This window comes from Molossus molossus, unplaced genomic scaffold, assembly GCF_014108415.1.
Source record: "Molossus molossus isolate mMolMol1 unplaced genomic scaffold, mMolMol1.p scaffold_m16_p_5, whole genome shotgun sequence".
Taxonomy (NCBI): Eukaryota; Metazoa; Chordata; class Mammalia; order Chiroptera; family Molossidae; genus Molossus; species Molossus molossus.
In genome coordinates, this window is record NW_023425388.1 from 73,456,648 (window position 1) to 73,600,826 (window position 144,179).

At 38.5% G+C, this 144,179-nt stretch overlaps 3 protein-coding genes and 1 pseudogene across 3 annotated transcripts in view; 2 read left to right on the forward strand and 2 right to left on the reverse strand.

Annotated features, from left to right (window-relative positions):
• Nucleotides 1-20,401: 20,401 nt before the first annotated feature.
• SLC9C1 (solute carrier family 9 member C1) lies at nucleotides 20,402-117,442 on the forward strand (the record flags this gene model as incomplete). The annotated part of the gene is made up of 28 exons (XM_036242512.1): nucleotides 20,402-20,552; nucleotides 21,480-21,580; nucleotides 24,332-24,460; nucleotides 27,264-27,429; nucleotides 30,147-30,272; nucleotides 34,083-34,244; nucleotides 50,841-50,940; nucleotides 52,895-53,038; nucleotides 55,075-55,249; nucleotides 66,873-66,954; nucleotides 69,098-69,264; nucleotides 70,168-70,293; nucleotides 79,678-79,772; nucleotides 83,211-83,330; nucleotides 88,873-89,068; nucleotides 92,118-92,303; nucleotides 93,944-94,093; nucleotides 95,671-95,722; nucleotides 96,939-97,087; nucleotides 98,868-98,993; nucleotides 100,109-100,207; nucleotides 100,738-100,911; nucleotides 104,761-104,892; nucleotides 105,022-105,207; nucleotides 107,581-107,707; nucleotides 110,096-110,145; nucleotides 116,708-116,728; nucleotides 117,431-117,442. Coding segments are annotated over exons 1-28 (3,504 nt in total), but the record flags the coding sequence as incomplete, so codon positions are not given.
• LOC118617568 lies at nucleotides 22,577-23,799 on the reverse strand (annotated as a pseudogene).
• Nucleotides 117,443-125,954: 8,512 nt separating the features above from the next.
• Nucleotides 125,955-135,623, forward strand: GCSAM (germinal center associated signaling and motility). Its single transcript, XM_036243434.1, has 5 exons — nucleotides 125,955-126,053; nucleotides 131,542-131,586; nucleotides 132,575-132,621; nucleotides 134,038-134,066; nucleotides 134,957-135,623. Exons 1-5 carry the CDS (start codon nucleotides 126,025-126,027, stop codon nucleotides 135,269-135,271), a joined length of 465 nt encoding a protein of 154 aa, XP_036099327.1. The 5' UTR covers nucleotides 125,955-126,024; the 3' UTR covers nucleotides 135,272-135,623.
• A 5,564-nt stretch (nucleotides 135,624-141,187) lies between these two features.
• Nucleotides 141,188-144,179, reverse strand: part of CUNH3orf52 (chromosome unknown C3orf52 homolog) — a 30,457-nt gene continuing 27,465 nt past the window's right edge. Inside the window, exon 6 of the mRNA XM_036243448.1 lies at nucleotides 141,188-141,827. Coding sequence (XP_036099341.1) covers nucleotides 141,823-141,827 — 5 coding nt within the window. The 3' untranslated portion in view covers nucleotides 141,188-141,822. The remainder of the gene's footprint in view (nucleotides 141,828-144,179) is intronic.

A 144,179-nucleotide genomic window follows, 5' to 3' on the forward strand; every position in this document is an offset into this window, starting at 1 on the left:
TCACACTCCACTTCTCCTGACCAGCTCCTACGAACTCACCTTCTCTTTTGCCACGTCCCCTGAGCAGTCAGCAAAGGACTTCAATAGCAGGGAGATAGCTTGCTTGATTGCCAAATGACTTCATAGGTGACATAATCCACAGCAAAAATATAAACACAGGCAAGAAAAAAGACCAATTAAGAGAAGAAGATCCAAACATTAGTAATACATACATATACATATATATATATATATATATATTTTTTTACCATGTCCTCAGAGACCCAAACCAGTAGTCACCTTGGCTTGGGGTTGGGTCACTTAATGCATTTATTTGTGTTTTCATGTGTTAACAAAGAAGAGATATGAGTAGATCCATCTGGTATAAAAACAATATCTAGTTTGGATGATGTCTCCCTTGTGAGGCTGTGATGATATCTAAGGCCATCCTATTTTGTAGGACAGCTTTTCTCATTATGGATACTTCAGTGTTTAACCAGGACAAGGGCTTCTATGTGTACAATTACATCTTACAAGAATGAGCCCATTGCAAGAAGATGTTTCCATCCTATTCCCTGTCTGCAGTTAAATGCCACAGAAGCAGCAGTCTGAGCTTGGGAAAACAAGTATTTAGTAGGGACTTGAATGGGGGGGATTTTTATCCTTCTGTGAGAATTACACTTGTAGCCTGGTCTTTAGATGTCAGTGGGGCCACAGATTTAGGAACCTGGCCAGGCTGTGTAAACCATACTACATTGGTGAGGGGAGGTGCAAATTGAGCATAAGGAGGTGAATAGACAGGGAATATGCTAGACTAGGACCTCTGCCCTCTTTCTGTGATACACATCTAAGTCTACGTATCTTGTGTTTCCACAGGTCCTGATTGCATGAGAATGACAGGATCCCACCCTAAACTGAGCATTTCCTCCACATCCATGGGCGTAAAGTAACTGACTCATCCTGTCAGGATGTCCCATTGTAGATTCCAGTAAGCAGTTCCCATTTCAGAGACAGTAGGGCTTGGTGCCCTCAGCAGCATAGATCATTCATCCAATGCAAGTGTCGGGACTCTTGCTGTGTCCATTGTTTTCCACGCCTTTAGGGTATTGAGTATCTCAGCCTGAGCTCCTACTCTGGCATCTGGGGCAATAGGCACCATGGGATGGTTATTTAAATGTGCACATGCCTGGGAAAGCACCTTTGTCCACCTGGCCAAAGCAGGGTTTTCAGTTAGTAATTCTGTCTGTTGTTAGGGATGCCGTCTTTCTGTTCCACCAACTCAGCTACCTGTGAGTTATGTGAGAGGTAGAATCTCCAATTAATAGCATATTCTTTCACCCATTCCTGTGCATAATGCCCTTTGAAGTGTGACCCTCAGGGGTACCCATACATAGTACTTACCTTTTCTAGTCCCTCTGATCAGCTGGCCTAGGTGGAAAGGTTTGAGTTAAACCAGAGGCAGTGTCACACACATGAGAGCACATTTGGAGCCTTTAACTCAAGGGAAGAGGGCTTATGTCAATTTGCCAGTCCCTTACAAGTTGGGGGCCTCAGAAGATGGTGGATGGCCCCAGATTCCCATGGCAGTTGTCTAGGGCATTGTTTGGAACAGAGAGGACAGGATGCAACTGCATTAACCAGATCACGGAATTTTAAAGGCAGCCCTGCCTCTTTAGATATGCACCATCCACTTACACACTGGTGCCCACTCTTCCCAATCGGTCATGTCAACTGCCGGGTCACTTGCTAAAACACATATTTTTGCAAAGCATGTACTTTCTGGTTACCCTCGGGGTGTAGATGTCCTCTCAGTAAGGTCACGGAAAACAATGAGATCTGCCTCCCTCGGGCTCTTGTAGTCAGCCTAAATATTTTCCCACATCTCTTGTCCCCATAAAGGTTTATTCATAATCATCCACTCCTCTGTCCCCATCGCCCAAGCCACAGGGTCACTCCCTTTAACACATCCCAATGGTCAGTGTACAAAACCAACAACCAGTGTTCATGTGTAAGGACTAATCAGACAGTTCTTAATACAGCCCACTGGCTACAGTGCTGTATCCCCATTTCCATCCAGAGAGCATTAGTAAACGATTAGATGGCAGTTGGCATCCAGGTAGACAGAGCCATCAATGTACCAGGACCCAGCAGAATTCACCCTGTTCCTTCCTTACAGGTTGAAGGGGCGGAAACAGGGATGGGAGCAGTAGCATTTGGAGGATCTACATATTCAACAGGACCTAGCAGTTGCTGCATCTGTAAAGATAAAGGCATGACATTTAGTCTGTGTAGGAGTCTAAGCCATGGCAGAGGCAGGTTGGTGGGACTTGTCCATCCAGCCCTTGATGCAAAGGCAACTTCTTACTGTGACTGGTTCTCTCTAGGAATTGGCTCCATCTGCAGGAGTGCTGTATAAACTGCCACGAGTTGCTATTCTATCGGGATATATCTGTTCTCTTCCCCGTTCCATAGCTGGGACAGGAAACCAAGGGAAACTACTTTCTTTGGCTGCGTTTGCCATAATGTGTCCTTCTGGAGTAACAATGGTAACCCATGTGTGAGATTCCAAGGGCTTTGATTTGCTTGGCCAGTTTTTTTATTTTCTTGGAGGTGGCATGGTGTTCTGTTCCTCAGTCCTATACGTGTCTCTTTCTTCTACTGAAGTGTATAAGGGGTGAAGGCATTGTGATAAATTAGGTATAAATGTTCATGAGTATTCCCAAATCCCACAGAAGCCTGCACCTTTTTCACATTTTTTTGGTATGGGGTAGGCTCAAATTTATCTATGACAGCCTCAGAAGCATCACGGATCTTACCCAACCGTACCCCCAAGAACTTTACTGCAGGGCCTGAACCTTGGATTTTTTTTAGGATTCACTGCCCATTCCTTCTCTTGCAGGTGGTCCAATAAGGCCTGCAGAGTTTTCTGCAAACAAGGTAGATTTGCACAGGTTAGCATTAAGGCAAATTGATCTTGAGGCTCAACAGCTGGGGGTATGTTAAAATAAATAAATAAATAAATAAATAAATAAATAAATAAATAAGCCAAAGCACAGTGTGATATGTTCGTAGGACAATAGCTAAATTATCTAATATAGTTGCAGTATTAGGCACAGACACATGGAAAAGGATCACTACCTTATTGAGCTCTTTATAGTTTATTGTTATTCTTCAAAAAACCTCTGGCTTCTCTTACTGGCCACACTGGGCTGTTAAAGGCACTGTGTGCAGGGTGCATAGTGCTCCCACTTGGGAGAGTACGTGGATAGTTTTCCCATTTTCTTCTGTGCTCCAGGTCACTGATCATGTTTAACTGTCACCACTTTGCCTGGTGGTGGCAAACAGCTAGATCCCAATTAGCATTGCCTCTTTGATTTGGTTACTTGTAGTCATAGGCAGAATTCCCAACAGAGCTTTATCAAGTCTGGCCTTGCAAGATATCGATGCCCAGTATGCTTTCCAGGATCGAGGAGATAAGACCTCATACTCCCAAAGGGAGAGCGTGCCCAATTTGCAGAACCAGGAAAATTTCCTGACCATTTCACACTGGCTTTCATAGTTGTCTATGGCACTGATGGAGTCAGAGAATGCCCAAGGATTTCCACACACGTTGAGCACCAGTGTAAACCACAGAGTTACCCTGTGTTTGTTTCAGGGGGACCAGTGGACGGTGAGATCCACATGAGGCCTCTGATTGCCCACTGTGGTCCTCACTTGAGGGGAGAACGAGGCACCCAACCAAAGTAAAATCTCAGAGGGCTTCCCTAAATTTGTTAGGATGTCTGCAGGGGGAGCCAAGGGTATCAGGCAGAACTGTTGTTCTGGTTTGAAGCTTTCCCTAATCCCACCAACACTGCATTAGGCTGGCAATCAATCTTTTCTTTCAGGGTGCCCATAGCAACCAGATCATGCCACATTTGCTTTCAAGTTCTTCTCACAGGCCCTTTCTTCCTTGCTGTCTCATTCCCCCGTTTTCTTTCACTCTGTCTGCGTGCCAAGTCCTTCCCATGGCTCAGATGTGCTCTGGAGACTGGTGTGTTTCTCCTAGATCTGCCTCCATTTTTCTAACCCTGGCTCTGCCTCTAGCTGGGTGTGGGTAGCCAGTCAAACCGCCCATAACAGGGGCTGACCCACAGCTGTGACCATGTGCTTTCCCTTCGTGCTGCAGTGTGCAATGTGCAGTTCTTCAGACAAATACAGGAGGCTAGCTGGTGCTCTGGGAGTGTTCGTGTACTCTCACTGTGGTCCACACACATCTAACATATGGGCCTCCCCACATAGAAGTAGATGGCCAACCCAGGATCGCCCCCCCCCACCCCGATACCTCTTTCCCAAAACCCATTTCTTCAGTCATCTTACTGCTTAGTAGACACAAATCCAGGCAAAGGTCCCTGAACCGAAAATCTACCTCATAAACTGGGGGAAGGGAAAGGCCGAACAAAGAGGCTGGCCACTCCAGTCTGGTAATTAATAGAGGGGAAACTTACTTATGAGGCACATCTTGGGTGGCTCCAAGATGAAACGGATCCTCAAGATGCTATGAAACAGCAGGGAATTATATGGGAGGAGGAGAGAGAAGAGTAAGCAACTGCTACCAGGTACGGAAAATTGTTTTACATGCGTGACCAGGTCAGCACAACCGGATTGTTTTCTGGATCCAGCCTGTACCAGCAGGTCATAGAGAGGTGCTGGTTTGTGTCAGAACACAAGTGATTAATGTAACAACAGTTTTCAAAGGAGTTCCTTCTAACCTGGGTTCAGCTTGTGAGTCAGACCGCCATGGAGCAGTCTCTCCTCCACACACCAAACACTGAAAGCAACCAAGATGCTGTCAGTAGGTGAATGAGTAAACAAACTGTACGTCTGTACAACAGAATATTATTTAGCCATAAAAAGAAATGAGCTACGAAACCACACACACACACACACACACACACACACACACAACCATGGATAAACCTTAAATGCATATTGTTAAGTTAAAGCAGTCCATTTAAAAAGTCTACATACTGTCTGATTTCAATTATATGCCATTCTGGAAAAGGTAAAAATATCGAGACAGTAAAAATATCAGTAGTAGCCAGGGATTCAGGGGTAAGGGGTAGGGTTGAGAAGGTAAACCACAGGGAATTTTTAGAAAAATGAAACAATTTTGTATGATACTGTAATGGTCAATAAGTGACATTATGCATTTGTCAAAATGTATACAGTTTTACAACACATAAAGTGAACTTTAATTATACAAAAAAAAAAAAACCCAAAAAATAAATAAAACACCTTATTTATGAGACTGGGGATCCCAAGGAATGAAGATTGCAACTTGAAAATCTAAGCATATTACAAATGTATCCTATGGAAACATAAAAGTCGACATTTATAGGATGCAATTAAAATGGCATCTTACCCCTATGGTCTTCCTCACCCAAATCCATAACCCTAGTCTAATCATGAAACAAACAAATAAACATCAAATTTTGATAGAGTTGACCAGTGCTTCTTAAAATAGTCACAGTCACCCAGCTGGTGTGGCTCAGTGGTTGAACGTCGACCCATGCACCAAGAAGTAACCAGTTCGATTCCCGGTCAGGGCACATGCCCAGGTTGTGGGCCAAATCTCCAGTGAGGGACATGTAAGAGGCGATCAATCGATGTTCTCTCTCATCTATGTTTCTATCTCTCTCTCCCTCTCTATTCCTCTATCTCTAAAAAATCTATAAAGAAAAAAAAAATAGTTATAGTCATCAATAACAGGAAAATTCTGAGACACTGTAACAGTCAAGAAGAACTTAAGGAGACATGTCAAATAAATGTACTGTGGGACCCTGGAGGGGATCCTTAAACAGAAAAAAATAATAGGCAAAAACTCAGAAAATCTCAATAAACTGTGGGTTTCAGTTATGAATGATAAATTTGATTTATTAATTATAACAAATGTACTATCCTAATGTAAGATGTTGATAATAGGAAAAACTGGGTAAGGGGGTATATAAGAACTCCGTATTATTTTCTCAATTTTTCTGTAAATTTTTTAAAAATTAAGATTTTTTTTAAAAAAATATTTCTTTATGTTTCAATAAACAAATAGAAAATAAAAATTTTGAAATTCCATTTGCTATATCCTTCCCAAATGAAAAGAAAGAAATACATAAAAATAAATCTATTTAAAGATAGGTAAGACCTCACCACCAAGATCTACAAAATACATCTGAAAAAACATTTTTAAGGTTTAAATAAGTGGCAAGCTATATTGTATGTAAATGGGGGGAAAAAATTAAAATGTCAGTTCTTTCTAAACTCATTTTTAGTTAATAAAAATTGAATAAAACTTTAAGCAGCTTTTAAAAAAGAATTCTCAAATTAACAAGCTAAATCTTAAAAAACCAAGGTAATAAACTGAATATTTACTCTCTAGACAAATGTGACATTGATGCAAGGATAAGAAAAATAGATTAACTCAATGAAATAACAAGTCAGAAACAGACCTGCATAGATGTGGTTATCTGACATATATGACAAATGAAAGACAGAACATAGGATTGGGAAGAAGGTGCTCTTTCCAATAAATGACAATGTATAAACTGGATACCTAGGTGGAAAATTACATATTGACCCCTATGTAAGACCAGAGACAAAAATCTATTTCAAATACATGAAAGACCTAAATGTGAAAGACAAAATACAGCTTTCAAAATAATGTTTTGTAGAACACATGTTTTGCTGGAGTAGCCCATGGTTACATAAATAGGACACATTCCAAAAGTTATTTGGTGCCTTGTTCCTTTCTCAGGAATATGAACTGATAATCAGAAGTAAAAAATTGGCCTATTTTAAGATTTAATAACTTTAGTCCTTCTAAAGCTACATCTTCAGAAGTAAAAAAGCAACCCACAGAATGAGAGAAAAATATTCACTATGCAAATATATGATTAAAGACTTGCAGTCTAATATAAATATTTCCACAAATCAAAAGACAGGGAACTCAATAGAAAACTAAGCATAATATATAAATATGCATATTCCAAAAGAGAATATTTGGGTGGTCAATAAAGAAATTTAAGATGCTCAACTTCTGCAGTCATTAAGGAAATGCAAACTAAAACCTGAACTGCACATGCGCCAGAATGTCTAACATAAAAGACAATACCAAGTTTGTGAGGTTGTGTAGAAAACACAATTCACATATACTCTGATGGGAGTGTTAATTGGGAAACACTTTAACTGTATAATAAAGCTGAACTTAGTCAAAACCAAGAAATCACCCAAATGCAAATCAGCCGTAGAAATGATAAATAAATTATGGTATTCACACAATGGAATACTATACAGCAGAGAGTTCCAACCCTTTTCACCTCATGGCACACAAAAACTTATTACTAAAACTCTATGGCACACCAAAAATATGCTTTTTGCCAATCTGCCAAATAAAATGAAATAGGTATAATTTTTATTCATTCACACTGGACAGTTATTGCTGTATTGGCTCTTGATATATTTTTTATTTGACAATCTAAGGGAAAAAAGGTCAGTGACCCTGACTAAATAGTCAGGTATGGCAAGTTTTAAAAAAGCCCTGGCCAATTTGGCAGAGTGGTTAAAGCGTCAGCCTGCGGTCCAGAGAGACCCAGGTTCGGTTCCCGCTAAGGGCACGTGCCTCGGTTGCAGTTTGTTCCCAGCCCTGGTTGGTCGTGCGGGTGGCAGCCACTTGATATGTCCCTTTCACGTCAATGTTTCTCTCTCTCTCTATCTTCCTCTCTCTCCCTCCCACTCTATCTGAACAAAAAATGGAAAAATGTCCTCGGGTGAGGATAAAAAAAAAAATCTTGCTGCATCACCAGTTGAAAATTGCTGTTATACAGCAATAACATTTAATTAACTACATCTACCCTCCACAATATGGATAAAGTTCATCAGTATATTATTGAGCCAAAGAAACCAGACACAATTTCTATAATTGTGCTTATCATAGCCCTTCATCATTATCTGTTCACTTGCTTGCCCTCCACTCCCTACTAGAGGCTGTTACTATATACCAGAACCAGTCTTCTCCTTTTTGCATTTGATATGCTGAAGTAAATTAGGGGAAGTAACATGAACACACTGGTTTCCTCTACCTGGCAGCTACACTTCTTTTGTCCTCAGCATATGTCACTCCTCATTTAACTTTTGATGAAACCATCTGATTGAATTAAAATGATACTTCCCCCAGGAAAAACTCCTTAACTAAAAGTCATCATGATTTTTCTCTCTGCTGAATTCCTATACAACATTTGTTATTGCCTTTACCATAGACCAAATTACTTTTATTTTATTTTATTTTTATCCTCACCCAAGGACATTTTTGCATTTATCTTCAGATAGAGCGGGAGAGAGAGAGGGAGGAGCAGAGAGAGAGGAACATCCATGTGAGAGATACACATCGACTGGTCGCCACCCACACGACCCCAACCGGGAACGGGGAAAACTGCAACCGAGGTATGTGCCCTTAGTAGGAACCGAACCCCGGTCTCTCTGGTCTGCGGGACGATGCTTTAACCTCTGAGCCCAACCGGCCAGGGCCCGAACTGCTTTTAGATGATGTTGTGTTAAACATCTTTAATCAAATAATTTTAAATGACTAGAAAAATCACAGGACTTGAATATTTGTTAAATCCTTTATGTGTCTCAAGAGTACCTCACTTTGCAATGATAAGCAAACCCACGAAGGAAATAACTAATTTGACAACATCAAAATTATAAAACAACAAAAAAACTTCTTAATGACCACAAATAGCCTCAAAACAAGTCAGATTCAAACTTAAAAGACAAACGGGCTGCAAGAAATAGTGCAAAACTAAGTAACTTACCTGCAAAGAGCTCATTTGCTTTCAGCAGGTTTGTGGTCTGCTCTCCAGTTTGAGCTGTTTGGGTGCACTTCAAAAGCAGACTTATTTCCTTTCTTTCATCCTCTGTGTACGAAGTCACTGTTGCAGTTATGTTTAACTTAAGCTGTTTTCTAGTTGCCAACAATTTGGATAGCTACATCATGGACACACAGAGCCAAACATACTGTTCTGGTCACCCAATTGTATAAAAGTCAAAAAGACTCTGTAGCTTGTTCACCATTGTATTTATTCACCATTGATTCCCAAATGAATGCATTTGACAGAAAAAAATGAAGAGTTACCTGATCCTTGTACCAAGATGGGAAGCATGAGGAGCTGGAGAATGAGATAAAGTGGAGAGCCCATGAAATTTGATAATAAAACCTTCATTAAAACTTGGAATATTTTCTTTTCTAACTGAACTCCAGCACTAAAATGGAATTTTCAGGTCTTGTGGTAATTTCCTAAAATGGTATTCATTCAGCTGCTCTGAAAGTTGTAAGAACTAGGTGGAACGAGGCAGTGCAGGGTCTCCAGAAGTGCAGATTTATTGGGAATCAGCCTGCCTGACTACCTCTAAGGAGAGAGTAGCAACCGGTTTGTACAGACTAAGGATTTTTAAACTCAGGGCTGGGGGGGTGGTCATTCAGCCAGGAGATGTGGTCGTCTTTGATTGGTCGGGCCTGGGGTCTCCTGAGTTCTTGATTGGTCAGGGGCTGGGGTCTCCTGAAACTTGTTTTTCTTGTGGAGCAACTTTTTGCAGTTTTGGGTGGATTACGGTGGTTCCATCATTCCATTCTGCCTGACTGGATTGATGGGTTTTGGTTTCTTGGAATGAGAGGTTTAGGGCAGTAACATGGAAGTTAAAAGCTAACAAAAGAAACTTCTTTAAAAGTTTCTTCCCCCTTAATTTGAACTTCCTTCTTTACCTAACCTACAATGCTACTCAAAAGCTTAGGTCTTTGCATAAAATTTTCTTAAACATATCTGCTTGCTATTTTGTAGTTGTCACATCACTCATACTCAGACCCTGACACCTTACCTGCTGACCTGAAAGAAAATTTAATTAGCTTTTTGGGGGGGAGTGTCACTAACCATTCCCAGTCTTTTATGTCCTGTTATTTATGTACATAATAGATATGAAACGAGTGTATCCACAGTGAGTAAGATTGAGTGATAAGACTGTTCTACACATAGGTATGCTAAGTTTCTAAAAATCATTTCTCATGGCATCTCAATTCCTACAGTCTACCTCCTAAACATCTGAAGTAAAATATTAAAAAATAATTTTCCTGTAAAACAAAAAATAATAAAACAGGGATTACTTGCATTGTATAAACGCCTCTCTCTACATAGTACTTTAAACAGAGAGAAAGCCCTCCTTGCCTGGTGCTTTTGATTTCTGTTTTTCTCATTTAAATTCCAACCCAGCCATGTGCCTAATGGCCTTTCATGCACGGGAATTCCTATTAGCCTCCCCAGAACGTCTACCTTCTGCTGAGATCCTGAAAAAGCCGTGTTTGTTCACTGCTAGTTCACGGTGTACTTGAACATGAACAATCCGTTTGAAAGTGAAGGCGTTTTTCCTCTTGCACTTCAGTTAGTGCTGATTTAATGATTACTGTCTTCTGGACTGTATGTTCTGTCTTGCAAGTTAGGATATGATCTTTATCCAGAATCTCTTAGAATTACACTTAATTAGTCAAACAGATCAGGGGTGGGGATGAAGCCTGGGCTAGGACTTGGAACAAATACTGTCCTCAGCAAAGCTCACTTGGGCTTGTCTTCTCTGGAGTAAGATCGTTAACCAGCTTTTATTTCACAGTCACATACCCATAATACTCCCCACCCCTTGACACAAACACACACAAAATAATGTGTGCACACACAGGACACATTTTGGATAATAGCCTTCTCTTTTCCCTTTTGTCACTCATAAATCACTATAAAAAATTACCTTTCCCTCTTACAACTTTTCCCTCTGCCTCAGAAGACACAAAGTTCTCCATTGGCATGGATGGTTGCAGACCAATCCCCCATCCCACATCAGTATCCCTATGGCTCTAGGTGTTGAAGGTGTTTCTTCCCTGTCTTTCCTTAAAACAAACCTTCCCTCTTATCTAAATGTCAGCCTCTAAGCCCACACTCTAAGCTCACTACCCATGTGAGAGGAGAGATGTTGTCTTGGTTAATCAGGCAGAGAAAACTCAGTTCCCAAAGGGAAAGTAAACTGCTTCTATGAATCTATTACCTCTGGTATGGGGAGCCATTCCTGAGACAGAGGAAGGTATATTGTGAATAAAGAGGTATTAGGATTAGGTGCCTGGCCTCTGAGTCTGTGAGTAGTACTGCTGCTATGTAGGGAAACAGAAAATTCTACTGAGGTCAACACCCAGTTTCTGATTCTTTTCTTTCAAGTAATAGAGATGTAAACACAGCATCACAACTTTAAAGAATGACTGGGATTTCAGCACAGTATTCTAAAGGAAATTATGTCTGAAGAATTAAAGGAAAGTATGAGAATAATGTCTCACCAAATATAAACTATCAATAATGATATAGAAATCATAAGAAAGGAATAAAAATTGTAAACTAGAAAGAAAAGAAATATGCACTAGAGGGGCTCAACAACAATTTGAGAGGGAGGAAATAGAATCAGTAAAATTGAAAATAGATCGATTCAGATTATCCAGTCTGAGGAAAAACAACAAAAAAGATGAAGAAGAATGAATAGAACCTGACACCTGTGGGACACCATCAGTGTCCCATCATACTCATAATGAGAGTCCCAGAAGGAGAGGGGAGACAGACAGAAGAGTAGAAAGAATATTTGAAGACATAGTGGCTGAAATCACCCCATATTTGATGAGAAACATTAGCCTATGTATCCAAGAAGATCATCAAACCACGTAGAATAAACACAAAAAGATCCACATATAGACACATCATAATTCAACTCTAAAAGACAAAGAAAGAATATTGAAAGCAGCAAGAGAAAGCGGTTCATATGCACAAAAGATTTTCAATAACATTAACTGCTGGTTTTTCACCAGAAACCACAGAGATGAAAAGACATATTAAAAGAGCTAAAAGAAAACAAATCGACAAAGAATTCCATATTTGGTAAAAACTATTGACCAAAAATGAAGAAAAATTAAACATCCCCAGATTTAAAAAAAAACAACAATGAAAAACTGAGACAATTTAATAGCAGATCTGCCTATAAAAATACCAAAGGGATACATGAAATGATACATGTTATGGACTATAATTTTGTTCATGTTCCTCCAAAATTCATAGGTTGAAATCAAATTCCCAATGTGATGATATTTGGAAATAGGAAACTTTGGGAGATAATGAGCTATGAGGGTGAGGCCCTCATAAATCGAATTAGTGCCCTTATAAGAAGAAACCACAGAAACCTAGGTCACTCTCTGCTTTCAGGATGTGAGGACACAATGAGAACATAGCTGTCTGCAAACTAGAAAGGGGGTATTCACCCGAACTTGGACATACTGGCACCCTGATCTCAGATTTCCAGCCTCTGGAACTGTGAGAAATAAATTTTCTATTGTTTATAAGTTACCCTGTCTGTGGTAATTAGTAATAGCAGCCCGAACTAAAACACTATGAGACAGTAACTGAAATCCACATGAAGAAGTAAAGAACATGAAAAAGGAAACTATAAATGACAGTATACTATCAAGACCGTATAAATGGGGTATCCTGGCCGGCTGGTGTGGCTCAATGGTTGAGCGTAGACCCATGCACCAAGAGGTCACCAGTTCAATTCCCAGTCAGAGCACATGCCCAGGTTGTGGACCCAATACCAGTGGGGGGGGGGGTGCAAGAGGCAGGCAATGGATGTTCCCTCTCCCTTCTTCTCTCTCTAAAATCAATAAAGAATAAATAAATAAATAAATAAATAAATAAATAAATAAATAAATAAATAAAGTGTCCTTCTTACTGTTCTTGAATGGTCTCCACTGATACCATGAGAAGCAGTCTGTTTAATGGCTGAATGGTGGTGAATGTCCTGACTTTCATGTGTCCTCCTTTAGTACCATCCCAGTGAGGAGGGTGAGGGGTACATTGTTTGATTAGTGGGAGTGGAATTCTCAGCTCCCAGGTGATCTCCCCTGAATCACAGAGTCATGAGGTGCCTCTTTACTGCCTGGTGGGTATAAAAGTCCCAGCTTCCACTAGGCCTTCTGTGATACCATCATGGTTGGTAAGGGCAGGGGTGGGATAGGATTCAGGCACCTTGTGAAGTCTAGGCCTCCCACTCAGTTTTTGCTGATATATATATATATATATATATATATATATATATATATATATATATATATATAGTTTGTGTGAAAGAAGAGGAGATAAAAGTTTTCCTGTGGTATTTGGCTGAAGTAAAGCATGTATTGGTAGATGTTTTCTGTCTTTCTAGGCTGCCCCTTTCCTGGTACTTTGAGAGAACAGGTTTTTACTGTATTCATTGGTATTTCCAGGTTATCAGCTTTTACTGTGTGCAGTCTGAGATGTATGAGGCAAAAAGAAAACTCAGGGAACTCATCACTACATAGTTACTCAGGTCTCAAAGTCCTTATCTGGTCTCCCTTCCCCTCTTCTTTCAGAGTCTTTTTAGGTTTGTTTTATACATAATATCCAGGACTTTGGCTCTATGTACTGGGAGAGATGGGGGAAAGAATATATAGACTCCATCTTTCCAGTAATGGAAATCCCATATAATTCCATTTTTAACAATGAGCAATAGATTTAAACAGGTACTTCACAAACAAGAATGGTCAATATGCACATGAAAAGATAATTGCTCAACATTATCATTCATCAGTTAAATGAAAATTAAATCTACCAATAAAATACCACCAAACATCCAACAGAATCACTAAAATTTTAAAAAATATTGTCAATACCAAGTACTGGCAAGATTGGCGAGAGTTTAAAATCGGTGCAATCATTTTGGCAGTACCTACTACAGTTGTATTTTGCATGTACTTTGAACCACTAATTAACACCTAGATATATACCTAAGAGAAATGAATGACTATGTCCATCAGAAGACATACACAAAAATGTTACAGAAGCCTTATTTGTGGTAGCCAAAACTAAAAGCAACTTTCATGTTCATTAACCCTAGAATAGATAAATAAATTATAGTAATAATTATAAAATTACCTACTACACAGACATAAAAAAGAAAGAAAAAAAACTATGTTGTGAATTAATCTCACAAAATAAGAAGTGAAAGCAGTCAGTCACAAAAAAGTACATACTGCTTAGTCCTATTTATATGAAATACAAGAATAGGCAAAACATTCAAAAGTAATGGAAATCCAAATAATGTTAATTCTGGGGAAAGGTATTAACTGGAAAGATATATAGGAGATATTCTGGGTTGATTAAAATACCCTGTATCTTTGTATTGGTTTTAGTTTAATGGGTTGATATGTAGGTGAAAATTGAGATGAAAACTTAATTTTGTAAGAAATATATCCTATGAATTCTGAAACACCAATCAGAAAGAATATATGCACCCCTAGGTTCATAGCAGCACTATTTACAATCACTAAGATCTGGAAACAGCCCAAGTGCCCATCAGCAGATGAGTGAATAAAAAAGCTGTGGTACATTTACACAAGGGAATAATGTGCCACTGTACAAAAGAAGGATCTCTTACCCTCTGAGACAGCATGGAGGGACCTGGAGTGTATTATGCTGAGCAAAATAAGCCAGTCAGAGAAAGACAGGTATCACGTGATCTAATTTATTTGTAGAATCTAATGAACAAAATAGATCCAGAGACATAGAAGTAGGGAACAGACTGATGAACCTCAGCAGGAAAGGAGTAGGAAAATATAAACCAAAGAACTTATATGCATATATGCATAACCAATGGAACAGACAATAGTGTGTTGAAGATAAGGGGCAGGGGGCAGTGGGTGGGGGCGGGAGAGGGAAGGAGGTGGTCAACAGGGAAATAAAAGTAGGGACATCTGTAATACTTATAGAATAAAAAGCCTTTATTACAAAAAACAACAACAACAAACAAACCAAAAACCATATATGAAGGCTGTGAATGCTTCCATGTGAACCAGGAAGATAATCTAATAAAAGATTCTTTAGTCTTGACTTCTGTCTTTGGAGGGTTTGCCTTTCACTTTCCCATTCTTTGACCTCTCTGCACATTTTTTTCCCTTAGGGATTGAAATAGATTTACAAAGGCTTTGTGTGAGTAAAATTATAAAATGGCATCACACAAGCCAAAGAAGTATCTAGATTTCAAAATCATTGTAAAATTTCTCCCAAAATATTTCATGATGAGAGTGGGAATATGAAAACTGGCTCTACGATAATATCAGTAAGCAATTGCAATTAAAATATTCTTTACATGTTAAAAAGAAATGACTACATCGTTATTCCTAAACAATTCCCCAATAAATGACCCAGACAACTTCCCTGTCTGTCTTGATACCATTCTCCTACATGCCCAGAATAGCCTCGTTATCCCCCTAACCCAGGAACCTGCGTTTCCACATTTCAAAGTCTCTACCATCTTCTCTTCTTAGTATTCAGGAAACTCACTGCTTGCTATATTCTTGGAAACCAGTGTCCATGGGCTCTTTGTCAGAAAGTCACTGTACCACAGCTTTAAGTTAACATAGAATTATAATTTCTGGAGGTTCCTTTCACCGTTGTTTATTTGAGAGATATGTAAACACGCCTTAAGTCTTCAAAGGTTGCTTTAGGTGTGCCAGGGGAACGGTGCTGGGCAGCACCTCCGAGAACTGGATTTCATCAGCCAATCAAGTCAGGGGTTATGAACTCAAAGCCAATGAGTGTGGACCAGGGGGCGGGGCTGGCAGCAAAGCCCTGCCCGCGAGGTTGTGCAGTTGGTGGTGACTGTTTGGAGGGAACAGCTAACCTCAGCTTCTCACTCACACACCTCCTGAGGCTTTGGATGGTGAGCCCTTCCTTCCCCTGGGGTACTTGCTTCTTCAGCCTCCCTTACGAGAGGAACAAATGTATTCCCACTCCAGATTCAGCCAGCCACTACCTCTTGCAGTTTGCACCTTTCTTTTGGCAGAGAATCAGGGACTTACTCAAAGATCAGCAGGCCTCTCAGTTGGACTGTGTCCCTTCCCCCCTGCCCCTCCTCCAGTAACTTCACCTGGCGCGCCTTGTTCCCTTGCCTTAACGAGGTACCGAGAGGAGAGCACACTGACGCTGTGGTGAACGTCCCCAGGTGCCTGGAGCTGAGCAGGAGCAGAGAGGTAGCGAGGCCGCGTTGGAGGGCAGCAGACCACCACACTCAGAGTCTGTGAGTAAGACGCTGCCCCGCTGTGTGGCAGGAGAGCTGACTGAGGACATCTGCCAATCCCAGTTAAGTTATCTGCCACAAACCATTCAGCAGGAGCTCGGCAGTTTGTGAAGGTGACTGGGACCCCACCGCGTTCTCTTTAGGATGCTTGTGTCGCCTGAATCACGCAAAACGTACTGATGAAGAGGAAGAAAGACTTCCCATTTTGAGGGACTGGGTGAATTAGTATGACTTCCACTCCACGAGAAAGAGAATTCCACATGCCATTTCTGAGAGGGCAGTCATTCATTAACTCTACACACAAAGGGAATTTAGCCGTTATCTAATTTATCGATAAATTAATGTAGAAAACCTATGTGGTAATTTCTAGACAAATCAGTTTGTTTTTGTTTTTTAATGAGACAGACTCCTAAACGTATCCAAAGTTGTCAGAAGTCAGTTTAAGCTGAAGAAGAGTTTTAATTACATGGAAAATCTGTTTATTCTCACTGCTGGTTCTTCACCCATATCTTTTAAATTATTAACCGAGAGTAATAGTAGCATTTACCTGGTAACTTATTAAATTTCAAGGGAAAGAGTTCAGTAATTTTATTCTTTTCTGAAAGTGATTTATTAGGACTGACTGTATAAAGTCATATTAAAGTTTTCAAATAAACAAGTTTAGAAACTAGAAAGGTGCTTATGGGGATATGAACCCCCACTTTCAGTTTGGAAAACAATAAACTACTTAGTTGTATTAAATTCTGGAAACATATAGGAATGTATAATTATGATGCAGAAAATAGCTTTTTTTTTTTGGTCAAGCCCAGGATGTTTAGTCCTGGAGTAATAAATGTCCTGTTTGTTTTTAGCTAAACAAACAGAAGCAAATATCACCACTCTATCCTCATGTGCTTCTCCTAGAGCAGTGCTTCTAAATAATGGCTGCTCCTTCGAATCACTGGGAAGCTTTTAAAATTTCCAATGCTCAGCTCCAGCCAGGGGTGACACCAGGCAACTGGATAGATAGATAGATAGATGGATAGATAGATAGATAGATAGATTTTTAGAGAGAGGGAAACATCTACCAGCTGCCTCCTGCACACCCTCTACTGGGGATTGAGCCCACAACCCTGGCATGTGCCCTGACCAGGTATGGAACCAGCAACCTTTCTGTGTACAGGAAAGTAACCAACTAACTGAGCCACACTGGCCAGTGCAAACTCTCTTAAGTAATTCTAATGTGTAGCTAAGATTAAGAGTCTCTCTTAGAGAGATAGCTGAGCTTGTTCTGCTCTGTTACTTATATTATTATCAGGATCTCCTGGTCTAGCACCAGCTCTTGACATGCTACAGTGAGGTTAAGAAACTTAGAATTCCTGCCCTGGCAGGTTTGGATTAGCAGTTGGAGCATCAGCCTGTGGTCCAGAGAGACCCAGGTTCGGTTCCCGGTAAGGGTGCGTACCTCTGTTGCAGTTTGTCCCCGGTCCTGATTGGGTTGTGCGGGTGGCAACCACTCGATGTGTCCCTTTCATGTCAATGTTTTTCTCTCTCTCTCTCTCCCTCCCACTCTATCCGAACAAAAAATGGAAAGATGTCCTCAGGTGAGGATAAAAAAAAAAGAAACTTAGAATTCTTTTGAGGTAAAACACAAATCAAACAAAACACAAAAGCAGCCCCTGACATCAGGGAACCAGTAAGTGTAACACTCAGAGCTAGGTCTCATAGTTACTACAAGTCAGTCTAACACTTACAGCTAGTCTGTTACCCTCCTATTGGATATAAACAATCTCACAGAGTATCAACATCCAATGAAGTCATTCTGAGATCATAACAAAGTGAGACAAAAGGACATCACTTTGCAACCCATACAATATCAAACATCCCTTCTATCTGCTAAAATGAGTGACTGCTGCATCACAACTCGTTCTAGTCAGCCCTCTCTATAGATACGATTTATTGAGATACCCAGTCACATAACTGTCCTTATGTTCTGACAGAACCCAATCTATAGTAACCCCCCACTTCCTTAGACCCTCTTCAAAATTACTCAGCCACAGCCCATACCCAAGTAAGTTCTTTTCAACATCCTTTTACTGAAACCCACCTACAGTTCCCCAGGATGAATGTTCTCCCTCACAGAGACAAAAAAAAAAAATGAGCCAAACTTGTCAACTACAGATGTGTTTCCAGTCTTCTTTGACTAAAAGGCATGATACCTTTTCTCATGAAAACTGACTTGAGAATATTGAAAAAATGCTGGCATTGAGACTAAAGAGTGAGTGGTGTTGCCTTTGTATTGGGTGAGTCACAGTCCTTCCTAACCTTGGCTATCCATTAAAGCCCAGGTTGCAATTCAGACTGACTTCAATAGGAATCCCTGGAGATAAGACCCAGGCACCACTGTGATTATAGCTCCCCAGGCAATTCCAGATAAAAATAATAACACAGGGAGAGAGATTACACAGACTAAAAACTATACAAGTTGGAAAACTTAGGCCAACAGCGTTGAAGTAAGTTGCTTAGTCTTTCACCCTGCAAGCAGCAAGCAGCCCATCAGGTGTTTGCATGCAGGCAGTCTGACCACAGTTGGCAATTTTATATTGGTGCTAATATGCTCCAACCTTTGTTAATGGTGTTTACAAGCCTCTTTGATGCTGCTGATAAAATACCAAATACAAAAGAGCATAAAGTATAATTACATAAAGATGAACCCAACTATGTAGATAAAACATGTAAGAGTCACCAGACGACATAACTGTGGATGATTTCCTGTTTTTTGAGATGTTTCTTTACATATTTATGTCAAAAGTGTTCACAATAAGCACATAGTCATTTAATTTTGTCTTTCAAAATACTGTTTTTGTAATCAGAAAAGAGCGTATAAGAAAACATATTTATGAGAAGTTTAGTAAACCTAATTGATTACTTAGCAAGGCAGCCATATCAGATGCTAATAGCAAATACTAGAAAATGTTAAGCCACTCTTGTGAGAGATAGAATCGGAAGAATTTAATTCAGGAAGTTTGAGATCCCCGCCCCCGCCCCCGCCCCCCGCCCCATGCAAAACTTTCCTTACCATGGAAGCAAGTGGAAAGGGCAGAGTGCTGCTGCTATCTAGTCCTTCAATCCAAGACATATCATGGCCCTTGCTGTTCCTCTTCCAAGAAGTAACAATGAGATGAATATGTAACAATTCATATTTTAAATCCTTTTAAATTCCTGTTTTAAATCCTTTTTGTTTCAATATTTTTCTTATGTTTTTGCTTGCTATATGAATAAATAAAAGTCCATTAGTTTTCCAAAAGGGGGAAAAAAAAGAGAAGGGTATGATTGAAGATCATCATAATCTATTAATTTCTGTCTGACTAGAACAACAAAAGAGACCAGAAATTCTTCCCCAGTCCTGTTACCCACTTTGGCATAGCTGCCATGCTGAGGACAAACCCCTCAGTTTTTTATCCCCAGAGCTGTGACCTGCACCTGACTGTGATTCCAGGTACAAGTGTTGTAATGTGTCAGCGAGATAACCAGAGACGCACAGCCGAATTGTAAAGGACCACTTTATTCGCCGGTGGTCTGGAGGGGGGTTTTCCCAAACCCCAGCCCTGAGCCTTCTTTGTTCCTTGTTTATATAAACACAAACTACAGAGGAAAAAAAAAAACTACATTCTTGGTGCCACCGTTATGGAGGGGATCTGATAGAAGGGGGATGAGTGGAGCTGTTAGAGGTCAGGGAAACCATTAATCTCTTTCTCTCCATGGTTCCTCTAAGTTTCCCAAGGCCATCCTTAACCCCCTTATCTTTATAGTTTTCTCTGGGTTTTTCAAGCCCCTCATGTTTAAAAAAACCACCAGGGTGTGTACGTGCAGTAACTGAAGGTCAGAATAGAGTTACTTCACAAGTTAGGTGAAAAATCTTTTCAGACAGTTGGATAGACGCTGGATGAGTAATGCTGAGTGAACACAGGGTGACACTGGCTAGTCTCTATCACTTGGGGTTGTGCCTTTTTTGTCTCATTTAAACTGAAAACATTACAGGAAGGGGAGGCATTCCTCATTTTGGCAGACTGTAAGATATCACTAGAAATAATTAAGGAGAAATAAGGGCACTTTTTTCTTTTTCTTTTTTTAAAGGAACGCATTAGAAGGCTACCAAGAAGGTAAATCTTACTTTCCGTTGATCCTACGTGAGTTTTGCAGAGTATTGTTAAGAGTCGGACTCAGATGGTCTGTGAGAAACAACAGGATGGAGCTGCATTCCAGTATTTATAATTACACATTTCTTAGCAAAGGATTTACTGACACTTGGGTGGACTTTATGAGGAATAAGTTCAGTAATAATCCTGAGGAACTCCCTGAAATCATTCTAACAGTGTCCTTGATCTGCGCAGTTGGAGGTACGTATAACTCTTTATTTTAGTTTATTTTGTGGATATATCATATAAATGCCACTATACAGAATTTTTTAAAGTAGCAGTAATAGGAACTTAGAATTTTGCTCCTAGATTCATACCTTTGTTCCAGTATTTTCAATTAAATGAATCCAACAATAACCTGCCCCTGAGAAGAAACATGTAAGATCTAATTCATGTTCTTTGCCTCTGTTGGGTTCAAAATATTCACACTTTCTTACTTGTTAGGTTCAGAATAGATTTAAGTGATGGGGAAGAATTGAAACAGATAAGCAGAAAATCAAGGGTTAGAAGACTTTTTAAACCTGTTATTATAAACTATAGTTTCATTCATATTTTAAGGTTAGCTGTTCCACCGATTTCATTACTTAGATAAAGAGTTTTCAAAGTGATAGGTCTTCTGAACGGTTCGGTTACTTTTTAACCACTTGGTATGTTGTCCCGTTGTTTTTGTCCAAATGATAAATTGTTCTTAGCTCTTATGAAAAGAAAAGAATACTGTAAAAAACAAAAGAATGCACTTATTTTTTTCATTCTTTGACCTAAGAATTGTATTAAAAACAAAGAGGTTAATAAAGAACTTATTACAGGATTGCTAAAGAAACTACCTGACTTATAACATGTGCAAAAACTGCTATAAATATTTCAGTAGTAATCCAATTATATCTAGCAATTTTTACTAATGATTCTAAAGAAATGAGATACTTCATAGAACAGGTCAAGCAGAAATCTAGTAGATTAATAATTACACTGATTCTGTGTGCTTAAGTGTGAAGGAGGGTTTCAAATATAGGAATATAGAAAGTAAGTAGTGGAAAAGTATTTGATTATCCTCAGTATTAAGAAATCATATGAAATTAAAGTTCTTAAACTGTAATATTTTATTGCTTTTAAATAAAGACTTTTTTGCAGCATTTTTGAACCTACACTTGAAAGACTTTCCAATTCCTCTCCCTGTGATATTATTTATAATTGGATGCAGTTTAGAAATATTAAGTTTTACATCTGACCAGGTGTGTATAGTAAATATGAGTACTTTGTACTATAGCTAAGATTCATATAAATACAAAGATGGCTTAAGAGAATTTGTAAAAATACTTGTCTCTTCACTATTCTACCATTTGATAGATACTTAGGATGTGGATAACATCATATGTATAGAAAAAGGAACCAGGTGTGCAAGAGCAAAGCTGGAAGCTGAGAGAGACTTAGAGTGCTGGTACAGGACTCCAGTAGTAAGAGAATTCTAACATTAAACCGATCTATTGCCTCAGTTAGGAATGTTTCATAGGATTTCCATTAGAATAGAGGCTAGTCTCTAGGTGTGCCTGGCTTAAAATATATCAAGAAATAGCCCAGCTGGAGTGGCTCAGTGGCCGAGCATCAACCCATGCACCAAGAGGTCGCTGGTTCAATTCCCGGTCAGGGCACATGTCCAGGTTGTGGGCCCAATCCCCAGTGGGAGGGGTGTAGGAAGAGGCCCAGTTGATGTCCTTTCTCATCCATGTCTCTGTCTATCTCCCTCTCCCTTCCTCTCTCTCTAAAGTCAATACAGAAAAATTATTAAAATTCATCTTTGTTGAAAGTATTACAGATGTCACCCCTTTCCCCCATTGACCTGCTCCCCCGCCACTCTACACATCCCTGCTCCTCGATTTTCACAACCCTATTGTTTGGGTCCATGGGTTATGCATATATGTATATAAGTTCTTTGAATGATCTCTTCCCACTCCCCTCTTCCCTCTGAGATTCCTCAGTCTGTTCCATGCTTCCATGTCTCTGGATCTATTTTGTTCATTAGATTCCACATATAAGTGAGATCATGTGATACTTGTCATTCTCTGACTGGTTTATTTCACTTAGCATAATACTCTCTAGGTCCCTCCATTCTATCTCAAAGGGTAAGAGATCCTTTTTTATAGCTGCATACTATTCTATTGTGTAAATGTATCAGCGCTTTTTAATCCATTCATCTACTGTTGGGTACTTGGGCTGTTTCTAGATTTTAGTTATTCCTTGCCTTCTTCACCTTCATTGCCATCTTCTCTAGGCTATCTTTAGCAAGGAGGGCCTTTGCAAAATCATGGTCTATAGCCCTAGTACATTTTATGCCTCACTGGTCTACCTCGTCTCCTGCATCCTGGTCGTCAGCACCCTCCATCACTTCTCCTTGCACAGGAGGGTTGGAATACTGTGTTCAAAGCCCACAGGGTCTCTGCATGTAGTAAGGTGGGAACTGTCACTTGCAATAGGGCTGGCCCTGTTGAGCCTGGCCTTCAGGAGCACTCTCCAATTCTTCCTTCTTTCCCCCACTCTCACTATTCTGGTAGTTCTGCTGGTAATTATGTGGAGGAGCCCTGTGATGTGGATAACATCTATAATGGTTATGGTCTGCTGCATATTTACTGCCTTGCACTGAAACCTCACCAGGGCCTGTAACATTTGCTGCTGCTGCACGGTTTTCCCCTTCAACAACATCAAACTCCACAGTCTCTCCATTTCCCATACTGTGAAGGTACCTCCTGGGGTTATTCTTCTTTATGGCAGTCTGGTGTACAAATACATCTTCCTTGGTGTCACTCCTATTGATGAAATCATATCTGGTTTTTACACTGAACCATTTCACTGTTCCCAAACCATCCTTGCAATGACCTTCTTGTCCCTGCCCACAGGTACCACCAATGTGAGGCTGCCCAGGCCGGGATCCCTGCCCCACTGCCCTGTGGTGCCAGGCTTGATGTCAGCAGTGCTAGGGGCGGGGCAATGAGTTGCTGCTGAGTCTTGGTCCCTCTTGGTTTTGGTGATGATGACTTGGCTCCTCTTGGGGTGTGATGGTAACTAGGCCAGTGGGGTTGCTCTGGGCTCTCTCTGCTCCTGCTACTGATCTAACAGGAAAAGAAACCTGAGTTTAGAGAACTTGGAATATTTTATGATGTGCAGTTAACTCATGTGCCCTCTTGCCCACAGGGAGATATTATCTTTACTACATTGGACAATATAGTAAATCTGCCCCTTGCTCTCTAAAGAAACACTTGTTCTATCTTCCAAACTTGTTAGTCATTCAAATATTCTTGAAAAGATAGTCTGGGAGAAAAGCAATCAGTGCCTCCACTCATAAGACATGGAGAAACACAAGAGATCATGGAGAAGCAACTCCCAAATGCATAGATCTCACCTAACTCAGTAGATACTTAGTATTTCCTTACTTGATAGATGTTGAATAGATGCCCATAAGAAAATGTATAAATATCAACTCAATAGTTTGTGGTAAACACCGTTATTTAGTTATTTTATGAAATGCATTAACTTCCCACGCACCGCTATTCTCCCACACACCCCTTCTATTTAAGCCATGGCTAATTATGTGTAGTTTCTAGAATTTGATATGATTTACTCTTTTGTAGATTGTGTGTGTGTGTGTGTGTGTGTGTGTGTGTGTGATAATCCATCCATCTGAAATATCTTTCTTCCTCTTAAATGCCTGAAAATCTCCTAGGTATTCTCTAGTGCCCATGTAAATGTACATCCTATTTATAATATACTTTCTTTAAAAAATAAAGTGGACATATATACGTGCATTAATTTTCCACTGTAGTTGGTAATAATCTGATGGAAGATTATAAAGATCTGAGAGAGTTAAGACTTTAGCACTTATTGCATGATGATGTATGTTTTCCTCTTTTGCTAGAGATAGGAGTATCTGGCATGTATTCTATGTTAATAGAATAGATAAATGAGAAAATAACATATTTTTATATTATTAGGTCCTAAAATATGCAGACTCCATACAATGGATGAGTCCACATTTTTTTTTTGATTTGTTTACACCAGTAATTATCTTTAATGTTGCGTTTGACATGGATGTTTACATGCTCCACAAGTTATTTTGGCAGGTAAAAAGTATTCTTTTTCAGTAATATCATTCGTTCGCAAGCTACTACGTTTTATCTATGTTCAGGTTTCTAAAAAAATTTTGCTCCAAATTAGAAAACAAAGAAGACAGGGGAAAAGTATAAGGTGTGGGAGAAGTAATTTCAACTTTATATTTGAGTGACTATACCATATCTTGACAAATATTTAGTATACCGAAGACTCAGAAAAAAAATTATAAACGTTTGTCCTGAATGTGGTCACTTGTAACAGAAACATGTCCTTTGTGGCTATTGCTGTGAGAACATGTGCAAGGAGACTGCAGAAATCAAAAGACAGGGAAACAAGAAGGGACCCTTTTAAGGCTCCTATTGTAGAGCCCATGGTGCTGTATATGGGAGAGACACCTCCTGAACAAGGTCAGGGCAAGAGACTCATGGAATAGAGATACATTATAAAAGTAGTTTGGGCTGGTTCTGGTGATCTCAGCCGATCTGTCTCCTGAGTCTGTTCAACTGTGGAGATCAATCAAGGCAGCAGGGTGAGCTAGATGGCTGGAGGGCCCCATTCATGTGTGTGTTGGTTGGTACTGTTAATGTTGGCTGTAGACAATAGATGTCACTGCAACAGATATATCTCATCAGATAGGAGGTTATTTCAGGCTTCCTCACATGGCAGGTGCAGAGTCTCAAACATCAGCAGGAGAGGGAAAGCTGGAATTTGCCAATGCTTTTCAAGTTTCTCCCTGAATTGTTTGCTCTTATTCCTTTTAGCCAAAATGAGTCGCATGACTCACCCAAACTCAGAGTGGGAGATAACTATCCAATGGTGTGGCTTCAGGAAGCAGAATTACTGCAACCACTTTTGAAACAATATGTGCTATGTATCAACAGCTATGTGGTGGAAAAACAAGGATTTGGGCTTTCTGACCTGAAATCCTCTCATCTCAGAGCCTTATTTTAATTTGTTCCTTCAAATAGGAGTCAGTAAAACAATAATCTTGACCACTAAAATCTTAAAAAATTGGGAATTTTCCCACCTTGGAAGGCACTGATCTACAGAACCTTGATTTCCTTTCACCATCCTGATGCTATCATCAAGCGCTATTGATGGAAGACCCTTTTCGGTGGTGTCCCATAAACACTCTATCGTGGTTCTGCCTTTTCTAAGATTGGGTTGGAGATAGAAGTATGATCAAGTGACTCAACCCAAATCACTCAGCACTAGCACCTGTACCAGAGCCTCCTGAATTAGAGTCCAGTGTTCATTTCCCAATTCATTCTGTATGAGTGTCTCTGTACAACTGAAAGAGCTACATAATCAGAAAGCAGTAAGAGCATTTTACAACATTATTATAAAATCATTACAACTACTCTTTTCTTATTATTTTTCATTGAGATCATTGATATGTAACATTATATTCGTTTCAGGTATACAACATGATGATTTGATATTTGTATATATTTCAAAATGACCATCAAAATAAATATAATTAACATTCAAATATGCAATATGGCAGTATTAATTAAAGCCACCATGCTGTGCATCATATCCTCATGATTCCTTTATTTTATAACTAGGAGTTTGTACCTTTTCACTCCTTCATCTACTTCACCCACCCCACACCCTCAGCCTCTGACAACCATCAATATGTTCTCTGTAGCTGTGAGTTCAGTTTTTTTTTTTTTTTTTCATTTAGATTCCACATGTAAGTGAGTTTATATGGTATTTGTCTTTCTTTGTCTGACATATTTTACTTAGCATAATGCTCTAAAGGTCTATCCATATTGTTACAAATGGCAAGATCTCCTTTTTTTTTTTAAGGCAGAATAATATTTTATATTTTATATATATGTTTATATATATACACACACACATATATATGTATATATGTATATCACATTTTCTTTTTTTTACGAGAGAGAGGAAGGAAGAGGGAGAGAGAAATAGAAACATCGATGAGAGAGAACATCAATTGACAAACCTCCAGCATTCTCCCCACTGGAGATTTGGCCCACAACCTGGGCATGTGCCCTGACCAGGAATCGAACCAGCGACCTCTTGGTGCATGGGTCAATGATCAACCACTGAGTCACGTGGTCCAGGCTATCTCACATTTTCTTCATCCATTTACCCACTGATGGACATTTAAGGTTGCTTTCATGTCTTGGGTATTATAAATAATACTTCAGTGAACATAGGGGAGCAGTTTTGAATTCTTAGATGTAACTTCAAACACAATCACTTGAGATTTTCCCAAGTCCATTTGGGAATAAAATTGCTAAGTAGCTATGAAGATAGAATAAGAGAAAGCAAAAGGCATGGTGGGAAGGCAGAAGATAGGTAGGTTTTCAGTCCTAAATAACACATTGTTTTCTTTTATCTCTTCTATAGTCATCTGCCATTTCCCTACGTTCTTTCTGTTATCACGTTTACTCTCTTTTTTTCTTGTGCTCTTTTTTCCATGTTATAGACTATGTCTCAGTTTTCATGCATAGTAAAATGTGTATGTATATACGTGTATATATGTATATATGGTCTGTATGTATATACCTCACACATACATATCTATATTTAATAGCCTTATCAAGACAATTGAAAGTTTCTTTTTTAATTATAATATGGTATTTCTTAGGTCCTAAGAATCTCATTGCAATACATGTCCTTTATTTCCTGAGTTGCAAGCATAGTTCTTAAATAAGGTAACTTACATTTTCTCATGATGGGTTGAGCGTGATGGTACATCTCCATTAATCCTGATTGTCTGCTTTTTAAAATGAAATACAAAATCAATCTAATTTTTCTATCTATAAAATTTCTTTACAGATAACTTTGATTACAGTTCCTGGATTTTTAATCAATTATACATTAATTCTTTGGTATCTGACATCTGTGAATAAATTACATTTGAAAACCACCCCAAGGTGGTTATTCTCAGCTATTCTTCTGAGTTCAGATCCCATGCTGACTTCAGCTGCTATAAGAGATCTTGGTAGGTATATATTTTTTCCTTTTCTATATTTAAAATATAATAGTATATATTTAACTTGTCTATTTTTAACATCTTTTGTTTACTGTAGCTTTTCACAATTTTCCCAACACATCTTTTCCTTTGAAAAACACTATATTCAGCTAATGCCCCTCCCCCAGCCCCCCAAAATTGCCTTTGGAGTCAGTGTCATTATTTGGACCAAAAGCCTGAAAAGTACAAAATAATAAAATCACTAGTCATACAATATTTCAGTGTGCACTATTTTAGGAGAAAAAAATATATATATTATAGGGTGTCCCCAAAAATATATACACACTTTGAATAATTATAAAGGAAGAGTTTGTTAAAATACATTTTATTTTCAAAATGTAATAGAATCTATAATTTTGTGTGTATACATTTTGGGGGGACACCCTGTATATATTTCAAAGTAAAATACCAAATCAACGTAACCTGTTGAAAATCTGAGCGCCTCATTAAAAGAAAAGAAAAAATCAATAACCTAATTTGTTTTCTACCAGTCACTTTTTAATAATGAGAACCAGAGTATTTGTTTTAAGAAATAATTTTTATGTGGCACACACATGCATGTGTGCATGCAGACACACACACATATAAACACACACTTTTTATTTTATGGCCAGTTAAAGGGGAAAGGACTGTCTGAGGCAGGTAGCAATGGAATAAGGGAGACACACCAAGTGCATTTATATGAGTAAAGGAAAGCCAAGTCTTCAAAATGCATTAAGATTATGAGACTTTAGAAAAAGGAAGCACCAGCATCTATCACCTAAGTCCGTCTCTATGGGATTCTGTCAGTGCCAACCACTTTTCTATTCAAAAGATTTGGGGGAGTTCTGTGCTACCTGAGAGCATTCCATACTTCTCTTAACTTTATAATTTGATCCTCTAGTTAGTGTTCCACTGGTTTCCTGGCCTGCCATTGTTGAATTTAAATAATTTCTTTGGGTTAATTTGCAAGGTGATTCCTATAAATTTTGTCCCTCTTACCATTACTTTTGGAACTTTGTTTTTCTCCTCACTTTGTATCTTTCTAAAAATAAAGTATTTTTCTCTTAGAAATGTGTTTGCCTGTTTTCAAAGCAAGATTTTTACATTTTTAAATTTTATTCTCAAAAAAAAGGAAAGAAAGAAAGAAGAAAATCTGCCTAGATCTATGAGTAGAGTACATGAGTACATTCACATTGTCTTGAACTTTTTCTGGTCTGTAATTTATTTCCAAATATTCACATTTGGTTATAGTTATATTTTCTAAAATAAAATAATTGTAAAACAGTATCATTTCTTTTTTCTGAGTAACAAACAACTCCAAAACCTAGTGGCTTAAAGCAACAATTATATATTTTTTCTCATGAATCTGGCAGTTCCGATTGTATAGGCTGGGCTCTGCTGATTTTGGCTAGGCTCACTATTAACTCTACAGTCAGCTGGAGGATCATCTGGACATTAAGTGATCTAGGGTGTCTTCAACTAGGAGGATCCATGGTTCTTCCAAGTATTTTTCACATTGCTCCAGAAGAGTAGGCAGGAAATGCTGCTGTGATGTTGACAGGAGTCCAAGAGAGAGGAAGCAGAAATCTTTATCAAGCCTCTGCTTATATCACATTTCATGACAAAACATACTGAATCTCTGTGGTGAGAGAAATTGTAAAGTCTGACAGCAAAGGGAATAGATGCAGGGATAGGTGAAGAAGTGAACCATCAAGGCAACTGAGCTTCCCAAGAACGGTCTGCCTTTCTTTTCTTCTCTTCCAACAGCACTCTTACTGCATCAGGTTATAATCAGAGCTATGGGGTGGTGGGTTCACAAGAACGGTTTTTACCACACAATAACGTTTCCTTCCTATGGGAATTTGGGAAATCATCAAAGTTATAGTTTTGCCACTATAGCACATTTAATACCACAGAAAAATAGTAATCGATGGCTATCTAAACTTATAATATCATCATAAATGAAGAAAAATTAGGATCATAATATATAATATCAGGATGTTCTCCATTAGCGCTTGATTTCTTTTCTCCTCCTCCTCCTTCATCTTGTGGCTTTGGAATCATTTTTATTTATTTTTAAAATTTGATTTATTTTTTAAATTTATCTTTATTGTACTACAAGTGTCCCTTCTTATCCCCTCTTTTTTCTCCCATTGACCCCTTCCACCCCACTCCCACTTCCCACCCAGGCTTTTACCGCACTATTGTCTGTGTCCATGGCTTATTTATATATGTACATAAGTGATTTATAAAACTATTAAAGGTAATGCATAGGAAAATCAGACAGTTTCTATTATAGTGAGAGTAATCTTTCACTTAGGTACAGCATTATAAAGCCTTGGTTTATGAAGTTACTTAATCTGTCATTGATTTTGATCTCGCTGTAAATACATGATGTATGTATGTATTTATATAGGCCAAATCACTGAATTATAAAAATAATGAATTTCATCTCCTTTGAAATAAGGAATGAGAGCTCTAGTTTATTATCTCAATTACATAAACAGTCATCAAGCACAGTTAATTTGGAATCTAACTATGATGGTCTAGTTAGTATATAATTAAATTTTCTTGAAGAGAGTTTTCAAACATGACTAAAGTTTATTTAAGTATGTAGAAAAAATGTGATATATAGCCATAGCTAAGAATATTCTTCTACTTGCTAATAAAATTTTTTTTTCACCTAAATATTTTTCCTCCCATAGGTCTATCTAGAGACCTCAGCAATTTAATTAATGGAGAAAGTCTGATGACCTCTATAATGTCTTTTAATATGTTTACTGCTATTGTAGATTTTAGCATCAACCGGAAAAAGTTTAACTATTCCATAGGTAAGGGTCTATATTTTTGTTTCATAATTTCTAAAAAGAATCTTATATATTTTGAAAACTGACATCAATTTTGTAGTATCTTATCACAAGATATACTTGTACAAAGAAATTGTGAGTATCAGTATAGTGATTTACTTTTTTAAAAGCACTATATGTGTTTACAAATACACCCCTTATTTAATATTAGTTATAATTTTGCTGTAAGGTGAGTTTCATGACAATGCTTATAAAAAGCAGCATTCTTCCACAGGCTTAGGCTGAACCACTATACTTGACAGTAAGAATGAAAGATGTTGATGTGTTGAAGATGAACTCAGAAGCCAGGTAGTGAGTGCACTCACCAGTGATGGGAAGAGGCTGCTTCCCTTCCTTTTCTCCTGGGACTAACTGTCAGCTCAGGGAGGAAGTGTGAGTTATATGGTCATCTACAGGGTCTAAAAGCAGTGTTTTTAAGCAGAGAAACTGCAAGGTGCCCATGAGCTCATTTATCACATTCAGAGAGCCCTGAACCATAAGTATATTTTTTCCTTTATAATATGTATGTGTAAAATAAATGATATATGTGTAATTATCACTCAGGACAAGAAATTCAGTGTGACCAGTACATCCAAAAGTATCTTCTATGCCTCTCTCTGATCAAAACCCCATACCGTTCTCCTAGAATAGTGGTTCTTGGAGTACAATGTCTGGGTTGGGGGGGGGGAGGGGTCCAAAGGACCCTTTAAGGGTGTCCATAAAATCAAATATTTTCATAATACTACTAAGAAATTATTTACCTTTTTTACTGTGTTACCATTTGCACTGATTTTGGAAAAACAATGGTTACAGTCTTCAAGAGAAAATTGTTGATGTATAGCTTATTCCACTTATTGGATGTCCTCTGTGTCCAAGGACTTCTGCAGCATTATCTCATTCCACCTCCTTATGACCTGAAAAAAGAGGATTTAGGAGGTGCTTCCAGATCATGTTCTAGTACATCAAGGGGTCAGTATGATGCCAAACAATAAATTATGTTGAAGTGGGATCCTTCTATCACCTTCTTCCCCAGCAATCAAGTATAACCCAAATTACCTTTCCAACCATTCAAGAGTAAGTTTTAGCCATAATTGTTTTCCCTGTCCCTGGAGAGTGCTTTATTGTTGGGCAGTCAGGGACCCTGTTTACTTCTATTTTGACTCATCATGCTGTACATATTCATAATCAACGCCTAAAACTCAGAATTGAAAACTTCTTTCCCAAGAAGACCCATTCAAGGACAGTATCCTCTCAATTCTTCTTCGAGGGAGCTGGTCCATATGGTGGACAATTATACTTGTTACTTGAGCACCAGAAGCACTCACATTTAGTTTTGCTCTGAATCCAGTTTAGTTTTCCCAGGCCATGGAAGCTTGGAACATATTTGATGTACCTAGAACCCCAATTTAGCACAGGAAGGCACATCCTCTTAAAATGCTTCATGTATGTTATCTGCTGTGTGTGAAAAAGCCAAACCACCACACACACATAACTTTTTCCAAAATTTAAGTAAAAAGGAAGGTGCCACAATGTAGCAATGCGGGGCTTTCACCATAAAACTTCCTGCACATAAGGCCTTCCTGAAAATGACTGAAGTGATCAGCAAAGAGAAATGTATATTCAGAAACATCATAAAAACTCAAGGACTACCCTTGGAGGAAAATGAAAAATGTAAAGAAATACAGTCTTGCATAGTAGTCAGAAGGATCCATGAACAGTTGGTAAATCTGGTCCAGTATTCCCCTGGGCTTCATTTAAGATAGTAAATATTGACCACAGAATTTCAGGGAACCATATCAGAGATGGCATCTATAGTCTAATCAAGAGAACTCTCTTGATATTCTATTCACTGGTACTGATTTGGAAGTTCATTCATTCATTAATCCAACAATTATTTATTGATTTGTACTATGTTATAGTTCTTATGTTTGACCATGGTGGGTGATTCAACCATGAACATAATAGTCCTTGCTTTTATAGAGCTTGTCTAATAATTTTGATAATAATCAATGGAATTCAATTTTCGTTTGTTTAGGTTTCAGAAAAGTAAGGGTTGTAAACAATCACCCTATTAAAATACAGTAGTGACAACTACAATGATAAAAGTTCTGGTGCAGTGAATAGTGAACTTATTTTCTTAGCCTTTGGGACTTTCTTTCCATTTTTAAAGTTCTGACAGAAATTTCCCCTTAAGAAGAAAGAAACTTAATAAGCTTTACTGATATGTCATTGTTATCTATTGGCACAATTGTGCATAAATAATTTTCACAGTAATTATTTGTATACTTTATTTGAATAGTTGCTTTATCTTTGACGATAGCGCATGTTTCATTAGAGGAAAAAATTAAGAAAAGTTATTGCACTCAGAATTCTTACCTTTTGCAACTTGAGTGTTAAAAGCTTAAGAACATTGTAAGAAATAATAGATTTGCTTTGAGGCTTTTGCTGGCCTAATAAATCCAGTCAGCAAACATTTTGCTGATTAAAAGCTACTTTCCTTTCTTAAAGGAGAAAGCAATTGTCACACTGGGTTTTCTAACACCAGTTCCCTGAATCCGTATGAAACCAGAGTCTCCTCCCTTGCTTCAGTTATAGGAGGTGCTGGATTCCCAAAATTATCAACATGGCTAAATCCATGCCCAGAACACATGAGACTTAGAGGGCCATTCATGAAACTCCCCTCCTATGTTCACATTATGCCTCCAGATTACAAATCTTTCTACTTGGCAAATGTAGAAACCAGGGCTCCCTTTCAGCCATGGGAATGCCGTTAGGTAAGAAGGAATCTAAATCGCCTTAGTACTCTTCACAGTGCTCCCCACCCCATGGACATTTATAGACAAGGGTTTATCAAAGGATTCTTTCTTTTCTCCTTCATTTTGCTAGCTCAGAGCACAGTTCTCAGATTTACCTCCAAAGTTAGCTTTGTTTTTCTGTCCTGGTTGCTGTTGCCATTTTCTGCTGGCTACTCTGTTTTGGTTTATGTTCTTGCTCTCCTTCTATTCTTTTGGAATTGACCCTTCAGGTTTTTCTGACCCCAGCACCCACTCTCATCTGTGATTCAAATTCTGTTCCTCTGTGATTCAAATTCAACCTACAAGGTGGGGAGGACTTTCTCATCGACTGGCATACCTAATTCCAGCAAAGGAGTATATCAAGAATTTAGGCTTCCTATTTGGGGGGGAAGGACAGCATAATGATTGTAGAAAGAGATTTGGCAAAATATAACAATATCAAAGATGTAACTATTCCTTAGTGCATAATTCCACTTCTGGGGCCTACGGAAGTATCAGAAAAGTACAAAAAAAATCATACAGAAGTATACATTGCAGCATTATTTATCGGGGAGAAAATTGGAAAACATGAACTGCCCAACAATAAGGAACCACTTGGTTGGCAGGCCAGGACAATACCGAAGATTCACTCTGCATTTCATCTGTGTCTCATGTTACATCTAGAATATAAGTGGCATGAATTTAGAGACTTTCTACCTTTTGTTCATTACTGTATCTCCAAAAGTTATAATACTGTTTGGCACTGAATAACTGTATATTCCTTAATGGGGACTGAAAGAAGTTCTTACATGAAACTGACTGCCTTTTTTCAACTTAAGTGTGGCTTTCAGAATTTGAGAAGAAAATTTAAATTTAAGAATATAAAAATACCCTACCTCCACCCTAAAGGATATGAATGAGCTCTTTTTAAAGATAATGAGAAACAGAAAATTTGACTAAGATCATCACTTAAAATTAAGTAAGTTCTATTAACTATTTTGTATTTTCTCCCTTCTTGCAGTACACAGCATCGTAGAGCCAACAATGACATATTATGTAGCAAGTTTCTTGTTTGGAATTCTAAGTTCAAAACTGGTTCAGTTGTGGATGTCTACTGATTTTGGTGATGATACCAATCATATAAGTCTCAGCCTTGCAATTCTGTACTTCTTCTATTTTATTTGTAAGTGAGGGGCCTATCCTTAAAATTAACTCACATAGAAAAATTGAAAATAAAGATATCAAAGATAAAAATTCACCATAAACATACCAAGCAAAAGTTAGTTTAAAACAGTTGAATGGACCTAGAAGAAATCTTTTCCTTAAAATAATCTATCAAAAGAAATAAAACTCCCCTGACTGTTTTGGTTCAGCCCTTAGAACATGTGCCAGCAAATGAATGAGCTGCAGGTTTGATTCCAATCAAGGGCACATACCTCAGCTGGAGTTCTCCCCAGGCCCTAGTCTGGGTCTTACAGAAGGCAACCAGCTGATGTGTCTCTCTCACATAGATCTTTCTTTTCATTTATTTATTTATTTTGTTTTTGTTACAACTATTTCTCCTTTTTCCCCATTTAAACCCTCCTGCCAATCCTGCCCACCCCCCAGAATTGTTCTCTATGTCCAGTTACGCATACATGCATATAACTTCTGTGACTTATCTCTTCCTCTCCCCCAAGCCCCTTCTTCTATGGTTTGTCAGTCTGTAATACCCTACTTCTATGTCTCTGGGTTTGTTTTGTTCTTCAGCTTGTTTTGTTCATGATATTCCACAAATAAGTGAGATCAATGTGATACGTATCTTTCTCTGATTGGCTTGTTTAATTTAGGATAATACTTTCCAGGTCCCTTCACGTTGTCTCAAAAAATAAGAGATCTTTCTTTCTTACAGCTGTATATGTACCAAAGTTTTTTTATCCATTTGTCTACTGATGGACACTTGGGCTGTTTCCAGATCGTAACAATTGTAAATAGTGCTACTATATAGGGGTACATATATTCTTTCTGATTGGTGTTGCAGGCTTCTTAGGGTATATTCCTAGAAGTAGGATCACGGGATCAAATGGGAGTTCAATTTTTAATTTTTTGAGGAAACACTATATTGTTTTCCAGAGTGGCTGCACCAGTCTGCCCTCCCACCAAGAGGGTACTAGAGTCCCCTTTTCTCCAAAACTGGCAGCCATTCTGGCAGATGTGAGGGGATACCTCATAATTGTTTTAATTTGCAAGTCTCTGATGATTAGTGACCTTGAGCATTTTTTAATATGTCTCTTGGTCCTTTGTGTGTCCTGTTTGGAGAGGTGTCTATTTAGGTCCTCTGCCCCTAAACTTGGATTCTTTGTCTTCCTTTTGTTGGCTTGTATGTGTACTTTATATATTTTGGAAACTAACCCTGTATCTGATGTATTGTTGGCAATTATGCTCTCCCATATAGTGGGTTCCCTTTCCATTTTGATGGTTGTTTCTTTTGCTGTGCAGAAGTTTTTGAGTTTGATGTAGTCCCATGTGTTCATTGTTTCCTTTGTTTTTCTTGCCTTAGGTGTTGTATCAGTGAAAATTCTGTTGCGTATGATGTCTGAAATTTTGTTGCCTACATTTTCTTCTAGAATTTTTATGGATTCACCATAAAGTCTTTTGTCCATTTTGAATTTATTCTTATTTATGGTATAATTTTGTGGTCTAGCTTCATTTTTTTACATGTAGCTGTTCAATTTTCTCAACACCATTTATTGGAGAGCCTGTCTTTACTCTACTGTATACTTTTGCCACTTTTGTCAAATAATTATTGAGCATAATGACTTGGGTCAATTTCTGTGTTCTGTGTTCTATTCCATTGATCTATATGCCTATTCTTGTGCCATTGCTACGCTGTTTTGATTACAATGGCTTTGTAGTATAACCTGATAACTGGTATTCTGACCCCTCTTACCTTGTTCTTCTTTTTCAAGATTGCTGTAGCTATTCGAGGTCTTTTTTGGTTCCATATGAACTTTTGGAGTATTTGTTCTAGTTCTGTGAAGTATGTTGTTGGTATTTTGATGGGGATAGCATTGAATCTATAGATTGCTTTGGGTAATATAGACATTTTAATGATGTTAATTCTTCCAATCCATAAACAAGGTATATGCTTCCACTTTTTTATATCTTCCTCTATTTCTTTTTTCAGTGTCCTGTAGTTTTCTGTGAATAGGTCCTCTACTTCTTTAGTTAAGTTTATTCCTAGGTATCTTAATTTTTTTGCTGGAATGGTAAATGGGATTTTTTAGTGTCTCCTTCCATGAGTTAGTTGTTGGTATATAAGAATGCCATCAATTTCTTGAAATTAATTTTGTATCCTGCTACTTTGCCAAATTCACTTATTAAACCTAGTAAATATTTGATGGAATCTTTAGGGTTTTCTATGTACAGTATTGTGTCATCTGCAAATAATGACAATTTCACTTCCTCCTTTCCAATGTGAATCCCTTTTATGTTTTCTTCACGTGTAATTGCTGTAGCTAAGACTTCTAGTACTGTGTTAAGTAAGGGTGTTGAAAGTGGGCAACCCTGTCTTGTTCCTGTTCTTAAGGGAAATGCTTGTAATTTTTACCCATTGAGTATATTAGCTGTAGGTTTTTCATATGTGGCCTTTATTATGTCAAGATATGACCCCTCTAGTCCTACATTGCTGAGTGTTTTTATCAGAAATGGGTGCTGGATTTTGTCAATAGCCTTTTCAGCATCTATTGATATGATCATATGATTTTTATCTTTCATTTTGTTTATGTGGTGTATCACATTTATTGATTTGCGAATATTGTACCATCATCCATTCCTGGGATGAATTCCACTTGGTCATGATGAATAATTTTTTTTGATGGATTGTTGGATCCAACTTGCTAATATTTTGTTAAGGATTTTGGCATTTGTATATTTATCAGAGATACTGACATATAGTTTTCTTTCTTTTTAGTGTCTTTATTTGGTTTTGGAATTAGTATCATGCTGGCCTCATAAAATGAATTTGGAAATCTTCTGTCTTCTTGAATTTTTTGGAATAGTCTGAGGAGAATGGGTGTTAAATCTGCTTTGAATGTTTGGTAAAACTCCCCGGTGAAGCTGTGGGCCTGGGCTTTTGTTTGCTGGGAGTTTCTTGATTGCATCTTCAATTTCCTTTGTTGTTATCGGTCTGTTCAAGTTTTCTGTCTCTTCCTGGTTCAGTTTTGGAAGACTGTGTGTTTCTAGAAATTTGTCCATTTTGCCTAGATTGTCCAATTTGTTGGCATATAATTATTCATAGTACGTTTTGATGATCCTTTGTATTTCTGTAGTGTTGGTTGTTACTTCTCCTCTTTCATTTCTGATTTGCTTATTTGAGTCCTCTCTTTTTGTTTCTTGGTGAGTCTGGCTAAGGGTCCATCAATCTTGTTTATTTTTTCAAAGAATCAGCTCTTTGTTTCATTGATCTTTTTAATTGATTTCTAGTTTGTATGTCATTTATTTCTGCTCTGACCTTGACTATTTCTTTCCTTCTGCTTGCTCTGGGTTTTCTTTTTGTTTATTTTCTAGTCCTTAAGTTGTAGGGTTAGAAATTCAATTAGAAATTTTTCTTGTTTCTTGAGGTAGGCCTGTAGTGCTCTCAGCACTGTTTTTGCTGCTTCCCATAGATATTGTGTTGTTATGTGTGAACTTTCATTGGTTTTCAGGAAGTTTTTAATTTTTACCTTGATCTCCTTAGTAACCCATTAGTTGTTTAATAACATGCTATTTACCTTCCATGTTTTTTAATGTTTTTGTAGTAATTAGGTTCTAGTTTCATGCCATTGTGATCTGAGAAGATGCTTGATATGATTTCAATCTTCTTGAATTTGTAGAGATTTCTTTGTGTCCTAATATGTAGTCTGTCTTTGAGAATGTCTTGTGTGCACTTGAGAATAATGTATATTCTGCAGCTTTGGGGTAAAATGTTCTGTAAATATCAATTAAGTCCAACTGCCCTAGTTAGTCATTTAAGGACTGTTTCCGTGTTAATTTTTTGTCTAGATGATCAATCCAGTGTTGCAATGGGGTGTTAAAGTCACCCACTGTGATTGTATTTCTATTGATCTTTCCCTTGAAGTCCTCCAGAAGTTTTAAATATATTTTGGTGCTCATATATTTGGTGCATATATGTTTACCAGGGTTATATCCTCTTGTGGGGTTGATCATTTTAATGTTATATAGTGACCTTCTATTTTTCTTATTATGACCCTGGTTTTTTTAATCTTTTTACTTACTTAGTTATTTATTTATTTGATTATTTATTCATTCATTTATTTATTTATTTTTGTTACAGATGTTTCTCCTTTCCCCCCCATTGGCACACTCTTCCCCCTCCCTCCCCGCCCTGTCCCCAGCTTTGTTGTCCATGTCCATTGGTCATGCATACATACATATAAGTTCTGTGGTTTATCTCTCCCCGCAACCTCTCTTCTGGGGATTGTCAGTCTGTACCCTACTTCCATGTCTCTGGGACTACCCTGTTCTTTAGATTGTTATGTTCATTATATTCCACAAATAGGTGAGATCATATAATACTTGTCTATCTCTGTTTGGCTTGTTTTGCTTAGGATAATACTTTCCAGGTCCCTCCATGTCGTCTCAAAGGATAAGAGATCTTTCTTTCTTACAGCTGCATAGTACTCCATTGTGTATGTGTACCACTGCTTTTTTATCCATTTGTCCACTGATAGAAATTTGGGCTGTTTCTAGATCTTAGCTATTGTAAATAATGCTGCTATGAACATGAAGGTACATATATTCTTTCTGATTGTTGTTTCAGGCTACTTAGGGTATATTTCTAGAATGGGATCACTGGGTCAAATGGCAATTCAATTTTTAATTTTTGTATTTTTTGAGGTAACACCATATTGTTTTCCATAGCAGCTGCACCAGTCTGCATTTTCACCAGCAGTGCACTAGAGTCCCCTTTCCTTCATACCCTCTCCAACACTTGTTTGATGATTTGTTGATGTGTGAGGTGATACCTTGTTGTTTTAATTGCATCTCTCTGATGATTAGTGATGTTGATCATTTTTTCATATGTCTCTTAACAATTTGTATGTCCTGTTTGGAGAGGTGTCTATTTAGTTCCTCTGCCCATTTTCTAGTTGGGTTCTTTGTCTTCCTTTTGTTGAGCTGTATGAGCACTCTATATATTTTTTAAATTAACCCCTTATCTGATGTATCGTTGGCAATTATACACTCCCATACAGTGGGTTGCCTTTCCATTTTGATGGTTGTTTCTTTTCCTGTGCAGAAGCTTTTGAGTTTGTAGTCCCATGTGTTTCTTTTCTCCTTTGTTTCTGTTGCCTTATGTGATGTATCAGTGAAAATTCTGCTGTGTATAACGTCTGAAATTTTGTTGCCTACATTTTCTTCTAGGATTTTTATGGATTCACGGGTCACATTTAAGTCTTTTATCCATTTTGAGTTTATTCTTGTGTATGTTGTAAGTTGGTGGTCTGGCTTCATTTTTTGCAAGTAGCTTGTCAATTTTCCCACCACCATTTATGAAAAAGGCTGTCTTTACTCCATTGTATGCTCTTGCCACCTTTGTCAAATATTAATTAAGCATAATGTTTGGATCCATTTTTGGGTTCTCTGTTCTATTCCATTGATCTATGTGCCTGTTCTTTTGCCAGTATCAGGCTGTTTTGATTACAGTAGCTTTGTAGTATAACCTGATATCTGGTGTTGTGATCCCACCTACTTTGTCCTTGTTTTTCAAGATTGCTGTGGCTATTTGTAGTCTTTTTTGGTTCCATATGAACTTTTGAAGTATTTGTTCTAGTTCTGTGAAGTATGTTGTTGGTATTTTGATGGAGATTGCATTTAATTTATAGATTGTTTTGGGTAGTATAGACATTTTAATGATGTTAATTCTTCCAATCCATGAACAAGGTATATGCTTCCACTTTTTTATATCTTGCTCTATTTCATCTTTCAATGTCCTGTAGTTTTCTGCGAATAGGTCCTTTACTTCTTTGGTTAAGTTTATTCCTAGGTATCTTAATATTTTTGCTGCGATAGTAAATGGGACTTTTTTTTTTTTAGTTTCTCTTTGTGTGAGTTCATCATTGGTGTATAAGAATGCCATCAATTTCTTGACGTTAATTTTGTATCCTGCTACTTTGCCAATTTCATTTATTAAGTCTAGTAGATTTGGGGTTTTTTACATATAATATCATGTCATCTGCAAATAATGACAGTTTCACTTCCTACTTTCCAATTTGGATCCCTTTTATATTTTGTTCATGTCAGATTGCTGTCTGTGACTAAGACTTCCAGTACTATGTTAAATAAGAGTGACGAAAGTGGGCATCCTTGTATTGTTCCTGTTTTTAAGGAAAATGCTTTTAGTTTTTGTTCCATTGAGTATGATGTTAGCTGTAGGTCTTTCATATATGGCCTTTATTATGTCGAGATATGATCCTTCTATTTCCACATTGCTGGGAGTTTTTATCAGAAATGGGTGCTGGATTTTGTCAAATGCTGTTTCAGCATCTACTAATATGATCATATGATTTTTATCTTTCATTTTGTTTATGTGGTGTATCGCATTTATTACTTTGCGAATATTGTACCAGCCTTGCATCCCTGGGATGAATCCCACCTGGTCATGGTGAATAATTTTTTTGATATATTGCTGGATTTGATTTGCTAGTATTTTGTTCAGGATTTGGACATCTATGTTCATCAGGGATATTGGTCTGTAGTTTTCTTTCTTTGTAGTGTCTTTTTCTGGTTTTCGAATTAGAATTATGCTGGCCTCATAAAACAAGTTTGGAAGTCTTCCTTTTTCTTGAATTTTTTGAAATAGTTTGAGGAGAATGGGTATTAGTTCTTCTTTGAATGTTTGGTAGAACTCTTCCATGAAGCCATCTGGGCCTGGGCTTTTGTTTGCTGGGAGAGTCTTAATTACCTCTTCAATTTCCTTAGTTATTATTGCTCTGTTCAAGTTTTCTATTTCTTTCCAGTCCAGTTTTGGGAGACTGTGTGTTTCTAGAAATTTGTCCATTTTGCTTAGATTGTCCAATTTGTTGCTGTATAACTATTCATAATATTTGTTAGCAATCCTTTGTATTTCTGTGGTGTCGGTTATTATTTACAGTGATACCTCGGTTCTCGAATGCCTTGACTTTCGACCAAATCGGTATTCGACCAGGAGATTCGAGAAACTTTTGTCTTGGAATCCGAACAAATATTTGGAACTCGAACTTCCGAGATGAGCCGAGTTGAGCCGAATGGCGTTCATTCGGCCCAGCGCGCCTTGCTTGCGTCATCAGTGTGAGTGCAGAGAGAGAGTCACGCTTTGTGGAGAGAGTCACGCTTTGTGGAGAGAGTCACGCTTTACACTGAATTTAACCCTTAGACATACTGTACACTTTTATTTCTTGTTGAGACTTATGTTTTTCTACATATTATATACAAATTAGGCCAGTAAATAGGCATTTTCTGGGGCTTGGAACGAATTAATCCAGTTTCCATTATTTCCTATTGGGTTTCATTGCTTCGGTTCTCGAACAATTTGGTTCTCGACCATCCTCCTGGAACGAATTATGTTCGAGAACCGAGGTATCACTGTATCCTCTTTTATTTCTGATTTTGTGTATTTGGGTTCTGTCTCTTTGTTTCTTGGTGAGACTAGATATCTAAGGGTCCATCAATCTTGTTTATCTTTTCAAAGAACCAGCTCATTGTTTCATTGATCCTTTGAATTGTTTTGTTGGTCTTCATGTCATTTATTTCTACTCTGGCCTTTACTATTTCCTTCCTTCTACTTGCTCTGGGGTTTTCTTTTTGTTGGCTTTTTAGTTCTTTAAGTTGTGAGGTTAGATAGTTTATTAGAAATTTTTCTTGTTTCTTGAGGTAGGTCCGTAGTGCTATGAACTTCCCTCTCAGAACTGCTTTCACTGCATCCCAAAGATTTTTGTTGTGTGTGCATTTTTATTGGTTTTCAAGAATTTTTAAATTTATTTCTTGATCTCCATGGTAACCCATTCATTTTTCAATAACATGCTATTTAGCCTTCATGTTTTTAAATGTCTTTGCATGTTCTTGTTGCAATTGATTTCTAGTTGCATGGCATTGTGATCTGAGAAGATGCTTAATATGATTTCAATCTTCTTGATCTTGTAGAGACTTAGTTTATGCCCTAACATGTGATCTATCTTTGAGAATGTCCCATGTGCACTTGAGATAATGTGAATTCTGCAGTGGTGTAGTTCTCTGTGGATATCTATGAAATCCATTTGATCTAGCACTTCATTTAGAGTCTGTGTTTCCTTGTTAATTTTTTCTTTAGATAATCTATCCAGTGATATCAGCGGGGTGTTAAAGTTCCCTGCTATGATTGTGTTCCTATTGATTTCTCCTTTGAAGTCCTCCAGAAGATTTTTAATGTATTTTAGTGCTCCTATATTGGGTACATATATGTTTACCAAGGTTATATCTTCCAGTTGGATAGATCCTTTCAATATTATGTAGTGGCCTACTTTGTCTCTGGTTATGGCCTTCATTTTGAAATCTACTTTATCAGATATGAGTATTGCTACCCCAGCTTTTTTTTTTCCTTTCTGATTTCTTGAAAGATTTTTTTCCATCCATTCACTTTTAACATATGTGTCTTTTATTGTGAGGTGGGTCTCCTGTCAACAACACATATGTGAGTCATGCTTTCTTATCCAGTCAGCTACTCTGTATCTTTTTATTAGAGCATTCAAACCATTCACATTTAAAGTGATTATTGATACGTACTTATTTATTGCCGTTTTTGTTTAGTGTGGTTATATTTTTCTTTTACTAATTACAGCAGTCCTTTTAGCATATCTTGCAGTGCTGGTTTGGTGCTAATATATTTCCTTAGCCCCCCCCTTTTTTTTGTCTGGTAAGCTTTTTTTTTTGTACAGATAGAGTGGGAGGGAGAGAGAGGAAGAGAGAGAGAGAGAGAAACATCGACGTGAAGGGACACATCGAGTGGCTGCCACCCGCACGACCAACCAGGGCCGGGGACAAACTGCAACCGAAGTACATGCCCTTAGCGGGAACCGAACCCGGGTCTCTCCGGACCGCAGGCCGACGCTCTAACTGCTGAGCCAAACTGGCCAGGGCTGTCTGGTAAGCTCTTTATTTGACCTTCTATTTTGAATGATAGCCTTGCTGAATAGAGTAGTCTTGGATTCAGATCCTTGTTTTTCATGACCTTGATTACTTTATGCCATTCCCTTCTGGCCTGTTGTGTTTCTGTTGGGAAGTGAGCTGAGAGACTTATGAGGGTTGCTTTCTAGGTAACCTGTTGCTTATCTCTTGCTGCCTTTAGGATTTTCTCTTTGTCTTTAATTTTTGGCATTTTGTTTATTATATGTCTTGGTGTGGGCCTGTTTGGGTTTTCTTACTTGGGGCTCTTTGTGCTTCTTGAACTTGAATGCTTTCTTTCTTCACCATGTTAGAAAAGTTTTCTGTCACTATTTCTTCAAATATATTCTCTAACCCTTGTCATTTTCTTACTCTTCAGGGACTCCTATGATGCGAATGTTATTACATTTCCAGTTGTCCCACAGTTCTCTTAAGCTGTCTTCCTGTTTTTTAATTGTTTTTTCCTTTTGGTTTTCTGACTGGTTTTTTTTTTCTACCCTGACTTCTAATTAACTGATCCGGTCCTCAGCTTCCTCTACTCTACTGTTTAGTCCTTCCAATGTGTTCTTTATTTCTGCTGTTATTCTTCATTTCCACTTGGTTGGTTTTCAATGTTTCTATATCTTTACTCATGGTGCTGATGTCCTTACTCATGCTGTTGAGTTTCCTCAAGGTCATGGCTCTGAACTCTACTTCTGTTAACTTGCCTAGCTGTATTTCATTTATCTCATCTTTGGTAGAGTTTTCTTGTTCTTTCATTTGGAATTTTTTTCTTTGTTTCACCATTTGGCTATCTCAGTGGGTTTTGGAGCCTGCCAAATTTTCCCTGTTGGTGTTGGTGTTCTGCTGCTTCTGGCTCCCTCTACTGGGTTTGGATGAGCCTGAGTGGGCCCATGTTAAACAGCACTGTGAAGTCTTACTTTCTTGAGTAGATTTTCAAGCCCAGGAAAGGTTCAGTTATCCTCTAGCTTTTTACCTAGAGGCTAGTAGTCTCAGTGACTCAGGGCTTTAGAATGTAGCCCTGGTGTTCTGCGTAAGAGGATTTCCAGAGGGTGGGGTAGATGCTTGTTGTTAATTAGCCTCAATTTGCATTTCTTTGCCTCACCTGGAAAAGACTGAATCCTCGAGGATTCAGCTGCTTTTCCCCAGCTCTGAGAAGGAGAAAACTGGCCATAGTTCTTTGTGGCCGTGACTCAGCAATAACTCTGAGTGCCCTCCAAATCTCGGGTGTCCCCACAGAGTTCCAGTCCAGTCTGCCCTCCCTCTACCAGAGCCCCAGGTGAGTGGCTGTAGCCAAACCAGTGCTCTGTTCTGGCTCTCTGCACTGTCAAGCAGGCTTGGTCTTTTATCCCTGAGGGCACTACTCACAGCTAAGACCGCTGCTGTCTGTGGGCTCCCAACCCGCCACCCTCTCGCACCTCTGCAGATCCTCCCGGTGTCCCTGGTTATTTGGTCCTGTACTGTTGCTTTTCTGTTGCTTTTTCTGAAGATTTGTCTTTATTTTAGTTGTAATTCCCATTTGGTCCTAGAAGATTGTCTGTGTAGCTTTCATTTACTCTGATGCCATTTTCCTCTCTCTACAGAGCATTTTTTAAGTTTATAAAGTTGTGGTTGTGAGACTGAGGTGAAGCCAAATATGAAGTGAGCAAAGGAGCCCAGAGAAAATTAGATGAGCCAGGGATGGGGGCTGAGTTGAGCAGTGATGGGAAATAGGTGCAACCAGTCTGTGAGGAGCAGAAGAGAGTGCCCAGACTATTTCTATGACCTTTGTTTTGAAGTCTATCTTATCAGATATGAGTATTGCTCTACCAGCTTTTTTTTTCATTTCCATCTACCTGGAAAATTTTTTTCCATCCATTCACTTTTATCCTGTGTGAGTCCTTTGTTATGAGGTGGGTCTCTTGTAGACAGCATATATATGAGTCATGGTTTCTTATCCAATCAGTTACCCTATGTCTTTTGATTGTAGCATTTAAGCCATTTATATTTAAGGTTATTATTGACAGATACTTATTAGTTGCCATTTTTATTTTTTGCCTGTGTTTCTTTCTCTCTCTCTGTTTCTTCTTCTTCTTACAAGAGTCCCTTCAACATTTCTTGCAGTGCTAATTTGGTGGTGGCAAATACCATTAGCTTTTTTTTTTGTCTGTAAAGCTCTTTATTTCACCTTCAGTTGTGAATGACAGTCTTACTTGATAGAGTAGTCTTGGATTCAGACCCTTGCCTTTCATTACTTTTTATATTGCATGCCACTCCCATCTGGCCTGCAGTTTTACTATTGAGAAATCAGCTGACAGTCTAACAGGAACTCCCTTGTAAGTAACTTTCTGTCTCTTTCTTGCTTTCTTTAAGATACTTTCTTTGTCTTTAATGTTTACCATTTTAATTATGAGTCTAGCTGTGCATCTTTTTGGGTTCATCTTGCTTGGGACTCTCTGTATTTCCTGGACTTCTAAGACTTTTTCCTTCACCAAATTAGGGAAGTTTTCTGTCATTATTTTTTCAAACAGGGTCTCTATTTTTTTCTCTGATTCTCCTCCTTCTGCTACCCCTATGATGCAAATGTTTTCATGTTTTGTATTGTCCCAGAGGTCCCTTAAATTCTTCTCCTGCTTTTTTATTACTTTTCCGATTTGCTGCTCTATTTAGGCCTTTTTTTCTACCTTGTCTTCTAACTCATTGATTCGGTCTTCAGCTTCTTCTAATCTACTATTGAATCCTTCCAACATATTTTTCATATCAGCTATGTCATTGTTTATTTCCTCTTGATTTTTATTTATAGCTTCTACCTCTTTTTAAAGGATGATATAGTTCCCACTGAGCTCTTTATAATTATCATTAAGTTGTTTGTAGTTCTCACTGAATTGTTTGAGCACCCTTAAAATAATTGCTTTGAATTCTTTATCTGACAAATTGCACCTCTTGCCTGCTATGGGTCCTGGAGGATTGACAACTGGCAACTGGTATTGGTTTTTCATGGTAGGTGCTGCTGGGGTGCATGGGTTCAGCTGGCACACTGTTAGGGTGTGTGGGCCCAGCTGGTGTTCAGCTGTAGTGCACTGCTGCCTGATGGGGCTCAGCTCCTAATCAGTTGCTGCTGATGCTGCTGGGGGCAAGTGTCAGGTCCTAGTCTGTGCTGCTACTGCTGCTGCTGTTGCCAGGGGGTACTCTCAGCTCCCAATCTTCTGCTGCTGTTGGGAGCTGAATATGCTCAGTTCCCGGGACTTTGCTGCTGCAGGGAGAGGGGCTCCACTCCAAATTTGCTGCTGCAGTTGTCAGGTGTGGATCTTGGCTGCCCAAGTCTTGCTCCTCATTGTGATAGGGCACCACTCCTGATCAGCCTCTGCTGATGCTGCTGGGATGGGTCTCAGATGCCAATTGTGCTGCTGCCGCCTGGGGATGGATGTCCATTCCAGAGCCTCTGCTGCTGGGGGTGTGTCTTGGCTCCTGAGCCTCAGCTGCTGTTGGGGGTGGGGCTCCACTCCTGCCCAGTCACTGCTGCTATGGGGGGGTGGTGCTGGCTCTGATCAGGCTGCTGCTGTGAAGGATAGCATTCGGCTCTTCACCAGTTGTGGCTTCCACAGAAGGCACCTTGACAGTGCCACTGCTGTCTCTGGTCTGCATTGACACAGTGGGGTCCACTGGTTCAATGGTGTAAGGTGCACTGGTAGACTCAGGTTCCTCGGTACTAGCTGTTTCCCATTACCTCCTCCCAGAGTAGACCAGGGATCTTCCAAAATGTCAGGGTCTTCTGGCTGTTCAGGGAGAAGCACCCTGACAAGCCACTTACCAAGGTAGCCAGCTGCTCCCTGTCCACAGCACAGGAACCCTCTGCCTCACATTTCTGCACTGCTTGAGGTTGCTTGTGCACTCACATTCTCTCTCACACTCACCCTCTCTTTGGTCCTGCCCACTGCCATCTCACATCGGTCTTTCTCTCTGTCTCCCTCCCACTCTATCTGAACAAATATGGGAAAATATCCTCAGGTGATGATTTAAAAAAAGAGAGAGATAAAACTATTAGTACCTGCACAATAGAAAACAATATGCCAAAATATATAAAGAAAATACCATTATTAAAGACAAGAATTTGACAAAATCAATTTCAATGAGACATTCTAGCATGACTTTCCCAGATAATTTCATAACCAATTAGGAAAAAAATTATTATGCTGTAAAAAATTTTAAATAAAAACTTAAAAGTGTGGGTTATAAGATATGTAAAGAGTTTTTCTTTCTAAAACATAGTGCATATCTTTTACATATACCTGTAGACCATTAACAGAAATAAACTAGACTACAGGGACATTTCAATAAAATTTCAAAACCACAATTCAATTAAATACTAACTACAAAAGGAAGGTCTTGGAAAAAAATAACCATCCTAACAGCCTGACATTAAGTATACCTTTTTGAGTAACTTTAAGGTCAAAAGAACATTTAAAAAGTTGTAGATCAAGTAAGGTTATATATTATAAAATCTATTATTCATCCATTTATCACCACTTTCATCTCATGGAAATATGACAGGTATTGGTAATTAGCCATATTACTATTTCCTGATACAACCTCAGAATCATGTTCAACTCAGCTCTTCAGACAGTTCTACAAATTATTTGAAGTTGGCATATGTGATAACACCTCGTTAACAACTTATACTATATATTTCTGTTATCTTTGAGAATAAGACAACGTTGCCTGGCCAGTGTGGCTCAGTGGATTGAGCATTGTCCTATGGACTGAGAAGTCCTGGTTCAGTTCCTGGTCAGAGCACATGCCTGGGTTGCAGGCTTGACCCCCAGTAGGGGGCATACAGGAGGGAGCCAATAGATGTTTCTCTCTCACATTGATGTTCCTATCTCTCTCTCCCTTCCTCTCTCTCTAAAAATATCAATAAAAACATTTTTTAAAAAAGACAGTGATGCCTGTTCTCATATACAAGATTAAACGTTCTGGAAGCTCTAGCTAATACAATAAGAAAAAAAGAACAAAGTTTATACATATTTTGAAAGACAAATGGTTACATCAGTTGCAACATTTTAGAGTACATAGAAATCTTGAGAGAATTAATAAAGTCAGCAATGCTTTTTAATAGCTTCATGTAAAGTTAATATTTTTAAAAATCAGTAATATTCTTATAAGTCAGTAACTAGTTAGAAAATATAATGAAAATTTGATTATCTTTACAATGGCAAGAAGTTATAAAATATCAAGGAATAAACTTATCAAGAAGTTTGGACTTACAAAGAAAACTATAAAAGTTTACTAAGATGTATAAAATTTGGATAAATTGAGACAGAAGAAAACCTCTTTGTAAGTGCTAACATAACAGGAGTCATTATTTTCATGTCTGAGGAAAGAAAGGCAGAATGTAGGATTTTCCTAATTAATCAATGACTTAAAGCCAATTACAATCTACTGATGTTACATGATTAAGTTAACGAATTAATAGACAGTGAGGAAATGATCAGTCAGTACAAGAACTTTTTCATGTACCACTTAAATTGTGTATACCTAAATTCTTACAAAAATATATTCCAGCAAATAAAATTTCCTCTAATATCATTTAGTAAGCAAGCATAACCTCGATATTAAAGGTTATATCCAAGGAAATAATAAACATTGAGTCAAAATGTATCAATAAACATTTTAGAAAGAAAATTTCTAGTACAAAAATTTATAAAAACAAGATACAAAGTGAATATAAATGTAATGTAAAAGGACTTTCACTCTGTCCTGGCTTAATGTTTATATTTTTATTATCTTCAAGGTATCCATCATAAATATTTTCCAAATTTTTTCATTACCTAATAGTTAAAAATGACTAGTCCAAGGCTCAAGTGCCTTAAAGCACTTAAGTCCACAGTTTCCTCTTCTGATTAAAAAATGACTAACATGTTGGTTTCTGGCTTAGGTACCATTTCCAGCCAGAACTAAAATAATGACTATAAAACGTGTAATTTTCCTGATTTAGTCAAATTAAAATGTATCAGAATTTGAATCAGACAATGACAAAAATAGTTTTGTTTTGAAATTTCACAAAACAATTTTAAAGGTTTATCTGGAAATATTAATAGTGAGAATGGGCAAGACAGTTTTTTTAGAAAGTGGAGAACTTTCCCTGTTAGGTGGGAATTAAACATTTAATAAGCCTCCAGTAATTAAAATACAGCTATTGTAACAAAGGAATACAGAGTAAACCAAAGAAACAGAAGGCACATACGTGGCAATTTGATAAATATGACAATATGATAAAAATGGCATATCCACAATGTTGTTCAGCATTGAAACAAAAATGATTGCTCTTATTGACTACAACAATGTCTGCTCAATATTAAGTTTAAAAAGAAGCCCATTACGGAACTGTATTACTGTATAATCCTATTGTAGCTTTTTGTTTGTTACTTTATTTGTGTGTGTGTGTATGTGTGTGTGTGTGTGTGTGTGTGTGTGTGAATGTGTGTGTGTGTGCCACCATGAGTGTTCACTGGGTACTCTATTCCTCTCAAAGATCTTGATCTAATTCCATGAAATTCCCAATTCCATAACCTGTAAAATCCCAGAGATCTCCTTATGATTTCTAACATTCCATAAACTTCCTTATGATCCCTGTCACCTCCTCTTAAATATGCTCCAGTTTCTGGTTCTTAGTCAATTTTACTGAAGATGGGGAAAAAGAGAGCTCACATTATGGGGTAAGTTACACTAGGTTGTTCATAGTTCTGTGAGATCTGATAGCTACCTTTATTTCTTCATTTTTCCACATGTTTCTTGCTTAATTTTTACCACTTTTCTTCAGCATAAAAATTCATTAAGCATTTTTTAATTCTTGAAGCTGCCCTTTGGGTTTCATTCTCTATTCTCAATTAGCTTATCAAATTATTTCTTCTAGGCAAATATAGCCCTCTCCTTAATAGAAATTTCAGTTCAAAATTATTTAAAAATTATACCAATGGTTGTGGCAGTGGAATTACAGGTGTTCAATTTTTAAAAATATAATGTCTGTACTGTACCATATTATTTGAATTTTTCATGGGGATAATTTATGACTTTCATAAACTGGAAGGGAGTATAACTGCACTAGAATTACTTTTAAGAATATACGACAATACTTTAAATTTTTCAATCCTCCATAATAAATGCACCAAAACAAAATTAAACTGGGGAAGTAGATTCATATTAGATTTCTACTGACTCAACTCCCTTAAACCTGTCACACAAAAAACAAACCATTTCTATCTGCACCCCCCACAAAAGCATATGAAGTAGGCTAGTCCATAAAGAACTTATCAACTCACTTCCCTTTCATTCAACCAGAGCTGCTCTGAAAAAATTAGACCTGAGACAATGCTCTAGCTTCACTAGGGCCCATGAAGAGCTTGTGAGCTCTTCACTGTTGCCTATGATCTGAAGCCAAAACAGTGTAGGGATGACCAGTATAGACTTTACTGCACAATTGGAAGTGAAGCTGAGGAAGAATAAGGATGATGGTCGGTGGTAGTAATTTGCAGTATTATCCAGTTGAAACCAAGTCAGGTGGCCTCTCTGTAAAGTCACTATACTATTAAAATATTTTCACCCCTGGTAAAATTAATTCTTCATATTTATTTCTTTTAAAAAATAGGTGATATAGCTGGATTGTCGGGAGTCTTTACACTGGCTATTATGGGACTTTTTTTAAATTCTACAAGTTTTAAACCAGGAGTTGAAGCACTACTTCTTGAGTGAGTGGCTAGCATCTTTTCACTTTGTTTCATACATTAGAAGCCATAATATTGAAATAGCAACTACATCTGCATCTACATGGTCCAAGTTGGAACCACCCAACTGAAAACACTTCCTGGAAACTCTGCTGCCTGTGTCTTCTACTTCTCTAACTTTAGGCACAATTTGTAAATTCACTTTGAGTTCATGTTGGCTCTATTCCCCCACGAATTCCCTCACCATATAGTTAGTAATTTCTAGTCTCACCCACTAGACACCAGGACTAAGTTAGAACAACTGAGGCACTTGGTATTCATTTCAGGCACATAATTTTAGAGGGTGCCAAAAAACTCAATGATCAAGATAAATATTTTAATGCAGTAATTTTGGGAAGAAGCTAGTACAAAAAATCCATAATGAAAATACGAACATTTTAAATAAAGATAAGATCAATATTACTAATAGTTCTTTTTGCCTCAGGCTCCAATAGGGCTTAGTATGGCACCGATACTGGAGTGGAAGACCAATATTTTAAAGACCATAAAGAGATGCCACACAAATTGTGTAATCATTAAATGAGTAGTAAAGTATGATAGTGATTCATACCACTCCCTTGACTTAATTATCCTACTTAATGTTTACAGGTGATTTCCTTAACTGTATGGGTAGGTGGATATGCTGCTTTGAGAAAAAAATGTTGGGGAGGTGCTTATGTTTGTGGTACAACCATTGGATTTGTTTTTGATAGGGAATTCAAAAGTAGAATAAAAAATAGAAAAATTACACAATTGTCATAAAATATATCTTAGTGTGTTTCCCTCCAAGTTAATGCTAGATGCAATATTTAAATACAGAAGATGACAATTTAAAATATCACCACACATATACAGGAAAGGGATAATAGCTTTCAGCACAAAATAATAAGCCTAAATTCAGTCATAGAAAAAATATTTTGAATGATTTGCCTTAATATTTCCTAGGCTAAAATGTTTTATATTAAAATTTTCTCTGATAATGCCTAGGGATTTTTACCTCTTAGATATAATTCAGAAGCAGAGATTTTTTATTAATGTAACAGAGAATTAATTAAATTTGTTTTTAAGCAAAAGCAGTGTCCTTGAAAAAGAGTGAAAAATGATATTTAAAGGGTTTCAGGCACAGTGTTTGACTGCATATGGGTAAAACCAAGCTACCTTCCTCTCATAAAATTGAATACATGTGCCTTTTTAATATTTTCAGTTAATTTTGTCATAGTTGACATTAAAGACATGAAATATATAGAAAGACAACATGAAATTAGTTTTAGATAGCCTCCTATAGTCCCAACACCCATATTGGATTTGAGTGTGCTTTTTCAAACTGCTTTGTGTGAAGCTGAAGAGAACACAAGCTTTGGGGATGACACAGACTTTTCCTGGGCTCTGGAGCACTTGAATAAATTCATGCTCACAAATCTCAAAATGGGAATCTACAAAGGGCATTCATGAGTAAAATACTCATTCAAATCTTCTAAGTGCTTTCTAGATTTTAGGAAAAGGCTTCATTGTCTCACTATGCAAATCAGACTAGCAGTTCAGTATTCCCTTTCAAGATCAATGATTTTAATTCTTTTTATTGACACAAGGGCTTCACAGTCAGAATCTTTGCGCTGTATGAAGCATGAGAACAGAAGGAGTTCTGTCAAAATATTATAACTACAACCTGAACATGACTTTCAAGGTCAATTAAAAAAGAAAGACCCTAATTTACATTCAGTGTAGACTACTTAAAATGGCTTTACAATTGTGTGCTCACTTGCCTTAGTACACCTTTCTCCCCAGTTAAATTATCAGCCCCTTGAGTGTTGATAAATATTTCACTGATCTTTACTTTCTTGATAATGCCTAACATAATGCCTCACTCATAGATGAGCCTTGCAATAAATATGGTAATTAATCTTAATGAACTCTATTTAATTTTTTCCTGAAAATGCAGACTCTGGAATTGTCTAGCATTTGTTGCTTTTCTTATGGTGTTTACGTTCACTGGACTTCTAATTCCTGCATATACATATTTATATGTATCATTTTCTGATATATACTATTCATTAAATATCTACTTCACTCTTATTGTTATAAGGTAAGGATGTTATTCAAAGTTTTTTATTTATAAGACACTGAATAAACCTGAAGATGTTCTTTGTTGTTGTTGTTGTTAATCCTCGCCTGAGGATATTTTTCCACTGATAGAGTGGAAGGGAGAAAGGGACAGGAAGAGAGAGAGAGACATCGATATGAGAGGGACACATCAATTGGTTGCCTCCTGCACGACGCCAACTGGAGCCAGGGATTGAACCTGTGACCCAAGTATGTGCCCTTGACTGGAATCAAACCTGTGACCCTTCGGTCCTCAGGCCAGTGTTCTAACCACTAAGCCAAACCAGCAGGGCAGTGAAGATATTATATTAAATAATAAAAATGTTTCGCTTCTGCACGGCCTGTGTGGCTCAGTGGTTGAGAGTCGACCCATTAACCAAGAGATCAACAGCTTGATTCCTGGTCAGGGCACATGCCCAGGTTATGGACCAAATCCCCAGAGAGGGGCATGCAGAAGGTAGTCATTCTATATTCTCTCTCATCAATGTTTCTCTCTCTTTCCCTCTCCCTCTAACATAATAAAGGAAAAAAAATGGTTTTTAATGTTTCTCTCCTTAGAATGAAAATTTGATTCTTAAACTTTCCAAGAAATTATCAGCAAATTAGTGTTTAGGGTTTTGTTTTGTTTTTCCAGTTTGTAATTGTGTTTCAAAGCAATGCAAGTCCTATGTAAAATCTGAAGATTAGAAAAAATACATATATTTATAATCTTACTTCCTAGAGCTGAGGTTCTCAACCTTCCTAATGCCATGACCCTTTATGGTGATCCCCCACCATAAAATTATTTTCATTGCTACTTCATAACTGTAATTTTGCTATTGTCATATCTTAGGCGACTCCTGTGAAAGGGTCATTGGACCCCCAAAGGGGTCGTGACCCACATGTTGAGAACCGCTGACCTAGAGGGAACCACTATTAACATTTGGTCCCTTTTGTCCTGCGGTTAAACACCTGTCATAAATAAAAGTTTTTTTCCTGCATTCGTTGCTTAATATTGTTTAACAAGTTATTTTCTACCAATCATAGTTAGAAATAGAGTTTTTAAATCATAGAAAAGTCCTCTTTGTAACTGTCTTTTTGCTCAAATAATTTTTGTAGTCCCTTTTCCAATGTGAAGAGGCAGAAAATAGTCTGCTCTGTGGTGAAAAAGAGATGATATAGAGAGGAAAAACCACCATACCTGGAGTCAGAATTCTTTACTCTCCTATAACTGTCAGCATTCTACTTCCATCTAGAAAAATTATTTGGGAGTTGATATCAATTTAGCTAGTGCTAAGTAAATGAATATTAGTCCCAAATCATCAGCTACAATTAATATAAAGTATAGGAATGTTATGTAACTGAAAGAAGAAAGAGAAATGAGTTAACAATACTGGACAGATTTAGCAAGATTTCGGTATACAAAGAAAAAGAAAGAGACAGCTTTTTTTTCCTTTTTATTCATTACATTTGTTTTTATTTCCTTTTGGGATCCCAGAGCAGAATATACATCTGCAAAACATCTCTAACTTTTTCTTTTCCTCCTGAAAAAACTCCACTCAAAGGAGATCTGGAATTTCCCTATGGCTCCCCCAACAGGAAGAAACAAAGATTAATGCCATTCTCTTGGCGTCTCTCTCTATGGAATGCTCTCTGCTTTCCTTTGCTGCTGTGCCAACAGTGCATGAAAGATGGCTTGTTTTTCTGAGAGTTGGCAATTCCACTGTGAATAGATGGGAAGGAATAGAGTAGGATGAAATGGAAAAAAGTTTCTATGATAAGAATAACTTTTAAAAATTGGTTTAGGCCTGGGCGGTGTGTCTCAGTGGTTGAGCATTGACCCATGCATCAAGAGGCCGCCAGTTCGATTCCCGGTCAGGGCACATGTCCAGGTTGTGGGCCAGATCCCCAGTGGGGAGCATGCAAGAGGAGGTCAATCAATGTTCTCTCTCATTGATGTTTCTCTCTCTCTCTCCCTCCCTTCTTCTCTCTCTAAAATCAAAAACGAAAAAAAAAATTTTAATTTGTTTTGTCTTTTAGACTTCTGGTCTTTCTAATATTGAGCCCTTTTTTGTCTCGACTTGCTGATGGGTTCAGCTGGCGCTGGGCATTCATAATGGCCTGTAGCGAAATGAGAGGGGTGCCCAGTATAAACATGGCCATTCTGCTCGCCTACTCAGAGGTTTCTCTTGTAACTGAGAGGGAAAAATCGCAAGTAAATAAACCTGTTTTTTTTTTTTTTTTTTGAATACTTAATCAAAACTGTTGCTGTGTACTAAAATATGCTTTATAGTGAGGTAGCTGAACCCTATTTGGACTCTGGGAATAATTGAGCTCTGATGGCAAGATTGGGCAGAGAAGGAAAAACTGGCAACTTCCCTCTTCCCCATTCTAGTTAGGGATCCCTAAATCCCTTCCTCACATTCCTCAAGATAATTTATTATGGAGGTTGAGGGAATTAAAATTTATAAGTCATTTCAAAATAGTATCTGATATAGAGTATGCACTTAATACATGTTTTTCTTTTTACTTAATCCTAATCCCCACTCAAGAAAAACAGAAACCTGCTTATGATTGGCTCTTCTGCCTTCTGTAACTTTTTGAGTCTACATTTAGTGATTCCAGGAAACAAAACATAAAGTTATGTCCAAGGTAGTACGCCCCTAAGTCTCCCCAACAGAATGTAATGGGCATGACTCTCCTTCTACCTCATCTCAAGGTAAGATCTCTGTAGAAAATGTTTTACGCAGACAACACAATGCATCTTCTACTTCCACTGTGGTTTTTGACATGAATTCTGAGTATAAGGGAATAAGGGCAAAGTGATTATTTCATGTCTAATTAAATAACAGCCCAAACATTTAAAAACTAAATATTTAAACACCGCTTTTAAAAACAAAAGTATCTAACATTACATGGCCTCCCCTTCCTTTTTTTAGCCTGTCTCGACCTGCCTGAATAATCAAGATCAGTGTCATTACTATACCATACATTCTGACCAGTATAATGGTGAACACTGAACATGAATCTAGATTCTGAAATTTTTAGTTGGATGCTATTTGCTTTGTGGCCAGTAGCAAGTTATTTAATTCCCAACCTCATCCTATATGTCAATTTTCACATTTTAAAATAGACTTAATAATCATACCAATGGTTTGTTAGTAATTGTTTAAGTAACTTTCTCTGTTGGGAAAGCCCTAATGTATAGTATTTGCCAGATTTCTGTCGTGTGAGCATTCTCACCAAAAGAACATCAATCGGCTCATAAACTTCCTGAAAATGTAATGATCTGCTCTCATGAACTAGTAAGAGCCAGCTCTAGCATACCATTATCTCAAAGGGTTATTATGAGAAATTGACAATATAATTAAAATGCATAATATATTGTTTAACATATAGTAAATGTACAATGAATATGAGCTTTGATGGTGATGATAATAATGCCATGTAGACCTTCTTTGAAATGAAACCTTAGCAAATAAAATCATTTAATGAAATGTCATCACTAGTAGCAACTGGTTGAAAAGAAAATAACACTCCTTCCTTATTTTAATTTGACTGAACCCTATAGCTAACATTAATACTCACGAAAAGGGACTACAGTAAAAAGTTTAAAGATACTAACTTAATCCTGTCTCTGCTACTCACAAGTTAAATGACCTTGGATAAGCAATAGTACCTCAGTTTTCCATCTGTATAATTGGACCATATTGATGTGTGCTTCATAGAATTATAATGAGTATTAAATAAGCCTGATCTATTGTACAATATGCTTACTATATAAATGTTCGCTCTTAATACAACTAAACTATATACTCAGTGATCCTCAAACTTGAATGCAATTTAGAATGTTTCAGAAACTTTTAGAAAAATACCATGCCTATAGAATTCTAGTCCTGGGCATGATGAATAATAAATATCAGACTTACTTCCCATGGAAATAACCACAGAATTGGTTAAAATATATGAAGCAACTGATTTTAGTTATTGGACAAGGATATTGCATGGTTAGATCTTTGAGAGAATAATAAAGATTTTAGGTAAGTCACATTCACTCTGGCTTTTTTCCAAATTGTGGCACAAAGAAGTGGAGGCCAAATAAAGAACAGTAGTCTCATTGCAGGTTAAAAATAAAGTTAGGGCTACTGAAGCAGCTTAAATTTGTGGGGCAGAGTGCCAGGGAGGGAAAAAATATAAAGAGAAAGAGCACCAGAAATCTGCATGGGGATTCTGTTGGGAATTGGAGAAGGACTGGCAGAAAAGAACCTCTAGGGAGCTTTGGACATTCTGGAGGCCACGCAGAACTGACAGAAACCAGAGTTCTAACTAGGTACAGTGGAGACCTCATGAACACCACATTCGCTGTCATGACCTAGAAAGATCATGCCTCAGAAATGAGAATTATGCTCTATATTAAGGTTTACTCTAGACCTAGTCTAAGAAAGACTAAAGCCATGCCTTGGAAAAGAATTTGTCATTTATTTCTAAAAATTATACATGTAGCAACCACACAGTTCAGCAATTGCTCTCCTGAGGATTTATCCTAGAAAATGAAAACTTACGTATACACAAACCTGTATATGAATGTTTATAGTAGCTTTATATATAATAAACAAACACTGGAAACAACTCAGATGTCCTTTAACAGGCAGATATTTAAATATACAGTTATACAACTGCACCATGTAGTACTATTCAAGGAACAAACTCTAGATAAAAGCAACAACCTTGATGAATTTCCAGAGAATTTGCCTGAGTGAAGAAGCTACCCACAAAAAAAAGTACATACTATATGATTATAATGATATAACATTTTTAAGTGACAAAATTATATAATTGGCAAACAGATTAGTGATTGCCCACAGTAAAAAGGAGTGGGGGAAAGAGGGAATTGAATGTGCCTGTAAAAGGCAACATGAGTAATTCTTATGGTAATGGAACTGTTCTGTATCTTGACTGTGATAGTATCAATATCCTGATTGTCATATTCTACTATAACTTTGGCAAATGTTACCATTAGGGACAATTAGGTAGATATTACAGAGGATGTCTGTGTTATTTCTTAAAACTACAATGATCTCAAAATGTTAAATTAAAAAAAAAAAAAAAGGAGAGAGGGAGACAGAGACCAAGAAACAAACAAATTACCAATATCAGTAATTAAAAGGATAACATGACTGAAAATTATATAGTTATTGAAAAATAGTAAATAGAAACTATGCGTAACTTTATATTTAAAAAATTTAACTTTTTATGTAAAATGGTTAAATTTTTCGAAAAACACTACTTACCCAAACTGACACAAGAGAAAATTGAAAATCTGAATAGCCCTATATCTGTTAAAGAAATTCGATATATAAATTAAAATTTCTCACAGAGAAAAACTAGAAACCCAGATTGCTTAATTGACAAATTCTACCAAATATTTAACAAATAAATAATACCAATTCTATGCAAACTCTTCCACAAATTAGAAAAGAATGGAACACCTTCTTATTTTAAGTGACTAACCCACTCTGATATCAAACACCAACAAAGATATTACCCAAAAAGTTACTGATTATAGATTATGCAAATCTTTTAAAAATAGCTTATAAATTTAAAATGTATAAAAATAATAATCCACTATGAATGGTTACGTTTTATCTAAAAAAGTATCTAAATATATTAGTTTAACAACAAAAAAATATGCAGAAGTTAAAAAACATGAACTCATAGAAAAAGAACATATCAGTGTTTGCTGAGGTTGGGGATGAGAAGTGGAAGAAATGGGTGAAGTTGGTCAAAACTTACAAACTTCCGGAGAAGGAAAAATGGCGGCGGAGTGAACGGAAGCTACACAGACCATCTCCCAGAACCAAACTGGAATTACAACTATAACACAGACAAATCGATGGGAAAAACCAACAGAAAAGCAGCTTGGGAGGACCATATAACGAGGGACACTGACTCCATCCTGGTAGGCTTGCGAAGGTGCGAGACGGGGGCTGGGAGCCCACGGTCGGCAGCTTGGCAGCGGCCTTAGCTGGGAGCAGCGCCCTCGGGTTACACTCCCAGGTGACTCCACAGCGCAGAGCCGGGACAGAGACTAAAACAGCCACAGCCACTTACCTTGGGCTCCGGCAGAGGGGGGGCAGACTAGACTGGAACTGTGTCGGGACACTCGGGATTTGGAGGGCACTCAGAGCTTTTGCTGAGTGGCAGCCACGCAGGACGGTAGCCATATTGCTCCTTCCCAGGGCTCTGAGGAGAGGCAGCAGCCCCTCCCTCAGAGATCCAACCCCACCCTGTGGGCCATTGAAGTGCTAATTGAGGCTCATTAATAACCAGCATCTACCCCACCCTCGTGAAATCCCCTTGTGCCAAGCACCTGAGGGAGTTTTTCAAATAACTGACAACCCAAAACTCATCAAGTAACCTCGAATGCTAGCCTCCAGGCAAAAAGCTAGAGGATAACAGTACCTTTCCTGGACTAGCAACTTTAACCAGGAAAGTAAGACTGGACAGTGGTGTTTAACGTGGGTCCTCCCTCGCTCATCTAAACCCAGGAGAGGGAGCCACAAACAGCAGAATACCAACACCCACAAGGAAAACTTGACAGGCTCCAAAGCCCACAGTGATAGCCAAAATGGTTAAACACAGAAACAGAAGCCAAATGAAAGAGCAAGACACCTCCACCAAAGATGAGATCAATGTGGAGCAATTAGGCATGTTAACAGAGCAAGAATTCAGAGCCATGATCTTGAGGAAGCTGAACAGCATGAGTAAGGACATAGAGACACTGAAAATAAGCCAATTGGAAATTAAAAACCATCAAGAAGAGATAAAAAATGACATATGAGAAATGAAAAACACATTGGAAGGTTTAAAGAGCAGAGTAGAGGAAGCTGAGGACCGGATCAGTGAATTAGAAGACAGGGTAGAACAAATCAACCAATCAGAAAAACAAAAGGAATAAACGATTAAAAAACAGGAAGACAGCTAAAGAGAACTGTGGGACAACTGGAAACATAATAATGTTCACATCACAGGAGTCCCCGAAGAAGAAGAAAATGAGCAACGGATAGAGAATATATTAAAAAAAATAGTGACAGAAAACGTCCCTAATTTGGTGAAGAAGGCATTCAAGTTCAAGAAGCATAGACAGTCCCAAGTAAGAAGAACCCAAACAGGCCCACACGAAGACACATAGTAATTAAAATGCCACAAATTAAAGACAAAGAGAGAATCCTAAAAGCAGCAAGAGATAAGCAACAAGTTACCTACACAGGAAACCCCATAAGTCTCTCAGCTGACTTCTCACAAGAAACACTACAGGCCAGAAGGGAATGGGAGGAAGTAATCAAAGTCATGAAAAACAAGAATCTGAATCCAAGACTACTCTACCCAGCAAGGCTATCATTCAAAATAGAAGATCAAATAAAGAGCTTCCCAGACAAAAAAAAGGCTAAGGGAATACATTAGCACCAAACCAGCACTGCAAGAAATGTTAAAAGGACTGCTGTAATTAGCAGGAGAAATGGGAAGAAAAATAGAACCACACTAAACAAAAATGGCAATAAATAAGTACATACCAATAATCACCTTAAATGTAAATGGATTGAATGCTCCCATAAAAAGACACAGAGTAGCTGATTGGATAAGAAAGCATGACTCATCTATATGTTGTTTACAAGAGACCCACCTCTCAACAAAAGACACACATAGGTTGAAAGTGAAGGGATAGAAAAATTTTCCAAGCAAATGGAAAGCAAAAAAAAGCTGGGGTAGCAATTCTCATATCTGATAAAATAGATTCCAAAATGAAGACCATAAGTAGAGACAAAGAAGGCCACTACATAATATTGAAAGGATCTATCCAACAGGAACATATAACCTTGATAAACATATATGCACCCAATATAGGAGCACCAAAATATATTAAAAATCTTCTGGAGGGCTTCCAAGGAGAAATTGACAACAATACAATCATAGCAGGGGACTACAACACGCCGTTGAAAGCACTGGATAAATCCTCTACGCAAAAAATGAGCAAGGAAACAGAGGCTCTAAAAGAACCACTAGACCAAATGGATTTAATAGATATCTATAAAGAATTACACCCCAAAACTACAGAATACACATTCTTCTCAAGTGCACATGGGACATTCTCAAAGATAGACCACATGATAGGACACAAACTAAATCTCTACAAGTTCAAGAAGATTGAAATCATATCAAGCATCTTCTCAGATCACAATGGCATGAAACTAGAAATCAATTGCAACAAGAACATGCAAAGACATTTCAACACATGAAGGCTAAATAGCATGTTACTATACAATGAATGGGTTACCTAGGAGACCAAAGAAGAAATTAAAAATATCCTGGAAACCAATGAAAATCAACACACAACAACACAAAATCTATGGGATGCAGCGAAAGCAGTTCTGAGAGGGAAGTTCATAGCACTACAGGTCTACCTCAAAAAACAAGAAAAATTTCTAATTGACTGTCTAACCTCACAACTTAAAGAATTAGAAAGCAAACAAAAAGAAAACCCCAGAGCAAGTAGAAGGAAGGAAATAGTAAAGATCAGAGCAGAAATAAATGACATAGAGACCAAAAAAAAAAACAATTCAAAGGATCAATAAAACAAGAGCTGGTTTTTCGAAAAGATAAACAAGATGATGGACCCTTAGCTCGACTCACCAAGAAACAAAGAGAGAGATCCAAAATACACAAAATCAGAAATGAAGGAGGAGAAGTAACAACCAATACCACGGAAATACAAAAGATTGTTAACAAATACTATGAACAACTTATATGGCAACAAATTCGACAATCTAAGCGAAATGGACAAATTTCTAGAAACACACAGTTTCCCAAAACTGCACCGGGAAGAGATAGAAAACTTGAACAGACCAGTAACAACTAAGGAAATTGAAGAGGTAATCAAGACTCTCCCAGCAAACAAAGCCCAGGCCCAGATGTCTTCATGGGGGAGTTTTACCGAACATTGAAAAAAGAACTAACACCCATTCTCCTCAAACTATTTCAAAAAATTCAAGAAGAAGGAAGACTTCCAAACACGTTCTATGAGGCCAGCAATATTCTAATTCCAAAACCAGAAAAAGACACTACGAAGAAAGAAAACTACAGGCCAATATCCCTGATGAACATAGACGCCAAAATCCTGAACAAAATATTAGCATATCGGATCCAGAAATACATCAAAAAAATTATTCACCATGACTAAGTGGGATTCATTCCAGGGATGCAAGGCTGGTACAATATTCGCAAATCAATAAATGTGATACACCACATAAATAAGATGAAGAATAAAAACCACATGATCATATCAATAGATGCTGAAAAAGCGTTCGACAAAATCCAGCATCCATTTCTGATAAAAACGCTCAGCAATGTGGGAATAGAGGGATCATATCTCGACATAATAAAGGCCATATATGAAAGACCTACAGCCAACATCAAACTCAATGGACAGCAACTAAAAACATTTCCATTAAGAACAGGAACAAGACAGGGATGTCCACTTTCGCCACTCTTATTTAACGTTGTACTGGAAGTCTTAGCCACAGCAATTAGACATGAAGAAAAAATAAAAGGGATCCAAATTGAAAAGGAGGAAGTAAAACTGTCATTATTTGCAGATGACATGATATTATACATAGAAAACCCTAAAGACTCCATCAAAAATCTACTAGACTTAATAAATGAATTTGGCAAAGTAGCAGGATACAAAATTAACATCAAGAAATCGACGGCATTCTTGTACACCAATGATGAGTAACTGAATAAACAATCCCATTTACCATCGCACCAAAAAAAATAAGATACCTAGGAATAAACTTAACCAAAGAAGTAAAGGACCTATTTGCAGAAAACTACAGGTCATTGAAAAAAGAAATAGAGGAAGATATAAAAAAGTGGAAGCACATACCCTGTTCATGGATTAGAAGTATTAACATCATTAAAATGTCCATACTACCCAAAGCAATCTATAGATTCAATGCAATCCCCATCAAAATACCAACGACATATTTCGTAGAACTAGAACAAGTACTTCAAAAGTTCATATGGAACCAAAAAAGCCCTGAATAGCCTCAGCAATCTTGAAAAAGAAGGACAAAGTAGGTGGGATCACAATACCAGATATCAGGTTATACTACAAAGCGACTGTAATCAAAACAGCCTGGTACTGGCACAAGAACAGGCATATAGACCAGTGGAACAGAACTGAAAACCCAGAAATGGACCCACGGCAATACGCTCAATTAATATTTGACAAAGGGGGCAAGAGCATACAGTGGAGTAAAGACAGCCTCTTTAATAAATGGTGTTGGGAAAATTGGACAGCTACATGCAAAAAAAAATAAAACTAGACCATCAACTTCACCATACACAAAACTCAAAATGGATAAAAGACTTAACTGTGACATGTGAATCCATAAAAATTATAGAAGAAAATGTAGGCAACAAAATTTCGGACATCATACGGAGCAGAATTTTCACTGATACATCACCTAAGGCAACAGAAACAAAGAAAAAAATGAACACATGGGACTACATCAAACTCAAAAGCTTCTGCACAGCAAAAGAAACAAACATCAAAATGGAAAGGCAACTCACTGTATGGGAGAACATCATTGCCAATGATGTATCAGATAAGGGGTTAATTTCCAATATATATAGAGTGCTCATACAAGTCAACAAAAGGAAGACAGAGAACCCAATTAAAAAATGGGCAGAGGAGGTGAATAGACACCTCTCCAAACAGGACATACAAATGGCCAAGAGACATATGAAGAAATGCTCATCATCACTAATCATCAGAGAGATGCAAACTAAAACAACAATGAGGTATCACCTCACACCTGTCAGAATGGCCGCCATCAACAAATCATCAAACAACAAGTGTTGGCTTGGGTGTGGAGAAAAGGGGACTCTAATACACTGCTGGTGGGAATGCAGACTGGTGCAGCCACTATGGAAAACAATATGGTGCTACCTCAAAAAATTAAAAATTGAACTTCCATTTGACCCAGTGATCCCACTGCTGGGAATATACCCTAAGAAGCCTGAAACACCAATCAGGAAGAATATATGTACCCCCATGTTCATAGCAGCACTATTTACAATAGCTGAGATCTGGAAACAGCCCAAGTGTCCACCAGTAGACGAATGGATAAAAAAGCTGTGGTACATATACACAGTGGAGTACTATGCAGCGGTGAGAAAGAAAGATCTCTTATCCTTTGAGATGACACGGAGGGACCTGGAAAGTATTATCCTAAGTGAAAGAAGCCAAGCAGAAAAAGACAAATACCACATGATCTCACTTATATACGGAATATAATGAACATAATAGTCTGAGGAATACAGTAGACCCAGACACATGGAAGTAGGGCACAGACTGACATCCCTCAGAAGAGGGGATGGGGGGTGGGGGGTGGGAAGAGATAAACCACAGAATTTGTATGCATGTATGCATGACCAATGGACATGGACAACTAAGCTGGGGATGGGGTGAGGGTGGGGTGGGGAGGGGGGTGCCAATGGGGTAAAAAAGGTGAAATATCTGTAAAAAAAATAAAATAAAAAAATTAAAAAAAAAGTTACAAACTTCCAATTATAAGATAAATAAGTTCTGGGTATGTAAAATACAACCTGATGACTGTAGTTAACAATACTATATTATATATTTGAAAGTTTGTAAGAGATTATGTCTTAAAAGTTCTTATCATGAGAGAGAAAAATTTAGAACTATGTGAGGTAATGGATGTTAAGTCAATTTATCATGGTAACTACATATTTTATTTTCCAGAAATCTGGATGCCCTTTAGCTGGGTGTCTCCAATTCAGTTTCTCTGATAAACTTTTATTTAAGCATAAACTGGGGGTGCAGCCATCAAATGACTCAACTGGGTCTGGAGAATCTGCTTCAAAGTTACCTTGCATGGTTGTTGACAGTATTTACTTCCTTGCAGGCAGTTGGCAATTTCTTGCTGGCTCTTGGCCAGAAGCTTCCCTCAGTCCCTTGACACTTGGGTCTCTCCATAAGTCAGCTCACAATATGGTAGCTGACTTCTCTCAGAATGAGCAAGCAAGAAAGTAAGAAAGAACAAACACCCAAGACAGAAGCCAGTCCTTTTGTGAGCTAATTTGGAAGTAAATTTTTATTACTTCTGAAATATTCACTATTTATTAGAAATGAGTCAATAAGGTTAGTCTATATTCAAAACAAAGTGATTACACATAGACCTAAATATCAGGAAGTAGATCTCTTTGGAAGCCGTTGTATAGGCTTCTTTCCACAATTTGTAGAACTTGGGAACTAAAAACTATAGGAGATTGTTGAGAGAAAATTGAAAAACCCAAATAAATAGAGAGATATACCATATTCATGGATTGGAAGACTTATGATCATTGAGATGGCACTATATTCAACACAATCTACACCCATCAGCTTTGTTTGAGAAACAAAAAAGCCAAATCTAAAAATATAGAGAAATGCAAAAGAGCTAGAATAGCCATTAAAATAAAAACTGAAAAAGAAGAACAAAGTCAGAGTATTTATATTATCTAATATAGGGACTTACTGTAAGGACACAATAAATAAGTTAGTAGGCTACTGGCATAAAAATAAATAGATGGAATATAATAAAGACTCTAAAAAGGACTCACATTTATATAGTCAATTGATTTCTGACAAAGACACCAAAGCAGTTCAATGGGAAAAAGGATAGTCTTTTTGTCAAATTGTGTTGAACAACTGGATATTCATTTAGAAAAGAAAAAAGAAATTATCAATTTTTACCTCACACCAGTTTTATATGTAAAACTAATTTGAGATGGATCATAAATTTAAATATAAAATACAAAACTCTAAAAGTTCTGGAAGAAAACATAGAACTGAACAAAGGGTTCTTAGAACATAATAAATAATAATTGGACTTCATCAATGTTAAAAACATTGGTTATCAAAAAGTAGTTTTATAGAAATAGATAGGTAAGTCACAAACTGGGAGAAAATATCCACAACATATATCTGACAATGCATGTCTGCCTAGCCCTAGAATATATTTTTCAAATTTTTTACAATTTTATAATAAAAGAAAAACAATCCAATTTTTGAACTAGGAAAAAGAGTTGAACAAACACTTCAAAAGAAAGATGTATACCACTAAACACATGAAAGTCAGAATTCCATACATCAACAGAAGTGCACAGTCTCAGATTGAAAAGTGTTCCTCCACTCATCTATGGAGACCAACCTGAGATATGACAGAAAACAAGTGGCACTAAAAACATTAATTGCTGCTTTTTGATGACAATGAAACAATGTCAGAGAGACAAAGTATGAGGTGAAGCAAACATATCATGGAATCTGAGTTGTTGTCTTTTCACAGGTGAGAATTGTCTGATGCCAATGTACTGGTAATGTTGAGCAAAGAACTGTGTGGCTGGCTAGGCACACTGAGGTGTGTAAAGTGGATAAGAATTAATAAAGTACAGGCATATTTCCAGGGCCCAAGAAATCCAGCAATGATAGTTAAAGACAAGTTTTTGGTTTTTTTTCACTGTCTGTATGACTATGTTTACTTGTCAAACCATGTGTCTTGATTTTTGGTTTTGTTCCAAAAGCATAGATGAAATAAATACATGCAGGACGAGTGAGAATCCATAGAGTATTTTGATCATGTCCAACATCCAAATTCTCCCCTCCATGAGCATCTATTGACATAGTACAACCTTGCCTAATTTACATTGGTAAATATAAAAGATATTATATGAAACTGTCATCAATACTTTCTTTTTGCCTTTTTCAATTCTAGGTATTATTTCACGGAGTGTCAGTATGCTTAATTACCCTAACTGTCAATAGAGTTATTTTGCCGATGGTAGTTAGTAAACTAGGTAAGTCTACTAATATTCTGAGTGAAGAGAAAAATATTCTAAATATGCTAAAGAATTGGTTAAAATGAAGAAAAGAACTATATAAATGCAAATCAACAATGTCTAATTAAAAAGGAAAATTGGATCTCTCTGTAGTTAAATGAAAGGTTTAGGCTAATAAGTTTGTTTATTTTTAAAAATTACTTATTTACATTAGCCCAGTTTAAGTAACATAATACAATAAGTTTATTCATTTATTTGACATACTTTTATTCAGAGCCTCCTACATGCCAGGCACTATTTTAACTGCTAGTGATGCATTATGAAGACCAACCAGATTTCTGAGTTGATACAGCTTCCACTGGAGATAAACAGCCAGTAAGCCCTGGCCAGTTTGGCTCAACGGTTAGAGCGTAGGCCTGCGGACCAGAGTCCCGGGTTTGTTTCCTGCTAAGGGCACATACCTCGGTTGCAGTTTGTCCCTGGCCCCCTGTTGGGGTCATGTGGGTAGCAACCAGTTGATGTGTCTCTCTCACATCGACGTTTCTTTCTCTCTTCCTCCATCTCTCCCTCCTGCTCTATCTGAAGATAAATACAAAAATGTCCTCCAGTGAGGATTTAAAAAAAATAAAAATGATAATAAAAAAGTAATAAACAGCCAGTAAATAAGTCAAATAAGGTAATATCAGTCATGTGTGCATCCAAGTAAACAAACCACATATAAATAAATTATAAACTCAATAGGTGGTATGTTTCTAAGGAAGCCATATGTGTAATTAGCATATGATTAAGGTCTTAAAAAGACCACTCTAGTTCTGTGGATAACTGATTGAGGAGGGGAGTGATAAGGAGAGTGGAAGCAGAAATAGTTTTAGGAGGATATTTGCATAATGCAATATGCCTGTTTTAATCCCCTACTTTTTAACAATTGAGAAAATGAGATTTAGAGAGTTAAAAGTCCTTACCCAAGTTCACACAACAAGGTAATGGCAGTTAAGAACTAGAAACATAGTGCCTTGATGCTTTTAATTCATTACATTCTTAATTGCTTATTCCCATTTTATTACACACAGAGTTTTCATTCTAATGGCATATTTTATCAAACTGAAATTTCATCTTTATAGATAATATTGTACTACCCAATCCCCTTTTATACCTCATATTTGCAACAAAATCATCTTCCTTTTCTTCTTTCTTTTTAAAGTTCTGTGAGCCTTAGGATAGTAAAATGGGAAGAACAGATTGAAGAGGTAAAGTTTTGCAAAGAGTATTAAATGTTCTGCTTAGTAGCTAAATAAACCTAAAAGTCTTATTGTGGAGCATCTGTTTACGTGCACTGAGAGTAGTGAACATTTGCTCTTAAAACATTATTGCTTTCCAAACAAGCTCCTATGACTCAAAGAAAAGGAATTTGTGTCTGATAGTAAGAGTCCTTCAAACCTTAATGAGGTCTGGATATATATAGAGATAAATATATATCATACATATCACACCATAATCTTACATATAAGTAGGATATATATGTACGTATACTCTGTACATGTATATACATGTGTATAAATTATATATATATATATAATATATATTTATCTGCATCTATACCTAAGCCTATATGGCATATATAGGTATAAAAGATGGATATGCAGTTCAAATGCTCGAGAAGTAGAAAAGACAACAGTGTAAGTTCTAGTCCAAATCTGAAGGCAAGAGAGGATGGATGCCCCACCTTGAAGACCATCAGTCAGAGAGAGTGACTTTTATTTTGCTCAGCCTTTTATTCTATTCAGGCCTCCAACAAATTGGATGAGGTCTGCTCACATTGAGAAAGGCAATCTTCCTTACCCAGTCTGCCATTTAATCCTCTGTCTCCTCATCTATCAAACCAGGAAAAGGGACCTGCCTCAAAAGGTGGTCAAGATGATAAAAAAAACTTAATACATGCAAAGTGCTGAGGTATGGTAAACACTCAATAAATATTAGCTATTAGAAGGAGTATGGAAGTAGAAAATTTTGAAATTGTTACTGTTTCTATTATTAAACAATTTGAGTCTTTAATTAAAAAAAACTACTTAGTACATACAATAAGAACAAAAAGGAAGCTTTATAATTCAGATCAAAATGGTGATGTTTCTACTCTTTATAAAATGTGCTCTTTCTATCAAAGGTCTGCGTGACATCACATCCACAAAATATAAATCACTTTATTATACATTTCAACATTTTCAAGAGACAACCAAATCTGCAGCCTCCGCACTCAAATTTGACAAAGATCTTGCTAATGCAGATTGGAACATGGTTGAGAAAGCAATTGTATTTCAAAACCCATATGCAGTAAGCAAGTAGTGTTTTTAATGTATCCTTCAAAGTAGGTATAATTGCCCTTAAATAAGTGTAAGTGTTATAAATATTAATTCACAAATTTTAATACTTATAATTAACAGAGACGTTACATTGGTAATTCCTTATTTACCACAATCGTAAGTAGGGGATTGTAGAGAATTTTGTGATCAGTATGGGATAAAGTCAAAGTGACAGCCTCTTTGAGTATAAACAAAATGTGTGTTGTAAATTCAAAAGAAGGAGCAGTATTGCCCCGTTCCCCAGAGTTTCTGGTTCAGTAGTTTTGTGGAGGGACCTGAGAAAGTTCATTTCTAACAACTCCCAGGTGATGCTCATGTTACCAGGGAAACATAATTTTGGAACCACTGGTTTAGAGTGTGATTACATATGCAGTAGCTTTCATAAACAAACAGTGCCAAGTATAGCTAAAGGTATGTTATAACTTCTTTCCCCCCAAGTTGGCAATCATTTTCTTTTTTTATTAAAAAAAAATTTTTTTTCTTTATTGATTTTTTAGAGATAGAGGAATGGAGAGGGGGAGAGAGATAGAAACATCAATGAGAGAGAACATTGATTGGCCACCTCCTCCATATCCCCCACTGAGGATCAGCCCACAACCTGAGCATGTGCCCTGATTGGGAGTCAAACTGGCACCTCTTGGTGCATGGATTGATGCCCAAGCATTGAGCCACACCAGCTGGGCAAGTTGGCAATCATTTTACATTCTTGATAACTGTGCAAATAATGAGGAAACGCATCTGAATATTTTTCTATATCTAGCAAATTTTTATAATTTCTTATATCAAACTGGTACATAAATTGCTTAAGGTTTATGCGAAACAATATGTTAATATCCATGTATTATTTTTTGGTTTTGATCTGTGTTATACTTAGCTAAACCAAGGAGAAACAATAGAACATCAAAAGGTGAGGTGTCCAAACTGTAACAAGGAAATAAATGAGACCCTTAACATTGAAGCAATGGAGCTGGCCAACCGGCGTCTTCTGTCAGCACAAATTGTTAGTACTTTATTATACCATTTGAAAATTTTTTTTCTGACCTAAAATTATACTGAAAACTTTCTCCCCTTGCTGAAGGCATCTTGATTATGCTCAGCTGCATAGCTTAATTAGTTGTTGACAAAGGCAAAGCAAAGTTTGACATTGTTTTAGGAATCCACTTGACTGCAAAAAAAAAGAAAGAAAGAGAAGGGGGAAATATATCCATTTAAATTAGCTTAAGTAAAAGGTGTTTTATTATGAGGACCTGGGAATTTCACAGGTCCCAGTGGCAGGAAATTCTGCTGAGCTCAACCTTCAGGTGTGTTAGCATTCAGTCAGTTTCATGACACTGCCTGTCTCTGGGTCCAAACCAGTTTTTCTTTCTTTTTTTTTTTTTTTTCTTTATGAATTTTTATTTATTTTTTTGTTACAGATATTTCACCTTTTTACCCCATTGGCACCCCCCACCCCCCCACCCCCCCTCCACCCTGTCCCCGGGTGAGTTGTCCATGTCCATTGGTCATGCATACATGCATATAAGTTCTGTGGTTTATCTCTTCCCACCCCCTCACCCCCCATCCCCTCTTCTGAGGGATGTCAGTCTGTGCCCTACTTCCATGTGTCCGGGTCTACTGTATTCCTCAGACTATTATGTTCATTATATTCCATATATAAGTGAGATCATGTGGTATTTGTCTTTTTCTGCTTGGCTTCTTTCACTTAGGATAATACTTTCCAGGTCCCTCCGTGTCATCTCAAAGGATAAGAGATCTTTCTTTCTCACCGCTGCATAGTACTCCACTGTGTATATGTACCACTGCTTTTTTATCCATTCATCTACTGGTGGACACTTGGGCTGTTTCCAGATCTTAGCTATTGTAAATAGTGCTGCTATGAACATGGGGGTACATATATTCTTCCTGATTGGTGTTTCAGGCTTCTTAGGGTATATTCCCAGCAGTGGGATCACTGGGTCAAATGGAAGTTCAATTTTTAATTTTTTGAGGTAGCACCATATTGTTTTCCATAGCGGCTGCACCAGTCTGCATTCCCACCGGCAGTGTATTAGAGTCCCCTTTTCTCCACACCCTCGCCAACACTTGTTGTTTGATGATTTGTTGATGGCGGCCATTCTGACAGGTGTGAGGTGATACCTCATTGTTGTTTTAGTTTGCATCTCTCTGATGATTAGTGATGTTGAGCATTTCTTCATATGTCTCTTGGCCATTTGTATGTCCTGTTTGGAGAGGTGTCTATTCAGCTCCTCTGCCCATTTTTTAATTGGGTTCTCTGTCTTCCTTTTGTTGACTTGTATGAGCACTCTATATATATTGGAAATTAACCCCTTATCTGATACATCATTGGCAATGATGTTCTCCCATACAGTGGGTTGCCTTTCCATTTTGATGATTGTTTCTTTTGCTGTGCAGAAGCTTTTGAGTTTGATGTAGTCCCATGTGTTCATTTTCTCCTTTATTTCTGTTGCCTTAGGTGATGTATCAGTGAAAATTCTGCTCCGTATGATGTCCGAAATTTTGTTGCCTACATTTTCTTCTAGAATTTTTATGGATTCACGGGTCACATTTAAGTCTTTTATCCATTTTGAGTTTATTTTTGTGTATGGTGTAAGTTGATGGTCTAGTTTCATTTTTTTGCATGTAGCTGTCCAATTTTCCCAACACCATTTATTAAAGAGGCTGTCTTTACTCCACTGTATGCTCTTGCCACCTTTGTCAAATATTAATTGAGCATATTGCCTTGGGTCCATTTCTGGGTTTTCAGTTCTGTTCCACTGGTCTATAAGCCTGTTCTTGTGCCAGTACCAGGCTGTTTTGGTTACAGTCGCTTTGTAGCATAACCTGATATCTGGTATTGTGATCCCACCTACTTTGTTCTTCTTTTTCAAGATTGCTGTGGCTAATCGGGGACTTTTTTGGTTCCATAAGAACTTTTGAAGTATTTGTTCTAGTTCTATGAAATATGTCCTTGGTATTTTGATGGGGATTGCATTGAATCTATAGATTGCTTTGGGTAGTATGGACATTTTAATGATGTTAATTCTTCCAATCCATGAACAGAGTATGTGCTTCCACTTTTTTATATCTTCCTCTATTTCTTTTTTCAATGACCTGTAGTTTTCTGCAAATAGGTCCTTTACTTCTTTGGTTAAGTTTATTCCTAGGTATCGTAATTTTTTTGGCGCGATGGTAAATGGGATTGTTTCTTCAGTTTCTCTTTCTGTGAGTTCATCATTGGTATACAAGAATGCCGTCGATTTCTTGACGTTAATTTTGTATCCTGCTACTTTGCCAAATTCATTTATTAAGTCTCATAGATTTTTGATGGAGTCTTTAGGGTTTTCTATGTACAATATCATGTCATCTGCAAATAATGACAGTTTCACTTCCTCCTTTCCAATTTGGATCCCTTTTATTTTTTCTTCATGTCTGATTGCTGTGGCTAAGACTTCCAGTACAACGTTAAATAAGAGTGGCGAAAGTGGACATCCCTGTCTTGTTCCTGTTATTAATGGAAATGTTTTTAGTTTCTGTCCATTTAGAATGATATTGGCTGTAGATCTTTCATATATGGCCTTTATTATGTCGAGATATGATCCCTCTATTCCCACATTGCTGAGCGTTTTTTTCAGAAATGGATGCTGGATTTTGTCGAATGCTTTTTCAGCATCTATTGATATGATCATGTGGTTTTTATTCTTCATTTTGTTTATGTGGTGTATCACGTTTATTGATTTGCAAATATTGTACCAGCCTTGCATCCCTGGAATGAATCCCACTTGGTCATGGTGAATAATTTTTTTGATGTATTTCTGGATCCGATTTGCTAATATTTTGTTCAGGATTTTGGCGTCTATGTTCATCAGGGATATTGGCCTGTAGTTTTCTTTCTTCGTAGTGTCTTTTTCTGGTTTTGGAATTAGAATTATGCTGGCCTCATAGAACGTGTTTGGAAGTCTTCCTTCTTCTTGAATTTTTTGAAATAGTTTGAGGAGAATGGGTGTTAGTTCTTTTTTGAATGTTCGGTAAAACTCCCCCGTGAAACCATCTGGGCCTGGGCTTTTGTTTGCTGGGAGAGTCTTGATTACCTCTTCAATTTCCTTAGTTGTTATTGGTCTGTTCAAGTTTTCTATCTCTTCCGGGGATAGTTTTGGGAGACTGTGTGTTTCTAGAAATTTGTCCATTTCGCTTAGATTGTCGAATTTGTTGCCATATAGTTGTTCATAGTAGTTGTTAACGATCTTTTGTATTTCCGTGGTGTTGGTTGTTACTTCTCCTCTTTCATTTCTGATTTTGTGTATTTGGGTTCTCTCTCTTTGTTTCTTGGTAAGTCTAGCTAAGGGTCCATCAGTCTTGTTTATCTTTTCGAAAAACCAGCTCCTGGTTTCATTGATCCTTTGAATTGTTTTTTTGGTCTCTATGTCATTTATTTCTGCTCTGATCTTTACTATTTCCTTCCTTCTACTTGCTCTGGGGTTTTCTTTTTGTTTGCTTTCTAATTCTTTAAGTTGTGAGGTTAGACAGTCAATTAGAAATTTTTCTTGTTTTTTGAGGTAGGCCTGTAGTGCTATGAACTTCCCTCTCAGAACTGCTTTCGCTGCATCCCATAGATTTTGTGTTGTTGTGTGTTGATTTTCATTGGTTTCCAGGAAGTTTTTAATTTCTTCCTTGATCTCCTCGGTGACCCCTTCATTGTTTAATAACATGCTATTTAGCCTCCATGTGTTGAAATGTCTTTGCATGTTCTTGTTGCAATTGATTTCTAGTTTCATGCCATTGTGATCTGAGAAGATGCTTGATATGATTTCAATCTTCTTGAACTTGTAGAGATTTAGTTTGTGTCCTATCATGTGGTCTATCTTTGAGAATGTCCCATGTGCACGTGAGAAGAATGTATATTCTGTAGTTTTGGGGTGTAATTCTCTGTAGATATCTATTAAATCCATTTGGTCTAGTGTTTCATTTAGAGTCTCTGTTTCCTTGCTAATTTTTTGCCTAGAGGATCTATCCAGTGCTGTCAATGGAGTGTTGAAGTCCCCTGCTATGATTGTATTGTTGTCAATTTCTCCTTGGAAGTCCTCCAGAAGATTTTTAATATATTTTGGTGCTCCTATATTGGGTGCATATATGTTTATCAAGGTTATATGTTCCTGTTGGATAGATCCTTTCAATATTATGTAGTGGCCGTCTTTGTCTCTAGTTATGGTCTTCATTTTGAAATTTATTTTATCAGATATGAGAATTGCTACCCCAGCTTTGTTTTGCTTTCCATTTGCTTGGAAATTTTTTTTCCATCCCTTCACTTTCAACCTATGTGAGTCTTTTGTTGAGAGGTGGGTCTCTTGTAAACAACATATAGATGAGTCATGCTTTCTTATCCAATCAGCTACTCTGTGTCTCTTTATGGGAGCATTCAATCCATTTACGTTTAAGGTGATTATTGATATGTACTTATTTATTGCCATTTTTGTTTAGTGTGGTTCTATTTTCCTTCCCATTTCTCCTGCTAATTACAGCAGTCCTTTTAACATTTCTTGCAGTGCTGGTTTGGTGCTAATGTATTCCCTTAGCCTTTTTTTGTCTGGGAAGCTCTTTATTTGACCTTCTATTTTGAATGATAGCCTTGCTGGGTAGAGTAGTCTTGGATTCAGATTCTTGTTTTTCATGACTTTGATTACTTCCTGCCATTCCCTTCTGGCCTGTAGTGTTTCTTGTGAGAAGTCAGCTGAGAGCCTTATGGGGTTTCCTTTGTAGGTAACCTGTTGCTTATCTCTTGCTGCTTTTAGGATTCTCTCTTTGTCTTTAATTTGTGGCATTTTAATTACTATGTGTCTTGGTGTGGGCCTGTTTGGGTTCTTCTTACTTGGGACTCTCTGTGCTTCTTGAACTTGAATGCCTTCTTCCTTCACCAAATTAGGGAAGTTTTCTGTCACTATTTTTTTTTAATATATTCGGGGACTCCTATGATGCAAATATTATTACGTTTCCAGTTGTCCCATAGTTCTCTTAAGCTGTCTTCCTGTTTTTTAATCGTTTTTTCCTTTTGTTTTTCTGATTGGTTGATTTGTTCTACCCTGTCTTCTAATTCACTGATCCGGTCCTCAGCTTCCCCTACTCTGCTTTTTAAACCTTCCAATGTGTTTTTCATTTCTGATATGTCATTTTTTATCTCTTCTTGTTGGTTTTTAATTTCCAATTGGCTTATTTTCAGTGTTTCTATGTCCTTACTCATGCTGTTCAGCTTCCTCAAGATCATGGCTCTGAATTCTAGCTCTGTTAACATGCCTAATTGCTCCACATTGATCTCATCTTTGGTGGAGGTGTCTTGCTCTTTCATTTGGCTTCTGTTTCTGTGTTTAACCATTTTGGCTATCACTGTGGGCTTTGGACCCTGTCAAGTTTTCCCTGTGGGTGTTGGTGTTCTGCTGTTTGTGGCTCCCTCTCCTGTGTTTAGATGAGCGAGGGAGGACCCACGTTGAACACCACTGTCAAGTCTTACTTTCCTGGTTAAAGTTGCCAGCCCAGGAAACTTACTGTTATCCTCTAGCTTTTTGCCTGGAGGCTAGCAGTCTAGGTTACTTGATGAGTTTTGGGTTGTCAGTTGATTGAAAAACTCCCTCTTGTGCTCAGCCAAGGGGCTTTCACGAGGGTGGGGCAGATGCTGGTTGTTAGTGAACCTCAATTAACACTTCAATGGCCCACAGGGTGGGGTTGGATCTCTGAGGGAGGGGCTGCTGCCTCTCCTCAGAGCCCTGGGAAGGAGCAATGTGGCCACCGTCCTGAGTGGCTGCACTCAGCCAAAGCTCTGAGCGCCCTCCAAACCCCGAGTGTCCCGACACAGTTCCAGTCCTGTCTGCCCTCCCTCCGCCGGAGCCCAAGGTGAGTGGCTGTGGCTGTTTTAGCCTCTGCCCCAGCTCTGCACTGTGGAGCCGCCTGGGAGTGTAAACCGAGGGCTCAGCTTACAGCTAAGGCCGCTGCCGAGCTGCCGACCATGGGCCCCCAGCCCAGTCTCGCGCCTTCGCAAGCCTACCGGGATGGAGTCAGTGTCCCTCGTTGTATGGTCCTCGCAAGCTGCTTTTCTGTTGGTTTTTCCCGTCGATTTGTCTGTGTTATAGTTGTAATTCCAGTTTGGTTCTGGGAGACGGTCTGTGTAGCTCCGTTCACTCCACCGCCATTTTTCGGTTCCCAAACCAATTTTTCTTAAAAGGCTACCACCAAGTTCACTAGTAACTGCAAGTATAGGGTAGTGTATTTTTATATAAAATCTTTAGTAAAAATTAGATTAATTCTGTAACACACAGCAGCCTACAGGATTCTGTGGGAAACTTCTTATAAACTAGTTACCATTTTCTATCCCAGGCAGAATATTGACCAGTTGCCATGACTCATCCTCTTGAAGTGTTCATGTTGGGCCTTCCTCACTGTATATGAGTTGTGCGTTTCTCAGCTATTCCAGCCGTACAGGATTTCAAGCATTCTACTTGCTCAGTCTAACTTGGGAAATAAAAGGTCTGTAGGGTCTGATTGTTCTCTCTCCAGCAGTAATCCTGGCAGACACGTTGAATCTCAAAGGCAGCTTTTCAAGTTATCTAAAATATTTCCATAAACTATTGAGGTAATGTCATGAAGGGTGAACTTAGGCCATGCGGTACTTTGTTTCACCAGCAGACTATGAGATCATGTCTTTGAGTCACTTCCAGATTTTTAATCTATTTTAGGAAAATCTAGTATTCAAGAACTCTTAAAACAATTCAGGAGACTCCATTTTGAGTCTTGCTTTTGCTGTTAATATGATGTGTCTCAGGACTTACTCCTTTCCGTCTTTATTCTCCCTATCAGAATATTTATGCTAACTGAAACACCTCTTAGTTTGATTCCACTTGTTATATCCTGTGTTTCTGCAATATACACTCCATGTACCTTAAATATTACTTTTCTACTACTATATCTTTATTAATTTAGTGCTATGTGTGGTTCTTAATCAGGAAATCCTATTTTTCCAAAGTAGATTGAATCTCTCTGCTCTAGATTTTCATCTCACCTCACATCTTTTTGGTCCTTAATTTGATTCCATGTTTTTCTTCTAAAAATATTTCCATGTTTATCTCAGTTAGTTGACTTGATTCCTTCAATCTTAATTCTAACGTTCACTGCTCTGAACCATAATATTGATTAGTCTGTTTAAGTTTTAGAGCTTTGGGAATGTCTATTTAAATCTCAGCCAGCCTTTGTTAACTGGGGCAATATTTTCTCTCCTACTGGTTGTTAGGAAAAGAAGGCCAGCATGACAAGACATGAAATAGGAGAAGCAATATACCATATGGGGAAAACAGGAGACAGGTTTATATTCAGAGAGAATGGAGTTTGCTAATGAGATCTTGGGAAAACGACTCAACTCCCTGAACCTCAGCTTTCTCATCAATAAAATACAGATTAGACTACCTTCCTCACAAACTTGTTGCAAGAATTACATAAGTTTATGTAAAACATATATAGATCAGTTAATTTAATAGTATAATAGAGAGCTCAATAAATGACAGTTATTTTGAGGAATCGCCCATTCTCTAAATTGGTCTTACATTTTGGTAGTGAATGATGACGTAAGAATGAACATTTTTCTAGTAACTAACTGCTTTATCACTTGTGCTGCTTTCGCGAGCTCCATGTTATTTCCAGCTTTTTATTTCTCCATAAGCTATAGTGCTTATCTTTGAGAGTATGGAACATATTTAAATCTCATGTTATTTTATAAGTATTTTAGTTATATTTGAGGAGAAAAATGCTATGTTATTGAATTTCCTCATCTTCAAATTTAGTTCCATCTCTTTCTAGCATCCACCAGGATCAAAGCCATGTTTCAATATGTATAAATGATTGTGCATATAGAATGTCTTTGATGGGACCCAGGAGTCTTCAGTCATACCATACATTCCAATTTTGGAAGTCGGTCTGTACAACGACTTCAACAGTGTTCAGCACACTGAGGCCAGAGGCAGTGGCAGACAGTGGTTTCCCCAGCATGATCCTGAAGCAGAGTGGGCTCTCAATATATGAGCTGAATGAATGACTAACTGTGTTTTTCACAACAGTAACAGGTCACTTAATGCTAATAACAGACTGTAGACAACAGAGTTCTGTTGTCAAAATATTTGAAAAAATTGAATTAAATAAAAATATAAACCCGGACCCTTCACTGTAGAATTTCTCAGAGCCCTTATTTATTTGCAATGTTTATTCATTTATTTTTGTTACTGATGTTTCTCCTTTTTACCCTGTAGACACCTTCCTCCCCATCCTGTCCCCACCCCCACCCCCACCCCACGGCATTGTTGTCTATGTCCATTGGTTATGCATACATGCATATAATTTCTTTGGTTCATCCAATCCATTCCCCCTCCTCTGAGGTTTGTCAGTCCAAACCATACTCCTTTCTATATCTCTGGGTCTATTTCATTCATCAGCCCACCTTGTTCATTATATTCCACAAATGAGATCATGTGATATTTGTCTTTCTCTGCTTGGCTTATTTTGCTTAGCATAATACTCTCCAGGTCCCTCCATGTCGTCTCAAAGGATAAGAGATCTTTCTTTCTTACACTTGCATAGTATTCCAAGGTATATATGTACCACAGCTTTTTTATCCACTCATCTATTGCTAAACACTTGGGCTATTTCCAGATCTTAGCTATTGTAAATAATACTGCTATGAACACAGGGGTACATATATTCTTTCTGATTGGTGTTTCAGGCTTCTTAGGGTATATTCCTAGAAGTGGGATATGGGTCAAATGGCATTTCAATTTTTAATTTTTTGAGGAAACACCATATTGTTTTCCATAGTGGCTGCACCAGACTGCATTCCCACCAGCAGTAGGATTTGCAAGCCCAGGAAAGGTTCAGTTATCCTCTAGCTTTTTGCCTGAGGCTATTAGTCTCAGTTACTTGATGAGCCTTAGACTGTAGTCCTCAACCGAATGAAAAACTCCCTCAGGTGTTTAGAGTAAGAGGATTTCCAGAGGGTGGAGCAGATGCTGGTTGTAGAGCCTTTAATATTCTAATATCCACTATGAACTATTAAGGTGGAAATATGGCTTGCAGTAGTTTCCATACTTATTTGGCCACAAAACTCCATTTGTTTGGAAAAATGTAATTAATATCTAGCAGGATCCTAGTTTCCTACAGAAACAGTTGGGTTCCACCCATAGCTCAGGCCTGTCTTCTACATTGAGCTCATGGTCTGGACTACGTAGAGAGATTCTTTTTTATAAAGATACGAGATTATTTGGGGATTTTGACTTCTTTCTCACAGATTATTTTTCCATTAAAGGGATAAATAAGTTGCCATTGTTAATTATGCTGTATAATGACTTGACTTTTCTTTTAGGCAAGCTACCAGAGACAATACAGGAATGAGACTCTGTCCCAGAGTGCAGCCCAGATGCTAGTAGGTGCAGCAGGAAGCTTTGGTGAGAGGGGAGAGTAAGTACCTTGTCAAGAGAGAATTTCCATCCTTCTAAGTCATGGCATTTAAGAAATTGTACTGGTTAGTTTCCTTGGTTATGTCTGGTAATTTGGGATCATCCAATAATTCAGCCCCCCCGAAGCTAAATTGTAGTAAACCACTTTTTTTTTGTTTGGACTACTCAAATGCCTCACTAAATCAAACCCCTTTAGGCACACCTTCCCACAACACATCCTCTTTGAATACTTAGCATACATTTGTAATGATTTCTTTAAAAGTAAGTCTCCACAGTAAGCAGGGAGATTCTCAAAGTCAGCGTTTTAGGGATTATTTTCAGATTATCACCTGTGGAGGGATGAAGACTACAAAGCACAGACATACCTTCTCATTCTGGTTTACACTTCTGGTACTAAGAATACCAAAATTCTCTGCTCACACAATACTAAATTCATTTGTGGGGTCTTCTTGGACCTTTTCCCACGGGCCATGCAAAATGGGCTTTAGTGTACACAGCCCCAAACCTAAGAGATGTGTCAGCCTGGTGTCCACTCACATGGACCAGCATGTAGTACAGTGAGAGGGAAAAAGCCAGGCATGAGATGAGAAGCAGCCAGACACTAGACCATGATTTCATTAGTGTTCAAGTACAGATTTTTAAAGAGACTATGACTTTTTTTTTTTTTTTATCCTTAACTGAGGACATTTTTGCATTTATTTTCAGATATAGCAAGAGGGAGAGAGAGAGGAAGAGAGAGAGAAAAACATCAATGTGAGAGAGACACATCAAGTGGTTGTCACCCACACAACCCCAACCAGGGTCGGGGACAAACTGCAACTAAGGTATGTGCCCTTAGTGGGAACTGAGCCCAGGACTCTCTGGTCCATGGGCCAACACCCTAAACATTGAGCCAAACCAGCCAGGGTGAGTCTATGACTTTTTATTTCAAGCTTAGCTATGCAAATCATCAGGACATTATATCTGTGAAGATAGAAAGATAAAATAGCTTAATTAAATTTTTGGTTTCTTGATTACCAATGTTTAAACATTTCATATATAGTACATACTGGCTTTCTATTTGCCCTCTTGATCTAAGGCCTTCAAAAGCTTAGGAGACCTGAGTGGTGGTAGAGTAGTTCTGAACGAGGGCTGGGCAAACTTGATCAATTTAAAACAATATGCTGTGTACTTTTCAAAGAATGAATAAATAACATGCTGAAAACATGATTGCTTCATTGTCCAGGAAAGGTTAATGTAAAAACAAAACAAACACACAAAAACAGCACAGAGCAGTGCAGCCCCATTGATTTTTTCCTCTTTAAATCTGAGAAGGCAGAAGCAGCACTTGCCTATGAATAAATGGACACAAAAAGGAGATCATCAGTGGGAAAAGGGGGCTGAAGAGCTGAACAAACTCAGAGTGGACAATGAAGGCAAATTTCAGAATACATGACATTTTTATTCATACGTGTAAGAGATAAATATTGAATACTAATATGCACAGAACGATAGGCCAGGCACTGTGGGGAATAGCAAGATTAGTGAAATGGTAGTCCAGTCCTCCAGAGAACATTCTCTTCATCACCCTTGTATTGAGTACTTGCTCCTTTGCTGGGCTGCGTTGGAGTTGATTTTGCCATTTGCTGATGATTCCTATCAGTAGCCCCATGCCATTGGGGGTCCTGTGGCAAGTAAAAAAAAAAAAAAAAAAATCTAAGGAGAGAAACATGTCGGGTTGATAAAGGAGTACCAGGACTTGTGCTAGATGCCTGTGTAATTACCTAAGAAATAATATTTTGAATAGAGAGTTTTTATTAATTTAGTCCTGTGTTAGATACTGTTTTAAACATTTTACATATATTACCAATTTTATGTCTAAAAATCATACCAGATAAGGGCTATCATTATCTTCATTTTGCAGATGAGGAAAGTGAGGCCTGGAGAGATTAAGTAATTTACTCAAGGTCATTTGTCTAATAAATTACAGGGTTTAGATTCAAAGCTAAACTATCTTACTATCCGGTTAAAAAGATCATACTCTTTTCTTGATCTAATAGGTCTAAACAGGGAACATATTGATATAAAATAGGAATTCAGGAGCCAGAATTTGGGCTGTCAAATATCACATACTTATTGATGACAGAATTTTAGGATTCATAAGAACTTGTGAAATGATCATATCTTAGATATTAATTCCTTCAGGAAGGTTTTCTTGTTGCCCAAGAATCTATTAAATGTGCTATCATGTGTGGGTCATTGTTCCCTCTTGTTATCTCCACAGCAAAATTTACTACACTTGATTGTAGTTGTTATTTGCATGTTTTACTCCACTACTCTGCTAAATTCTTGAGGGCAGAAACTAGTATTTGCTTATGGTTTATCCCCAGCATTTAGCAAGCATAATAGGTGTCCAATAAATATTTCAAAAATTAGGAATGAATCAAGTCATGTGCACATTAATGATTTTCCATGTAACTACCACATTATACTGAATCACAGAGAATTGAATGGGTTGGGTTTTTTTTTCTTTTCAATTGCATCAGTTTCCCTGTAGCAGAGAAATGGCCCAAATTTAGAATGAGAACATCATAATCAATAGGAAGGACAAGGTGCACCTTTGAACTTAAGTCACCTATGACCTTTTATTAAGCCACTTTATAAGGTAGGACCTCAGACCCAAGGACAGATCTCCATCCTCCTGATGAAGACAATAAAAGTTATCTGGTCAGCAACATGTAAGTTCCTCATAAAACCAAGGGAATTGCCTAAGCAAGACCAAATTATAGCATACAGATCTAAGCTGTCTCACCAGAAAAGTCAGAAGAAACTGAAGGACAACTTAGGACATGTGCCACTGAAATGTCTTTTGGGGGTTTATTACCACCAACTTCTGCAAGAAACCACTTTAACTCTTAATCTACAGCTTGTATTCTCCCCACAAATTCTCTGACTACTTGCCCAGAAGATGTAAAAAAGGAGATGAGAAAGATGTGAGATGGGTTGGATGTTCCATACATACTTTCTCATTTAGTTATCCCAGGCTGGCATAGGTATTTTTACTTTCATTCTATAGAGCAAACAGGTTGATGAGATAACTTGTATATTGCCAAACCAAATAATGGGGGATCCAACATATGTAATTGAATCCCAAATATTTGAAATATGGTATGCTTTCTATCCCTGAACCCTTGACCTCTCTCTAATTTAAACCATGTATCTTCAGTTTTTTTATACTCTGTATTTAATTACTGAGCCCCACAATAAAACTTCATAATTATATATCTACAGTATCTACAGCTTTGTGACTTGAACCGATGCCCATGAAAACATCTCATTTCCCTTCATCACTGGGCAAAATAGTCTTTTTGCTTTCTGACAATACTGCATTAAACTTATCCCAAAATTTTAAAAGCATGTTCAAAGTTTTTTTTTGTTTTTTGTTGTTGTTTTTTTTTAGATACATGAGTCTTGAGACAATAAAAAATTTTTCTGAAAGCAAAAAAATTCTTACCTTTGTTAGAAAAGTATTGCTCAATTGGGTATATAATACTAAAAAGGAAAAAGGGACCCCATCAAGGTAAGTGCTTTTGAAACTTACTAGAAATGCTATTATATTCATTTGAAATTCCTTTTTTATCTTTTTAAATGTATATTCTGAATATTTTCCAAAATATTACTTATATACATACAAAAAGTTACTTAAAAAGAGATAGTATAACTTTTTTTTTTTTTTTTATCCTCACCCGAGGACATTTTTCCATTTTTTGTTCAGACAGAGTGGGAGGGAGAGAGAGGAACAGAGAGAGAGAGAGAAACATCGATGTGAAAGGAACACATCAAGTGGCTGCCACCCGCACAACCGACCAGGGCCGGGGACAAACTGCAACCGATGTACGCACCCTTAGCGGGAACCGAACCCGGGTCTCTCAGGACCGCAGGCCGACGCTCTAACCGCTGAACCAAACCGGCCAGGGCGAGATAGTATAACTTTTTAAAAGTAAATTGCACACAACAATATTAACTATTAGCCATTTTTAAGTATGCCATTCAGTATTATTCAGTAAATACACTGGTGGGCCACCACTATCTCCAACAAATTTCACATTTCATCACCCCGGTACCCATTAAGCAGTCACTTCCATTTCCCCTTTTCCCCATCACCTATACAGCATTAGTCTTCTTTCTGTCTCTATGGATTTACCTACTCTGAATGTTTCATAAAAATAGAATTATTCAATATGTAGCCTTTGTTTCTGATGTCTTAAACTCAGCCTAATGTTTTCATCCATGTTATAGTATGTATCGATACTTTATTTCTTCTTATCTTGAATAGTGGTCCTTTGTATGAATATACTCATTTTGTTTAGCCATTCATCAATTGATAGACATTTGGGTTGTTTTCACCTTTTGACTATTGTGAACAGTGCTGCTATGAACATTGGTGTATAAGTATTTGAACACCTGCTTTCCAGCTTTGGGGGTTATAGCTAGCAGTGAAATTGCTGGATCATGTGATAATTTTATGTTTGATTTTTTGAGAAGCCACCAAATTGTTTTTCACAACTTTTAGATAATTTTGAAATCAGGAAGTAGGATTCCATCAACTTCACTTTTCTCTTTCAAGGTTGGTGCAGCTATTTGAGGTTGCTTGAAATTATACACTAATTTTTGAATTAGCTTGTCTGTTTCTGGGGAAAATGCCCTTGACATTTTCATAGGGATTGCATGAAATCTGTAGATAGCTTTCGGTAGTATTGCCACGTTGACAACATTAAACTTTCCAATTTGTGAACATGGGATGACTTTTCATTTTCTAAGATCTTTCACTTTCTTCAGGAATGTCTTGCCATTTTCATTGTAAAGTTTTCAGTTAAATTTATTCCACACCCTCCTTTTTTTTAGTTAATTTAATCCAAAGTATTTTTTTTCTCTTTGACACTATCATATATTAATTTTTTAAATTTAATTTTGGATTGTTTATTCTTAGTGTATAGAAGTACAAGTGATTTCTATATATTGATTCTGTCTCCTGAAGCTCTGCTGAATTCACTTATTAGCTCTTGGTTTTGGGAAATTCTTTAGGATGTTCTGTATATAAAATCATGCCATCTATGAATAGAGATAATTTTACTTCTTCCTTTCCAGTTTAGATGGTTTTTTATTTATTTTCTTTAATTCAAGAGGAGGAAATATAGACTCCTCTTCTCAATAATAGTATCAAAGACTGAATGTCTATCCTAATCCACCACACTCGATAAATAACAAAACCATATTTTGTTTGTACTCTAGTTATTTTAAAGCCTTTAATTCTAAACTAAGCTACAACTTTCTTAGTAATTATTTCTGTTGCTGTAACTTAAAGAAAGGGAAATTTGAAAAATTAGATTGATAGTCAACTTATCCTTTTGACTATCTCCAAAATGCCCTTCATCTCAAAGGGAGTGACACAGATTCTGGAGTTAATGCTTGGTTTAGAATCCTCATCTCCATCATCAATTAGCTGAATGAGTTTTTCAGGTCTCAGTTTTCTTATTTTAAAAATGTATAAAATAATATCTATGTCATATTCTGGAGGCAGATTTAGGTAAAGCATCTGCAAAGTAACTGGCATAGTAGATGCCAAAATATGCTAGTTGAGTTCTCTTCTGCCTACTTTATGGAATTGTTGTAAAGATTACATAGTGTGTGTGGAAACCCTTAGTCCAGGGATAAGCACTGGATAAGCACTTAATAAATGTTAACATTTATTACTAAGTGCTGAATAACATTCCATTCAAAATTGAGTTCGCTGGCCAATGGGTGAAGTTGTCACTATCAAAGATCTATAAACACATAGGAAACAAATAACCACAACAGAGAATTAGCAGAAATAACAGCAGATTTATATCCCTAAAACTTCAGTTATTAGAATTATTCAATATGGACGATAAGTATTACTGAAATTAATAAGTGATGAACTCAGAAACATGAACAAGACGATCACCAAAAGAAACTAAATTTAAAAATAGAAAAAATACCTATAATTCTTTTTCTGTGTGTGTGTGTGGTATGTGCCCCTAGCAGGAACCAAATCCGGGACTCCCTGGTCCGCAGGCCAACGCTCCAACCACTGAGCAAAACCAGCCAGGGCATATCTATAATTCTTAAAATTAAAAATTTAACTTAAATTATGCAGAATTGAATAAAAATCAATATGATATGTCTAATTTAGGGACATGCAGCTAGGGCTGAGCAAATAAGAATAAATGCATAGCATTGGCAGGACTGCTGTATCAATGTCATGCCTCTGATAGAAAACTATCAGGACCCTAAGATTTGACGTGGTAATACTTGGGTGGACCAACCTGAAGATCTTGAACCCCCAGATTCTCATGAACACTCTAGCCTGGCAGAAGCAGCCACTTCTACCCTGCTAGAGGACAATAGCTTCCCAGCACCTTCAGATGCTGCAAAGACATCCCAAGATGAAGCGTGTCTTTGTTTTAGGATCAGTCTCTACCACCTTTCATTGCTTCCAAGGTAGTTATCTAGGTCGATCTCAACACAGCTAGAGGGTGAAATATAGTGCCTATTTCAGGATACTAAAACTTATCAACTGATGGAATTATAGGACCTGATTAATACCAGAGAATACTAGTAGAACATATAAGGAAATGGAGCTTGAGAAGATTGCAACATAAGACCAGACTGTGAAGAATTTTTCGGCATAATGATCTTATTCACGATGATTCAAGTTTCAACATTATGTCGAAGAAACTTGGAATTGGTACTATTACACTCCTAGCATGGTTTTTTGAAGCCTGACCAGGCCAAAAACCTATACTAAACGAGGTGCAAATGATAAAAATTGGAATATTTAACTAGATTAATTATATGGAAATGAAGAACCGACTACAGGAACTTATTCTCTGAGAAAACCTGAAGGTCGTTTTTCTTTACCAAGGCAACCATGATAAACTCAATGACAGATGTCTTCTGCGGGACATGGTTGACAATAGTTGAAGCTGCAACAGAATTGGTCATTTTTGTGTCAGAAGGATTTGGGAATGGAAGAAGACAAATGGAAGCACTTAAATGCTGAAGGAAAAGTAGGCATACAGTACTTTATTTTGTGGACAGCAAACCTGAAATGGCTAACAAGTAATGTATGTCAAAGGGCAATACAGACAAACAGTTTACTTAGTGTTTCTTGACTTCTAAAGATAGTGAGCTGATGGGCAAAGGGATGAGATCACCTACGGTAAAGGAAAATCATGATCCCTCACCTTTTCTCTAGATCTAAGTCAGTTCTCAGATCCAGAACCCTTGAGAAAAGACTGCAACAATACCACGAGTATACAGAAGAATATTCTCTCAATCTTTTTTTTTCCCCAAATGGACCTTTACTCACTTTACCAGAGTTACTGTGCATTGGGAAAAAAGAATACCCAGGCTTTAGTACTTTGGGGATATAGCATTTAAAATGATACTAATACCAAAAGCTTGAAATGCTATCATGGGCCTCAAGTTAAACTGAGAGCTTTTAGGCTAGATGGTATATAAAGTTTCCAACTTAGTCTGTCTTATAATAGTCCAGCAAGTCCACTATGTGTTATTTTCCTGAGTCCCTAAGCATATAATTGGGATGAACATACTTAGTAATTAGCCAAACACTCACATTGTCTAACTGACCTACAGAACAAGACTCATCATGGCAGAAAGGGCCAAGTGGCCAAATGAAACCCCTGGCCAAAACAGTAATGAGAAGCAATATAACATTCCAGGATTAAGTAATTCACATCAATATTAAAGACTTAGAGGAATTGTGAGTTAGAGTTAGCCCCATCATATCTTTTCCAGTTCATCGCCGTGGCAGAAACAAGTTAGACTATGCTTCATTATCAACTCAGGCAAAAGGGAACCTCCAGTGCAGTGCTGGCCCAGGTATGATTGCACTGCTGGAGGAAAGCAAGGAAAGCAGCCTCACTGCGGCAGGAGTGGAGGGCCCTGCCGACGTGCTGCGAGGATTATCTATGTGTGCGTATTTTCTCAAATAAGACCCCAAATTGTAAAGGTTTCAGGTCCTGTGTAACCCAGAATGACCTCTGAGAGTGGGGAAGTGATCCAGTACTTTAACCAATCTTCAGTCAGTAATTAACTAAACATTTCATTTGGGCTTTAACAATAAAAATGCATTGTTATACTATTTGAGTGATTAAAAATAAAATTAAAAATATGTAGAGTTAAATTTTCATTCACAATTCCATTCTCTGGTATACTCGCTATGGAAAATATTTTCCACAGCATATATATTACTTTAAATTTTTTATAAAATGTGGACCCATGCTGGACCACCACACACATCCTGGGACTTGTTCTCGATTTTATGCCTTGACAAGGAAAGATGCTCATAATACATTGTTAAGAGAGGGGGGGGGGGAAGCAGGTAACAGGACAATATGTATGATATAATTCCTTTTGTGTCTATAGATAGTGATTATGTAAACAAAAGGAGTGAACAGTATTCAAACTGTTAATAGTAGCTCTCTCTGAGAAGTGGAATTATTGGAACGTGGAAGGGATTTCCTTTGTTTTGTTTTTTTAAATATTTCAAGTCAAAATTATCTCTGTCTTATAAACAAAAATATTTCTATTGAAAGTATAGGAAAGCCTGGCTGGGTGGCTCAGTTGGTTAGAATGTCGTCCTGTACCGCCCCCCCCCAAAAAAAAGGCAGGTTCCATTCCAGTCAGGGGACATATCCAGATTTTGGGTTCCATCCCCAGGCAGGACACATACAGGAGGCAACCGATCCATGTTTGTTCCTCACATCAATGTTTCTCTTCCTTTCTTTCTCTCTAAAATCAATAAACATATCCTCAGATGAGGATTAAAAAAAAAAATGAGTGAGAAAGGTGAGAGAGAAAGAAGGAAAACCAGTAGCAAGTCATTTCGCAGAGGAGGAAATTAAAAGAACAGTATCTGAAGTATGATGCTAGAAAGTGTTAGCAACTGATGGCTACCTCCCAGAATTAAGCTGAGTTCTGTAGCTACTGATGATGAGAACAGAGCTGAACATATAATGAAAATAATTCAATGTAATTCTTTCTTCAGATAAAACTACCTCTCACTTTTTTTTCAGACATTGCTTTTTTCGTGCATTCCATAAAGTAGTATTTGCTGATGAATTTGAGTATGTCGGATACCTTGTGATAGTAATGAATACATACCCTACTGTAATTTCTTTGATACCTGTGTTAAATGATTTCTATGATGATGAATTAAGACATTCCAACTACTTTTTTCTTGCATTTTACATCCTGGAGGCCCTAGTTAAGGTAATCTGAACTGTGTATGTGTGCAAGTATGTGTGCGCGTGCATGTGCATGTGTGTGTGTTCAAGAGGGAGACTTCCTAACTTCATTTTTGAACACTAGCTATAGTTTTCTAAAAGAGTGTATAAAATTCTCTTCCACTTCTGGGACAAATATACTTTAGTTTTTAAAGGTAATTTTTAGGGTGATTGAATAGAACATAGCCATACTTTCAGAATTGATTTTGTATTTGTAAAATTAAATTTTAAAATAGTGTGTGTCAAAGGGACCCAGAGGGAGGTTCACAAGTATTGGCAATGTTCTTAAATTTAGCAGGGTAGTAATGACATGGATGTTGGTTTTATTATTTTTATGCTAAATAGATAAATAAATGGATATGTAGATTAATAGATACTTGTTTATACTAAAATTGATATCATAATTTTATTTTTAAATTCAATATAAATGTAGTTGTTAAATAATGAAAATATGAGTCTCAAATTTTTAGTGAAAAATTAAAATGCTACTACAGAGTGATAATGTCAGGAAGGGGATGGATTCACAACCAGCCACATTATATGTAATAAATTCCAAAGTTAGTTGGAATGACCATAGGATATTTCATATATTTTTTTAAAAATAAAGCAATTAATGTTAAGGTTAGTTATAGGGTGAGGGTGAGCATGAACAGTTCCCTAAAATGTGTAATATTTCGTACTGTAGCATGTATTATAGTGGAAAGAGCATGGAGCTGGAATTCAGTAAATTTGTCTCTGGCTTTGGTTTTCTCAGATTAACTGTTCACAAGGTCACTGAACTTCTCCCAACTTTAAATTTCTTCTCTAAAAAGTCAGTGTTGGTCTAAATAATCTATGAAGATCCCTCTAGCTCTATTATTCTTTGTACTCTGCTGCATGCAAGCTGCTGCCATAGCCATGCAGAGACACAGTTCCATTCAGTCAAGCCCACTTACAACAGCAGCGCTGGACTGCAGAGACATGGTCATACTTCACAGCTGAGAGGATACACCCAACCAGGTGTAACCCTGTTCTTATCTCCTGTCTACTCAACTCCAGAGTCATCCTCACTGCCCAGTTTTCAAATTTGCCATCACTTAGCATTTCCTTTACCCTCTGCTTCTATTTAGTTCAATTCTACTCCTTTTAAAATATCCATTATGTTAAAGCAATAATAATAAATGATCACCTATAAAGTACCAGTCATTTTGAGTATAACATTTCAAACCCTTAAATTAACCCTTGAAGGTGTGTGTGTGTGTGTGTGTGTGTGTGTGTGTGTGTGATCCATGCCTTGCATTTTACAGATGAGGTACCTGAGTGTCTGGTAAACCGTATAATTTGTCTGAAGTCACACAGCTAATGAATAATAGAAATAGGATCCAATCCCTCACAGTCAAAGTTATTGTTCTTTTTAATAAACAATGCTGCCTTAAAATTTCCTCCTCGTATTTTTCAACATTTTCCCAAAAACTCTTAAACCTATTAGAGGTATGGCCCTTTTGAGTCTTTTTCAGAGGAAGGATAATCACTTTTTTCATCTGAGGGCCAGAGGTTGGCATACCTGAACTTCCAAACATTCTCTGACAAACTTGCATTCGACAAACCCCTGTTTTTCTGAAGCTCATACCATCCTTTCCCAGCAGGCTCTTCCTCTCCTGTGGCTTCAAGATAACTAGTGACCCCAAGATAACTCTTTCGCATTCCTGAATACTTGCTATTTGAATAAAGTCTTATTCTTTATAACAATTTTTTTTCAAGTTCCTAAGAGAATGTTCCAGCTTATGCCTGTTTCAATAAGAAGGAAATGAGACATCTCTGGAGGATAAATAGTGATGCGGGCAGGACCTCCCAAGACTAGGATCTGGTCTTCTGCTTTGTAGATTCAGACATTGCCTGGCCAAATGTGAGCAGACTCAAGGGAAATGACTCTACCGCTAAACACACAGGAATCTGTTGCTAAATAAATATAGCAATTTCTTTATTTGTAATAAAGCATATGCTTTTCCTGGGACATGATAATGTCTGCCTCCTACACTGTCTTTGAATCACGATGAGTAGGGGGATCAGGCTACTAAAAGAAAATGAGTCAAAATTACAAATCAGTATCTTAAGTATTAAAATAAAAGACTACATGGGTGCTATGGCGGAAAAAAAAAAACCACCCAGGAGTTCCTTACACAGAATAATAGGGTCAGAAAAGAAAGGGTTTCAAGTATAGTAGGTGCTTGTGTTGAATTTTGAATAATGAGTAAGAGTCAAAATAGGGCATGAGTACCATGAGTACATAGCATAACAGACAACGAGAACAAGGGAAAACTTAGAGACAACATTGTGACACACACAGGAACATAATTCCCAATGACTGGAGCTTAGGGGTGGGTTGGTCAAGGTGGATATTGGAGAGATGTTAAATTTGTGTGGACGATATGGAATTGAGACAAGAGACCCAGCCATGAATTAAATAGTAAAGGGCCTCATAGGCCATTCTATCTCTTTACTTCCCTGACATCAACTACCACTTATAGTCTAATGGCTCCTCTATGCATGTCTCCAGCTTAGGCTTTATATAGAGCCTCAGAAGGTACAGACAACAGCTGATGGGTCTCTCCAACAAAATACTGTGCAGAAATCACAAACAGCATATTCAAAACAAATGTATTTTCTCCAAACCTACTCTTTCTTTCAAATTCCACAGGAAAACCAATTTTCCAAGCTGAAATCCACAATATTTTTGACATCTCCCACTTTCTTAGATATAGTAGGTTTTCAATAAAAGTTTTTTCAAAATAAAGAAGGAATTAATGAATAAGCTATCATAAAGTAGTGGTTATTTTGAATATTTTCTCCTTTGTAACAGGAACCTCAATATTTTAACCATTTAAAATTTCAAATTGTTTAAATTATAGTTAATTTAAAATATGATCACTTATTAGTATTTTAGAGTACAGTCTTAAGGTAGATTAGGGGAAAATCTAACTAGTGATGTTTCAGTTGTGGGAAAATGGTATAGTAAAAACACAGACAAATAATATAATTTCTTTTTAAATCAACAGATAGCAGCAATGGGGAAGGAATATTTTTTACATACCTGGAACATATTTGAATTAGTAATTACATTAGTTGGCATCATAGATATAATACTTATGGAGGCACATTTCATTAATAATGTTTACGATTTGGCTCAAACAGAAGTGTTTTTAAAAACTATTCGAGTTTTACGCCTACTACGCATTTTGAAGGTAAAGAACTATTAAATTATGCAATTTCATATTTCTTCTGACAGTCTTATAAAATGTAAACTAAAGTAAGTGGACTAGTTTTATGACTTTTACTTCTGTTAGGCTGATGTCTATATTTTAAATTTTGGATTCCTTTGACAAAGTTTTATAACATAGTATAAATATTCTAATTATATTAGAAATTCACTTAGTATGTGAGAATATAAAAATATTCATCACAGCTCTTTCTTTTAATAGAGAGCACATGAAAAATCCCATGTTAGTATAAGTATAAATTAACCCTTTTCACGCTCTCTAAAAAACAGTGGGAAAAATATCCTCGGGTGAGCATTAACAAAAAATAAAATGACATAAAAAATAGAATACCTCTGCTATTGAGAGGCATAAGCCATCCAGGTCTAAAACTAGTAGCCTTTTCCTTTTTAATGTTGTATGAGACTGTAAGTAATGCTAACGTGCATTTTGGTGTGAGGAAGTCAAGTGTAATGTATTCCCATGACTAGTTCTTTCTAATAGGAAGATATACATAGTCAACCAAATATTGTAAATAAAGAAATTGGTAAACCACCTAAGAAAAGCTTGTTAATATATTCAGGAAATTATTAACCCTTATTAGATATAGTCTCTGCCCCCATACAGATTATTAAAGAAGGGTAGGGTTAGTGCATATAGTTGTATGCACAGAACATTTGTGGGATATAAAAAACATCCTTTACTAGTTGATACTTGAATCTTTTTTTTTTATTCTCACCTGAGGATATTGTTGGTTTTTGTTTGTTTGTTTGTTTTTGCATTTATCTTCAAATAGAGCAGGAGGGAGAGAGGGAGGAAGAGAGAGAGAAACATCCATGTGAGAGAGACACATTGACTGGTTGCCACCCTCACGACCCCCACTGGGGCCGGGGACAAACTGCAACCGAGGTATGTGCCCTTGGCAGGAACGGAACCCAGGGCTCTCTGGTCCACAAGCTAATGCTCTAACCACTTAGAAACCCAACCAGGGCTTGAATTGAATCTTGAAGAATGAGTATAAGCTCTTTGCAGATCAATGGAGCTTATAGTCATTGGAGGGCAGAGAATGAAGATTATGAAGCACAGACAGGAAAGCAGGGAACATCCAACTCTGCTGAAATCAGAGGGCTGCACAACGGTAGAAGATAACCTAGAGACTTAAACCTTCAGCCAAGAAACTGTGAAAAATTAATTGTGGGGTCAAAGAAGGAGTATAGTTGTGGTAGGTTAACCCCAATTAACCATCTAGTAAAAAGTTTAGTAGGAGATTTAGCATGTAGAAGTGGCAGCCCTTTATAGACAGTCATGTTATACCTTTGCCCAGAAAAGATTTACGGAATTGTCTTCCAAGAATTTAAACCAGTTGAAGATAGTGTCCAATTCTCTACTAGGGAGATAAGTAAAAAATAAATCCATAGTTTTATATAGATGTCCAATATTATTAGTTATAGAGAAATAGCTCTATCCATGAAGTTATAAAGATAACATGAACCTTGACAGGTCACTAGAGTTACTGCAGAGAGCATGCCATTTCTCAATATTACCTATTTCCATTAAACTGATCAACATATAATCAACTAAATCTGTATAATTTATATTAAATAGTAGTCCTTTTTTTTTTTTTTTAGCTCATAACACCAAAGTTGCTGCAATTAATTGATAAAAGGATGAGTCATCAGCTGTCCTATCGGTATGCTATACTAAAAGGATATGTCCAAGGTGAAGCAGATGTAATGACTATAATGGATCAGATTGCAAGTTCTAAACAGGTTAAACAGGTTAGAAAAGCTAAATACCAAGAAAAAAGGTTTGTTTTTCCCACTCCTCAGTTGCCCTCACCATCATGGTTTCTGTCTATATATGTAGGTATGGGCATTGATTCCTGGTTTGCTAGGTAATTTTTTGTAAAAACTTAAACTACTCTACATTTAGATGACTGAAAACGTCCTTACTAAAATGTTGGCCCCATATCAGCAAGTTACAAAGCTCTTGGAACAAGCCTTTCAGTCCTTGTGGAGGCTATTGTGAAACCCAGGTGCAGTGGTCGGTCCCCTCCCAATGCGAGTTCCAAGACATGTCAGGCTGCAGAAACAGCAACTGGGAAATATGAGAGGGTGAGGAGTGATGGCTCTGTTGAGCAAATAGAGCTTCCTCATAATTCACGAAGGTCCCTTCTGTTTCTCTCTATCCCTTATTTTCCCACAGTAAATAGTAAAAAAAGTAAAAGGTGGAGATCTGGCAGATGGAAAGAAGTAACAACTGATTTAGAGGGAAACCTTGTCTAATTCCCTCAAGATGCAGAGGAGAAAGATGAAGCCATGAGAGGTTAAATGATCACGCCCCAAAATGGCAAAGAGAATTTGGGGGCCTAAGTTCCAGCTTTTATAGTTTATGTTCCTAACTGAGGCAGAGTCACACTTTTGTGGGCACACAAGTTTGTCAGCTATGTCAGGAATCCAATATTTCTGAGGCAATTTAGAACATTTGGATGCTGTATGTTATATGCCCAATGCTTTGTACTTGAGAAAATTGAACATTCAATAGGGCGGGACAAAAGTAGGTTTACAGTCGTTCATATGGAAAATAATGCAATGATAAGTAATAATACCAGAATAAACTGTGCTTTGCATGCTCACAACTGTAAACATACTTTTGCCCCACCCTGTATGTAGGAGAACACAAAATGCAGTCTCTTAACCTCCCTTCCCCACCTATAACTTGAAAACTGTTTTTCTGCATTTTGTTACTTTTCCTAACCATGCATATTTAGCCCTGCAATTTGAGGATACCCAATAGAAAATGCAAAAGGACTTGAATCTCTAAAGTGTTGTCCACTTTTAGTCCTCATTTTCTCTCACATGCAGTTTGGCCAAACCTTTAACTTATTTAAGGTTGAAAGTCACCTCTTTGTCCCAAATGTGGAGGCCGTCATAAAGTTGAATGGCAAGGCACCTACCGTGCCACATTTTTCAGAATCAGTAGGCTCCTAAAGCAAGTTCCTCTAGAGAAAAATGTATGACTCACCTTCAGGCTTCTCAAAGCCTCAATGATGCCACTTCTTACCCTCTCCACTACTCTTGCTGGAGCAAAATAGAATTCATGGCACACAACTTGATTCTAATCCCTGAAAAGTTCTCCATAGTTTTGTTTTGTTTTTTGTACGTGCCCCTAGTGGGAACCGAACCCAAGACTCTCTGGTCCATAGGGCGATGTTCCAACCACTGAGCCAAACCGGCCAGGGCTCCGTAGTTTTCTTTAATTATTAACTTAGGTTAAAAATCCACCCGTTGCAAATGTTAAGACATTGTATATCAATTTGTTTTCCAATCAGGGTAATGTTTCTTTTGTTTCATAGATGTTGTTAAAGAGGGTAACGAAGAATACAGTACATGCTTTGAAAGACCTAGGTAGGTTTCTCTCACCCTACAGATTCGTCACTGCTTCAGAGAGGCAATGGCTTTGATAAGTAAACTGATCTTTGAGGGAACCTACTTACTACTAATAATAAAGTGGATAACTTCAACAATTGATATAATCATATTTTGGGCTGGGCCAAATAGTATAATGTTACCTCTCCAAACTTGTTCTCTCTGCCTTATGCCACAACACAGGCCTTTTAATTTCTGTTTAAAGAAGACCCATTTGCATGGCATGATTACACAGGTATCATCACCTTCTAAATTCTGTTCTCTCTCAAACCAGAAGTGTGCATACTTTCCTGAGCAACAAGAGGAAAGAAGTTATTTTTTCTTCCCACTTGCCACAGAGCTGCCGTCTGAGAGCTTAGGCTTCAGAAAGACTTGAAATCTGAGTCTCACAGACCTCTGCTGTGGCTTCTGGGAGGCTCGATGCCCAAACATAGCAGCAGCTGCTTCTCTGAATCACGCCAGGCCGTGCTCCTAACGCAGGACAAATCTCAGGAGTAGGTCAGACACCCCCCTAAGAGCATAGTGTTCGTGTGAGGAGAGGAGATTTGGGTACCAAATGGTGGGCCGCAAAAGGACACAGCGAGCCTGGGAATAAGGCCATGCTCCAGAGAGCCTGCATGGCAGAGAGCTGTCAAGCCACACTAGAAGCCATGCCCCAAGAAAAGGCCAAATGTGCAATCTAAGAGGATAAAATCTCATGGGCATCTGGTAATCCAGATCAGACAGGCAGAGAGCACAGATGCACGAGGCATGTAGGTGCACAGACAGGGTGAGTGGAAAAGGACCCAGGCTGAGTGAAAAGACTTCCTCAAAAGCCAGATCTAAGCTCACAGTCTATAGTCAAAGACCCGAGTCAAACGGAATAAAAAAGCAGGTCATGAACTTCAGACCTAGAGCCCAGAAGAGCCTCTCAAGTGTCCAGTGGAGGTGGGTGGGTAGACTTGTTAATCCTAAAACTGAGGCTGTCTGTCCTTCTCGGCACAAGTATGAGCTGAAGACAAGACAATGGCAGGCAGAACTCTGCAACTACTGGTGAGTGATGGTTGATTGCAGAAGTCTCACTAAGAAGAAAGACATGTTTCTGTATTGAGGGTTGTGTTTCACGATGTTTAGAGCAGAAATATTAGCTTCCTGTTTAAATGAAATATTTAAACAATGTCCTTATATCAACTGAAAATATTTTGTTATTTTTCAGGCTACTTAGAGTACGATCACCCAGATATTGCTATCACTATGAAAACAAAGGAGCAGATTAATGTCATGCTCAATTTGGCTAGAGAAATTATTAAGGCTTTCAGACTAAAAGGAATTCTTCATAAAATTGAAGCTTTTGAAATTAACAAGGTAAAATAAAATAGCATCAAAGGAATTATACTTATTTACTATATAGTTATTTATGACCTTCAAATCTACTTTTGGCTCTTCCCAATATAGGCCATCCCTGAGATATGAATATCTAACTTCAAGTAGTTCTCTAGAGAAAAGCACATGCCATAGGGAGTCTCCTTCCTCCAGCTTCAGTGATCAGCTTTTCTTTCCTATCGTGAAGGATCGCTTCTTTCTATGCTCGGAACTTTCCCTAACACCATATATTAAAATCTCTTGAAAATCAATAAGACAGCAAATCAATATTTTTCAAAAAATGGGCAAAAGATTTGAATAGGCGCTTTACAACAAAAGGTATTCAAACAGCTAATAAACAGAACAAAAGGCACCACATGTCATTTCATAAGCTTGATACAAATTAAAACTGAAATGAACTACTAATACACAACTACCAGAATTCTTAAAAATTTTTTAAACTGACAATATCAAGTGTAAGCCAATGATGGAACAACTGGAACATTAGAGTGGGAGTATAACCTGATGCAATCATTTTAGAAAACTGTTTGGCAAAATCTACTAAATTTGAGCATATGTCTTATGACACAGCAATTAGTGTATATAACCATACATTCAACAGAAATATATACAGTAAACAAATCCTCATAGCAGCATTACAAAGCCTCAAACTGGAGCAACCAAAATGTTAATCAATAGTTGATAAAGCTCTGCTATAATAATGCAACATAATCCTATACAACAATGAAAATGACATGAATGAATTTCTGCGCCCTACAACCTTGTAGATGAATCTCAGAAACAATGTTGAACAAATGAAACTAGACACAAACAAGTACATACTCTTTGATTTTATGCAAATAAAGCTCAAACCCAGACAAGGCTAGACTCTGATGATAGAAGAATGATTATCTTTGGATAGGAGCAATGACTAGTAGAGAACACAATGGAGGATTCTAGGATACAGTGTTTTATTTCTTAATCTGAGTGTTGGTTACACAGATGTTTTCACATTGTAAATGTTCTTTGAGTGAACTTCTATGGTTTGTGCATTTTTTTTGCCTATCTGCTACACTTCAATCAAATGGTTTACTTTTAAAAGTTTAACCTTGAGCCCTGGCCGGTTTGGCTCAGCGGTTAGAGCATCCGCCTGTGGTCCGGAGAGACCCGGGTTCGGTTCCTGCTAAGAGCATGTACCTCGGTTGCAGTTTGTCCCCGGCCCTGGTTGGTCGTGCGGGTGGCAGCCACTCGATGTGTCCCTTTCACATCGATGTTTCTCTCTCTCTCTCTCTTCTTCTCTCTCCCTCCCACTCTATCTGTGCAAAAAATGGAAAAATGTCCTCGGGTGAGGATTAAAAAAAAAAAAAAAAAGTTTAATCTTGGGTCTGGCTGGTGTGGCTCAGTGGTAGAATGTCGACCCATGCACCAAGAGGTCACCAGTTCAATTCCTGGTCAGGGCACCTGCCCAGGTTGTGGGCCTGATTCCCAGTGGGGAACATGCAGGAGGCGGCCAATCGATGTTCTCTCTCATTGATGTTTCTATCTCTCTCTCCTCTCTCTTCCTCTCTTTCTAAAATCAATAAAGAAAATTTTTAAAGTTTAATCTTTGACTTTAGAATATGATAGCAGAAAGATGCCATAAAAGTAGAGAGGTTGTAAGTTTCCATGGAAAAACGAGGTCTCAGAAAAGCAAGGAAAAAAAATAGTACAAAGCCATACTAGCTTTTAACATTCTGTGAACCCTAGTTTTGTTCATCTTCTTTTTTAAATTTTATAATTTTAGTTAATAATGGAAAAAAAAAGAGAGTTATTTGATTTTCAACCTATCGTCAAATCACTTACTCCTGTTGAAGCACTGTACCATATTCCATGGCTAGACAAAGACAGATACCAGATAAATTTTATTCAGGTAACATTTTTTTATTTCCTACTAATATCATCTTTCATAAAATATCATCTTTAATGTACTAACAAGTGATCTCTTAAAAAATAGTGATCTAAACATGATATTCTCCAGGTTACAATTATTTAGATGTCTTTTATTGCCTGTAGGATAAAACCAAAATTCCTTTGAATGACATGCAAAGCCTTCTACAGACTTCCTCCTGCTTCCCTTCTTCTTCTGCCCATTCATCATATACCTTATATTCTACACTGAACCGTTCGTGGTACCCCAAGCACTTTATACTGTGTTCTAATTTCATTTCTCTGTGGGTGCTATTGACTTTTCTTGAAATGCCTCTTTTCTCGTTTTTTTTTCCCAAACTTTCCTTGATTATTGCTTCTCTGGAAACATCCCCACTGAAGGTACTCAGAAAAGTAGGCTTCCGTGTTGAACACCCTACCAGTAGATACATCATCCTGTGGTCCATCCTGTGTTTGGAAGATCAAAGGTGTCACTGTTGTATTCATTTTATAACTTTATTGTAACATTAAGCATATTACATTGCAATGATCTTCATATTCTTTAGCTCACCCATTTTTTGAATACTCCGCCTCTGGTGCTTTGCATATTGAATAATGGGTGCTCAATAAGTGTTTATGGAATGAATAAAAAATGGGTCTATCTTGTTCTAATAACATTCTTTATATCTACTTGGTGCCCAAAGACCAATTATATTCGTCCACCTGATTAAAATATTTTGAATGAATACATTTTTATTTACTTCCTCAGATGTTTAAGAGCATAAATATGTATGAAACATATATGTGCCATTAGCCTGCAGCTGTTTTGATTATTTTTCATCCAGACAAAATATTTTCATTCTTCCATTACATTCTTATTCCTAGATTAGATTATTCCTTTCCTAACCCATATATAAATACCCCATCTGACATTACATGTACTTATGAATATTCACTTTCCTCTCTTTGCTATTTATAATTCCTATTTTCTCTTACAAATTTATTACTAATGCAATATCTCAGATCTTACTGAGTGATATTTACTTTAAAAATGTAAAACATTTTTATTAAAATGTAAACTTCAACATCATCAACCACTGCTAAAATATTATTTTCTAGGAACAAGCCAAATTTATAACATTTGACTGTGGAAATGATATATTTGAAGAAGGTGATGACCCCAAAGGAATTTATATAATTATTTCAGGCATGATAAAGGTAAGGCAGAGTTATTTATAAATGCATTTATGAGCATTAGTTAAAAGCTTTATAAAATTGAAAATTAGTAGATTTCTATGTTAAGAACTGCATTGCTTGTTTTTTAGGTCAGCAACTACTATCCAAATAGCAATTTTCTTGTTCAAATACAATGGATAACACCACCTATCATCTTTTAAGCCATACTTTTTTATAGATTAAAAAAAATTAAACAGATTATCTTTAAGATGGAAAATTATAATATAAATTGTTATTCATCTTGCATTTATCTGAGTTGGGCATTTAGCCATTTAAAGCAGATATAATTTGGCTGACTATGAAGAATCAGAAAGATCAAAGTATTTAAGAATTCTTTGTTTCTAAGTCATTAATAATTTCATAATATGTGTAAAAATAAGAGTAATAAATATTCTAAAAATAATATGTACATATTAAAATTTTTAAGCCCAAAGGAAAAGAAAGCCATAGATTAGATGATTTTTATAAAGTAACTGGCATACATATATTTCTCTTTTTTTGTTCCTGAACAGCTTCAAAGATCAAAACCAGGTTTGATAATTGACCACATACTTTCTGACCCAGAGGAAACAGATCTTCAGATAACTTACACAGACTATGTGATCAGTGGGGAAATAATAGGAGAGCTAAACTGTTTAACTAATGAACCCATGAAATATTCTGCCACCTGCAAAACTGTAGTGGAGGTCAGCAAGAATCACCTTATGTCTTACTGTTGTATCTTGTTAAATATCTAGTATCAAATTTAAGGTTATTGTTGTACTTAGTATATGCTTACAATGTAGTGGAAATTAACAAAGGAATGGTAAAGGAACAGAACTTGTTAACAGAATTGTACTTACCCAGTACAGCATCCTGACAAAATGCCTTGCAAAAGTTAACCTACCACATTAAGAAGGATTTAATCAGAAAAATTGGCCATATGAGATCTCTCATGGGGAAATTAGGTGGGATATATTGACTATCAATACAGTAATTTGGAGGGGAAAAAAGGGAAAGTCAGACAGCTAGAATCTAATAATAGAAAATTTGAGCAAAGTGGATGGAAGTTTCCCTAAACGAGATGGAGGACAAAATCTTCAAAGCAACAGAGGCTCCCACTGGCCTAATTTGAACTCAAAACAATTGAACCCCATAAATATATAAAAATCCATAAGTCATAAAGACACCAATTTTTAAAATTTCTAATAAGGTTACCGGGATATCAATAGCAAGAACTAAACATTTATCCTGCCTTTTCTCTATGAATTCCCAAAGTAACAACAACAACAAAAAAGATGAGGAAAACTTTTCTGTAAAGAAGATTCCAGCTAACAAATATAAAATAGGAGACTTAAAATATCTCCATTTTGCCACCCCTAAAGAAATAATAGTTCTAAGCCACAACCATCAATTGATGTGGAGTATTAACGGAAAAATTTGTAATGGAAGTACCAGGCTGACACCACCTAAGGACAATGTTAACACCATTAAAAGTGGGTCAACTCAGTATCGTGTACTTCATGATACGACGTAATAAAAGTATTCATATCACCCACAAAGCCCTCTTAAACAAGGAAAGAGAAAACCTGAAGCCTCTAGATCTAACCAGTTCACAGAAAATGCAGGAAGGAGAGACACAAGTTCATTGATCCCAGAAGAAAATAATTAGATAAATCTAGAATGTGGGAGGCCCTTCAGGCCATATAACCTATTCTCCACCCCACCCCACCCCCCAACAAATCAATGGCATAGAAAGGAGGTAGGGAGGAGGAAGAAGGCAAGGAAAAAAATTAAAGTATTTCTATCTTTGAGCAGTGCATATTAGAATATAAGTGAAATTACACAGCACTTGGGGTTGCATAAAAACACCCTATCCTTCTGCTTCTGGCTCTAATGAAGTTACTGGTAACATACTAGTACCCCACCAGAAACAACCATAGAACTTTACAAAATACACATAGCAAATGGTTTCAGTCATTGGAGAACAGTCTGTGTATGTCTAGAAACCTTAAGAGAAGAGAAACTCACAATATAAGCCCCACATCCACCTTGACCTTCTGCCTAGGACACTTTCCAACCACAAGCAACAGTAATCCAAACAGAAGGTCGTGGACCTGCTGAGCGGAGAAGGGAAAGATGGGTGGAGTGGCCGCTCAAAGACTGGGAATCTGCAGAGCCGCCCTGGAGGGAGTTGCCCCGAGGGAGACTGAGGAGTCTGTGTGATGGTTCTGTGCAAGTCACTGGTTGAAGGGTGAGCTGATCACGCACAGGATGAGACAAAACTAAATTTACCAGAGTATTAAGAATGGAACAGAGATATTAGAGGTCAAGAAGTGCCAGGGACTAGGGACTTCTAAGGTTTTGTTTTGTCATTGTGAGGTGTTGGGAAAATGTCCCTTTTCCCCTCTGAGGTCTTCTTGCTGGTTGAATACTTAAAATGACATAAGAAAGATTCACAGAAGAAAATAACCAAGTGTAATTGCATATGTGCATACAAGGTTTTGTAAGAATGTGGGATCCTAGGACAAATCAGGCAGCTGAGGCTTATATACATTCTTGAGCTCAGGAGAAGAGGGATAATGGTTTGGGACTTTAAAGAGGAAGAAAAAATTTGCCTGGAGATGGCCAAGCAAGTGTTTGGGAAATAAATGTTTACTGGGCCATTTTACCTCTCAAATTTTTTTTAAATTGTTTGTTACTAGTATATGAAAATACAATTAATTTTTTGGAATATGAAGTTGTATCTTATTCTATTGCTAAATTTGCTATGCATTCTAGTTAGTTTTGGTAGATCCTTTAGGACTTTTTAAATGTAGATATTATGTCATCTACAGAGAAAATGTTAGTGTTTTCTTTATAATTTTTTGTTAATTTCTTTTTCTAGCCCTGTTGTACTAGATAAGTGAATAGAAATAAAGTTACAAAAGATGTGCAAGCCCTCTACACTGAAAACTACAAAATATTTTCTAGATAACTTATAGAATCTTTAAATAAATAGAGAGGTAGAACATCTTCATGAATTGGAAGCCATAATTGTATAAAGATGTCTATTCTTCCCAAATGGATCTATAGATTTAATGCAATCTCAATGAAATCTTATAGAAATGTACAAGCTGCTTGTAAAACTTATAGGGAAATACAAAGGACCTAGAATATATAAAACAAATTTGATAAAGAAGAACATTCAACTTCTGGTCTCCATATTGAGACCTGGGTTCATATTCCACTTCTGACACCAAAAAAAAGAATAACATTAAGTGATCTACACTGCCTGATTCAAAGACTTATTGTCAATCTATAATAATCAAGACTGTATGGTATTGGCCTAAGGTGAAGACAATATAGATCAATGAAACAGAAGAGAAACTTCAGAAGTAAGTTTACATACACAGTCAATTGATTTTTGACAATAATGGTATTTTCAACAGTTGACCCTGAGAAACTAGATATCTCTCTGGAAGCAATGGTACACTATGCACCATATGAGAATGACCATGGACCTAAACTACAACCATAAAAAATTTCAGAAGAAAACACAGAAAATCTTGAAATAGGCAAAAAATTCTTAGCCAGGACACAACAAGTACTAACCACAAAAGGAAATATTGATAAACTGAATGTCACTAAAATTAAAGTCTTTTGTTCTTTAAAAAGACACCATGAAAAGACAAGCCATTAACTGGAGGTGGGAGGGGGCGTTTTTCACATTACTATTATTTATAAAAGGACTTGATAAAGGAAGCTTTAAAGAATTCTTACAACTCAGAAATAAGACAAGTTACCAAATTAAAAATTGGACAAAGGATTTGAACAGACACTTCACAGAGGAATGTATAAATGGCCAATAAACACATGAAGAAGATGCTAAATATCATTAGCTCTCAGAGAAATGAAAATTGAAAGTAAGATGAAGTTATTACTACACATCTACTATAATGGCTAAGAATTTTTTTAAAAACTGAATACCAAATATTGGGAAGGATGTGAAGCCACTAAAATTCTCATACATGGCTGATAAAGGTATAAAATGTTACAACCCCTTCTGAAAACAGTTTGGCAGTTTCTTATAAAGTTAAACTCACCATCTTACCCAGTGATCCCACTCATAGATACTTACACAAAAGAAATGAAAACCAATATACATAAAGTCTTATACATTCATAGCTCATAGTCTGTTTTTGTTGTTAGCATCAGCATTTTACTGTTGCCTGAAATGTTTGTTCCCCCTCAAATGACGTATTTATAGAAATATTTACATCTTTAGCAAAAAGTTTAAATGATTTTTGATACTGTGTTTTCTATTTTTTTCAAAGTCTGCAAGAATAATAAAGAACCTCTCACTGGATCATGTAGTCTTTTAATATCTAGTGTATAACAAAATTACACAAATATTTATTTACTAATATAAACATTTTATTAGGTTTCCAGGCAATAACATGAATTTTATATAATTTAAATTCTTAGCTTCAATGTTAGATATGAGTAAGCTTATTTTCTTAAACTATGTATGTGCACAGAATAAAATATTGAATATATTTTTTTGCTTTTTCCAGACATGTTTTATTCCCATAAGTCACTTGTATAAAACTTTTGATCAATGCTGTCCTCACATTGAATATAAAATGTGGCTAAAACTTGGACTTTCTATTACTGCCAAAAAAATCCGGGAGCATTTATCTTATGAGGTAAGAGGTGTTTATGTAAACATGTCCTTCTCTCTGAGTAGAATTGCATTAAAATACTGTTAAAAATATTAGGAGTTTATGTTAAACTTTATAAACAAACAGGACTATGAAGTTGTGTTTTTCTTATAGGAATGGACCTATAAGATGCAATTAAAACTCTGTAATATATTTGTAAAAGATATACCAAAGAATACCAAGAGTGATATCTATGATGAAACCGTAATTTATGTCATCCTCATACATGGAGCTGTAGAAGATTGTCAGTTACGAAAAATGTATAAGGCACCTTTCTTAATTCCTCTAACATGCCACCAGGTAAAGAAATATTGATTTATGATTTCAGGTCAGTATGTTGTATGTCCAACAATGTATGAATGTTAGAAAAATTGCCGCTTTTCCATCTTCCTGTCCTGTCCCTTTCCCATACAACTCCATTAGCACACGCGCGCGCGTACACACACACACACACACACACCTCCCAAGTTTAAAGGTTGCTTTGGCACTGGGTAGCTCAAACACCAAGTTATTTCTGCTCAATATCAATGAAGCAGGCCAACCTGTACATTTTGGGCACAATTAAATTTTGTTGCAGTTGTAAACAGCGAAAGAGGGCCTGTTAAAGTTCATTTACACATTGCAAAAGGACCACACTCTCTGGACTGTAGAAAGGTTCTTCCAGGCCCATGTTGAACTGAATACCAGTGGTATTTCCCCAGCTATTCTGAAATGAGTGTAAAAGTGAAGAACATCTTATATTTAAGCTGCCAGGTTTTCTTACAATCAAAATGAGAAGCTATGCCATGTGAAGAAGGAAGGAGAGAAGACTTCTGTGTGTGTTTGTGTATATTGGGGTAGAATAACAAGGGCACATGTCAGGAAGAATTAATGGACATAAAAATATAGCTACAGAAAGTAATGGAAAGATGAACCTAGAGTCAATTAAATTTATACACACACACACACACACATTAAATTATATATATATATATACACATATATATATAATTTTTCCTTTTTATTGAATTTATTGGAGTGACACTGGCTAATGAAATTATGCGGGTTTCAGATGTACAATTCCACAACACATCATCTGTACTCTGCATTGTGTGTTCAGAAACAGTACTAGATGCGGAAGTGATGGAGACAAATGAGACTTGCAACTTGCCTTCAAAAGAGCTCTCAAACAAGTGGAAAGAAACATAAAATATATTAAAGAAAACATTTACAGCCCAGCTGGTGTGGCTCAGTGGATTGAGTGTAGTCCCATAAACTGAGAGGTCCCAGTTTTGCCCTGGCCAGTTTGGCTCAGCGGTTAGCATGTTGGCCCGTGGACCAGAGAAACCCGGGTTCGATTCCCACTAAGAGCATGTACCATGGTTGCAGTTTGTCCTTGACCCCAATGGGGTTGTGTGGGAGGCAGCCAGTTGATGTGTCTCTCCCACATCCATGTTTCTCTCTCTCCTCTCTCTCTTCCTCTCTCTCTCTCTCTCTTCCACTAAAAATTTAAAAAAATTATAATAATAAATAAACAAAATCAATAAAGAGAGGTCCCAGTTTGATTCTTGGTCAGGGCACACGCCCCCAAGTTGGGGGCTCAATCCCCAGTAGGGGGTGTGCAGAAAGCAGCCGATAGATGTTTCTTACATCAATGTTTCTATGTATCTCTCAAAAAAAAAAAAAAATCAATGGAAATGTATTTTTTTAAAAAAACACATTTACAATTATGATAGAAGTACTTACAGGGTAAATTTGGGACACAAGAAAAACATGAGATGGGGATAAGAGGAATCCTGAGGTTGAGACATGTCACAAGAAAATGTTTTAAGTGGAGCACCACCAGCACCAATGTGATGCCAGTGAAAAGAAGCGAAATGTTGTTTTTAACTATGGTGCTCCCACCCTCCATTCTTGAATACACAGCAACAGAATTTTGGTGTGGGTGCTAGTTGGGAACTTGGACAGCCTAGCAAGAGAATCTTGAGGCAGACCCAAACCTACCCAACCAACTCCATTCACTCCCCTAAGCATAAAGCCCTGTTCATGGTGGATTTGGGGACCAACATGATTCAAATCATAATGAAACCAGCTGCAACACAAAGCTAAAGAATTTCTTGAACTCCTGTAATTTTTCAATTACAGTTGACATTCGTTATTATTTTATATTAGTTTCAGGTGTACAGCATAGTGTTTCGACAGTTACATAATTTATGAAGTGATCTCTCCTCCCCCATAATTTAAGTACCTACCTGGCATCATTTATAGTTATTGCACCATTTATTGACTATATTCCGTATGCTGAAATTTACATGCCCAGGATGCAATTGTTTTTTAAAATAACTTTCTGCCAGAGAGAGAGAGGGAGAGAGAGAGAGAGAGAGAAGCAGAAAAAGGAGAAAAATAAAACACCTCTTTGAAGGATATTTTAAGGGGTCATTGATAATTAACTCTTGATCATTCTACTTACTTGTCAAAGAAATGAGCAAAATATTTAAAAATAAGTAAAAGTGTATGGAATATTGACTTTCACAAAACCAATATATCCAGGGATTCAAGACAGCCTCTAAAATCTAATGATGTTTTCAATTTTTAGGCATAGACATTTAGAGAGGGCCTAGGATAGTAGCTTAGAGAAGCATTTAATTATATGATATTTACTCAGAAATTAACTTCTATTATGTCAATTTCCAGATACAAGGCACTGAAGATTTCACAAAGGTAATGATTGTTCAGACCTCAATTGGTATGAAAAAATTCAGATGGAACACTACAAAATATATACCTTCACCCAAAAGGTCCATTCCACCAGCCAGAACAAGTGAGTTACCTTTCTTTGAACAATTAAAAACTTACTTTTCATTTGCAAAATAGCCATAGATATACAGATAGATGATAGATAGATAGATAGATAGATAGATGATAGATAGATAGATAGATAGATAGATAGATAGATAGATAGATAGATATAGATATTTGGAAATTGTATTCATCCTCCCTAGAGTAATGGGGAATCCCTTTAATTGCCATATTACATTTTTAAATATATGCATTCAGACTAAGACTATCTAAACTATTGTTAGAAATTATTCTATATTCCATCTATAAGAATAAACATGTATAATGATCAAAATAATATTAAAAAATGATTAATGAGGGAACTTGTAACTCTTCCCAAAAGTGAAAATATATTATATAGCAGTAATAATGAAAATAGTGTTGTACTGTCTGAACAACAGAGATATAAATCATTGGAACTGAATGGATATCTATTTAATAACTTTTATTTATATAAATTTATCATGATAAAAATTCAAACATTACAGAAATTATTATTTGATAACTACTATTAAGCCATTGAGTAAAAATTAGAAAATGAGTTTCAGGTAGATTAAAAAATGAATAATAAACAATTAAGTTATGGAAACAAGTAATAATAATTCAATATGTATCATTTACTGAACAGGAAATAATATTATAAATTCAGAAATATAGAACTAAATTTTAGAATTCTGAGTCTCAATAAAATATTGCTAATCAAGAGATCAGCAAAAGATAATTCAAAGAAAACTTACATTAAAAACAAAATGTGGAAAAGTGTTCAACACTGCTAATATTTGCATAAACAGAAATTCGGTGTTTGATTTATTTAATTGATGAGATTTTTTAAAAGAATTATAATGCCGCCTGGTTGCTGTGGCTCAGTGGATTGGATGTCGTCCCATGGACTGAAAGGTCCCAGTTCGATTCCCAGTCAGGGCACATGCCCCAGTTTCAGGCTTGATCCCCAGTAGGGGGCATTCGGGAGGCAGCAGATCTGTGTTTCTCTCTCACATTGATGTTTCTATCTCTCTTTCCCTTCCTTGCTCTCTAAAAAAAATCAATGAAAACATATTTTTAAAAAATAATTATAATACCTATTGACCAAAAGAAAAAAAAATGTAGTGAATCTGATATATATTCTTACTTTGTTGATACCAGTGTAAATTGATAAATTTATCACAAGATTCCAAAGGCTGTAAAAGTGTTTACATCTTTTGACTAAGCACTATAATTTCTATTAATGTCATTATACTTTAATGAAAAGGTCAATTAATAATAATATAATTTCTAGACATTTATTCTGAAAAACTAAAGCAAAACTAGTTGAAAATGGTAATTATTATAATAGCATTATTTATAGAAAAAAATTAGAAGTAATCAAAATGTCTAATGATAAATGAATGGTTAGTTAAATTAATACATCAATCAGCAATTGCTTTCCCACATAATAACAGAAAAGACCAATGACATACATCAAGTAAAAATAGCAATGATAAATGTAACATTGTGTTGCTAATTTTAAATAAATTTTATCTTTATTATGTTACAGTTATATAACTGAATCCATGTGGGCACACAATACTGTTACCACTTGAGACCCCACAGACCTTTAGATTCAGCGTAAACAGGATGCAGTGTTGGAACCTTCACCATCTGCGCAGCTGTCAGCCATCTCCCCTCCCCACTCTAAAACTGAGCCACATCAAAGTGATCATGGGCCACCTAATATGGGAGAGCTGGTGGTCTCTCATTTCTGAACGTTTGCACATTCCTTCTGTTCCTTCTTCCAGAAACCCTCTGAATATCCCCCTCCTCACATCTCCCCATTCCCTGAAGCTCACCTCTTCTTATCCTTTACATCTCAGCTTCTTCCAGGAGCCGTCACTGGTAACATCTCAAATTCGCCAAACTGCATTCTCCCTTGGACTCCCATGGCCTGTTATGGCACAGCCCTATTTTTCCGTATTGTACTTTCTTGTTTGTATGTTGGCTGGTCTGTCTAGTCCATTAGAATGCAAACTCCAAGAAAGCAAGGATCATAACTCATCTGCTTTCTTATGTATTCCCCATTGCTTACCAATGGGCCTGGTGCTTCTGATACATATTAATAGAAAAGTATTTGGAGAGGGTGGAACAACAGATGAGTTTGTTTCTGTATTTTCCAGACTTTCTTCATATTGATTACATCATCTTTGTAATAAAAGACTTCTAATCCTTTTCTTAAAAAAGTGACATTTTCCTACCAATTGAGATTACCACCAGTTTCAAATCATAAACTCTGACTGTGAGAGATTGAACCTGGTTTAATTTGACAGTTGGGATTAATTGAAACAGTCCCTTGTTTTAGTGCTTGAACTAATGCAGTTTTTTTTTTTTTTTTAACCAGATTCAAATGCAAAATATGAAGAAGGTGCTCAATGTCAGGTACCAACTGAGGTAAATTTAAAGTATTCTTTTTTAGTGGGGGGTTGGGGGATAGCAGAGGGCATAGAAGGGATGAAGGATGATGGATAAAAATAAAGTTTTTTTCTTTTTTTTAAGTTTTGTTTTGGGTACAAGAGAATTTTGCATTTACCAGAACTACCAGTGTGTTTATTTTGTTCTGAATGATTTCACCAATCATTCTGTGGCCTTTCATTTAAACACCTTCTCTTGGCACAAGGTACAGTGGAAATTGTGTTTCTATTCTGAAGTAAATATGAGCAAAATGACAAAGAAAAACCAAGTCCATGAGATGCCAGAATGTTCTCCTTGAACCACATGAGCCACCAGGCACTGCTGGGGTGGCTACAGTGTGGTGTGCATGGCCCTTCCACATCTCTGCCTTGTGCTGAAACTGCCTAAAGGCTTTGTTACCACCTCAGCCATGCACTTGGTACCTTCCAACCTCAAGGCAGTTTGCTTCTGTTTCCACAATGCCAGGCCCAGAGCTGGAGCTCAACAATGAAAACTCTAATTGAACTAGGTTAACCTAAGTTATTCAGAAAGTCCTGCAAATACTGATTGATTTCAGGGTCCAGCCTGCAATTGAATAGGCCACTTGGGGACGTTGGGATTTTCAAAACACTGAATCAACTTTGCAAGAAGATCCCAAGTTATGAAACACTGTTAGGGCCCTGGAAATAAAACTGGGGCAAAGATAAACAGAGTGAAAGTCCTTCATGATATCTACCCCAGCCTACCTGTAAACTGGATCTTAGGGAGTTCCAGATGGGACAGAGAATTTACTTTTAATTCCAGTCTCTGCCAAGCTGGTTGTGCTACTCTGAGAGATGCTGATTATAATTCTCATAATCTGAAGAATGTCTGCTACAAATACTCATGCCAGAAAATTGTGTTTGGTTGTTTAAAGATACATTGTACATAAATTAAGTCCATTTGCTCTGTTAGCACTAGGCATAAAACTCTGAAAACATTCTCTTTCCCCCCTAATCTCTACTCACTAGCGTATGTTGAATGAAAGGTAGTTATAGATTCTGGGGGGGACATTGAAGGTATTTTTCTCAAGTCCAGTTTTTGCTCAAATGCATCCAAGTTCCTGGCCTTTACGAGGCCAACAGTCTTTTTTAATACCCAGTAGAAGTTCACTCCCTCTTGAAAGATTTTGTAGTCTTCCTGGGGAAGCTTTTTCTTAAAGCTTCTCTGGTTGTTGCTTCTTACCTGGAACTCCTAACCCAATAGCGTAGGCGCTGGCATGAAACTCCTGGGTTTGCCTCCTGATTCTATCACATATTAGCCATGTGACCTTGGACAAATGTCTTAACCTGCCTAAGCATCACTTTCTCCATCTGTAAAACAGGATAATAACAATACCTACCTCATGGTGCTGCTGTGGAGATTTAAAGGAAAGTGTTTGGCACATAACTAACAACCTATACATGTAATTTCCATTATTCTGTTAATCCCTTCTTCCCTTCTTAACTTGGTAAACTACTTCTCCAAACTTCTTTTGAACTCCCCATATTATACCCCTTAAAAATATGGATACATTCACCTCCTCTAATTTTCCCAACACTGTTGCTACTGAAGACAAGAAAATAACAAAGGGAAAATACAACTTTTTTTTTAAGTGATGAGGTGGACAGTTAAGATAAAATATTAGATGGTTTCTAGAGCCTATCAATTAGGTCTTCTTTCTCCTTAGTCCTGGTCAGCTACCAAGCTTGTAGGGTTTAGCTTAACAGCACATTTTGTGGGATGGAAGAAAGAGTTAGGGATGCTAATGGTCTTCCTGTACATATGGCCCCTCCATGTGCTGCCTTTTCATAATTAAAAAAAAATTGATTGCATGATGGTTGTTAATATAGAGGAAGTAGCGTAAAAGTGAGAGAGAGTCCATTAAATGTTAGAAACATTGGCTACTGAGACAGATGGAGATCTTCAAATTGAGTGATATAGTAGATGCCGTTCTCCCTGATGTTGGATCCTGGCTATGTTTCTGGGCTAGCCCCCTTCCCACTTCCCTTAAACCCTTCCCCTCCCACCACCACCCTAGAATTGTGGCCTTATCTTTACATAATAAAAGAGCTGGTCACAATGTCAAGCAACTCCTTACCAAGTGCTTTGGTCCCTAGGACAGAGCACACAGTACTATTCCCACCAGCAGTCCGAGTTCTCCATCCTCTGCTCTACAGACTAGACTGGACACTAGCCCAGCTTTATATATCTGACTTTTATCAACAGTCTCAAAACTTGATTCTTATCTCCTATCTTAATTTCTAGATTCCACTTCCTACAAAAGTACTTGATACTATCAAGGAGTAGATGAACATCTCTACGGACACCTAGAATAAACCTAGGTGAAAATCTGGTAAGCTGTCATGATCTGAACAGCTCAGCTGTTCCTGGAGATAGATATAAATTGAAGCCAGAAGTTCATTTGTGCTTTGTGTGATAGTGTGAATTATATACTGCTTTCCACTCGTCATTATTTGCAATGCCATCTTTTCCACTAGCCGGTTGCTTCTTCTAATGACACTATTTCTAAATTTTAATTTGGAAAATTAACTATAAAATAAGATTCCTTAATCTAGATTTCTGAAACTTCTATAGACTCGTGGTTTCCTCTCTATATTCTACTAAATCTTAGATGCACTATTGGCTGCTCCCAGTTCAGCAGGTCGTTTTTAAGGCTGCCATGTACTGTGGAAGATATAAACACAGGCAATAATTATTACTTCAATTTATGCTCTTGTTAAGGAGACAAAACATATTAGAAGGCAGTTAGATAACAAGACAAGAAGCACTATGGATAGTGTCAACTGAAGTTATAGGAATTCAAAAAAGGAACAGTGGCTGGCTGTTGAGCGTGAGAAAAGTCTTCGTGGAGAAAGGTAAAGGATGTTCAGAATAGAGGATACAAGAGAACAAATACTTTGGAGGAACAATGAATAGACCAGCCTGGCTGTTGGTTGTTCATATGTGGCCTCTGTAGAGAAACATTTGTATATACAAGTGCTTTACATGGCTCTGTGTTACATAGAGCTTATCACTGGGTTCAAAAATGACCTTAAGATAAATTGTTTTATCTTCATTTAAAAAATGTAACTCTTGCCCTGACCGGTTTGGCTCAATGGTTAGAGTGTTGTCCTGCGGACCAGAGAGTCCTGGTTTGGGTTCCCACCAGGGCGCGTACCTCAGTTGCAGTTTGTCCCCGGCCCCGGTTGGGGTTGTGTGGGTGGCAACCACTCGATGTGTCTCTCTCACGTCTCTGTTTCTTTCTCTCTCTTCTCCCCTCTCTCCCTCCTGCTCTATCTAAAGTTAAATGCAAAAACAAAAAACAAAAAAAATGTCCTCAGGTGAGGATAAAAAATAATGTAACTCTTGAATACTACTTTCTATGACAAAGACCATATTTTTAAAATTTATCTTTATTGTTAAAAGTATTACAGATGCCCTCCTTTCCCCATTGACCCCCTTCAGCCTATGACTATTCTGTAACAATCAATTTGTACTTTTTAACCCCTTCACTTTTTTTGCCCATCCCAATTCCCCTCCCATCTGGCAACTAACAAAAAGTTCTCTGTATCTATGAGTCTGTTTCTGTTCTGCTAGTTAATTTGTAGATTCAATTTTGAAAAATATATATTTAGTGCCATTTTCATGAGGTTCATATATTTGATCTTATTATTCTTCAAGAAGATCCTTTAGCATTTCATATAATACTGGTTTTCTTTTCTGAGAAGCTCTTTATACATCCATCAATTCCAAATGATAGCTTTGCAGGATAGAGTAATCTAGGTTGTAGGTCCTTTCTTTTCATCACTTTGAATATTACTTGCTATTCCCTTCTGGTCTGTAAAGTTTCTTTTGAGAAATCAGCTGACAGTCTTATGGGAGCTCCCTTGTAGGTAAGTAACTGCTTTTCTCTTGCTGCTTTTAAGATTCTCTGTTTGTCTTTAACCTTTTACATTTTAATCATTATGTATCTTGATGTGGGCCTCTTTGAGTTCATCTTTTTTGGAGACTCTGTGCTTCCTGGACTTGTGTGTCTGTTTTAGTCACCAATTTAGGAAAGTTTTCTGTCATTATTTTTTTGAATAGGTTTTTAATTTCTTGCTCTCTCTTCTTATTCTGGCATCCCCGTGATGCAGATATTAGTACACTTGAAGTTGTCCCAGAGGCCCCTTACGCTATTCTCATTTTTTTTTTTTTAATTCTTTTTTCTTTTTGCTATTCTGATTGGGTATTTTTTGCTTCCTTATATTCCAAATTGATGGTTTGCTTCTTGACTTCTTATACCATTGATTCCCTGTAAATTATTATTTATTTCAGTTAGTGCATTCTTCATTTCTGAGTGGTCCTTTTTAATGCTCTTGAGATCCTCACTAAGTTCCTTAGGCATCCTTACAAACAGTGTTTTGAACCCTGCATTTAGTAGATTGCTTGTCTCCATTTTATTTAGTTCTTTTTCTGGAGTTTTGTTCTGTTCTTTCATTTGGGACATGCTTCTTTGTCTCCTCATTTTGGCTGCCACCCTGTGTTTGTTTCTATATATTAGGTAGAGCTCCTATGTCTCCTAGGTTTGGTAGGGTTGTCTGATTTAGTAGCTATCCTGTAGGGTCCAGTGGCTCAGCCTACCTGATCACCTCAGCTGGGCACTCGAGGTATACCCCGTGCCCCCGTGTGGGCTATACACCCTTCAGTAATAATTGAGTTTTGATTGCTGTTGGCATATCAGTGGGAGGGATTTACTCAGACTGATCAGCTGTAAGGACAGGCTATGCCTACTAACTACCTACCTCTGACCACCTTGAATGATTAGCTGTGCAGAGACCTACCACACAGAGAAAGTCTTACTTCAACAGGGCTCTGGAACCCACTGAGCCCACCCCTTGAGTGTGTTGCTTGTGGAGATGATTGGGTAGTGGTGCTTAAATGTGGTCTGAAGCTGTCCACTGGGTGTTTTGGATCTGGGGCCTCCTCGGAGGTGCAGGCCAAGGTCAGCCACTGTTTGTGTTATACCCGGGGCCACCAGGCCATAAGCTACAAATCAATCTGCAGATGGCTGCTTCATGTGCTGGACTTGGAGGTGCCCAGGCAAGGCCCAACTGTGAACCAAGTCTGGCTGCTACTAGTGCAAGGCTTGGGGCCACTTAGCAAGAGATATGGGGTTTGTTTGAGAGCTTTTAGAAAAATCTGAAACATGAGCCAAGATAGGTCATTCCTATGGTACAGCCACTGGAAACAGCTTGGGTGGACCCAAAAGTTGGCTGGGGCAGGATCTCAGGGAATCACCAGGGTGGGGCAAACAGGGTCCATCATGTTGATGGAGACTCAGATATGGTGCCATCTGCTGGCCTCATGGGGGAAGGGCTCATCAAAGGAACAAGGGCCTCTGCCAGTACTTCTGTCTAGGAGAAAGCTGGACAGAGACCATATTTAAAAGTAGATTTGAAGACTAACAGTGCACTGTGAAAAGGTGTTTGCAAGAATTATTTGCAATACAATCAATATCTTTATCTGGAAAAAATGTATATATAATGATAAAGAAAATATTGTGATTCCAATAGGCAAACTTATGAACATCCAATTTGAGGAAGAAATAATACCCCAGATGTGGAGAAAATTAGAAATGCAAAATTAAATAACAATAGCATATTAACATTTGTTTTTTAAAATTAACAATTTTTGAACTTCCGGTCAAGATGGCGGCGTAAGTAAACGCGGTATCGCGTCCTCCCACAACAACATCAAAGTTACAACTAAACTACAGAACAACCAGGCGATTTCAAAACTGCCTGAAATCAAGCTGAATGGAAGTCCAACAACTACGGAATTAAAGCAGCAGCCACATCCAGACTGGTAGGAGGGGCTGCGGTGTGACGGGCTGGGCCCACACCCACGTGTGGTGGATAAAAATCAGGAGGCTCCCGCGGCTGGGAAGGTCCTCCCTGAGGACTGAAGGGTCCCCGTCCCACACCAGGCACCTCACTTAGGGTTTCAGTGCCAGGAAGAGAAGTCCCCATAACTTCTGGCTGGAAAAACCAGTGGAAACTGAGGCTCAGGGAGGCTGAAGCGGCTGGAGCCCCAGGCAGCTCCTTAAAGGGCCCGCGCACGAACTTATCGAACTCTCTCCCTCTAAGCTCGGAGGGGAGGCAGCTACACGGGCTCCAGAGACATACAAGGAAGAACTGAGCTGTTTGGCACTGGAGCGAGGGCTGGAGCGGGGGCTTTCTCGGGGACAAACGTGCTGGAAGAGGCCTTTGTTCCTTTGGTGAGCCCTTCCCTGAGGCGCAGACAGAAGCCATATCTGGAACTCCAGCAACCTGGCTCACACTGGTAGCCCCACCCTGGTGACTCCCTGAGGCCCCGCCACGCCCCACCCAACTTTCAAGCCCACCCAAGCTGTTTCCACTTGCTTAACCATAGGATTGGCGGGTCTTGGATCCTGCTTCAGGTTTTTCCTAAATTTTTTCAAACGAGCAGCATCTGGTCTCAGCGAGCCCCATCCCTCTCATTAAGTAATACACTGAAACAAACACAGGGAGGCAGTCAAAATGAGGAGACGAAGAAACAGGTCCCAAATGAAAGAACAGAACAAAACCCCAATAAAAGAACTAAGCAAAATGGAGATAAGCCACCTAACAGATACTGAGTTCAAAATACTGCTTATAAGGATGCTCAATGAACTCAGTGAGGGCCTCAAGAGCATAAAAAAGTACCAGTCAGAAATGATCGCTGCACAGTTAGAAACGAAGGAGGCTTTAACTGAAATAAAGAATAATTTACATAGCTTCAATAATAGAGTACGTAAATCCAAGGAGCAACCCATCGATTTGGAATATAAGGAAGCAAAAAACGCCCAACTAGAACAGCAAAAAGAAAAAAGAATCCAAAAAAATGAGGATAGTGTAAGGAGCCTCTGGGACAACTTCAAGCATGCCAACATTCGCATCTTGGGGGTGCCAGAAGGAGAAGAGAGAGAACAAGAAATCGAAAACCTGTTTGAAACACTAATGGCAGAAAACTTTCCTAACTTGGTGAAGGAAACAGACATACAAGTCCAGGAAGCACAGAGAGTCCCAAACAAGATGAACCCCAAGAGGCACACACCAAGACACATCATCATCAAAATGCAAAAGGTTCAAGACAAAGAGAGAATATTAAAAGCAGCAAGAGAAAGGCAGCTAGTTACCTACAAGGGAGTTCCCATTAGGCTGTCAGCTGATTTCTCAAAAGAAACTTTGCAGGCCAGAAGGGAGTGGCAAGAAATATTCAGAATGATGAAAACCAAGAACCTACAACCAAAATTACTCTATCCTGCAAAGCTGTCATTTAGAATTGATGGACATATAAAAACTTTCCCAGACAAGAAAAAGTTAAAGGAGTTCATCACTACCAAACCATTATTATATGAAATGATGAAGGGTCGTTTTGAAGAAAAAGATAAAATGTATGAACAAACAAAATGGCAATGAATACATATCTATGGATAATGGAATCTACAAACAAAATGAACAGGTAGAACAGAAACATTCTCATAGATACAGAGAACATTTTGTTGCTTGCCAGTTGGGAGGGGGGGGTTGGGGGAATGGGTGAAAAAGGTGAAGGGATTAAGAAGCACAAATTCATTGCTAGACTGACAAACCTCAAAGGGAAAGGGGTTGGGGAGGTGGGAAGAAATAAACCAAAGAACTTATATGCATAACCAATGGACACAGACAATAGTGTGGGAAAAGGTGGGAGGGGGGCGGGAGTGGGGAGGAGGGGGTCAATGGGGGAAAAATGTGGAACATCTGTAATACATTTTACATCCAACAATAAAGATTTAAAAAATAAATAAATAAACAAAATAAAATAAAAAATTAACACTTTTTATTCAATGATAACATCTATTTCCTTTGAAATTGGTGAAAATAGATTGGTGCTTGTTTTCTCACAATTTTTTGGAGATGAATAAAAGGAATTTGTAACAGAAGTCATAAAAATGCTCACATGTTTGACTCAGTGATTTTGCATGTAGGAATCAATCCAAAGACATCATTCCAAAATACTACAGTAGATATGTACCAAATGTCCCATGCACTATTTCTAATGGCAAAACATTTTTAAAAGCCCAGTGTCCAACAATAAGAAAGTATACATTTTCACTACAGAACATCATCTATACAAGGAAATATCACACAACCATTACAAAGATGGGTTGTATAGTCCACTGTCACATATAGAAGAAGGCAAAACTGTACATACATTTTTAACATAAAAGCCAGAAAAGATAAATCCAAATGATTCAGTGATTCCATAAGGCATTGGAAAGGTGAGAGTACAGATGGTTTTGTTCACCTCTCTTATTTTACGTGGCTATATCATTCTTATAATGAAAAACACAAGTGCAAAACGATTAAGCGCGATTCAAATATAAATTCCTTGAAAGCTGTCTGTCCCATGCCACCTCCCTGTGCTCTCAGCAGTCACGGTGCTGAGAATGGGAGTGGGAACAGCCAGAGCTGAAAGTCATGAGTGAGAATGCCTTCAGTCAGTGTTGCCCCTACAGAGCCCTCATCCTGATAATCCATCAATTCCCGTCTATTTCCGCAGCCCCAGTGGCCTCTCCGACCCTGACTCCCGGTTTAGACTGAGCTGCCCTACTTTCAGCTAATGATTGACGACTGATTTACACTCACTCGCTTGACTTCCTTTCTCGACCTCAGAGTAGTGACCAGGAGATGTTTATGTGGGAATGAAACTGACCTAATACATCCTGTTCTGAGTTGTAAGTCAATGTTGGAAGATCCCAAGGTCTTTTGGTTTTGTTTTGCTTTTTCTTCCCACCCTGTTAGGAATGGTTGACAAGGCTGTTCTGAAGGCTGACCCATGAACCCACTGCCGTCATGAGGTGCCTCCTGGTTCCTACATCAAGAGGGAGCAACTTCAAGCTGGATCCCGTGTAGACATTCTCGGTGCCACATGGAAAGACGTTTGGACCTTGCAACCATCCCTTTTTAAATGTTTTTGTTATTGTTGCCAAATTTCCTTGATTTAAAAGATCTATTACTTTCTAAAACACCTCAGTAAAGTTTAAGCTCATGCATCTAGATAGTTTGCCTATTGCTCTTAGAGCAAAAATGGTTTGATTCACTTTATGAAAATTAAAATGTGATTTATTAAAATGTAGTTGAAAGGTTGCTCTCGAGCCAGACTTGGAGTGCCGTCATTCATTGTGCTTCACTCACCGAGGGCGCTCAGAGAGCGGAAACGCTGAAGAATGGAAACCCGTTCAGACCAAACCGTGCGACCCTGACCTAGGTGAGACTTCCTGTGTTCACCATGACATTTGCAATCATGAACACAATGCCTGCACACAGTTTTTAAAAATAGTCTCAACAGCTAAGAACTAGTGTGTGCTTTCTATGCAAGAGGGAGAACAAATGCTATACAGCTGCGAACTTATATAGTCATCACAACAACCACATAAGGCAGGTACTATTATTCCCAACTGACGAAAGAGCAGACTGAAAGGGTGAGGAGTGTAATTTGTCGAAAACCTCACAGTTGCTAAGAGGCAAGGCAGAGGTTTGACTACAAGCCTGTGATTAGCTATTATGTTACATACCCTCCAAGTATGGTAAGTACTAAATAAGTATCTGAAGAATTAGTAAAAATTTAAATATACATCTTCAGGATCATGCCTCCACAGCAGGGGGGGGGGGGGGTTGTCTGGAAATCTGAATGCTCTTCCAAACTTTGTTTTTGCTGCAGCTGGTGGGAGGTCCATTTTCAGAAGCCAAATGTAGAGACTCCACTCACAAGATGCCCTTGAGGAGTAGACGATTTGGTTTGCTCCTGTTGGGAAAACCAAATCAAACTGCCCTCATATCTCTCCAAAACTAACCCCAACCTTTTTTTCCCCCTGAGATAATCACATAGCTGCTCTTAGTGTTAGAGGGATCCCATCAAATGAGTACCTTTCCTCTCCTGAGCTCTAAACCAACTGAAAAGACAAATAAGATTAAGACAGATGGAAACTAAAGCACACACCCACGCACCCAACCACAGAGGCTCATGCCTGCGTACACACGCGCGCACATACACACACACACACGCACGCACGCACACACACCTTTGTTAGTGACCGAGCTGACAGAATGTGGTTACTGCCTCACCTCCAGAACTGCACACACTGACCACAATAGGCATTTATCATTAAGGTTACTGCATAGCTGAGAACAGTAGAAAATGCAAAATTTCTAAGGGCAATTTCTCTTCAAAAAGAAATCGGGAAGAAGAGGCTGGGTAAAGAATATCCAGATTCTGCTTCCAAATTCATCGACCTGGTCAGCCGCTCCATCTCAGCAGAATGAAGAAGGAGGTGGTGTCAGGTCAGGATGTTAGGGCAATGGAGGGTGAAGCCCTGGATCTGGAACAAGACACCAGGAGGGAGAGTAAGTTCTCTCCCTAACAGTAGCTGTCGCTCACAGAGAGCTCAGCATGCACCAGACACTTTTCTGAGGAATTTACCCTCATTCGCTTGGGCGATCATCCCATGGCCTTTAAGAGGTACGTGCTAGCTTTACCCCACTTCACAGAGAAAGTAATGGAGCTTAGAGAATTCAGATAAATTACAATGTTAGACGTGACGCAAATCCTCTAAGCACGTTCAACATAATTTGCTATGCCTTGAAAGCTCTCTTATTTTTTATTTTGGGAATGTAAGCCATTGCAAGGGAGGAGGGTGCACTCCACAAATGACAGTCACTGTCTGGCTAGGTTTGTCCAGGAGTGTAAACATTTCATGTGGGAGAAGAGCCCTGAACAGGACACTGAGATATGAAACAATCAGCAGCATGTGTGGTGGGTAGGGGTCCTCTCGGCACCACACGGTTGTGCTCAAGGCCCTTCCTTCATCGGAGAGAATGTGATGCACAGACTTTGGCCTGAGGAGGGTGCCTAGTTCATTTCCATTTGACTCTTCTGAAGAAACTTGCTCACAAAGCCCAGAGCACTGTCTGCTTTTAAAATGTTTAGATAGCCCGGCAGGTGTGGCTCAGTGGTTGAGCCTTGATCCATGCATCATGAGGTCACCTGCTCGATTCCTGGTCAGGGCACATGCCCATGTTGTGGGCCAGATCCCCAGTGGGGGGCATGCAGGAGGTGGCCAATCCATGTTCTCTCATTGATGTTTCTCTCTCTCTCCCTCTCCCTGCCTCTCTCTCTAAAAACCAATAAAGAAAAAAAATATTTAAAAATGTTTTTAAAAATGTTTAGATAAAAGGCTTTTCTTAGTCCTTTAACCCTTGAAATATTTTTTTAATTTAGCCTTTAACTTTTACAGTGATCAAACCTATTTTTTTACTCCAGATATTTAATCTTCTATATTCTGTTAGTCTTACTGACGAGAAATAGGAAACTTGACAAATAAAGGGACATTTTTTTCCAAACAATGACAGGGAAGTGCTGGAGCATTCACCTGCTATTTCCATGTGCAGAAGCCCTCTCAGTGAGCTAAACAAATTCCCGTTTTGTTTCCAGCCTCCATTTAGTACAGAGCCCTCTGTGTCCTTACTGTCCCCAGCAAGGCAGTGGAGCTATATGCCAACAACAACCCTCCACCAAGAAACAGAATCCCGGCCCCAAGGTCACCTAGAGAGGTCCTGGAACTCTGCTGCTTCCTCCTCTGGAAACCCAAACACTCCTGAATGAGGAATATCAGCAATTAATAGTCATAGTTTTTAGGCACATGACTCTCTGAAATAAGCCAAGACTCTCATCAGCTCATACTCTGCATTAGGAGTAAATAGTTAGAAAAATATACATGGTCCTGGCCAGTTTGGCTCAGCGGTTAGAGCGTTGGCCTGCGGTCCAGAGAGACCCAGGTTCCATTCCTGCTAAGGGCACATACCTCGGTTGCAGTTTGTCCGCGGCCCTGGTTGGGTTGTGCGGGTGGCAACCACTCAATGTGTCCCTTTCACGTTGATGTTTCCCTCCCTCCCTCTCTCCCTCCCTCCTTCTCTATCTGAACAATAAATTGAAAAATGTCCTCAGGTGAGGATAAAAGAAAAGAAAAATATACATGGGAAGATCTCTCAGCATTAACCACGACGCAGGCTTCATGGTCTCGATTCACTTTCTGGAGGGAAGCAGAAGAGGGAAGTCTTAGCTAAGCTAAGCGATTCCTGATTCTACAAGATCTCTTAAATAAACCGGCACTTTTCCTATCCTAAAATGTTCCAAAAGCATTTCCTTATGTGAGTAGCTCTCCCACCTTCCTTCACTAATCACAAAACTGAAAAGAAGTAGGCTGCAGCTTGAATGATACCGTTCGGTTCTTTGCTGCTTAAGGGGCTCAGAGTCCCTAGACTGGATGGCATCTAACCTGCCTTGGCAGCGGAGACCAGATGGAAGTCTGGAAACCACTCGAGATCTGGGAAACCGTAACAGACTCCAAATACGCAAACAATGTTCCAGCTTTTCCAGGCACTTTGGAGTGATGTAGACCAGAGTTAAAAGCCGAGTTTATTACTCTGGCCCGTTTGGCTTGCAGACCAAGGACACGAACATCGGTTGTGGTTTCCACAGCCCTGGTCAGGTGGTGTGGGAGGCAACCAGTCGATGTGTCCCTCTCATGTCAATGTTTCCCTTCCTCCCTCCCTCCCTCCCTCCCTCCCACTCTATCTGAAGATAAATCCTTGGGTGAGGATTAAAAATAAAAGCCAAGTTTATCTTTCTACAGGTACTTATTAAACAGGACAAAAATAGATGTGGTCCACAACACCCTGTTTGAACTTATATTTTAGCTCTCTCACTTATGATCGGGGTGTCTTTGAGCAAATCACTTTATTTCTATGAGCCTGGGTGTTCTCGTCTATAAAATAAAGGAAATAATATTTATCCCATAGAATTCTTGCATGCACACATGAGAAATTGTATCTAAAGCATTTAACACAGTGTATGGACTATAGAAAGCTCTCAACAAGTAGTTATTTTGATTATATGTACTGTCTCATGATCTTGGAGGTACAGCAAAGCCGTCTTTGCACTGGCCACTGATTCTCTACTGTAATGACAATGGGTAGGGAAGTAAATGTAAACATTCCAGCTCAACTTTCCTCTAATTTTACCCCATCTGCTTACAAACATCCAGGCTTTTGTTTTCAATTCAATTTATATAGCTTCCCCTAAGTGTTAGGCACTGGGATACACACTGAGAAGAATAGAGAGAGAATGTAAGATTCAAAGATTTGTTATTTGGGCTTCTTTGTGTGGGGTGTATGTGTTGCTATACCTCTATGTGTGAAGCGGAGGTAGATTATTTAGTCCAGAGTTGGTTTCACCACAATAAATGTGTCTATTATAAATGTCCTGTCCTTCCTGCCACCTTACACGATCATGAGACATTTCAAGATTAGCAGCTAGTGGTACATATACATAATGGAGTACTATGAAGCTGTAAGAAAGAGCTCTTATCCTTTGAGACGACATGGAGGGACCTGGAAAGTATTATCCTAAGTGAAACAAGCCAAACAGAGAAAGACAAGTATCATATGATCTCACTTATTTGTGGAATATAATGAACATAACAGTCTTAGGAATGGGGTAGTCCCAGAGACGTGGAAGTGGGGTACATACTGACAATCCCCAAAAGCGGGGGTGGTGAGGGAGAGGTAAACCACAGAACTTATATGCATGTATGCATGAACAAAGGTCATGGACAACAAAGCTGGGGACAGGGTAGGGAGGGAGGAATCAGTGGGGGAGGGGGGAGAGAAACATCTGTAACAAAAATTAATTAAAAAAAATTAACAGCTAACACTTACGTAGCTCAGCTTCTTCATCTAGTGGCCTGAATATAACTGAAGTTTGAAAGGGAGAGAGCAAGCCCCAGCCTGTCTTTAAATTATAATGGCAGATTCGTTTCCAACACTTACCCCTATGGCTTGACTGTCTGGACTCTAAAAAGCCTTTGCTCAACATTGGAACCAATTAAGGCATCCATAGGGCAATGTACATGCTGTTTGCTCAACCTGCCCCTCCCAGGGTTTGGGATAGATTAACACACCCATGAGGAGTCAGCAACAGCTCTCCTCACAGGCTAAGCTCCCTTGTTCATTTTGTCTTTCCTCCACGATGCTGAGAAAGTGTGGTTCCCTGCTGCTACCTCAAGATAGTGCCAAAGGTACAGAGGCCACTAAGGATATCCCCCACAGAGATAGGCACAAGTCCAGAGAGCAGCTTGGCGGGGGGGGGGGGGGGTGCAGTGCGAGTGATGTGGGAGGGGTCTAATGTGGCACAACCAGTTCCCCAGTTTCTCTAGCACTGTTTCTGCTAAGCCCCAGTCCCATGCTGCTCCAGACTGTTGTAGGTATGAACCCTAAATCACTCCAGGACAAGCAATAAAGTGTTTAGCACTTTCTTTTATTTCAAGAAGCTCCATGAGGGCAGGCCATGTCTGTTCTGCTCACCACTGAACCCACAATGCCCAGCATACAGTAGGTGCTCAGCATAGACTTGTTGAAGGAATGAAGGGGCAAATGGGTGAACAAACAAACCAACTATCAAATATAAAGAAAATAGAAAAAAATGCATGATTCTTGTCCCAAGTTAATTTCTTTTTTTTTTTTTAACCTCATTTTTCCACTGGGATAAAAATGCACACTTTTTGGTATACAGCTCTATAAATGATGAGAAATGCATATAGTCATGTAGCTACCACCACAAGATACCAAAGAACAATAACAAAAAATTCATTCCTGCCTTTTGAAGGTCAACCCCTCCCTCACCCCTTCTCCTGGCCACCATGGATGTACATTCTGTCCTGACTTTAAATCTGGCTTCTTTCACTTAGCATCACTTAGCATAATTTGAGAGTCAGCCATGTTGCTGTATACCTCAGTAGTCTATTCCTTTTTGTTGCTGGGCAGGATTCCATTGTGTGCGTGCAACACTTTAGCCATTCATCACTTTTTGGGGGGCATTTATAAGTAAAGCAGCTATAAACATTTGCATGCAGATTCCCTGGAGGTCTTCTTTAATTTCCCTTGCATAAACATCTAGGAGTGCTAACTTGTATGGTAAGGTTATATTTAACTTCACAAGAAACTGCCACAGTTTTCCCATCAACAATACATAGATTTCCAGCTGCTCTGCATCCCTTGCTAACACTTGGTATCATCAGTTTGTTTTTGGTTTTGTTTTCAAGTTTAGCCATTCTAATAGGTACGTAAAGGTATTGCATTGTGGCTTAGATTTACATTTCCCAGTGTCTACAGTGTTGAGTATCTTTTCCTGTATTTATTTGCCTTCCGTATATTTTCTTTGGTAAAGTGTCTGTTCAAATATTTTGCCCATTTTGTTTTTAGGTGTCTATTTTCTTCTTTTTGAGAGTTCTTTATATATTCTGAATTGAATTTTTTAATCAGATGTATATTTTGCTAATATTTTCTACTGGGCTATGGCTTGACTTTTAATTTGCTTTAAACTTCTCTTGTTTGACAACCAAATTCTCCCCCTCTCACTTTTCAAAGGCTACAAAGTGGTTTAATAAATTTAGGTGTCTGAGGGGAAAACTCCGTGGCCTGTCTGCAATTGCAGATGGGGTTTCCCCAAGGGCTCAAAGCTCTCATTGACCAACAACTTCTTCTTCGGAACACTAGCCTGGTTCTTTCAGGCTCTGCCATTTTAGGAAGTTTCGCACATGTGCACCTCTAACTCTCCCCTCCCTGGGCTCCTCCTCCCCTCTGCAGAAAGATACTCTTCTCTTTTTAGCTTTCTCTGCACTGGTGGCCAGAGCAACCCTGCACCATATCTAGGTTGGGAGCTGCCCTGTCAGGAAGCAAGACAGACTGAGGGGAAGGCACCAGGAGAACCGAGAAGATGGGGAACTCTCTGCTGAGGGAAAACAGGTGAGTCCAGACTCCCTAAGAGGGACCAGCAGAGATGGGTCAGGGCAATGTGATCAGAAATAGATAAAGAGATGTGCTATTAGGGGGATGGGAGGAGGGAATTGAGTAAAAACTGATGAGAATGAAGTGCCTCCTGTGTGCCAGACACCAAGTTCAGTTCCTTATAGGTTTGGCCTTCTCCTGAGAATCCTAGTAAGCAGCTGGTGAAACAGCTGGATGAGGGAGGGCTCTATCAAGGGAGGTCTATGCAATAGACCACCCTCTGGGAAATGGAAAAACTTTCATAGGCCCAGAAAGGGATGCTCTCCTGAGCTCAATGCCCCAAAGAAGCTCAAAGACACCACCATCTTTTTAATCACTATTCAAGTTCAAAATAAATATCAAGCTTCTTGCCATTATGGGGTCATGGCTGGCACACTTCCTGCAATAGTTAAACAGAGGTCAATGAAATTGGTAGAGAACTTGCCTTAACTTTTCCAGACCTCAGTTTTATTTCAAACGTAAATAGTAATATAATACCTACGTTGGGGGTTCTAGTGTATGTGATGCTGGTATAGTGCCTGACACATAGTAGGGTTTTCTTAGACCATCATCTTCATTGACATTAAAGCAGCCATTGTACAAATTAGTATCCCCTAGATCAAAGGATCCCTGTGGCACCCAGTGAGGTGGTCTAGGGAAAATGAGCTAGTGGAGTGGGAGGGCAATATCTTTATAGGATCATGTTTTGTATCCCAGGTCTCGTTCACCAGTTTATGCCACTGGGAGCTAGAACACAGGACCCAAAATGCCACCTGATAGAAGAAGGCATGCCGAGCCTGTAGAATGTGGCCTGGCCCTCCCTGAGTGCCATCAGTGCTGTCTGAGACTTCTCCTCCCAATCCTCATGGTCCACACCTCCAGCCTTCTTCTATCAGATTATAAATCCCCATTATTATGTCTAGAGATGAGCTCCTCAACTGTAGAGATTGTTTCTTTTTTTATTTCCCCTTAAGGATTTTTGTTTGTTTGTCACTGAGTGGCAGGGGGAAGGGGGGGGGGGAGAGAGAAACATATTGATTGGGTGCCTCTTGCATAACCCCGACCGGGTGGGGAATTAAACCTGCAAACAAAGAGCACACTCTTGAAATCGAACCAAGACTCTGCGGTCTGCAGACCGATGCTCTAACCACTGAGCAAAACTGGCCAGGGCTGTAAAAGTTGTTTCTTACTCATCTTTGAATTCCTGTTTCATTGATTCTGGCCTATAGCAGGCATTCAGTAAGTGTTATATGAATGACTGTAAACATAAAGAAATAACCGTTGAGAAGAAAAATAAATTTAAAAAAATACAGATATGACATGACTGAAAAAGTCATGATTGATGTCACATTTGTAACTTTGTTTTTTAGAACTTTGGTGTGGGAGTAAAGGATTATGACATTAATACATACTGTAAAAATTGGAAAATACACAAAGAAAATAAACTGGTAAATCAGTTATAACTACTGATAACATTAGGTGCATATCTGTACATTAATGTCTATATTTTTCAGCCATTTGTATTTCTTTATCTGAGAGAGTCAGTAATATCTTTAGCCTGTTTTTGCTTTGGACTTTGGCTTACTTTGTTTTATTAATAATAAAACCTATTTGTATTTTGAAGAAATTACCCTTCGCTCATAATACTACAAAAAAATATTTTTCCAGTTTGTGTGTCTTGTGCTATACAGATTTTTGTTTTTCTTATTACATTTTAAACACAACTAAATTACATCTAGAATGCTTTTCTGTTTCTGCCAATTTACACTTAAAATTCTTTCCCCATCCCAAGATAAGACAGATCCACACTATGCTTTTTCATGGTTGTATTGCCTTAGATTTTAGACCCATACATTCAATATATGGCGTCAGATATAAATGTTTTTTCCAAATCGTTAATAAGTTGCCCCAGCACCTTCATTTCCATTCTAATTTAAAATGTTTCCCTTAATATATTCAGAAGCCTTATATTTACTTGGATCTGACTGTCAACTTCACCCAGTTGTCATCCAATCAGCACACCCCACCAGGTCTCTCCAGATCAGTCTTGTTACAAAAGCCAGGACATGTTCTCTGGTTTTGGGCAGAGTGACAACTACTCCTTCCTGAGAGGAGCTCAGAATCTTAAAAGCAGGAATCTGCCAGCAGGAAACCTGGCCTTTCCCACGTACTGCTTGGGGGGGTCTTCAGACAAGTAGCCTGTTTGGGACCTCAGTTTCCTCATTGTTAAAAAATATAATCATAATATCTACAGCATGGATTTATTCTGGGATTAAACATAAGATCACATAAAGAGTGTATATGTTCTATGCATTCTATATATTTTAGTAGTATATATAGTGAGTATGTATAGTATAATAAGTAGTAAATATAGTGTGTGTGTGTGTGTGTGTGTGTGTGTGTAAAGCATATAGTAAGTAGTGTCTAATTGTTAGTTTCTTTTTCTATATATGCCCAACTCTCACCAGGAAACCCAGCCCAAACAATAAAACAGTGTATTTGGGTTATTTTGGTTTTGTTCTTTTAGTTTAACCTTCTCTTCCCCTTAGATCCCATGTTCTCTGTCTCGGCGCTTTCTGTGAGAGATGGCTACTTACATGAGACAAAGCCAGGGCCCTCCCCATTCCTATGTGCAGTCCCTGAAACTGTGCCAAGCAGATAGGTCTCTGTAAACACTGATATTCTCAGGGTCATCCTGAAGATTCCCGGACGCTGGGAAACAAATGATTTAGGCTTGGTTGTGCAGGGGAAACATTGGTTGATTGTTGCTATGGCAATGGAGAGACGGTCAGATCAAAGACTGTCGTGTATGCTTTGGGAGGGCGTATGAACAGATGTGAGGGCAACAAAGGGAAGCTGAGGTGAACTGGGGTTACAATACAAATAGCAGAAATAAGGAAAATTGATAAAATTATGAAGCAAGGTGGGAAGCGTGGAAATGCTTAGCTCATTCCTGGTATGTTGAGTTTTAGGTGGCAGCAGAACACTAAGGAGATACCCTGGGATCTGGGAAATCCAAACCTCAAGCAGAGAACATCCAGGTGAGAGCAAACCCAGCAGAAGCTCTCCCAGCCTTTGCCCATGAAGAGTGGAGTCAGTCAGGTCCTGGACATCACTCACCCCACAATAGAGGACCCTGTTTAGACCCAGCAGCAGTTGTAATGATAGTAAATGGGGAGACAAGACAAAATCATTTTGAACCTTTGGACAAGAGATGTGCCTTTTTCTTTTAAATCCTCACCCATTTATCTTCAGATAGAGTGAGAGGAAGAGAGACAGAGAAACACTAATGTGAGAGAGGCACATTGATTGGTTGCCTCCCGCATGACCCTGACCAGGGCCGGGGACCCAACTGCAACCGAGGTACATGCCCTTGACCAGAATCAAACCTGCGACTCTTTGGGCTGACTCTGTAACCAACCAGGACCATTTTTCTTTTCTTTTTTTTTTTTTATGGAAACCTTTCCTTTTTTTATAGCAGCTAGAAATAAGACTCCTATTTCTGTTGTCTCTATGTCTATCTCAAATACCTTTTTGTTCAAGTTCCATCCCAGCCATTTCATTTTTAAGCTGCAAGGTTCTATTTCTGAGGTGACTATGTTCCCCTTGTCAGTTGTTGGAAGACTTGTGGAGAAAGACACATGTGATTACCTTGAGGCTGTCGAACCGAGACTTCCTCATCAGTCCCCTCTAACCAGGCCTCTGAACACCAGGGAGCACTAATATATGAAATCGTGTCCCAGGGTCCAAGAATCCCAAAGAATGGCAAAGCCCATTGCTCTGTGGCCTGTAGAGCCATCTGCACTTTCTCTATGATTTCAAGAAGAGGTTTGGAAAGACTGTCAATTAAAAAGCAACCACTGAGCCACCTCTGGGTTAGGAGCTAGGGACCCAGAAATCCCCCCCCAGGAGGAGGAATCATTGAACCTATGTCAATGCTTACATTCCAAATGATGAAACAGGACAGAAGGGCCATGGGCATTATAACAAGGGAGCCATTGGGTAGACTGGGGAGCCAGGCAAGCTTTGTGCAAGAGACATGAACCTAGAATCACCGGCTTCCTTCACAGAGGTTATATGAACCCACCCAAATTCAAAACATCCTAATTGAAGTGCAAGAATATATTGCAGAAAAGTTGAGTGGAGGAAATAGCCAATTTAAAAATCACTTTAGCCCCTATTTAACTTTACTTGACCTCCCTGAGGTAAGCAGTATAAGTATCCTCACTTTTGCATATGAAGAAACAGTGGCTCAAGAAGTCCAGAGATGTTGATCCAGATCTCAAGATTGGCAGTCTCCTTTTGCCCCACTCCCATGCCTCCCCAGCAACCTGATTTCTTAGCACTGATCAGATTCGATGGTTTTCTTCCGGTGTTTCTTTAGCCACAGAAACAGGAAATACAAACAAATGACGTAAAGAATCCTGAAAACAGCCTGATGAGGAGGAAGAGCTACAGACACCCCCCTTGGCCCCAAAGGCTCTGATGGTACACTGACCCCAGAGACTGTCGGAGCACTTAGCCACCCTGTGCCTGCAGCCGGGGTCACACGCAGCTGGCTCACCTCCACTGCCCTTTCTGGGGGAACTTCCTGGGAAATCTCACTGGGGAAGATGTTTTTAGGGGGTGTTTCCCAAATGTTATTACATGGTGTTACTGGAACATACAGTACATTATAAAGGGCTTTCACATGTAACTATGTGAGATTTAACGACCTCTCATATTCAAAAAGATGCCCAGACTTTGTCCACCTGCGGAGAAATTCTGAGCCTTTCTGCCATAAAGAATATAACAAGTCCTTTTTCTTTATCCAAACCTTGGGGCCAAGGAGACAGATTTAATGTTCTCTTGAGCCAATTAGCATTGTTCTGTCCTTAGCTCCTTTTTCATTTATCAAATTTATTGAAAATATATTTGCTCTGTGCTGGGCACTGTGGCATGTGTTGCTGATATGTGTATCTGTGATGAACAGATACACCTGATCCCCATATTTGTGAAGCCCACTTTCTAGTGTGGGATATAGACAAGTGAGCAGGCAACACTCACATGATTAGGGCAAACTCAGAGTGCAGCGGAAGTCTGTGCAAGTCTTCCCTCACCCGTACCTGGAAGCAGTTTCTGAAATGTCCACACACTTATGCCTTGATTTCCTGGAGATAACTCGTGTGTCCTTTATCACAAGGGGCCGGGTAAATCCCTGGAACTGAGGAGGAGAAGCCTTGTTCCTTTTCCAAGAATACAGCAGAGAGCATCTTCCCTGCTCAGGAGCTGAAAGTGTTTCCAAAGGGCAGTTAATGTCCTGGAAGGACAAAGGCATTCTAGCCTGGTAGATGTGTCCAAGTCACCTAGAAGGAATATTCTCCTGGAGAGAAAAAAAATTTTTCACAGAAATGGCAAAAGGAAGAGTCACCCTGACAAAGCCACAGAAACCAGCCTTGTGACTTGTGTCATCTCTTGGGTATTTCAGATGCTGGGACCGCCACATTGCCGAAGGGTGTTTCTGCCTGCCGTGGTGAGTGGAGTATTGTTTTCAGGGGTTATTTCCCCACGTGTGGTTTCAGTGCGGTGTTTGCTGTAATTTACCTGTGAACTCCTCACTGTCTGTGGCCACAGCGAAGACTGTCACTAGCCCTGACAATCATCTGAGTCAATCAGGAAAGCGATGTTTCAAGTTTGCAGGAAAACAGGAACAATAGTCTCATGGGTGGTACGTGCTCCTCAAACGGGGAAGCTTCAGAAGCAAGAATGAAACTGGCTACCAGTGCAGAGGAAGACCCCTTACTCACGCAATTCCCAGAGTCTCCGTGGACAGAACACACATTTCTGTCCCTTACCCAGAAAATGTTATAACCAGGGAGGTCATGTGACTCATTACCCAAACCAGGAAACCTTTGAGAATGACAGGGATGCTAAAAATAGTCCAGGGTCACTAAGTGATTGGTAATGACATTAACTAGACTGTCATAGCAAACCAGGACATAGTCATTCTCCTTAGAGCAGATATTGTCCTTGACTCCTGAGATGATAACGGGCTTCTGTTATATTTATATTGTGTTTTGTCCGGGGGTCCATCTGTACAGTGTGGTTACCTCTGTGCTCATAATGGATATGTTTGTTTCTTGTTTGTTTAGAGATCATAGATTGGGGTTAGGATTGGGATTGGAAATAACCATGGCTCCTTAACTCACATGATATGAAAAAAATTAATATTTTGTCCAAAAAAATCTCCAAAAATGTTTCCTATAACATCACCACAATTCACCTCAAAACAATTTCGGTAAGCCTTAGAAAAGGGAGATGAAGAAACACCAAAGAGTAGATTCTACTTGGCCTCCTTCGTTTTTCTATCCTCTTATTTCTCTATGCTGAAGGAGATATTCTAAAAGGCTGATAACTTTAACAAATGAAAGAGTTAGAAATAATCTTTTATAGGGAGTATAATTTCCTTGGAGAGTTCCTGAATTTTGAAACAACCAATTTTCTTCCCTTCTCTTCTGCAGGAAAAAGATAGACATTTTTAAAGCCAGGCGAGATTACCCAAAGGAAAGTAAGTTATTGCTTTCACATCATTTTCACTTTGAGAGACTTACATTTCCAAACTGCCCCTTCTCTGTGTTCCCAGAGCTTCCTGACCATATTTCTGTATAAAACTTACACAGTTTGCTTCAATTTGTCCAACAGCATGTCTCTGTTTCTCCACTCAACTATGAGCTCATGGAAGCAGGTGCTGGCCTATTGATCTCCAAGTCCTTCATTCAGTTAGTCCCTGAGGTTTGGAGGCTGAAGGAGTTAACTGGGAACAGTAAATGCAAAAGGTGGAGGCCTGAGACACTCAGAAGGGTCAACAAGGAGGCCAGCGTGGGCACAGAGGACACAGAGGAGGGCCAGGGCCTGGTAGCCAAGTATAGAAATGGGGCTTTTCTCTTGAGAACTGCAAGGTACTGAAGGGCTTTGAACAAGAGGTATTTACAATCACATATGCTTTGAAGACATCACCCAGATTGCGATGAGGAGATCAAATGGTGGTAGAGAGTGGCCAAAGCAGGTGCTGGAAGACCACTTAGAAGCTGACGCGATGGTCTTTGGCGACAGACCCAGGCTGAAGTTAAGGAGAGAGAAGACTTTGAGAAGGAGGGGTGGTGAATGGTGTCACATGTAAGAAAGTGGCCATGGGACTCCAGGGAGATGTGAGCATCTGGGCTGTCAGAACTGAGGGAATGTAAATCCATACACATATGATCAGGTGCCTGACAGGGCACCCCCACCTTCTGGGGTATCCTGAGGTCTCCATGTGAAAGCGCAGATTTGGTTATCCAGCTGGTGATCTTGTAGGGGGTAGCAAGTGTGTCCATTTGCCTCTTTGCTGAATGGCCAGAGACAGTTGCTTTTAAGTCAACTGGCTTTTGAAAAATAGGCCTGCTTCTCTTTATTTCTGCCAGCAGGTCAGGAGTGAGAACGTTCAGCTGAAGAGCTTCCTCCTCTGCAAAGCTTTCCTTGAGCAGCAGCCCCCACTCTGTGATCCTCCCCTGTCACCCACAGTAAAAACTACAGTCCTCCCTTGCATCGTGAATCCCTCTTAGACCCTCGTTTGCCTCCTGTACTAGCCTGTGAGGCCCTTAAGTACAGGGCTGTCTCTGATTCTTTGTCTCCTCATTGCCTGGTACAGATCAGGCATGCAATGAAGCTTGTGTAAGGAGGGAGAGGGGGGAGTTGGCAGAAAAGTGTAATTTCTTAACCAAAGACCCACCGAGTGTATCTCCTTCCACTCAGTCTCTCACCCTGAGCACAGCTCTGGCCGTGTCTTGTTTAGATGACACTGTCATTCCACAGGATGAGCTGCAGGTCAGGACAGCCTGATAAGGGCTACCCCAGCTGTTCTTTGGCTCTCTGGTTGCTTATATCCCCGTCCCCCCTCAAATCTCCTCATGATCTGAAATTCATTGAGTGTATTTTCTTTCTCCAGGTGAAGGAACATCATCTACTACCAAGAAGGTAATATGAACATCTCTAAGCCTTCTTCTGAGTTGGTGGTGAAATGTACACACCCCAGATGGCAGGAGAAGTTGGCCTGCAAGACCCCTTCTGACCTTAACATGCAGGACAGATGTGGATGCTCATGCTCCTGAGCCCAGGGATATAGCAGGCCCAGTGGCAGGAGCAGCAGCCATCTCTGTTTGTGCTATTGATAGTAACTAGTGTTAATTGAGCACTTAGTTTGTGCCAGGGAGTGTGCTGAGCACTTTGCATACATCATCTCATGTAACTATTACAACAACCCTTGAAGACTGATACTTTTATTTTCCACATTTTACAGATGAGAAAACTGAGAGATTAAGCGAAATTCCCCAAAGCCAGACAGCTTTCGGGATGTCAGGGGTCTGGTTCAGAATCAAGCTTCACTCCCAAATCCGGGCTCTTTCCTGTGTACTTGGCTGCTTTGCTTTTACTCTTCTGAGGTTTCATTGAATGAGACCTTGTTTTCCATTGTTTCCCTTTATATTAGTGAAAATATCTCTGCAATGAGTGGTTAACTATCATAATCAATCATATTTAGGTGTCATCAGAGTGTTCTTTTTTATGAGAATAGACTGCTCTCTGGGCCCTGAGACTGGAAATTACAGAGTGGTCCAGGGTCACCCTGGAACACGGGGCAGAGAGCCTGTGCCTGGGTGGGCTGAATACTCCAGGCCACATGAGCACTCTGGCTGCCTGGGCTGGGTGTTGGGGTAGGGCAGCCATTTAGGGGGGGAAATGCCAAGAAATGGAGGGGACTTGTTTTGTGGGAGATAGACTTTGCCCGGGGCCAAGCCTATGTTGAGGCTGAAGTGTAAAGAGAATGACAAGAGGCCAAGTCTTGATGATGGCTCTCCTTTGACCAGCAGGACAATGCAGACCAGAGCTTTTCAGAGGAGCTGTGCTACGCCCTCATCGATCATAGCCTCCTCGGGAGAATGCCATCAGGGAACTCTGCTGAGGGGTATTATGAAAATGTTCTCCACCAGGCCAACAGGCCCAGAGAGTCCTTGAGAGGAAGCGAGACTGAGTATTCACTTCTCTCTGCACCTTCCACCCACAAACGTCCACCTTCCCCAGAAGATGAGTATGAACTTCTCACACCCAGTAGAATCTCCTCTCACATCCTGCAACAGCCACAGCTCCATATAAGCCGTTCTGAGGCTGAGGTTGTCCATGTATAATGGAGCAGTTGGACCAACATTTGTTCCACACCAGCACATAAAAGCTAGGGGGTTGGGGGATACTCTGCTTACCTCTTCCACCCTCACCTCCACACACACACAACAGCCCTTTCTACAGGGGTCTCTGCAGAACATGGTTTATAAACCACGGGGCTGCTTAGATCTTACTCAATATTCAACACCCAAAAGTTTGCCAGCTATCCTGAATACCACTTTTTGAGAGGGAGTGACCATATTTGATTGTAAGTGGCTTTGAAAATAGGCTGCTGTACTCAGAGGCCAGAGGGGCTCCCTGATCCCCTGCAGCTATACACATCAAAAACGGTTCTGCTCCTCTGTCCAGGTTCTTCTTATAAAATGTCCACACGGCCCTGGCCGGTTTGGCTCAGCGGTTAGAGCGTCCGCCTGCAGTCCGGAGAGACCCGGGTTCGGTTCCCGCTAAGGGCATGTACCTCGGTTGCAGTTTGTCCCCGGCCCTGGTTGGTCCTGCGGGTGGCAGCCACTCGATGTGTCCCTTTCACATCGATGTTTCCCTCTCTCTCTCTTCATCTCTCTCCCTCTCACTCTGTCTGTACAAAAAATGAAAAAATGTCCTCGGGTGAGGATTAAAAAAAAAAAAAAAAAGTGTCCACACGGATGTCCTCTGAAGTCACAAGGAATCTTGACCCATTTAACTAAGTGTCCCAAGGAGGAGTCGACTCATTCCACATGAGTGCATGAGCCCTATTCCCCACTCATAGCTTTGCAGGTGGGTGCCTGCACCTTCCCCTCACTCCATGCCTCTAAGTGGTGCCCTCTGCACAGTGTCCTTTCACCTCCTGGGCCTGGTGGCTTGGTTGGTTACATGGGTTGAATCAGTATGTCCCAGGCCAAAATTTTATATAATTTTAGTCCACATATTTTTTTAAACTTTGCATTTAAATTTTAATAAGAAAATCATAGCGCCAAAGAATAAAAGAATAGAGAGATCTTTGGAGATCCTCTAATCACACTATCTGTTTTTGGCTCATTAGCACAAAGTAATATTGCAAGTCAGTGGCAGAACTTGATCTAGAATCTGATTTCCTGACTTCCAATCTAGTGTTCTTCCAATGTACTACATAGAAGAGCCTCAACTCTATGGTATATGTGTGTATTAAATAATATGTCATGTATAAAATATGAATAAAATGTCCACATGGGGAAAATAACATATACACACACACACCTCCAATGAGCACATCTTCATATGCTCTGAATATTTATGTTCCCTCATTTGTTCTCCAGTGTTCCTAGAATTATGTATACCCTTAAAGCAGTGGTCATAAAACTGTGGCCCGTGGGCCAAATCTGGCCAACTGCCTGATTTTGTAAATAAAATGTTATTGGAATAATACAGCCATGGTCATTTGTTTATGTAATGTCTGAGAGTACCACAGGAGATTTAAGTAGTGATGATACACACAGTTGGTCCTGCAAAAGAAAAAAAAAAAAGCCAAAAATATTGAAATATGTATCTTTGGCTCTTAAAAAAAATGTTTGTAGACTTCTGCCCTAAACCATAAGAACTGAGATAAACTAAACAGAAATGTGTTTGGGTATTGATGCAACTCATAAAAACTGGTAAGAGCCGGTACTAATAACATGGTATGGAAAAATTAAACCACGAATTAGATGAGTGAGCCCAATAACAATTAACAAATTAGACTATTTCTATATTCACACCTGTGTTCTCAACTTCCTGTTTTGACCGATGCATCATCTTAATTTTAGGGATTTTAAAATAGTAAGAGATTTGTTAAGACAAACAGTAGATGCTTAAGTGTTTAATTATTGTTTTGTTTCCCAAACTAAACAGTTAAACAAGGTTGTTATTTAAAATGTTCTAAGTGCCCAATGAGGATAAACCCAGTGGCTTGAGATTGAATGTGTCAATACAGGTTTGCTGAGACTTCAGCCAGTCCATGGTCTTGAGCTAAAAAGCCAATCACTTCTTAGTGTCTTGTCCTCTGCTAACTTCCTCCTTTTAGCAGAATCTTTCATATGGAATCTTAACTTTGACCCTTAGCCAAGATTCACTCATGTTCAAAAGGAGGCGTGGGAGGTGCCAGGTAATACCGTACAGAGTCAGGTAACCAATGATTTAAATCCTGGTTCTATCTTTCTATCTCTTCTGTCTTCCATGACCTTGAGCAAGTAACTTGGAGGCTTAAGTTTTCATTCATAATCAGGAGGATTGAATTGAATGTGTGTAAATCATTTAACACAGACCCTGAATAAATGATACCAATGAGTAAAGGGAAACACAAAACTGTATATGATGTACAGACAGACCATGTGCTGATTGCCTGCTGACCCGGGTCACCCAGCAGTCCCCCAACAAGGCAGAAGTATGGAATTCTAGGTTTTATAGTGGAATTTTTTACTTGGGTATTGAACTATTGTGGAAGCTGATGGGTTCAAATATTCTTAGTACAACATGATAAATTATATTTATTTGAGTCTTATTCTGTCAAAGTATAATTTGTTTGAGTCTTATTCTGTCTGAAATAGTATATGCCTTTTATCAGGAACATATTAAGTATAAATGTTTAACCAAAGAAAGCTGTTCTTATAATGAAATTTGAGGGATTATAAAAGGGAATTCTTTTTGAGCAGAAGAGTCCTTTGGAAGTGCTTTGAAATACCTACAATGTCTGTATATAATACTGATCCTTTTTATAGATTTCAGGATTTCTGATGAAAGCTGTGTACTCTCTTCACAGAAAATGTTCATGTACACAATATTTGTATACAATTTCAAGGGGTTGGGGATGCAACTCCTTAGTTAAAAAATTCCTGTTCTTGATTTTTTTATTTTATTTTATTTTTAATTTTCCCATTGATTTTTAGATAAAGTGGAAGGGAGGGAAGGAGAGAGAGAGAGAAAAAAACATTGATGTGAGAGAGACACATCAGTTGGTTGCCTCCAGCATGACCCTGAACAGGGCCGGGATTGAACCTGCAACCCAGGCATGCGCCCATGACTGGGAATTGAACCCACGACCCTTCATTCTGAAGGCCAATGCTGTAACTGATGAGCCAAACCGGCCAGGGCCTGTTCTTGATTTTTTTTTTTTTTAAGTGAGACTGAGGGTTTAAATTGTACCCTCAAGTCACAAACATCAGAAAACTCCCCTCCCAATACAGGTCTAAAATTATGTAAGTCAAAGTTCACAAAAGTGCTTTTTATGAAGCTACTGTGGGCTCTGTGGTTTTTGTTTTACGTTCATACTAGCACCTATGAATAATCCCTGAGTTGGTGAATACATTCTTATTTAGAACAGAAGAGAGAGGTACAAGAACAGAGCAGAGACAGGTAAGGAAAATCTACCATTGACAACAAACACATTCAAAATCTGACATTATTAAGAAAACCTTGGGTGACGAGGGCTCCAGCTATTTTCAGGGATGGAAGGGCACAGACAGAATGAAGAAGGTGAGCCCCCAAGACTCCACAGAAGCCTTCAGAGAACAGGAGATTCTGTTTCCATTTCTGTGCATCTGTACTCTTCCAGGTCAGTTTCTTGTGTCAGACAGCAACGTGAAAGCCACTGGATCTGAGCACACCTCAGTTCTTAGTCCCTCCCTTTTCCTACAGACAGATCTTTTGCAAGGCACTTGGGAAGGATTGAGTGTCATCATGATTCCAGAGTCTTCTACAGTCTGACAATGACACTTCTTAGCTTATCCCTGTCCCCTCTCCACTCGTGCTCCTTGTGAATTCCCAGAAATCAACCAAACCTGAAATGAGCATGACCCTGGGTTGCCCTTCAGGGTGGAGGCCATTGATGATGTGTGGTGCCCTGTGTGAGCTTTGCTGCCCCAAACTGGGGAGCTCTGGGCTTCTCCTCCCTCCTCTCCACACCTTGGCTTCTTAACTTTAAGAGGAGGGGACCGCCTTCTAACACTAAGAGGGTATGATCTCTAATCATTCAGAAAAATATTAAAGGATGTGTCTGAATACAGCTGCCAGAAATGCAGTAAAAGTGCAAATTAACTTATTTTAAAGCAACAGAACAGAAATGGGAGCAGAGAAGGGGAGATTTGGAGAGATGACTGCCATTTTCCGCACACTGATCAGGCTCTGAATAGGGCAGAAGTCCCTAAATGGGAGAGGGGGCCTGCACCTCATCCTCAAAGGACACAAACATGTGTAAAGGAAGGCAAACCTGTTTAGTCAGATCCCACCACTGCTTCAGGGTCAGTTTATGTCCTACTTCCGGGGCAAAGATTGTTCTCATTCAACTACACTGGCTCCTCTTTTCTCTAACCATTCACCACTCTGTAGTTTGTCTTGATTTGATTTTAAAACCTGACTTTTTTCTGTTGTTTTTTGTTTCATTTGTGCAGAGACTGACTCCCAGGAGTTTCTTTTCTTATTGTCTTCTTCTTCCCTGGTGTCTTTCACCACCTTCTGCAAAACTCATCATTAAATGTCTACAGCACTAAGTTAAATTGCAATGCAAAAGAAAAAAGAAAAGAAAATCAAATGGGGTACGGAAAGAATGATTGTTGGGTTGGGGCACAGTTTCCTCTGATTGGCTATATCCCTCTGTCCATGTCTAAGGGACTTTCAGAAAAGACCAGTTTTATTTCTCAAATTGTTATTTCAGATATTTGTTCAAACCTTATTATGTACTTGGCATTATGCTCATCATTAAAATATAGATGACCAATAAATTTACCTCTAATAGCAAAGCACTGCATATATTTTTTTCCAAACCCCTCAAAATGTTTTACTCACAAAGTTCGGTTCTTTCCGCTCCACTTGGGCCAAAGAGCCCACCCTGTGGAAAATCCTATGACTCGCAAGTGGTCAAAACCCAGGACAAAGTACTTGTATCTTTGTACTTTCTGAAGGAGAAGAGATCGAATCCAGCCCTGTCCTGAGCCCAGATATGAACCAACCCTTCCTTTCAGTCCCAGGCCCTCGGACACCTGGCCCTGCCAGAGAGGGCTGAGCGGCGGGAGGGCTCCAAGCGGCGCCCTGCACATACTGAAACGGAGAATTCAGTCCTGCTCCCTCAGAGGGGGAAGCTGCCCTCAGGGAAATGAAAAACTAACATCCAACACCATTTACTGCAAGCAAATACCAACCCAAATCATGGCCCTGGAGACACGACACCAATGAAGCAAATGTAAATGTGACAATGCAGAGGCAAAAATAATTTATTGTCAATATTTTAAAATCCTTTTCCATTAGAGTTCTTCATTATTTTCTAAAAAGTACAAATACACTAAAGCTTACACTTGACATGTAAAAACTAAAGAGGAAGAAGGATAATTCACCTGTTTCGCTGGTTTGAGGAACTATCCTCAAAATGAGACAGAGTTACAGTAAATGGATCTTCTAGTTAAATAAGACCGAGAGTTTTCACATTATCCAGTCTCCTGGGTCAGAAAGAGCTCAAAGCAAATCGACCTGAGATACACTCAGCCACATCCCCAGACACAGCTGCCCTCGTACTCACTTCCACCCAAGACCAAGCTAACTGAGCTATTAGGGCTACGGAGCTCTCATTACAGAAGCACAAAACTCTTTCTCCTAGAAAATTTCCAGCAAACAATTTTCCCAGGAAAACAAATATTCTGTTCCCTTGCGACAGGCAATACGATGTCTGCAAATGACAGAGGCAGTCACTAATATTCCCCCACTCTGCAAATAAACTGGCATCTAGCTTCCAACAGCTTGTTCCGGAGAGTGGTTCTCCCTGCTTCACGACCGTCCGTAAGACCCACAGTCAGTGCCTGGAGACACTGCGTCCTGCAGGAAGGCCATTAGCACTGGGCCATGAAAAGCCCGTGTGTAATAGCTGTAACAGATGGTCAGGAGTCTTAATGATTCCGCTAGGAGGTTGTAAAAATATACATGAAGAAACTGTCCTAAATCATAGCAGAGTGTTCAAAACTCACAGGGATTCAGGAGTCACAGCAACAGTCATTTAAAACACGCATCTTATTTCTGCAGCTATCAATTACACAGTAACATTGATGTGCCTGCCGGCTGGTTTGCTAACAAATGCAGCTACAGGTCCTGGACACAGACACAGACTGTGTTGCTTTGGTCCTGTAAACCGCCCTCCCTTTCCTCACAGGCTTGAGTATTACAATGGTGAGTGGGAGGGGATATCAGGGAGCTACTGGTTCTATTCTCCCTCGTCTTGCAGCTGCCTCTCCCTGTGCTCTCTCCACCTGCACAGGCTGGCGGGTTCTTGCCCAAAAGTCCAGCCTAGCACTAGAGAGAAAGTGTCCACGTGTAGGTAGAGACAGCTAGTGCTGCAAGAATAACAGTGACCTCACTCTGCAGGGTCCCCCCAGCTACCCCGCCACTCCTGCCCCATCTGGCTTTCTGTTTTGCTGGACATCATAACTGCACACAATCAGGAGAAAGAGGATGGTATTCAGCCCTCTAGTCATTCAAAGTCCTTCTATGTTGATTCACAGTATCTTTCCTGTAAAACAGAATGAACTGTCTTCATCCCACAGCTCCGGGGAGCATGGTTTTCACACACAGCCCAGCCTCGGCCACTTCACTCTGAAAAGAAACACACAAAAGAAACTAAATTTTTTTAAATTATGATTATTTTAAACAAGCACATTTTCATTTGGCTTTATTTGGTTTGAATATATACTTGTATAAAATTGGAATGTTTCTTACGGCGGCATAGTACTCCATTGTGTATATGTGCCACTGCTTTTTATCCATTTGTCTACTGATGGACATTTGGGCTGCTTCCAGATCTTAGCTATTGTAAATAGTGCTGCTATGAACATGGGGGTACATATATTCTTTCTGATTGGTGTTTCAGGCTTCTTAGGGTATATTCCTAAAAGTGGGATTACTGGGTCAAATGGCAGTTCAATTTTTAATTTTTTGAGGTAACACCATATACACAATGGAGTACTATGCAGCTCTAAGAAAGAAAGATCTTTTATCCTTTGAGATGACATGAAGGGACCTAGAGAGTATTATCCTAAGTGAAACAAGTCAAGCAGAGAAAGACAAATATCACATGATCTCACTTATTTGTGGAATATAATGAACATAACAGTCTGAGGAATGGGGTAGTCCCAGAGACGTGGAAGTGGGGTACACACTGATAATCCCCAGAAGTGTGGGTGGGGAGGAGAGATAAACCACAGAACTTATATGCATGTGTGCATGAACAATGGACATGGACAACAAAGCTGGGGACAGGGCGGGGGGTGGGGGAGAGGAAGGGGAATATCAGTGGGGGGAAAAGGAGAAACATCTGTAACAAAAATAATTAAATAAAAAATAAATAAATAAATAAAGTAAAATAAAATAAAATTGGAATGTTTGTAAATGCCTAACAGAGAAAATTTACTCTTAAGTCAACACACACACACACACACACACTCACACCTCAGAATCCTTTAAAGGCAAAGAGCACACCGTTCACTCATTTGTTTTGGTATAATTCATGACAACTAACATTTGATGAGGCCTTTTGGATACTGAGGACAATTTTACAAGCCTTTTTCATGATCTCACTATAAAAATACCTTTAAATTTTCAGTGGTTTTTTGTTTTTGTTTTTTTGTTTTATTTTGTTTTATCCTCACCAGAGGACATTTTTGCATTTATCTTCAGATAGAGCGGGAGGGAGAGAGGGAGAGAGAGAGAGAGAAACATTCATGAGAGGGAACATCAACTGGCTGCCTCCTGCATGCTCCCACTGGGGACTGGACCCACAACCTGGGCATGTGCCCTGACCGGGATTCAAAATGGTGACCACTGGTGCATGGGTCGACCACTGAGCCACACTGGCCGGGCTAAATTTTCAGTTTTTTAGAAGATGCACAGTATATTGTGAGGAACTCTGATAAGGAAAGTGGTGTGAGTTGGCCTGAGGACAGGGGTGGTGCCCACACAGGGACCTGGGACACTGCACAGAGCCCTGGTCCTCTGCCACAGGCTTCTCCCAGCTGCCATCAAGCTGGGCAGTTCATTGTAGAAGAGAGCACTGTAAGATGTTTAAGAACAACCCCTCACCTCCCTGCTACATATTAGTATCCAACATACACTCCCAATAGTGACAACTGAAAAGGTCTGCAGGCATTGCCAATATCCCTGAGGGCTGGATGGGGTGCAAACCGGCCTCAGTGAGCATCAGTGCTCTTTGGCTGAACTCTCCACATTCTCTGCAGAATCTATAAACCATCACAACGGTTTCCTTTGATACCCAGGTGGTCCTCTCAAGGACAGGATTCACGCTGGCATCTCGGCCAGCAGCCAGCACATGGGTTTACCCCAAATGTGCAAACAAGATTCATGTCCTCACTGCCTGTAGCTCTGTCCTCCTCCCTCACAGAAACCCGGTTTTGGCCTCTGTTGCCCCTTAGTCTGTCAGCTAACGCCTTCACACGTGAGAAACCACCACAAAGGAACTGACCCAGCTCAAAAATAGCTCGCGAAGTCCCAAATCAGCCACTGTTTTACATTTGAAGAAGACTTCTCCTCCTTATACCCAGGCCCCACCCATACTAAGGTGAACATGCTCAAAGACAAGGAGGGAGAGGGGTGGACCCATTAAGAACCATTCCTTTAACCTTGAGGGTATTACGCTATGTGAAATAAGTCAGACAGAAAACGACAAATACTGCATGGTCTCACTTACATGTGGAATCTAAAACCAAAAAAAAAAAAAAACATGAAACAGAAAAAGAGAACAGACTGTTGGTTCAGAGTGGCCGGGGGAGTAATCTGAGTGAAAGTGTTAAAAAGTACAAACTTGCAGTAGTAAGATAACTAAGGACTGGGGGTATAATGCACAACATGACTGGATGACTAGAGTTAACAGCGCTGCCTTTGAAAGTTGCTAAGAGAGGGAATCCTAAAAGTTCTTATCACAAGGGGAAACCA

What these genes read in the sequence shown, in the direction of transcription:
- GCSAM (XM_036243434.1), top strand. Translation starts at nt 126,025, where the DNA reads ATGGGGAACTCTCTGCTGAGGGAAAACAG. An exon ending in GCGAGATTACCCAAAGGAAA is followed by an intron (nt 132,622 to 134,037) that starts GTAAGTTATTGC and finishes TTCTTTCTCCAG; the next exon opens with GTGAAGGAACATCATCTACT. An exon ending in CATCATCTACTACCAAGAAG is followed by an intron (nt 134,067 to 134,956) that starts GTAATATGAACA and finishes TTTGACCAGCAG; the next exon opens with GACAATGCAGACCAGAGCTT.